Source organism: Azolla caroliniana, unplaced genomic scaffold (genome assembly GCF_043228905.1).
Source record: "Azolla caroliniana isolate FFs.n. ecotype wild unplaced genomic scaffold, voAzoCaro1.0.p SCAF_1, whole genome shotgun sequence".
In the NCBI taxonomy this organism is placed as follows: Eukaryota; Viridiplantae; Streptophyta; class Polypodiopsida; order Salviniales; family Salviniaceae; genus Azolla; species Azolla caroliniana.
The window spans coordinates 8115317-8247238 of record NW_028230436.1 but is presented as its reverse complement, the minus strand read 5'-3'; the positions used below and the strand labels follow the sequence as shown (position 1 = coordinate 8247238).

Here is a 131922-nt window from a genome sequence, read left to right as displayed (position 1 = left end):
AATTCCGAAACGAATGGATTGTCATGGTAGCATCTACAATCCAATTTGCTTGGATACTCTTCATTTTACGTAGGAAAACTTTCTCACCATTATTTAGATGTGGTAATGATTATGTATGCCAAATACTATCCATTTTTTGTGTGCAATGAACTTTATGGTTAGTTTTCGTAATAGAAATTCGTTTTCCAAACGAGGTTTTATGGATAGATCCCCCTAACAATGTTACTCAAAATATTGTCTTATGGTTCTCCATCAAAGTTCATACATGGGATATTTACGATTGCTAATGGGTGACTTCAATATGTCTATTGATGCATCGTAGTCTACGTCACAACGTTTCGTCACACGTGCCTCTAAGAAAAATGATTGGGAACAATTATCATCAAAAGTTCTGACTGGATGTATGAACTAGTTCCTTCAAGATGAGCATGGGATCATATTTCAATTTGAACTTGGTTGGATATCATGTTTGTGAGGTACGTTGTCGCGAAGTTTCGCGCATGTGTGTTACTTGAGCGGAACCACAAGGGTCTTGGACTAGGGAGTACGCAGGGATAGAGAAGACCCGAGGTTTGCTTTACGACAAGACTACTTCCCGGGCAAGGGCTCGTTGCTCTTTTTGTGGGGCCGATGGCTTTCGTTGATCACCACACGAGCCAATTGATCAAATTGATATAAGGAAAGATGAGCACGCAAAATGAACGCACAAAGGGACGAGAACACAAACACGAATGCCCATATGTCTTTATGAGGAGGAGAGGTGCATGGGCACGCCCGAACCCTCCCTCGTCACAAGACACCAAATGTACAAGGAAAGGGACGAGAATACAAACACGAACACCCGTACATCTTTATGAGGAGGAGAGGTGCATGGGCACGCCTGAACGCTCCCTCGTCAGAAGATGCCGAACGTACAAGGAAAGGGACAAAACACATGGACGAATGCTCGCACACCTTTATGAGGAGGAGAGGTGGATGGGCAAGCCCGAACGCTCCCTCGTCACAAGACGGCCAAATGTACAATGAAGAAACAAAACACACGCACGAATGCTTGTACGCCTTTATGATGAGGAGAGGTGCATGGGCACGCCCGAAACGCTCCCTCGTCACAAGACGGACGAATGTACAAGGAAGACACAAACACACACACAAATGCTCGTAAGCCTTTATGAGGAGGAGAGGTGCATGGGCACGCCCGAAACGCTCCCTCGTCACAAGACGGCCGAACGTACAAAGAAGACACGTAACACACACACAAATGCTCTTACGCCTTTATGAGGAGGAGAGGTGCATGGGCACGCCCAAAAGGCTCCCTCCTCACAAGACGACCGACCGTACAAGGAGACGAGAATTATACAAAGAAAACACGAATGACATTAGCTAAAGAAGTAGATATGTAAGTTCGATTGTAATGCAAGAGTGCCCTTTATAAAATAGGGCTTGATTACAATGCGGTAACTTCTAGTGACCACAAGCTCAACAAAACATAAATACTAAATGCTGTTAGAGATAAGAGCAAATGGGAGCACCGAGCACGAACACGAAGAAGACGAGCACACGAGCACCACAAAAATGCTGACCCCAACGAACCACGACCACTCGAACGGCGAGCACACGGGCTCACAATGGCGAACGGGGGCAAAGCAACACTGAGCCAACGAGGCTCGGGCTCACGAGCACCATAAATGAGCACTTTGTCTATAGATTGATAGGGGTCCACATCATCGTGATGTCCCTACTCTACACAGCTAGTTGGAATTGATCATACCCCGAGTATAGATCACCGATCGAATAAATAGACCTTCCAATGAAGGCCTCCACGAATTCGTCAACACTCGGCCCGACCCCTGCATTTCGAATTGTCACTTGATTAACAAGTTGTAGGTTTTTGATGAAGCGTAAGGTGCCGTTCTTCTTTGGCACAGTGAACCACCGATTCGAGTATGGGGCGCTTGATGGCTCGAGGATACCCATCTCGATCTTTTCCTTGAGTAGCTCAATCAACTTCAGGATGTGAGCTCTCGGAACTGGGATTGGTTTGATGTTCCACGGTACATACGGTACCGTAAATATCACCATTGGCTCCACGATCTTAGGGTTTATGCACCCTATCTCACCCGACAAGAAGGCGAAAGCCCTTCCGTGGCTTTCGATCATCCTTCTAAATCTTTCCTCCTCCCTAGGCAATAGTGATGGAAATAATCGACACTTTCCAAACTTCACCTCTCGGCCACAACCAAGGAAACACACGAATCGTTGTTGCAGAAAATGGGTAATGCAAAAGTAAATAAGTGGACACATGATTTAACGTGGAAAACCCTGTACGGGAAAAAACCACGGGAGTATAAGACTCCGAACCAAAACTATGCACAGAGAAATATACAATGGCGAGCTGCAAGGCGACGACCTTGAGCTCGCTGTCCTCGCCACGGGCGGCGGAATTACACAGAGGCGTCGACCTCTTCGTCTCTCACGCTCTATCTCTCTCACGGCTGCTCTCTCTTCACTCCTCTTGAGTGGAAAAACAGAAAAATGAGTAGCAACATCAAAACTGTTTGCCCTAAGTCATATTTATACACATATGACTTTAGGGCTATTTACAACTATAGCCTCAAGGGCCCTTGGCAAACATATTCACAGATATGTCCCCGCATCCGGATCTCTCTCCGGGTACATTCGTCGTCCGGCTCCGAAGTCGGGGTCTTCATCATCCGGTTCCGAAACCGCAACCGGGCTTGTCGTCATTCATCTCCGGACATCCGACCATCCCATCCGGAGGGACCGTAATCCCAACAAACTCCCCCTTCACTTCGGCATGGGATGTCTCTCCAATCCGATCCTCTTCCGGCATGCTTCCAGCTTGTCGGGTGTGAGCACCTTGGTCAGCATATCCGACCCGTTCTCGTCCGTGTGGATCTTCGTCAGCACGAACTCCTTGTCTTCTATCCTTTCCCGGATCCAGTGATATCTTTCGTCGGTCATGAAAGAGTCGAACTTCCGGTACCATTGCCGGGGAGCCTGCTTTAGTTCGTAAAGGCTCTTCTTCAACCGGCATACCAGGTGCTCCTTCCCTTTCTTCTCGAATCCTTCCGGTTGCTGCATGTAGATCTCTTCTTCGAGGTCACCGTGAAGGAATGCCGTCTTCACGTCCATCTGTTCTACCTCGAGGTCCACGCTTGCCGCTATGCTCAACACCGTCCGGATGGAGGTCATCTTCACTACCGGGGCAAATATCTCGTCGAAGTCGACGCCCTTCTTCTGCTGGAAACCCCTTCACTACGATCCTGGCTTTGTATCTCGGGGGGTTTCCGACATCTCCCGGTTTCAGCTTGAACACCCACTTGTTTCGAAGTGCCCGCTTTCCTTTCGGCAACTCCACAAGTTCATATGTGTGGTTCTCATGCAGGGAATCCATCTCCTCCTGCATGGCACTTAACCACCTGCGGCTATGGGTGTCATGCTTCGCTTCTTCAAAGCTCTCCGGCTCCCCCTCGTCGGTTAGCAGCACGTGCTCTGGTTCCGGAAATCTCCGGGGAGCCCTTCTCTCTCTTAGAGGATATCTCCGTTCCGGAGCTTCGGTAACCGGTTCTTCCGATTCTTCTTCATCCGAATCCATTTCGGGATCGGGGCCGGTTCCGGTATCATTTTCATCTTCTTCGGCCGGTTCTGTTTCTTCATCTTCTTCGGCCGGATCTTCGAGTGTTAACCGGTCCCTTGCCGGTCGGGACTGCTCCTCGTAGAGTTTATCCTCACCGGTCGACTTGGAGCTCTTCATCTTCTTCTCCGACTCCCAGTCGGCGAGTGTCTTGTTCTCCATGAAGATGATATCACGACTCCGGAATATCTTATTGTCGACCGGGTCCCATACTCGGTAGCCGAACTCGTCATCGCCGTAACCGAGGAATATGCATGGCCGGGTCTTTGGATCTAGCTTTCCTCTCCGGTCCTTTGCCACATGCACGTATGCGAGACACCCGAACACCTTCAGATGCCGGTAGGATACTTCCCTACCGGTCCACACTCTCTGCGGCGTGTCTCCGTCCAAAGGTACTGAGGGTGATCTGTTTATCACGTATGTCGCCGTTGACATCGCCTCAGCCCAAAACCCCTTGGGTAATTCCGCATGCGCCAGCATACTCCGGACCCTCTCCATTATGGTCCGGTTCATCCTCTCGGCCAGCCCGTTCAGTTCCGGCGTCTTCGGCACAGTAAACTCGAGCCGGATTCCCTTCGAGCGACAGTACTCCGCGAACTGCCCCCGGTATTCCCCTCCGTTATCTGCTCGTATCGCTTTCAGCTTCTTGCCGGATTCCCTTTCCACTCTCGCGTGGAGTTCTTTGAAGACGCACAACACTTGGTCCTTTGTCTTCAACGGTGCCGTCCACAGCTTCCGGCTGTGATCATCAATGAATGTTACGAAGTACTGGGCTCCGCCATGTGACTTCGTTTCTACCTGACACACATCAGTGTGCACCAACTCCAATGGTGCGCTACGTCTCGTCGGTGGCCTTGAGTGGAAGGAGGTTCGGTTCTGCTTACCGGCCAGGCAATCGGTGCACTTCTCCAGGTGCACATGCTTCACTGGAATAAGGTTGTCTTCTGCAAGCCTCTTCATCCCCTTCTCACTCATGTGGCACAGTCTCTTGTGCCACAGCTCACCGGCAGTGTCAGCTGCCACGTTCAGCTCCTCCGGACATAGCCGGGAATTCATCAGGTACAGTGTGTTGACCTTCCGGGCCCGAGCGACTATCAGGCTCCCTTTGCTGAACTTCATGACACCGTTCCGGATGCTACCCGTGTAGCCTTCATCGTCTAGCCTCCCGGCCGAAATCAGGTTCAATCGAACCTCCGGAACGTGTCGAACATCCTTCAGCAGCATCTTGCATCCGGTTGATGTCATTAGCCACACGTCTCCTATGCCGGCAATCCGGCATGTACCTTCATTTCCCATCCGGACACAGCCGTGCTCACCGGTTGTGTAGGATGAGAAGTATTTCTTCTCCGGGGTCAGGTGGAACGACGCTCCGGAATCGACCACCCAGGTCATCTCTTCACCGGCAAGGTTCAACTCCCTCTCTTCGGTAATGAGCATTATCTCTTCTTCACTTGCCGCGAGTGCCGTCGTTCCTTTCCGGTCCTGCCCTCGCCGATCCGGACCTCTCCGGTCCGTGGCTCCCCGGTATGCACCGTTTCTCTCCGGTGACTTCTTCGAATCGGTGTCGTCGGCTCCGTTGTCCTTTCGGTAATGCCGACAATTCTTCCGGAAGTGCCCCGGCTTCCCACAGTGGAAGCATGTGGGTCTTCCTCTTGACTGCGACCGGGTCCCCGACTTCTCCCGTCTTTGCGGACTCCGGTTCCATTGTCTTCCCCGTTCCGATTCGGTAAGCAGCGCCTTCGAGTCGGAGGCTGGTTCTTTATCTCTCCGACGCGCTTCTTCGTTCAAAATACTTGTCTTTACCGTTTGTAGGGACAAGTTATCTTCCGTGCAGGAGGTGCTGAGAGTCACCACCAAGTTCTCCCAGCTTTCCGGCAATGTACACATCAGAATGATGGCTTGCATTGCATCCTCCAGCGGGAACTTGATCGCCGCAAGCTGGTTCACGAATCCCATGAACGTGCTTACGTGTTCCACCATACTCTCGCCGTCCCGGTACTTGAGGTTCACTATCTTCCTCATCAGGGAGGTCCGGTTCAACGCATTCTTCCTCTCGTAGAGGCCCGACAGCTTCCGCCACATCTCATATGCGTTGATGTCGTTCGCCACATGTTGTAGAACGCTCACGTCGACGTATTGCCGAATGGTTGCAACGGCTTTCCGGTTTAGAAGCCTCCATTCCGACTCAAGTACCCCCTTCGGTATTTCCGACCTGTCAATCGGTTCGTACAGGTCCCGAACAATCAGAAGATCCTCCATCTTGATCTTCCAGTCGGCGTAATTCTGCGCATTCAGCACCATCATCCCCGGCTACCCGCTGCCGCCGCCTTCCATTTTCTGCAGCAGCTCGCTCTGATACCAAATTGATGGAAATAATCGACACTTTCCAAACTTCACCTCTCGGCCACAACCAAGGAAACACACGAATCGTTGTTGCAGAAAATGGGTAATGCAAAAGTAAATAAGTGGACACACGATTTAACGTGGAAAACCCTGTACGGGAAAAAACCACGGGAGTATAAGACTCCGAACCAAAACTATGCACAGAGAAATATACAATGGCGAGCTGCAAGGCGACGACCTTGAGCTCGTTGTCCTCGCCACAGGCGGCGGAATTACACAGAGGCGTCGACCTCTTCGTCTCTCACGCTCTATCTCTCTCACGGCTGCTCTCTCTTCACTCCTCTTGAGTGGAAAAACAGAAAAATGAGTAGCAACATCAAAACTGTTTGCCCTAAGTCATATTTATACACATATGACTTTAGGGCTATTTACAACTATAGCCTCAAGGGCCCTTGGCAAACATATTCACAGATATGTCCCCGCATCCGGATCTCTCTCCGGGTACATTCGTCGTCCGGCTCCGAAGTCGGGGTCTTCATCATCCAGTTCCGAAACCGCAACCGGGCTTGTCGTCATTCATCTCCGGACATCCGACCATCCCATCCGGAGGGACCGTAATCCCAACAAATAGGAAGCCACCCCCACCAATCTGGAGCTTCTGTTGCGTCTCGTCAGTGAACCGGTGCCATATGCCTTGAGGGTCCTGCAAGCTAGGATCAACCACTACCCCCTTTATCCGATCCCAACTATCATTCGGCAATGGGGCAGCCACATGCTTCACCTTCTTGTCCACGGTCTTGAACTTTGTTTGCACCTTGACTGTCCTCGCTTCCTCGATCAACCGCCCAAGCTCTTCGATGGCGGTGTACATGTCAACTGAGTTGACTAGAATTACCTTGTCTTCATTGAGGCTTGGAGCGACTATCCTCTCCATCTCTTCGAGAGTGTCGTTGAACGAGACCGCCTCCATGGTGCCGCTTATGGTGTCATCTTCCCCTAATAAATTACATTGTTTGAGATACCTTTCGTATCTCTTGGCCCTAGGCTTATCTCTATCACTTAAACTAGTAATTTTACAAGCTCCATTTTCGGAGAACCAAAATTGTTTCCTATTACATAAAATAGTTTTGCAAGGGTTTAGGGTCTTAGTTTGCCTCTGGCTATTGCGGCCCCACTCTTTAATAGCCCGCATAAAAAATCCTCTCGGAACTCCCCTTTGAGAGAGGCTCGATTGCGCTCATGGTTGGGCCTCACTGTAAGGAATTGGACCGAATGCTTCCCATCTTGGCTCTTGACCCTCGCATATGCCGACCCGTTGTCTAACACCTTCGTCTCCATGTGAGCCGCCGTGATGTATGGTTCACCAGTGATTATTGGGTGTGAGGACGTCTCTTGAACGAAGAAATGTTGATCTATTTCTATGTCCCCAACCTTCACCTGTACATTCGGGCAAGCCCCGTATAGCTCCTCGGTTGCTCGGGTCGCCGCTCTAATCTTTAACCCGTGCTTCGTGTTGATCGACCACTTTCCCTTTTTACAAAAGTCCATGGACATAAGGTTGATCTTAGAGCCATGATCGATCAATGCTACAACCGGCTCTTTTACATCTCCGACTCATACTGGTGTCTCCGTTGTTGCTCTTGCCCAATGCGGCCTCGTGTAGTGACTGTCCACATAATCTTCGTCTTCCTTGGGCACCTCAATTGACAATGCATTTACAATCGCGGGCTTTTCCACTTCTTGCTCCATCGAGAGCCTCTTCCTTTTCATTAGGTCGACGATTAACAATCGGCAACGGTTCGGTTTGAACCGAACCGAATCGCGAAACCGTGGTTTAAATGGTTTAATGATTTTTTTTTTATTTTAAAAAATTTAAAAAATTATTTTTAAACCATCTTTTCATTTTTAGACCTTATTCTCACATTTTAGGAACATCTTAAAAATTGTAAAATTTAAAAAAAATGAAATATTATAAATTTAAAAAAATTAAAAATTAAAAATTTGACCTATGTTGAAAATCGAAACCGAACCAAGAAACCACGGTTTTTATGGTTTAATGGTTTAATGGTTTGAAAAATGTTTAACGGTTTGATTTTAATGGTTTCATGGTTTGGTTTGGTTTGGTTCAAGTTTCAAAAAATTTAAACGGTTCGGTTTGGACCCTCTCAAACCGAACCGAACCGTTGCCGATTGTTATCAATGATGACCTCGTGGAATTCTTTCTTGGCAATTTCAAGGACCTCTCGTAGAATAAACTCTACGCAACTATCGAGAATCCTTTCCTCCACTACCGTCTTCAAGTCCGTTGCTTGTTCGATCTCCGAGCAAATCTTGAAGTTGAGGGGGATCCCCTTCTCTTTCCATCTTTCGTCACATGCTTGAGACTTGTTCGGCTCTTCCTTTCTTTGTGCACCTCAAGCGTTGTATTTCCTTAATGGATCAGCTCCCTCGTAATTTCCTACCTTCTTCTCTTCTACCATTACTTCGTAGTTTTGGCAAGCGGCTTCCACTAACCCTGTCTTTTCTTCCACCGGATCCTTCCACCCGGTTGCTTCTTGGACCCTCCTTTCCGCTTCATCCACTTTTTCTCTTTTGAACTTTCCCCTAGAGAGGCATAGTATTTCTCCCCTTGTAGGGAAGCTCAACCCACTCCATTAGATCGCTTTTCGAAATTCTGAGTGAGTCATCAAGGCCGTACTTCTCGAGGAGTCTTTCTTCGAACTCCTCCCAATTGCGATAGTCCGCTTGGATCTCGAGTACCTTTGTGTGGATACTCATCGTTACCACTCTAGCGTCCGGTTAGCTGCCTATCATCGGGGACGTTTCGCATAAGCATTTCGGCCTTATAGGCGTCCAAATAGCTCGTGGTATCTCTTCCATTGAACCGACCCGTTGTGCTAACCACCGTCTCTATGGCCCGGTCCAGGCCGGTGATGCCTTCTCAGGCATTTACCAAGCGATCCACCGCCGCTGCCATCACTTCATAGATTTCCCCTCACATCTTGGATCTCCCTTGCCGCCCTTTCACGTCGGGTTCACCAATTTATGTTGCGAAGTTTCACGCGTGTGTGTTATTTGGCCGGGACCACAGGGGTCTTGGACTAGGGAGTACGAAGGGATAGAGAAGACCCGAGGCTTGCTTTACGATAAGACTACTTCCCGGGCAAGGGCTCATTGCCCTTTTTGTATGGCCGATGGCTTTCGTTGATCACGACTCGTCGAGTTTTCGAGATCACTGCATGAGCCAAGTGATCAAATGGGTACAAGCAAAGATGAGCACGCAATATGAACGCACAAGGGGACGAGAACACAATCACGAATGCCCGTATGTCTTTATGAGGAGGAGAGGTGCATGGGCACGCCCAAACGCTCCCTCATCACAAGACTCCGAATGTACAAGGAAAGGGACGAGAATACAAACACGAACGCCCGTACGTCTTTATGAGGAGGAGAGGTGTATGGGCACGCCTGAACGCTCCCTTGTCAGAAGACGCCGAACGTACAAGGAAAGGGACAAAACACATGCATGAATGCTCGTACGCCTTTATGAGGAGGCGAGGTGGATGGGCAAGCCTGAACGCTCCCTCGTCACAAGACGACCAAATGTACAAGGAAGACACAAAACACACGCACGAATGCTCGTACGCCTTTATGAGGAGGAGAGGTGCATGGGCACGCCCGAAACGCTCCCTCGTCACAAGACGGCAAAACGTACAAGGAGACGAGAATTGTACAAAGAAAACACGATTGACATTGGCTAAAGAAGTAGATATGTAAGTTCGATTGCAATGCAAGAGTGCCCTTTATAAAATAGGGGTTGATTACAATGTGGCAATTTCTAGTTGACCACAAGCTCAACAAAATATAAATACTAAATGCCCTTAGAGACAAGAGCAAATGGGAACACCAAGCACGAACACATAGAAAACGAGCACAGGAGCACCACAAAAATGCTGACCTCAATGAACCACGACCACCCGAACGACGAGCACATGGGCTCGCAACGACGAACGGGGGCGAAGCAACGCCGAACCAATGAGGCTCGGGCTCACGAGCACCGTAAACGAGCACTTTGAGTGCCAACATGAAGAAGACGAGCACGTGGTGATGAGAGGATGAAGGGGTATGAAATGAAGAAAAATGGTGAAGATGAAGATGAAGAGCTCCGAAAGAAAAATGGTGATAGTCCGCTCCTCTCAAAATTGTCCTCCCAAATGAGCCCCCCTCGACCTCCTTTTATAGGAAAAAAAGGAAGGGGGATCGCCACATTCGTCTTAAATGCAAAACGAATAAAATTTCTTAAATCACGTTGCATTACAAGACTGAATTTGAATTGTGCACCTTTAGCTGTGAGTCAATATGTCTATCTACTAGCCCATTAACTCTCTATAATGTAATATATAATCGTATATGTAGAAATTAATAGCATGTCTCCTCTCTACTTTTTATCTCTTCTCTCTCTTACTTTTACACGAGTTTGTATACCTCCTTTCCACCCTTTCTTTTCCCTTTTCTTTTGCATGTGCACAATTAATTGCCTTTGTGTGCACACACATTGCACATGCACATTTTGACCCCCCCTTTCGTCGGTTTTTCCCACACTCGAGCACGCCACATCACGACAACACCAAATTCTTTTTACTTGAATTACTTCATATTGCACTTGTACGACATATGGATCACTTCCCCATCTTTTTTGACTTTTGCATTCAATCAATAGACATGTATAAATCATTGTTTGAAAGGGCCTTATGGCAAGTTAACTCTTCGCTATCAATATGTTCTCAACTTGATTATTTTATGGAGCAAATATATATGGGATTTTCACAACATGTAGTTAGAAATAGATTTTGAGGGATGAGATATAAAATTCAAAAGTATTAAGTTATTAGATGTGTGGGTTAACTAATGGCCAACTTTGAAGACATTTTTTTATTTAAGCCTCCTTTGAACTAAATATGTTTTTCTTATTTACAAAATACCATTGTGGAATGTCAAGGTTCACTACCTTACCAAATTCTCTCTATATTTCTTTGGGATTTTGCCCAATTTAGTTAGAGCCCATCTTGTTCTATTGTCTGCCATCCAAACCATTGCTTCCATGCGACTTAGATACATCGTGATGTGAGACGTGGCATTGGGCCACAAGTATGTATGTTACCCGTATAGGTGTACGGGAAGGTTAATGGTGTAATGTGTAAGGTGTGTACGGTGTAATATGAAATATTAATGTGTGAGGTGGGTAGGTGTAACTACCCCCATTTGGCTTTTTATAATGTCTTCATTAGATCTTGTACTATTTAAACCCCACCCATGGGGCATGAAAAGAAGGAGAAATATATTGAAGTTACCCCTTAACCGTGTCTGTCTCGATTCCCTCTCTCTCATTCTATGTGCATCTCTCTCTCTCTCTCCCTCTTTCTCACATTTGAACTCCTTTGGGAGGGGGGTGGAGCTGATCTTGGCTCCACCCCCCACGCATCAACAAAGTGATGAGAGTGGTTGGCTATGCATACTTTGCCCTAAACAAGTTCAAGAGTTTGAGTAGCACACTTTGATAAAATGCTCTCTCTGCCTTTGATCATATTCAACCATGCTTTCCACACATCTTTGACCGACCAATCCTTACACAACTTTCTCTCACAACCATAATGTGCAATCTCAATTGCAACATTCATTGCTAAAGTTCTCGAACATTGAGAATCACTACTCACTTTTACATGAATTACGTCAAATGTAATATTTTTGGTCTCATATGTCATATTTGACCTCCGAAGATGATAATAAAATCTATCTATCTATTTGTTGAGATATCAAGCTCAACTTAGTTTTGTGGTTTAGTTAACACGCGTAACTTTGTAGTTACCTAGATAGAATCTAGTTAGTGTGTTGACCTTAAAGCCTTAAATAAGATTTTGTACTTGAGTGGGATACATTGTAGATCCTCCACTCCCATGTTCATTTAATATAGGTCTTACACCTTAGTACCTATATTCTACTCACACATGTGCACCTTTTCACATGAGATGTATATATACCTCATAGTGGGTATTTTTGTATTTGAAGATGCTTTTAAATATAGTTAATCATCCCCATCTTGTCTAGTTGTTCATAAGTGTAAACTTCCACGTTACTTCCCATCACATAGATACACACACATATCACTTAATCTTTTGCTTAACTTAATCACATAATTAGGTACTAATTAACTCGTAGTTAATTACCTAATTCTTAACATGGTATTAGAGCATGTGGTTTAGCACATCCACTAAGCCCACTCGACTCCGTGATTGTGTGTTTGAGATGGCGACGACAAAATCTGGCTATCGGCTACCGTAGTGCCGATTCGTAGCACGTGTATGTGACCACAGGAAGAAAAACAAAAAAGGAAGACACTAGATCAACATGAACACACAAATGGGTAGCTCACTCACTAGTGAAAAGCTAGACCAGAGCAATTAATCATCTTGGGAGTACAAGATGAGCCAATACCTTGTCGGCCAAGGGTATTGGAGCTACATTAACGACTCACAAGAAAACCGACCCAATCAAAAGAACACCGACTACTCAACATGGGAGCAAGCCGCAAGTTGAGTCATGTATTGCTTAACAACATGTGTCCACGACCACATGCTTAGCCACATTCGAGATGCAAAGACGCCAAGAGACCTAAAGAAGTGTGGGCGAACTTAAAGAAAAGTTTCGCTAGCAGCATGACCGCCCGAAAGCTTTAATTCCGACAAGAGTTAAACGACATTTGACAAAAAGATATGTCTGTGTCGGATTACATTTCCAAGATCAAGAGCATTTGCGACTCGCTTGGCTCCATCAACATAAATGTCGACGAAGACGAGATGGTTCAAGTATGTTTGGGCGGCCTTGAACAATGATTCGACTCGTTAATGGTGGCAATCTTAGTGAGAGAAAACCCTCCTTCGTTCTTCGACCTTCAATCAATGCTATTGGTCGAAGAGAACCACGTCCGAACCAAGACCAAGACGTCGGAAAGACAAATGTTCTTCTTGAATTTAGTTGGTGGTCGAGGACAAGGTCGAGGCGGTAGAAGAGATCAATTTAACCCATCGAACGAAGGGAACTCAAACCTTCGACAACAAGACAGAATCCATTGAGGAACCTTCGGAAGAAGGGGGAGCTTCCATGCCGAACAATGTCGACAAACGTGGCCCGCAACTTGCAACTATTGCGGCAAAATCGGCCACCGAGAGGAGTACCAAAAAAGAAGAAGCGAGTCAACTTCGACAAGACGACAACTTACAAATTACGCAACCAACTCTGAATATGACGATTACGGTGGACTATTTGTAATGAGACATAGAGCAAACTCTATCGGCCTTTGATTCCACGTGTGGTTCATCGACTCCGGTGCCTCACATCATATGACATCACACCAAGAGTGGTTTCGTGGCTTAAGAATGCCGGATCGACCCGGCTTCATAGAGATAGGAGACGAAACCACACATCCCATTCGACGCATCGGTAACGTTCTATTCGGAAACGACGGCCAAAACAATTGCAGCAAGAATGTCTTGCACGTGCCTAGAATAACAAAGAATTTAGTCTCGGTCGGCCAAATCATGGAGCAAGGCATGCAAGTTCGTTTGAACAACGAAGGATGTTTTATCGAGAAAGAAGACCGAATCATAGCTCAGGGATGGAGAGATGGTCATATGTTCATCCTCAATTTGAATGAGGTGAAATCAGCCATGTATGCCAAAGGTGTCAAAACTAAGACGAACATCGAGTTGTGGCACAAGAGAGTCGGCCACATCAACCTCCAACGGCTCTGAGCTATGCAAACAAAGGGAGTCATCATCGGACTTCCGACCTTCAAGTTGAAACGAGTCAACCGAGTATGTGAAGCATGCCAACTCGACAAACAACATCGACTCCCATTCCCGAAGGAGAGCTCCGCAAGCAAAGGCCTCCTCGAGGTCATACATTTGGATGTATTGGGACCGGCTGAAACGCAGAGGATCGGCGGATGCCGATACTACGTAACCTTTATTGACGACCACTCGCGCTACACATGGATCTTCCTCGATGAAGAAGAAGAGTGAAGTGCTCTCCCACTTCTAAAAGCTCAAGGGGCAAGTTGAAAAAGAAATCGGTCCACACATTCGTTGCCTACGATTAGATGGAGGCAAGGAGTACTTCTCCGACAAGTTCACCTCCTACCTCCAAAGTGAATGCATTCAGAGAGATTTCTCATGCCAACACACACCCCAACAAAATGCAATCACTGAAAGGAAGAATCGGCAAATACTCGAGGTAGCATGCGCCATGATGCATGAGAAGCACATGCCGAACTTCTATTGGGCCGAAGCGGCATCCATGGCCCTCTATCTCATGAATCGATGCACCACTAATGGAGTACATGAGCTAACTCCATATGAGCTCCTTGTTGGAAGGAGGCCGATCGTGTCGCAACTCAAGGTGTTCAGAAGCATTGTGAATGTACGCATCCCGAATGAAAATTGACATAAGCCTGAGGCGAAGTCGAAGAAATGTATCCTCATAGGATACTCATCCGAGAAGAAGGCATACAAGTGCTATAACCCTTCGACCCGAGCGGTTCGGGTAATTCGAGACGTAGTCTTCGACAAATCAACATCTTGGTATAAGCCCGATTCGGCTCCACCTGGCTTGACCGAGGAAGAGTTGAACGTCAACTCGGAGGACAATATTTGAACATGTCCTCCACCAAAGGACACTCCAAGCTCCATCGAGCTAAGTGGACCACTGAAGCCTTCAAGCGACCAAAGCACGTCGCGACCAAGTTCGAAATCGGACAAAGGCAAAGGTAAGATGCCCGAATACGAAGTTGACCACTCCGACGACAGTGATTTGGATGTGTCGGCTCTCTCAATAGACAGTGAGTTTGGTGTACCCATCATGTAGACACTCGGAGTAAAGAAGGCGCTCACATTGGCGAGCGAAAAACTTCGACGTTCTTCTAGAGAGAAGAATCCCATCACTTGGCTCAGCTACAACGAGTACATGGCCCATCATTATGCCTTCACGATGAAGGTAGCGGCCGAACAAGAGCTTGAGAGCTCTACAGAAGTGGCTCGTGATCCATGATGGGTGAAAGCAATCGACCCAAGCCTTTGTCATAGGCTTGAGGGGGAGGAACCGAAACTGCCATGAAAATACCGGCACTGAAAGTCGCACAGAAGCCGACATCGAAAGCCAGACAACACTAAAAGCAGAACCAGATGTCAGATGCCTCACACTTGAGATTGAGGGGGCGTGTTGAGATATCAAGCTCAACTTAGTTTAGTCGTTTAGTCAATACACGTAAGTTAGTAGTTACCTAGATAGAATTTAGTTAGTGTGTTAACCTTAAAGCCTTAAATAGGATTTTGTACTTGAGTGGGATGCATTGTAGATCCTCCACTCCCATGTTCATTTAATATAGGATTTACACCTTAGTACCTATATTCTACTCACACATGTGCACCATTGCACATGAGATGTATATATACCTCATAGTGGGCATTTTTGTATTTGAAGATGCTTTTTAATATAGTTAATCATCCCCCGGGTCATCTTCTCTTGTTGTTCATAAGTGTAAACTTCCTCTTTCACTTCCTATCACATAGATACACACACATATCACTTAATCTACCACTTAACTTAATCACATAATTAGGTACTAATTAATCTGTAGTTAATTACCTAATTCTTAACACTATCTATCTATCTCTTATCATAATTATTACCTTATCCTATGGTTACCACTAGCCCTAGGTCTTGGGTTTGAGACCCAACTTTCTAACCACTCTATTAAACTGTAAATACATCTTAATTTATTATATGTCATTGTGGAATGTAGGGGTTGAACCCATGAACCTAGTGCATATAGGAAAACCTTACGAATCTAGCTACATCCTCTCTTTGTTTGTCAGTCAGTCTCTCTCTCTTGTATTAAAACGACATGACAGTAAAAAAACCGTTGCCATCTAAATTACTTCACTAGTAGTGGTACGACAAGGTAAACCCTTTAAGGTGTTGTAATATTAAATGACATAAATCGTGGGCATCATTTATGCACAATGTTTTGTCAAATTTTGAATGTGGATTCATTGGGGGTGTTAGATCTCCCCTCCATCAATATAAGGTTCGTGTGTGACTATCTTAGGTTTTGGGGCACGTGGTATAATTGGGGCCCTAGAAATGAGATAACAACAGTTTGGTCCTTACCTGTGGCCACATCCTCCTCTTCCACATATGCCAAATCTTTCCTTCACGTGCATTAATCTCTCTCTCTACTTTACATAGGGAGAGTAAGGACATAATGTGGACTTCACATGTTTCATGCTACTATTCGAAGAGAAAGGCACGCATCCCTTTGACTCAAAAAGTGTGAGAAGATATTTTAGCATGCTCCCCCCCCAACCAAAAAGAAAAAGAAGAAACAAAAAAAGAGGTTTAGAGTACCCAATATTCAACATCAACGTCACTTACTTTGTCAAGATATGAATGAACATTTACCAAAATACCCCTACTATATTTTCCAACAAATTCGTATATAATGCCTCCCCCCTTCTCTCTCTATTTCCCCAGCTAATAACTTGTAAACTGCTTTTTCAAATATGGTGGGGGTGAGCTTCACACTTGTCACAGTATTCCTACTACTCTTATTGCTTCAGCTCAGCTCATCTTCAGGGCTGAGAGGCATCCGTGAGGATGGCTATGGAGATCATCATCCCTTTGGAAAGGTGAGCGAGCAAGCCCCTGTTGGTGGAAGCATTATCCAAGGGCAATGCAGGAACCCTCTCTTTTTCGTCTTCGGAGCTTCCATGGTCGATGTCGGCGAAAGCTCGGCTATGACGCCGTACTCTCAGGGCTGCAATTTCCCACCTTATGGCCTCGACTATTTCCCAGAGCCCGCAGGGCGATGGAGCAACGGTCGACTCATCATCGATTTCATCAGTAAGATCCTCCTTGTCTCAATCCATTTTGTCTCTTCTCTTCATCATTCCAAACATCATTCATCAATGATAAGTTTTTTCGCTTTGCCTTCGATCCTCTACCCATTTTTCTCTGTCAATTTGTCACTCCCTTTCGAAATAATTGCTGGCAACAAAATAGTTGATTCTCCATTGCAAACTTGTTCCTGATTTTCATCCAATCTGTCTCCTCCTAACTCTTGTAATTCTATTCCTCCTTTCTTTTTGTCAGTGACTGATTCCTTTGTAACCTCCTTTCTTTGGTTAGATCATCATTAACAGATTCATTAGCAAGTAGCCACAGTCCAATCACTATTGATAGCTAGATCCATTGTAAATCACTTCCATTTTCCAACTAGTGGTGGATGGGTACAATGACAAGTAATCCAATCTTGGTCTTCTTAGTATCCTTAATGACAACATATTTATGGAGTAGGGATTAATAGCGTGTGGAAAGCACATGCTTTTGTCTCTCTTCATATGTACCTAGGGCATAGACCCCGTAATTGTGACAATATAGAGTGTACCTACCAATGCTAGACTCATACAATTTGGCGATTATACGTGATCTGATCTAATGTACTGATACTAGACTCGGACAAGGTTTGGATGTACTCGATCTAATGAATGGGGTGATGGTCGATGAAGTATGAAGGAAATGCAACGGGGAACCCTTTCACCATGACCCTTTTCACAAGTTTTCTACATGCCATGGGTGTGCAACAAAAAGGGTTTGAACTAGAAAGTGCAATCTATAGTTTCATACATTGGAGTATGGACCATGCATGCTTCATTTATATGTGTTCTCCTAACGTTTATGACTATAAACTAACCATTGCTAGATCCATTTTTTATCCTCTTAACTTTTTTTTTGTTTTTGGGGACATTTAGCGCAAATACTTGGTTATGGCTTCATCAACCCTTATTTACAAGCATTCAACTCCAACTTGACATGTGGAGCAAACTTTGCTGTATCAGGCTCCAAAGCAATAGACAACGGGTTGACTCCATTTCCTTTTCCCACCCAACTCAGACAATTTAAATATCTCCTTTCCCAAGCGATGATTAATGAAACATCGAATCAAGATATAGGTATTGCCCCCTCCCCTCTCTTTCTCTCTATGTGGTTTAAACACATACATAAATTAATTGCATGTAAAAAAACACCACATTGGTATTAAAGATAATTTAGTGTTGCCACCACATGGATATTATGACATGATAAAGTGCCAATAGGCAAGAAGAGCACCTAAATTGAAGAGAATCTCCACTTCCTCAAATAAGTATAGTTGCCTGTCCATATGCCTCTTTATTGTTGAACTTAAGGCCAAACCCCCAATCACTAAAGAGGCTTTCGAGTTGAACCAACATAGGATCTATGACCATGTAACAAATGTTGTAATCTACAACTTCTGCCATATAAATCGATAATTAAGTGGCATGCCTCCCATCGAAGTCTAAGAAACTCAAATATTGTGGTTCAACCACATTTCCCACCTATGATATGATCTCAAACCAAAACAAGTGATTAGTTTGAAACAATCTATCTCGTAAGTCCCAAGATAATTGAAACAAACAACCATCAACCCTAAAACAAACAACCAATTGAAATGGTCATACACTTTCTCCAATTTCAATTGGAACATCAATTCGTGATGAGTGGCGATATATGATTCCGTCATATTGTGCTACATGCTTTAATATAGATTACATTCAAAAACCTCTAGAAAGAGTCCTAAATGTGGGGTCAACTTTAACTACGAGCAGTAGTTATAATGCATGCTTGTAGGCATACTAAAATTTTCTAGCTTTGACCTCATGTACCACTCTATGCTTTCTAATAATTGGTTCCTTCGGTGCTCTCAAGAATGTAAAATCAATGCCATAACTCTCCTATCAAGGTTAATCAACATATAGGATAAGGGCCTTGTTATAACTATATGTGTGTTCATATATATGTCCTTAACTGTGTGTGCTTAACTGAAAGATCATTAATCATATTTGCATTGATTTGTATTCACTTAGTCATCCCATTGCAAGATATTTATTTTTATGTGAATCTTTCACTTCATGGATATTCTCTAAAAATGTGGGATGGTGAAACATTTTATTATCTATTTGAGTTTATTTTTCTTTTTTGCAATCAAGGATACACACAACAACAAATCGCTGAAGCGATATATTTTCTCGACGTAACCGACAATGATTACCTTTCTCTTATAGAAGAATCACTAGACTTTGATGTATCAACGGTTGTGAGTGAAGTGATAAGTTCAATGAAAGAGTCCTTGGAAGTAAGCATGATTGCAACTACATTATATATTCTATCTTTGATAAAGAAAAAATGAACTATAAACCAACTACATTATATATTCAATGGCAAAACTTTATCTAAAATTTATGAATAAACATTTAATGCTTCCAAATTTCTAGATAATAAGCCAATAACGGTGCTGTTTTCATAGGTTCTATATGGACTTGGGGCGAGAAAGATATTGGTGATGTCCCTACCCCCATTCGGATGTTCACCCCATTTCATGACAAAGTACTCATCCTTGGAAAACGACGAACATGGATGCAAGAATATTATCAATAGCATATGTGAGCTACATAATCAACAAATGGAGACATTGTTATACAACCTTAGCATGGAGTTCTCAGATGCAAAATGGATTTTCTTCGATGCATATTCAATCTACTTTGATGGCATCCAAAATCCTGAGAAATATGGTAATGTCTTTTCACTATAATTTCTATAGATCTCAAGAAGGGGGAAAACAAAGAACTTTTGTCATAGTGTATATAATCTTTGAGTGAATCAATGTTTTATTGGATATTTCTCAAGAACTTAAAAAGAAATAAATGCCTAACATCGTAATCGCCAAACTATTGTTAGAATGTATAAATTCGTAAAATTATTGGATGTAGCATGCAATGAACTAATAAAATTTGTTGCTTATCATTTAGGAATTCAATATCCTTTCAAGGCATGTTGTGGAGGTGGAGGAGAGTACAATGTTGTGCCTGAGATTGGATGTGGTTCAAGTGGATATGTAAACGGAACGTTTGTAATAAGTGAGCGTTGTAGCGATCCAACCCTTTATCTAATGTGGGATCCAATCCATCCCACCGAGTCTTTTGCTAGATATATTGCAGAAGGAGTAACATCGGGGAGCCATCTACGACCTAAGTTTAACATAAAAGGAGAGTGTACAATGTCCATGTAGCTTATTTTGAATGGCTTCTTACTGTTGACAATTTTAGTAATATGGTAAAACACCATTTGTTGTTGCCTTATTCGGCTCATTCTTGATTGAGACGTTATTGTTTCCAACTTTTCAATCCATTCTTTAAATTGAGCTGTTTATATTATGAGCTTCATGAAGTGTTATCTAAAGTGAGTTGTGGCCTCTAGAGATTGGATGCAATGGGTTAACTATCAACTACCACATTAGTAGTAACAGTTATAAGAAGCATAACGTCACAAAATTTCATCTTCCTCAAAATTGCATCTAGATTTCCTTTTTGGATGACTAGAGTAACAACTATAGTCACTCATAAACCTTGTTTAAACCGTTGATGGGCTAACGTGTCACTTTGGAAAGTTGCCAATCCATATGAACATTGAGGTCTTTCCATGATGTTAAAATAGTAACCTACCTTTCAATTACATGATATGTATTTCACCCCAAATGCCCTCATGTGGCGAAGGGAAACCGATTGATTTATGAGAAGATTCATTGGGAGGTGGGTTTTGAAACCCAAATTAAAAAGAAACAAAGAAAGATACATTAATATCTTTTAAGAGGCCAAAATTGCCTATAAGACCAAACAAGAGATTACAACTTAGTGTTGTCTCGTCTTTGAGAACAACAAATCAAAATAAAATAAACGTTACTAAGTAAACATAAAAGTAAATAAGATAAAAAGGGACTAAAGAATCTTGTTATCGACACATGTCTTCGAAAGATTTCTAGCATAGGTCGATCTAGAATGGCGAGGTTTATGCATTGAGGGAAGCACTTGCATGGCCGGAGATAATGGTGGTGAGCTTGTGGTCCATGGGGCCCACACTACAAAAAAATATGTTGAAAGAGATCTTGATATGGGCCAATGATTATTATGTCTAACGACCGAGTGCAAAAGAAACAAATTCTGTAAATAAACACTTCCAATCTTTAGGAAGATTGGAGTGTCAACCTGTTTCCACGATACATTACCACCACAATGTGGGTTTTTTTTTCCAAAAATGGAGCTACTTTCCCATTAGTAAGGAGAGATTTTTACAAAAAAACTATACAAGGTGACTTATTTATAATTCGGGGAATCACACCCCTAGCCAAGTTCAAGAATATGAGACTACGTACATATCCTCTCATACTTTCTACTTAATGTAAGTGGGTACCTAGAGCTATAAACTAGTGACATTCATTGCCGGTTTGCAAGAGCCCGATCCTCTAGGCTTCAATGGAGGGAGGGTGGGAGGTGAGTAGGAAACAACCAGCGTGAGGGATGGTAGTTCCACCATGGACCATTTCCTCCTTGCATCAACATCGGCGTGTTCCATCATTTCTACCAAAAGCGTAAACGAGCAAAGACCATGTCACCAAAGTGACCGCAAACCTTGTCAAACTCCACTTGTAGGTAACTAATATTCGCAAAACCAAATATCCAGGATCAATCCCTCCAGGGGGCATACCAGATCTTGGAAGACCTTTAGGCAATGTGCTTTCCACACACACCAAAGGGTGAAGCCTACGATCAACATCCAAATCTCCCAAAAACGAGGGGATGCAATCTTTAAGCCTCTCTCAAATCGGGTCTTGACGAGTTTACCTCTTGCGGTCATATATGAAGTAAATAACTTTTGAATATGTAGCATGTAGATTTGATTTATAGGTATTTTCCTAAAGTTTATAGCATTTCCATTGGTGGTCATACCCATTGCTTGAGTAACAAAAAGATGAGTTCTTATAAAAAGATGACATTCTATTCTTCCTTGGAGACTAAATATTATCTATGAAGGGAGAAAAATGAAACATAAAGTCAACCATCATCATACAACATCTTACATAAAAACACTAAAGCACAAAGGAACAAGGAGTGATAGAGAAACATAAATGTGGAAGAACATGACAAGAGAAGTACAATAACCATAACTGATGAAATGTGATTTACAAAGAGCTTCAAAGTTCACACTAATTGAAATATAACTTGTGTGAGCTTTATATCAGTCAATTTGAAGACCAACCTCAAATAATTTTCCTGGTCGTTGAGATCATGTGATGACATGAATAAATATGTTTTACGTATTTCGGAAGAGAAAAGCATCGATAGGTACCCAGCATCTTTTGCTGTTGTACCCATCTATAGTTATATTTGATGAGATGCTACTTCTTATGAGGAATTTTCGTATGGAAGTTCACAAGATGCCATTTCTGGACCCTTCACTTTTGATGTGAATATACCTAATGTTTCGCCAATAGTTTTGCACTTGCACTGGAGACCCGGTCGAATAACATTTCCATAGACAGCCATCTCAATAACATCCAACTCCTTGTCTTCAGCAAGAAAAGTAAAAGCTTATGTTTTATGTCATGACTTTGTACAATTTACTTAAAAACTTATTAAGCTTCATAATACAAACCTGTAAACTTAAGATTGCATGAGTATTGTTCGAGCTCTTCCTTCTGCAAGTTTTCCTTGTTGCTTTTGAAACGGTTCACTCGAGATTGAAGAATTTGGCAATTATTTGCATCCGACTCTCCACCTATAGTAAAGGATATAAAAATGAAAATATCAACGCTTTCACAGATAAATTTGGCTGATCCAAACTTATACACCCAAAGTAAAAAAGGATCTTCCCATGGCCACTGTGTTCTTTGATCTATGATGGCTTCATTAATTTGGCTATATTATCACCAAACAGCCATTTTTCAACAAATTTGAAAATGTCTGGCTATATTTCTAGCTATTTTATTAGCAAATATCAGATTTTGGTCATCTTAACATGCAAAGAATCCGAGCTACACTATAGAACAGCGGTAGTGCATCTCTATTTATGCCCTGTGACAAGAACCACTCTTCCACTTCAGCATACTAACAATGATTATATCCATGTTCAATGAACTGTTTTGATGACATTAATGCCAGTCTTGAGTATCTTTGCTTAGGGAGCTCACAAATATGTCGGATATTGGAAACTGATCAGAATCATGCTTTGGTCACTACAGGAGCTACTGCCACTTCAGCCTGGTATCCTAAAACCTCTTGAGGCCTTAAACCCCAAAAATGTGATACTAATGGATCCTTCCAATGGTAACACCACAACTAGACTCCCAATAGCCCACATCCAAAAACCCAGGATCTTAATCCAAAATCCCAAAATCTGAACCCTAACCCTACATCCAAAACTCTGAGCCCTAAACAATGATCCAGAAATCTGAGCAATAAAACCTATGCTCTAAATTGAGAAGCCCGAGCCTAAGTGCTAATCCAAAACTCTAAGCTCTAAACATTACAATTGCTACCAACCAAATTTCCAGAATTTCAGCTTCTACTGAGATCCTAAACCCCTTATTGAACTTTAGTGTTGAGAGATGAAACTTAAGGTCTAAAGGGCTGTCGAAGAAGTTATGGAGAGTTTTTATACGGAGGGCTCAAAGTTAGGGTGTAAAGATGGAATCTAGGGTTATGAAAGCAAAGGTTCGAAAAGAGAAAATTGGGGCTTTACTTCACCTTTAGAGAAAGGGAGGATGTGATCGTATTCGTGGCAGAGGCAACCATCACAGTTGGTGAACTTTCTGCACACAACGTTTCCAGCAGAGTCTTTCCTCCATCGTTCGGGGTGGCGGCCTCTCAAGACCTCAGCTTTCTGCCAACACAGGGCCCTCGCCTTCTCATCGAAATGGCGAGCCCTGCTGTTGTTGCTGCTGTTCTTCTTATTCTTCGCTTCTGCTGCTGCTTCTTCTTCTTCTCCTCCTCCTCCTCCTCCTCCTCTGCTTGAGAAGAAAGATGGCTCCATCTCTCTTCACACAAGTAAAGTGTAGAGCGAAAAGAGAAAGAGCGAGAGAGAGAAATTAAGAGGATTTACATAGTAATAGAGAGGTCACAAAATATGATCTCGAACCCAAGACATAAGACTAGTAGTACGAATGACAGAGAGAGAGAGAGATTGTAAAGCATATTGTTTGGTCACAAGGCCCACTAGAACCCGACCAGTAACTTATATGTACTACTCTATTCACGTGGCAGTTTAAAACTTGTTGATGGGCTGTGGACTTTTACCTGCCAATACAAATGGATGGGATTTCTATGCACACCGATCCTAAGGCCTTGGTGTGGTGGATCAACCCACCTCCGTCCATATGATCGATCATTAAGACCGTACTCTAGCCATCAAAGCGTACGTGTCACTTATGTGGGGAGGGGGAGTGAAAAGGTTTTCCATTTACATTTTATTTGCCAAAGCTCCCAATTGTAGGTAACATGACAAGACCTAGCAAAACCATAATGGTCACTCACAAAAATCAACATTGATGGAATGAGCAATAAGAACATTGTAATAACAGTCTTTGCCAAAGCTCCCAATTGTAGCTAACATGACACAACCTCAAAACCGTAATGGTCACTCTTAAAAATCAACACCAATGGAATGGGCAATAAGAACACTATAATGAGAACCAACAAGGAGAAGGGTTTATTAAGAATTGATTATCAATAACAAGCAATTAATGAACAAATTAAGGCACATAATGGTTTGAGGGCTATTAACCACAAAACACATACATGCCATTGTAAAAGTGGGCCAAACTACTTGGCAAATGGGAAGATGAATGGAAAATGGTGGCATTTGTACTTCTAACATAATTTAAATCAAGTGTGCCATTCAATTTACATCTTTTAATATGATGCATTCATACTTGAGTGTGTAGATGTAATGCATATCTTCATTGTTCTTGTGTCAGGATCAGGAAACATCATGGACTTGAGGAGATTCTCAAAGAACATTGTTGCATCCTAATAGTCTGAAATACATAGAATATATCTATCTCTTCAATCAGGAAGCTTTCATTGCACACTGCCATTGGGAACCCAATGTTGCAAATGTTATCAGGGTATTTCAAAATCGTACAAAATCAATATAAATCAAACCAATTGTAGATGGCATTATGAGTACACGATAGTACTGCAAAGCTCTTAAATTGACGTTTGTCTATCTGAAAGTTATGATCTGAACCTCATGGTTTACCAAACCCACTTTTATTCTTGGAAATCATACAAAATCCATTCCATTATAGTAACTCAAAAGCCAGTAACTCAAAAGCCATAAACATTACAAGCAATGAAATCAAACCAACATAAGCAAAAACATTAAGCCTATTAGAGAATCTCATCATAATTTTAGTTTGAGATCATGCTCACTATCAGTTTGCTCCAATTAATCAGCTTACAAAATTACAACACATGGAATTTATCTAGGCAATGCAGAGTGAAACATGGTTTATCTAGAGTACAAAGCTCACTTCATATTATGATTTTTACATTGCATGTATCTACATTTTGCTGCTTCTACCTTGCAACTTTCGTGAGCAACTTTTGGTATATATTCTATAAATGGGATACTTCACAACAATGCACATATTGCATTTTACACGAAAGCATAAAGGAAACATCTTGTCTCTGTGCAGTAGGATACTTTACAATAATGCACATCTTGCATTTACTTGAATGCACAAAAAGCGATGCATCTTAGTGTATGTACAGTGGGATACTTTACATTGATGCACACACCTTGCATTTCACATGACAGCACGACAAGGGATGCCCCGAACAGTTTTCTTACACTGGAACCTGAGCAATCCAAGTTATAGATAATGATTAGTAAGCAAAAAAGATACATGTTTAGTGAACAAATTGGATTCCTCTAAGTTTGAATAGGAATGTGAGTAGAACCATATTATATCATTAGCACTTGATGTGCCTTCTCTAGCTCTTGAGTTATCACCACAGGGAAGTTCATTCTCTCTATGTATACACTCACAGGATAATGTAAGTTGAATGATAGTTGGTTGCATCTGGATAACAAAAAAATAATCATTTTATATATAGAGATATAGAAAAAAAGGTTTTCAAAATCGGAACCTCTTCTCAGAAGACAGATTTTACCCATTTACAAAAAATAATCACCATTTTATCCATAACTTAAAGAAAAAGAAAATTGGATTATACTCATGAATAAAAAAACTAACCCAATTATACACGATAAACATCTTCCAAGAGTAATAAACGAAAAATTAATCTGTTGCCACACGGCAGGTAACACAGAGGACACATCTTAATCTCAACAGGAGTTATGACTCCTCACTAAGGATGTGTGCAAACATATAATGGCAAACATATAATATATCTTGTAGATCAGCATTAATGACTAGCTTTATTTCAAAATGGAAATTATTTTCTTATATAGCTAGAATTTGCAATAAGATAAAAATTCCTGAGGGAAATGAGCTTACCTTTTTCACCGGCAGACTGTAGCCACGTTTTGGTATAAAGTCTTCAGGCACACAACTATTTGCTTCAGTTTTGACAAACACAAAAAGCTTTCGCATGCCTATATTAACATAGGCAAGAACCAATCATTCAAGTACCACACAATATGCCTTGACATGACTTTCGCAAAATTCATTGCAAATCAAGGGAACATATTAGCATATATCAATGCACACATATATGTACTCAAATTGCTAGAAATGGAGGTGACTTAATGAAGAGAAAACACTACAAATGTATATTCAAAAAAGTGTGCCTTATTATGTGTCATTCTATGTGTGTCTATATACCTCTCATAGGGAATGTTTAGATGTGTATGTATAATATTATATTTCCATGTCAAACATCTGATTAAGTGCATATATTCTTTGCATCTGCAATACTAACCAATCCATTATTGCAATTTAAGACAAAAACAAGAAACGAGAAATCTCACCTGTAAAGAAAGGAGCTGTTTCATGCGATATCAACTCTCGAATGATCTGAAATGCATCAGGATACAAGTTCAATCTCTTCAGATTATACCAACATCATCCACTGCTAAAGAAGTATAAAATATAAACAACCTTTCTGGAAAAACTCTTTGTATAGCTTTCTGATTTTAAGAAACATCTTTCATGATGATCAACCCGAGCAAAAGTCCCTTGGAATTGAACTTCAAATGCAGCTGACGGTTGTTTCGAAGATGATCCAAGGATGAGAAGCACATATGGGATGTGTTCAAGCATCTCCAAGGCAGATTGAAGACTCGTAAGGATCATCTTGACTGACTCGTTCAGCTTCTTGAGATTTTTCATCTCTCTTGCCATTTCTCGAGATTTTCTCTTCCTTTCTCTCAGCTCTCTGGGGTTTGAGACAAACTCCTCACCACCATCAGAATCCTTGTGTTGAGAATGAAAGAAAGCCTCGTGAAACCGAATACATATAAATGACACAAACATACGCATGCATATATACACATACACAGATCCTAGGGCTTATTCAAACAGATCCTTACTATTTTCTCAGCAGTAACGAGCTCCAACTCATCTATAGGCCTGAAAATGAAAGATTTTTCCGGTCAAAATAATGTATCTCATCAGAAGATGAAAGATTTTCCTTGAGAGATGAAGTATTTTCAGAGGTAATGGGAGAAGGCAACACAAAATAAAGCATCGAAAATTAATAATGAAAGAATCCAAACTAAAATTAGATAGATGCGCAGAGAACGTGAGAGCGGGAAAACGATGGAAGAAGCAATGAAGGTAAATCCACAAGAGGCACTTCTTACAGAGGAATCTGGTTGTAGGAGAAGAGGAAGTATCCGAGAATATCTTTCAAGACTGAGAGCCTGTCAAAGACGCCACCATCGCTGCGGACTCTGATAATGCCATCGCCGTCTTCTACTGTCTGATTCTCCGCCGCCGCGGCCATCTGTCGTCTTTGAAACTCTGATTTTGCTGTTTTTCCCGCGCAGTTCAATTTTGTTTTGGGTTGTTGTCTCCTGGTCCTGGCGGCGTCGTGTTCACACTTTGTCCGGCCGGACAAATCCCGAGTGTGTTATTTCTTCAATGGAGGATTCTGCTTTCTCTTGCTCCCCCCCTCACCATTTATGGTGGTGGCTGTGGCTTTGGGCAAAATCCGAGTGCCAGGAGGTCGATACAAGCGCAGGGATTCTACCTTCGATTCTCATGGTCATAATAGTGCAATGCTCAACGAGTACCCTTCACATATCTCCACAATGCAAATGCAGTAAAAGACAAAACCTTCATATCGCTTGCCTTGTATCATGTTGGTAGAGGATTAGAGCATTTTCATATATCTAAAGTTGTCTATTTTTTCAGTTGATTTTCTTTGGTGAAAATAATCAAATGCACATTTGGGAACATCAAGATAGGTAAAATGGAGTTCTACTAAAATTAGATTAAAACTTACTCGAGAACATGGCAAAAATTGACAAACTCGTCGGTGCCATATGCATTTTGAATTATTGGCAGTTCTTGATTCAAAACTCAACATACCACTTCATTCAATAATAAATTGGTGATATTCCAGTCTTCTATGAGTTTAGGGTTAGAATAACTGTTGATGGTTATACATAAGAACACAAAATGCAAAGAAGAAAAGACACCCACGAATGAAGGAAAACAGACCAAACACAAAAAAAGTGTACTCAAAACCGAGCAAGCTTTAAGAGCATCTCATATTAGCTGATTATTTATGTATGAATGCAAAGGCACACTACACTGTATGCTTCCAAGTGGTTTGCTAAAAGAACCAGTCTCAACAAAATTATACAATACGTATTGTTTTGCTCAAAACTTAAAACAAATTTACACCTTCCAAACGAGAATGCAAACCTTTAAAAAGAGAAGATAAATCAACAATGAAAATCACAACTCTTTAGCTTTCCAATCTAACATGATTAATCAAGGATAAAATATACATCATGCCGAGAATACAATCTTTATCAAGTTGTTAAGCTTCTCCACCTTTTATGTTTACAACTAAGTATCTTCCCTTTTGTCACATCGTTGACATAAACTCTCTTCCAGCATTTAGTGTGTAACCTTTAATTGTTTCAATATTTTCATTAGTTCATTACCCTTTGCTTGTTAATTGCTTCACGATATTGAAAATACGTGGAAATTCATAAAATAGGCGGCAATCCTCCTCTCTCTGCTCACCTGATGGATCAGAGCATGGGCTACCTCCAATAACTAGGTCAAACCCACCTATTTCCTCAAAGATGCTCGATAAAGCATCATAAGTAAGGTCTTGCACATCGTTCTTGAAGATAATATTCCCACTCTGATTGGTTTTCTTCCACCATATCTCGACCACATTTCGGCATTTCTCTTTGATCTCAACACATACCACATGTCGGAGAGAGATGCCAATTTTATGTAGAGCCACCTCAGCTCCTCCCACCCCAGCAAAAAGGCTAAGAACTCGTATCCCAGTTGGAAACATTCTCTTTAGAGGAGACAAATGATATGCTATTGTATTTACTTGGAATGCATTCTCTAATGATTCTAACCTTTCTTTCATTGTAAATGAGCCTCGAGTATGGTCATGATCGAAGCCCAAAGCCATTTCCATCTCATTGGGTTCCAAATTAGCCACCTCCCCTGGGGCCACCCAAATTAAGTTATACTCTTTGCATGTGCTTATAATCTCTTGTTGCTCTAACAAGGGGATTTCCATTCCTCTATATCGTTCAATCTTCTCTCTTATCTCACGGCATTTCTTCTCCGGGACTCGCTTTTTGGTAATACATTCTAGCTTTTTCCTGGTGTCCCACAGAGGCCAATATGGGCTTTTGTCAGGGAAAGCATCCTTGATAGTAAGGGGTGGTTCTGGAATGATGATTTCTCTTCCTTCAATAGGCAGGTTATGGACATAACCACGTTCTCTTTTTGCACATGAGAAGTATTTGGAATCCACAAATTCCGGATCAATTCCATGGAAATGGCGTTGAATAGTACTCCAGGCTGATCTAGATGAAACTACGTTCTCAAAATAGAAGAACGGTGCTCTAACCATCTGTATGTCTAACCTTCTGACTTGGGAAGGCAGAAAATTACCGGGAACGCCAAAACCGTTCATACTACCAAAACCAATCCTTGAAGGAACCATGCATTGAATTTTCCTTACACAAGATCCTCTCCTTTCGCTGTTTGTCAATCTTGCCTTTGACTTATCTTTTCTTGATCTTGGTGTTGATAGCATGGAGTGTTCAGTTGCTTCATCGAGAGTATCAGATTCTTCCCATTCATCCCAAATTTTCTCCAGTTTCACATCACCAGCTTTGTCTACCCATGACAGGGGAGAATTTCCAGATCTTGACACTCTTGTTCTTATTTCCTATAAATAACATGCATGAAAGCAAATGATGTTTATGAAGCCTTAAAAAGTGAGTGCAAACCTATTGGGCATCAAAAAGTTTGAAAAAAATGAATCCAATGTAGAATCCGGCATGAAGCAGTGACCCATTCACTTTTAATTGGATGTCTTTTAATCCACATTCTGGACTAAATTTAAGATAATATATATAATTTTCTTAGGTAAATAATATCTTACATTAGAGCTGCTATGTGTAATACATGCATTATCATGACCTTCTTCTTCATCAGCAATAAGCTGTGCGTGAATAAAATCTGTTAACTCAAATATCGAACTTCCCTTTCCTACACCCATGAAGAAATATACATATGATTCCACATATCTTAAAAAGAAAAAATAACAATAACCTATCACAATTGCCATGTGTCCTAAGTCTGAGGCATATTTAAGATTCCACTACATATTTCATGGTGTAAAACATTCATATTTACCACATTTTTCAATGGCAGAGTACACTTGTATCTTTGAGAATCCCATTTCTAGCAGATCCCTTACCACCTGCGCCTCCTGCATATTCACACTCATTCAACTTATCAGCTGTACGGACTTCACATTCACATGTCTTAGGTTTCTTATATTTTACATAAATACCGGTTCCCTATTACATTACACATCAGTAAAATCTACAATGAACGAAGGCAAAAACAAATTCGTTTTTCACTTCCTCCCCGCTGTCTCATTCTCTTCCCTTACAATGGGAGGAGAATCAATTGCTACCTGTGAGTAAAGCAGCGATGACATTCCTTGAGAGTCTAGGAACAAACATATTTTTTCTTTCATTTATAGGCATGATGAACATGCTAGTTATGTAGTTATCAGTGACATACCAGTGTTAGGTGCATTTTCTATGACCTATGGATGCTATATATGATCTTTTTCCAGTAGTGTAGACTGTTTTGGCAAAAAGAAGGTTACAAGGAAGAGGATCATTCCCTGAAGTTTTTCTTAAGAGTTTTATCTTACATCAGGGCTGCACTCTTCAACACGTGCACATTGTTTTGTATGAGTTTGACCAACATGTTCTACATCCTGGTCATTCATCACACTTTGTTTTCCTAAATCAAATAGAATATTGGCATGAGAAAATGTCTATAAAACATTGCAAGTCTTTATGTAAAAACCCCATTTGTGTACCACGAAGATGTAAAACTTGATTCTCTATAAAGATAGGCGAGATGCTTTCACAGCTTTCAGCTATATTTTTGGCACTATATTTTTCTTCTATATTTTTCCATGAATCAGCATTCCGATATGCAGAATAGAGGTCGTCAAAGTTGAGTTCCTGGCAGCATGAAGGAAAGAGTTGCACGTTAAAACATATCAATTTGTATATTCTCCCTCATTACACAATTCCCAAGGATACAAATAAATCCATTAGACCAGTATAGATAGTTCAGCATTCACAATAGTAATAGATACTTTAATTATATCTTAACTACAATGATGGAGATTGACTAAAAGAGAAGATATTTAAATTTCAACATCTACAAGAGATAAAACAACCTGCTACAACCTAAGCAATTATATCTGAAAATGTTCAAATAACAGAGAAAAAAATAAAAAAATTCCTACATTCCAATACAGCAATTTTCGTAGGGTCCTGACTCTCAGACGTACAATTGGATATGGCACACATTTACAATCGCTGTAACTCAACAGAAATGGAGCTACCATAGAGGAAGAAATAACGATATATAGCATACAGGTGCAAGACATCACTCCACACTTCTTGTGATGTAGTGCATGTTCATTTACAAGAAAAGATGTCACTATGTGTCTATCAGAGACAATGGTGCATATCTCAACAATCCAAAATGTGATGTCTTCTGAGTTTGTTTAAAATTGTAAAGCATCAACAAACTGAAGAGCCTCTGCTTCAAATAATCTAAAGGCTAGACAGTAGGGCTTATTAAATGAGCCAAAGAAGATACCAACCTTTATATGTGTACCATTGCCTACAATAGTATGCTTGCAAGAACATTTACACTATCCAATATCACATCCAATGACACTATATATGATACATAGCCCGCCACATCTTTTTCTCAGGATTTAGTTTAGGCTAGAACCGTAATCATACATGCACCTAATTGATGGATGAGAAAACAAATATAAAACATTACCTAGAAGTTTTCTCAACAAAAGGGAGACAATTTTAAGAATAAATATTAACCTAAGAAAATTTCCATACTCAAACAAAGATTAAACTTAATTACCTTAGAACCACCTGCATTGTTTTCTCTGACAAGATCATTTTCATGTGCCTGAATAAAATCAGAAAGCTCAAAAACTGAGCTTTCTTTTCCTGCATAAATGGAACCGCACTTATATAATATGTATTTACAAACAACATCAATTGTAATATTAAAATTTACCACAAGCTTCAATTGCATGCATGACTTGGATCTCTGGGAAACCCATCTCCAAAAGAGCCACTTTCACGTCTATTTCTCCTCCACACTGAAAAGTTTGATAAGTTAATGTTAATAATTATGTCCCCATAAAAAAAAACGCCTACAATGTCAGACTTGCCACATTCAAATTCTCTGTTAAATTTAGCAAAGCATGATCTTTTCTAAAATGGCACCCTAAATCATATTTCCTATTTTCAACAACAATATCATAGATCAAGAACTTTTGAGAAGAAAAATATATTAACATCTCTAAAAGACCATAATAGCCTATTAAAACTGACTAAAACAACTGTTTATGTTAATCCAGCAATGCAAATAACAAAGCAAAACTTCCAATGTAACCTTTTAAAGAACAGAACTTACATCTGAATTTATCTCTACAGATTCTGAAAGGTGTTCTTTACCCAAAATTTCCCCCTCAAGATCAATTTCATGTGCTTGAATGAAATCTGAAAGTTCAAATATAGAGCTTTCCTTTCCTGCAAAAAAAGACAAGTCTTATAGTATATATAATAAAAAACAAATGACAAATACAACGCATCACTTTTAGTATTACCACAAGCTTCTAGAGCTTGAACCACTTGGTGTTCTAGAAAGCCCATTTCAAGAAGAGCCTTCTTTGCATTGTTCTCTTCATCACCCTGAGATACCTGTATTTCATGAAGAAAGGATATTGATCAGAGCTGAAAATGAATAGAAGTTCTACAGTGCTGAGTCTTCTCAACAAAACAGATTCCCCTTCATCTTTAGCATACTTGCAATAAAAAGAAAATGCCAACTTACATTAGACTGTCCCTCTCCACTTTCTGTACTCTTCTTTCTACAAAGATCTTCCATCACAATATCATTTTCAGATGCTTGAATAAAATCTGAAAGCTCGAAAATTGAACTTTCCTTTCCTGTTCCAATGGAAAAGAGCATCTAATATGCATCTTCTAACAGTTCTTACATAGAGAACACCATTTTCACTATTACCACAAGATTTTAGATAATGCACGACTTGGCTCTCTAAAAAACCCCATCTCTAAGAGTGTCTCCTCTTTATATAAGGTGTACTCAAGAAACTCTCTACTCAAGAAACCAGGTCCAGAGTACTAGTGCTGCTTGCACGTTTTGTCTTTGAAGAGAAAAAACAGCCAATAAGGTGTGTATGACCGTACAGCATGTACAAGATTAAGACAAACAATGCTGGAGCATCTCACAATGAAGCAAAAAGATCCTTCCTCACACACTGGTAACTACCATCAATTGCTACATGCACCGACCTGACACTCAACACGAAGACCCGCCTCTTAGACACCATATATGTTTAAATACCATAGAGTTAATGAACCTGAGCATACTCACGAAAATGGGACAGACTTATGGAAAACACCAAAAAGATATCAAAGAAGTGAAGGGAGGGAGGGAGCTAAACCAAGTAGTGCTTGAGGGGCAAATAAAATACCCAAAATGCAAGTCTTGTTAGACGGAGGTGAGGGCGAAGATGGTGTCTTATGCCAACTGATTAACAATGAGGTTAATCACATGAGACATAATATAGAAATGCCCTTAAAAGAGTAAATGCAACGTAAAATGCAATGGGTGATAGAAAAGATGAAAATAAAATTATGTTGAAGACAAAACTACTAGAATTCCTACAAAAAGGCATTGCAAACATCGTAAGGCAATGGGAAAGTACTTAGAGGCTGAAATAACATCGAACTATTATAAATGAACCCGGCCATAAAGTAGATCTAGCAAGGTTAAGGTCCATTTTAAACATGCATCTCTACAATAAAAGACAATGTAGAGAAGGAAATGCAAACATGGGAGAGGTAGCAAAAGATGCCAAAGCCCAAGCCTGTTGAACTTCCCCAGCACAAGAAAGTATCAACGTAAACTGTTAGAGCGTTGGCATGGAGTGCCAAAGTGAGCAGACACGGAATGACAGAGGTGGGTTGAGTCGGGAGCATGGAGAGGAGCATATCTTTCTGTCTTATGGTGGTCACAATAAATCTGACTTGTTTTTGGAGGTTCACGAGGGTAGACTTGACTTGTTCTTCCTCACACTTGTTGGCCTATCATATCTCTTCGGTATCTGACTTGAGAAACTTAAATGTATGGATAATGGGATTCCTCAGCCTTGTTGTTCTCAAGACACTAATATAGCATTTCATTTTATTTGTCTCCCCAATAACCTCACAAAACACACAAGACACTAATTATTATCACAATTTTGTCAGATCACTGAAAACAATAGACAACAGAGACCAATAGAAAGCCCAAAATTAAAGGCTCAAGAAACCCATAAACAAACCCCATTAACACTAAAAATCAGCAAGGCCAATCTGTACTATCCTAACCTCTCTCTTCATGGCAACAAACTCCAAAGACAGGATAGCGCGCAACAACAAATGTTCAAAAGACAACTTTTCTCTGTAAATAGTAAAATATCTGAGTTTCTTGGGGAGAAATTTCGGATGCCAGGAATCATCAACAAATTTTAACTGAGTCATTGTATGCACATATATCAATGACGAACAACGCACCATGATATTAGGCAATACTCGGGTCAACCTCCAAGATACAAAGTAATTAATCACCGAGGATAGAATTCCTGCACAACAAGCAGAAAACGGTAAGCTTATGAAGCATTGAAGAGCAAGCCAAGCATAGGGATAGGCAACAACTATATGACCAAGTCTATTTGAGTTACAAATTTGGAACGGTAGGGACTTCCCATGGAATAAAGGAGAAAGCCAAAAAGCACAATGCATGTTGCCCCTCATACATTGGTTCCCAAACATGTGGCCCAATTTATCTGGACGCTAAGCATGAAAATGAGAGGCCAGAGGGGATAGCAATTATATGCAAAACAAAATTACAAGACATAATCACTATTTGCACAAGAGGCATACGTAAAAAATACACGAGAATAAAATTCATACAGCAGAGGCACCAACATACCAAGCAGGCTGCTGCCACAATACACATATGGGTTCATCGTGGTATCACTTTTTTTGTTAGATAGACAAGCCCAATCTTTTTGCAGTGCTATGTTTAGATATTGCTAAATTTGTTAATGAAGAGAAAGAATTGGCCATTGCAGATACTACTGCAAGGATGGCACATATGCAGGAAGAAATAATGGATTTCTTGCATGCATAGAAACAGATTCCAAACAGAACCAGTGCTCATGAGATTGTCTTACAACTACACACGAATGAGGCATGATAAGTATGATGAACTCTATGCATATAAACTTTCCCTAAGAAAATTGATATGCCATACAGCAAGCTAGGGTGCTAGAATACTAGTCAAACATGTTGCCTTAGATATGATACAAAATTTGAAATTTGGAATGATGCACCTAATTCAGATCACAAGCCTACATATGTAATGCTAAAGTTTCCATGGCATACAGAAGCCAAACCAATTCGTGCTTCTGAGAGGTCATACATGATGAAATGGCAGGAAAAAATTACGATCAATCCCTCTCGTTAATCGCCTATTTGAGATCAAATAGGGTTTATGCAAAAATAAGGGTTTTCACATATATTAGAAATTATGGTTTCTGCGGAGGCACAAATCAGAATTCTATAAAGGCGAGAAAATAGGGTGGAAATCCTAAGGCCTTCCCAGTGATCGACGGCTACACAAAGCGTTCTCCTTGTCTCAATTTCAATGGCAAGTCCGTATGGAAAGTAAGAGAGACATAAGAGAACCATGCCTGCTGTTATCCAGGGAGGTGAGAATACGGACGGAGCAGGACCACTCTGTTGCTGTGCCTGTTGAGCAGGGGAAATGAGAGGAGGGTCTTCTGACCAGAGGAGACGCTGCAAATTGGTCAGGAAAGTATTGAAGAAGGCTAAAACCAGAAGGAAAGAGAACTTAAAAAAAGCTTCCTCCATTCACTCTCACTCACTTCCCATGTGGGCCATTGGCCATCAAAGAAACTAAAGAAGAAAGGGAATTCTCAATTGAGAGTAGAGTAGAGACCCAAGTCGGCATGTCACTCGCTCTCTCCCATTGAATGAATGTGTTGAGCGAGCGCAAACAAAAGACTCGTGAACTCAAAGACCATGCATGAATGGTAGCATTCAAGACACATCGATCGCATCACATCATCTAGGCCGTACCAAATATGTACCACATCGTGGAGATCATCGGTCACCCACATTCGTTTCGACATGTCCGACGATAGCCAGATGCAATTCGTGTACTTCTTCATCATCGCATTGCATCACTTTCTCACCACCATCTCGTACACATTACATTTGCACTTTGATGCTTGTAGAACCATCTAAAGAATCCTTACTAATTGACATGCCACATACATTGAGGTCATTATCTTGGATCTTTAACAAACTTTGAGGTTTCGTTTTTGTTTAATATGGATAACCACCAGTCACTTTGATGCTTGTAGAACCATCTAAAGAATCCTTACTAATTGACATGCCACATACATTGAGGTCATTATCTTGGATCTTTAACAAACTTTGAGGTTTCGTTTTTGTTTAATATGGATAACCACCAGTCACCTCTCTCTCTCTCTCTCTCTCTCTCTCTCTCTCTCTCTCTCTCTCTCTAATATTATATATATATATATAGGAAAGCGCTATTTGCCCCCCCATTTTGGCTATCCCCCCCCCCCCCCCCCCCCAAATTTATAGAACCTAATATAACCAAATGAAATTGTTTATTAATTAATTAAAACTCAGCATAACTCAAATTCTCGCATATCGCAAGTGCGTGCATTGTGACCAACTTGACCACATTTGGAACATTTGCGACCGGTAGAGTACTCAAATAGTGACTTCTCCCTTTGGTTGGCCTTTTTGTTCTTCGACCCTGTAGGGTGACCTCACTTCCTAGTCACCACCACTGAATTGGAGAGAGACTGCAATGGTGCCTGACTTGCTTCATCCAATCGTGTCATGAGAACAGTAACCTGGTCTTCGTCAGTTTCATACAATCTTTGCTTGATGTTCCTCATCAAACGCTTTCAAAAATTGTAAAAAAAATAGGGGGGGGGGGGGGGGGGGGGAGGGGGGGATAGCCAAAATGGGGGGGCAAATAGCACTTTCCTATATATATATATTTCATTGAAGCAAAAACCACACGCACAGATTATGTTAAGGTAGCAAGATGTTGGTGCACAAGTGATGACACTAGTCGACTATGGACATTTGCCCTCATTAGTTATGCTCTCTTCGAATTCAAGCAACATTTTTTCCTTAAGTAAATGGGAAATTGTGAAGCGTAGTATGTTACTATTAATCGAAATGTTTAAATGGGGTTGATCCAATCAAGAAAACAAGAAGCTACTTCAACTATACTATTAATATTCAACACTACACTACCTACCAACCACAATGCGACAACAATATCTTACCATGATTTAGTCAATGTGATTATTTCACCTACAACTTCACATATGTCAACTCATGAATTCGCTCCCAATATCAGGGCAAGAATAACTTGTTTCTCTACGAAGACTGGAATATGTATATGGCTTCTTATCGTCATCAATGACAATTTAAAGAATTGAATGTAATTGCCAATGCTCTAAAATTACAAGAAAAAGCAATACAATAGTCGTCAATGGAATAAAAAATACATACAATCATCCATTTGATATTTGTGTGGCCGAAGTTGAAAACAACGTTACAGCAACAAAAATGTATGGCAATCCACTCTCATTTGATATAATGAAGACTGGGATGGGAATCTTTTACCCAATTTCAATCCAATTATGTTACAATGCTGATTTCATGAATGAAAGCATACACAGTTCTTGGAGCAACCACAATTATAGAAATCAATGCATATTCTTTTCATAGCAAAATTATTATGGGAACCTTCGACATCACGGAGAGAATCCACAAAAAATAATCATGACAAGGATGTGATAACCTTGTATCTTTAGGACCACTATAAAACATTCAAAGAAAGACGAGAGCACTGGTCTACAAACAAATGGAGACGTTTGAAATGCTGTATGGAAGGTTTTTGAATAGAAAGAGCATGTTATTGTCTCCGATTAACTCTCTCAATGTCTGAGAAGCTCAACCTTAGCTGAATAGACCCTGATTGCACTACAACTATCTTTTTCCCAGCCAACACTTGGACGACTTTTGCGTCCTTCCTAAGTTTTGGCACACGCACCATCTCACCCACTTGTGGCATTCCAGTTTCACCTGAATAAAACACATTAACATGCAAAGATTGTATGTATAATACATTAACACGCATTTTGTCAAATGAGGACATCTGGAAAATCCTGGATCTGTGAGTGATTGCAAAGCAACGATAATATACCTTTTGGGGTGTTCGAACTCGGGATTGTGTCAGAGAGCTGTTTTTTGGCAGGGACTTGTACTATTGTCGATCCACCTACACATTGCAATTCCAATATTTATAAATTCGAACACTGGTGAACCACTCTATTTGCAGGCACATTGTTTTCCTCTTAATTGAGGGAGTTTAATTGCTAATTCAAAGTCATCAAGGGCGAGGGTGCGAGTTGAACTCCCAACCAATGGAATGTTTATAGGGCAAGGTCCTAACTACTAGGACAATCTTTGACATTCTTCCAATTGAAATCATTATAAACTACGAACACACATATGTATAGGTTTTACCTGTGGATCTAGATGATGATGATCCTTCTGGAGGGATACTAGGGATGGTGTTATCCACTGTTTGTAATTTCTTGAGATGAATGGATGTCAACGTAGCTCGAGCTTTGCGTGCCACCTCTTGTAACAAACTCGAAGCACCCAACAGTGAAGACTCATCCTCACCCTGCATAAGTTCTGCAGCCTCCTCTAGGCTCCCATGCAACTTTTTTGCCTTCCTGAAAAAGAAACAACAATCATGTGACGATTATGCTTATTATCAAGCACTAGTGATTAATACGGATAATCAATGAGTATTTTCATGTAGAATTATAGCGCGATTATGCTTATTATCAAGTACTAGTGATTAATACGGATAATCAATGAGTATTCTTGTGTAGAATTATAGCACGATTATGCTTATTATTGAGCACTACTGATTAATACAGATAATCAATGAGTATTTTCGTGTAGAATTATCGCACGATTATGCTTATTATCAAGCACTAGTGATTAATACAGATCATCCATGAGCATTTCAGTGTAGAATTAGGCAAATAAGATATGGTTTGGCAGTTATAATATGGAAAGATCTCCATGAAAGATCAGATGAAGGATGATAGGAAATATGCAGATGTAACTCATAGGATGATCATAGGAATCTATATTTAGAAAGCTATATCAGCAGACATATAAGCTATACAAGGGCAACCATTTTGTAACCCGAATCTTATATTTGGGTCTCAAAAAGTGTAGCAATAATGTTATTAAGTCTGCAATCAAGTTTCTCGCAACAAAGCTCCAACAATGATCAGATGCTTTCTCAAGAAAGAAGACTTACTTCAGGTATTGTTCCGCTTCAAAAAGATCATTCTCAAATTCACGCTTAGATTTCTCCAGATCCATAATTACCTATCATAGAGACAAAAGGCATAAAATTAAGTTGTTTCAAAATATGCATTTCTGTCAACATGTGTAAAGTAGGAAAACAAAAGTGTGAAATTTGCAGGATTTTATGCACAAAACAGTTGGAAATGTCAAAATTCTAACATTGGATTCAGAATAACCCAGAAACTATTGAAAGGAAATACAATGTGTCATAATATTACAAACATATTATACTAGTTAAGAAAATTATTCAATCGCAATATACTGACCTGGTTTATTTCTGTTGTACCAACTCCAATCTGTTTGTGTGCAGTTTCTAATATCTGTTTTGGAACACCAAGCCTCTGAGAGATATTCAAGGCATTAGACCTACCTGAAGAATTTACAGAAAAAATTAATTGATTCATCATCAGAACATTTCTATGGGATGGTTCATACCATAATAAAGTCTCTACACAAACAAATAGAACACGGGAACTGGCACAATCCATGAGCATGTACATGAGCATGTACATGAACATGAACATGCACATCACCATCAACAATGTACATGTTGAGAATGAATCCATTAACACATGCATGTTGCAAAATAAGCATTATGCTTTGAGATCTTTCTATCTGCCCATCTCTCTCTTCCTAATCATATCATGCACCAAACCATCATCCCTTTAGACCACCCAAGTTTTACAAAGAACCCATCATTTCTAAAGCATTTTGGTATATAGCTGGTAAAGAACCCGTCTGAATTTTATATACCTGGAATACCCCATAGAAGCCTATAGGTTGGCTTCAGTGTTTCTTCATCAAACTCTACAGAAGCATTTTCAAACCTACGATCACTGTAAAGAAGTTCCGACTCCATTAACAAAATAAAATAAAAAAGAGAAGATATTCAGAAAATGATCACAGAAATAAGAACTAGTTTGTTTTAAAGATACCCTGTATACCCTCAGATGTTTCCCTTTCTAAAATTTTGCCCATCAACGCTCAACAATGCATCTAAGGTTTAAATCCTTTGGACCTAGCCATGCATGAGTTCATCATTTGGATAATACACCTAGGTTAATGAAAAACAATTGGGTTTCACAAACCACAATATAATGGAATCAAATATTTTCCCTCTGGTATTCTGACTCCATATACTGACATAATCTATTCATAAACAGAAACTCATTCAGCCTACTCAATCTTTTCTCTTCAATTTTCTCTTGCAGAACAACTATTCAGCAAAAAGTCTTGGTAATATATACATCCTCTGAACTAAAGAAGAAAGGGCCAAAATCATCTAACAAGCATACTAACAATGACACCTTAGCACAAAACATTCTCACAAGCATACTCTCAAAGACATCATAGCATGATCACTCATTCTCAAGTAGAAATATCCCTTCAAAGCATACTCATCCTGCAAAAGCAATATCCCTTTCCTGTATTGGCAATAGTTTCCTTTGAAACAACGACTCAAGAGAAAAGAGGACAAACAAAAAAGAACATCTGTTGCTACCTGTACTTTAATGTCTTCAATTCAGCATGATGTGTGCTGGCAAACGTTAATTGAGCACTCCCTCCTCCATCTCCAGCAAAAGACTCTAATATTGCCATTCCAAGAGCTGCTCCTTCGATAGGGTTTGTCCCTGTCCCAACCTATATAACATGTGATAGTGTGAGGAATAAAACGTTACCAGGAATGAAAACAATGGTGCAGCTAGTAGAGACAATAGTGATAAGTTGACTGGTGGAAACCCAAAGATCATGTGTTCAACCCCCTACATTCCACAGTGGCATCTAGTTTGAGCCCAAGCGCATGACTAGTAAAACTCAGTTATCATTAGGGTACATCCCTAATATGTAAAAGGAAAACGAAATAGTGAATATGAAAAGGTTTCCAAGTGGTGCACCTAGACACCTAGTAGAACAAATAGTTATAGCACAAAAAGGGCTTCAAATTTGGGTAAATTTTATAGAAGTTGTTTTGTTATTTGAATATAGCTGATAATCAAGATTTGAAGTTCTATCACTGTATTTACCTCATCAAGCAGAACTAGAGACTTCGATGTGCAAGACTCCTTAATGTGCTGCAAGCAGACACACGATTTTATAAGCATTCTAGGCTCAATCCTCTAAATGCTTCAATAAAAAAAAGGAAAATAAACAAGTCGTAATGTCATTGCTGCTGCATAATAGAAGGTAAAAAGCAAAGAAGGGAAATAGCAACTCGTTTAAATTCAAAAACTTTATCAAGTTCTTACATTGATTCGACGTAAATGACCTGAGAATGTAGATAAAGACTGGAAGAGGGACTGTTCATCCCCTATATCAGCAAAAACTGCATCAAACCATGGAAGATATACCGGATCTTTTGCAAGTACATACAAGCCTACATCCGAATTTCAATTGTAAATTAATAACATTGGAACTTGGCACTAATATCCAATTCATTACAAACTCCAAGAAAATGTGGTTGATATTAAAATTTTAATAATGAACTCTGACCAAGTTTTGCCATCAAAGTAGCAAGTCCTAGTGTCTTCATTGCAGCAGTCTTGCCTCCTGTGTTGGGACCAGTGATTGTCACAACCCTTATCTCTTGTGGTATGCTAATGTCAATTGGAACTGGTGGAGACAAACTTGTCGTAACCTCCTGCATATCGTAAGATAGGCTGATATCACCATGAGAAAAATCGTTAACATTACAAATGGATCTCCTAAGGTTTTATGGAATCTGCATAAAATTTGTATTGTAATCCTCAGAACAACAATAAGAATGCCATATGGCAAATTCCAACTCCTCAAACCCATTATTCTATGGGTCACACATGAGATCCTTACTAAAACTAATCCCCCTCTACTCTAGTGGACTGACTAAATCAGCAATAGACTATATTCTAGACAAGGGAAAATCAGTCATTAGACACTAACTTATCATACAACCCATGCCCAACTCATGCATTGTGAGAGCGGGGAAAACCAACCCTTAGGTGCATTGAGACTGATATTAGGCATTGAGACTGACCTAATGTAAAGGGTGGGTGGACACCCTTAAGGCCTATCCTTGAAGACATGGAAATTATACATTCATCTTCTTTACATGTATCTATTCATTCCCAAGGATACTCACTATTTAAGGTTATGGAAAAATGCTAGAGCCTCCACCTCCACTACCCTTTTATAAGAAAGGGTAAGTTAATTATTTCCTCAATGATTGTGCTTGTTGCTAGTGGAAGGTTGCAAGCTAGGAAGTCCCTAAAAGCATGATGATTGGAGTGTAAGAGGGGGCGATCGAAAAGGCAAGAGGGTGAGAGAGAGGGTGACTGTACTGTTTTCCATACATCATTACTATGCTTCTCCCCTCCACTTTCCATGGTGAGTTCCACCCGGTGGGAATGCCAAAGGGTTGGGGTCCATTGGATTTAGCAAGAATGTCTCGCCACTTGAAAGTGAGGGCTATTCAATGCCTAAGTTTGGTTGGCCACTGAGGTTAAACAAGCTGGCCTCCATGGTCCCAACTTGAATATCCCTCTTGATCACAAGAGCATCAACACAATGGAGATCCCTCTTGTGGGATGCCTCCATGAATGCTCACCCTCTCTCTCCCTTTCTCATAAGACAAGGCATATCAAAGCACCAATGCTCATTCCATAATAGACTCCTTAGCTTACAACTTCCCCCCCAACAGCAAGAACTGACATTAAAGGCAACAGGCAGCAAGAAACTCACCGTGTTATAAAAGAGTGGTCTTATATACACATGGCCCCCAGGACTGCAGTAAATGATTAGGGAATAGAGCAATGAATAGTGCAGGTGGAGATGAAGGCTATAGCATTATTTCCATGCCTTAAATTGTGTGCGTCCTTGACTAGAGGGTGGTCTTGTGAACAGGTGAATGTAAGATTAGGAAAGTATATTCCCTATGCCTTTATTGTTAAGCCTATAGGTGTTCTCCTACTCTGTAAATTAGGTTCTGTTCATGCTCCCAAGGACTGGCTTTTTCCATGCCCACACACTTGTTCTTCCATGTGAACAGCATAACAGAGATTCCAGTTGCATTGGAGGTAATCATAGTTGTTCACTAACGTTTTAATGTGGCTAAGAGTGCTTGAAAATTAAAGCTACAAATGCACAATACTTCATTGTTTAGGTGTGAAGGCAGTACCTTCTGGTTAAACATGGAAAGGCATATCTACCATTTACTGTTACACCCAATGTCTATACACATACAAAACGGAAAATGATAATGTTTCCATGACATACAGAGACAATTCAATATAAATTATCAGAGGTACTATGTAAATTATCAATTATCAATCATTGAACCCCAAACGATAATTCTGCAGTCTACAAAATGGTGCATGCAGACTTCTTATCAACAGTTGTGAAACGTTCATGTAAGTATATAGACGGCTAGTGTAGCGATGCCCAAGCGAACGTATGTGGATGTCCTATATCACTACTAAGCTGTTGACCTTAGATGGGTTTATCTAATCAATAAAGAGCATACTTGCTTCACTCCAACAGTGCCAGCCACCACATAAATCTCGTTAGAAGCAAGGCCCAACCTGACATTGATTCATACCAATGCATAAAGCAGCCAAAGGAAAATATTCTAATCAAGGCTATATTCAAATGGCGGGACTATATTTATTTCTTTATTTTTCAAAACAATAACGTATTGGTACTGTACATTTAGTCCACCAGACATGTGCCATGTAGCCTAACTTTAAAGGAAAATACAAAGAAGCTCATTACAAATGAAGTTATCAACCAATGATAATTACTCAATCTTGGGGAATGGTAGAAAATGTTTTGCACTGTAACTTACCTTTTTTCTCCTGTGTGCTTTCAGCTTGAGTGCATGCATTTGCTCTTGATATTGGTGCAAAAGCAAAGGATGTTGCACCTGTTTAAGATGTATTAACAATCCTTCATGAGATTCACTGCCATTTGATGACCCTTGAGAAGTAGTGAAATTTGGCCTGGATCCTTGATACCTCAAACTGAACTTTGCACGTGCTATGATCTACAAATACATTGAATTTTGAATAAGCCCTGCTACTTCTTGCTTGTTCTATGCAGCAGTATGAGTGGTCTTTTACTACCTTAAACATGATATAAACAATAGAGGAGCTCTAATAATGATGTATGGGTGCTAATTGTACGGTTGAATGCAAAATTGTGCCACATTTTCTCCTGCGTGAGGTTACAACTTACACACAAAAGCAAAGTAGAGCTCCAGGTGCCATGAGGGCCTTGGATTTTTCCATTTTTCCATGTTCATATACATCTCACCTCCGCCCTCTCTCCTTGCTACCCTCTTCACTGCATCTTGAAAGCTAGAAAATAATTGTACTAGATTTCCAAGAACTCCTAACAAGGAACATCGCCAACAACATTAGGCATGCTCTTTGCTTGCCTAATTGACCCAGAACCAAATTGATGGAAGTTCCAAACGGTGAAATTTCGAGAAATAAGCTTAGTTTTTCATTTCAGATTTCAATATAAACTTCTTTTGTTATACCATGTTATAATCCCCCATTATTTCTCAGCCCCGTAACTCTACCTATTAGGTAGAACCTAACTCGGATGCTACAATGAAAGAGAAAAAAAAGATCATTCTAGTCAAGACCATCACACATGCCAGATTCAAACATCTGCTTTTCCACCTTGAGACTTGATGATATGAACAACAAAATCCTTTTTGACCCACCCTGTAACAGAGGCAGAGATATCATTAGACAACAGCTACATTGGAACTCTAGTGTGAGGTTCTAATTATTTTTTGCCCAGAAAGTATCCACTCAATTGGTTTGAGATTTTTAACTTTCCTAGTTGTAATAGACCATCCATGCTTGGTACATGTGGACCTCTAAAAGCAAGATGGTTATAGGTCAGATCTACCTCATTAATAGTAAGTGCAGGGATATTTTTCCCCACACTTTTACAGGTGCGACAACAATGAACACCGTCTTCAGAACACGAGACCTCATCATTTTCTTTTGCACTTTCAACTCCTAATATCTCCAATGGACATATAGATAGATGGACAACCAAAGTGGCTCTATGCCAGCCCCTTTTGTGTGCGTTTTCAGTTTTCTCCATTGGATGAGATCTAGTCAATTGTACAAGAAGTTCATCCGAATTGCTTTTTTGTACACAGGACTAGTTCCTTTCTCAATAACTTATTTTTAGAATGAGTACTTTTATCATATCTTGGAAGAAAAAAGATTTCAGTATGCACAAGAAAAGACCACAAGTGATCGGAATCCATTGATTTGTGAATATAAATTATAGCAACATCATCAACCATCGCCATCATACCACGTCAAGCTGGATCACCGCTTCTAGAACAACAGCTATATTCTCCACATGAGGCAACAACTGTAGTGGATCCACTATTAAATTGAGCTGTCCAAAGAAACTATAACAACATAATAAAACAAAATTCTATATATCAACTGCATAAGTTGCATTTTCACCAAACCTTCTTTGTAAGAATCTTCAACGCTTCATATTCTGCCTTCAAAATAGATGCTCTTGCTTCAGCAAGCTTGTCATTCATTGAAACAAGAGCAACTGGCTCGATATAGCTTGTAGATCCTCCAACACCACTGTTATAGATAAAAAAACATGTTAGTACGAAAATATTCCTTCCATGACCTTAAAGATCTACCTTTTTCCGTAGTACTAAAGCATGCTCATATTTCTTCTGTTTATCACGTAATCTTGCATGGATATCTTCAGATACCTCTAACCATTTGTTGCTAATTATTTATTCTTAGTTTAAAGTATAGAGCTGCAACCTGTAATGAGAGAGCTAGTCACTCCATTGTTTATGATCCAAGTGGATTGACTCTACTGTATAGTGGCCACTATTCATTCATTAGTTACATCTATTTTGTCTCTTTTTTGAGACATTGTTTACATTGCTCAAAGCTCATGTAGCAAAAACAAAATGATGGTCAAAATAAAGTAATAACAGCAACCTAGAGATGGCATCACCCAGAATAGGATATATTTCTCTTGAAATGAAGGGATAAATAAATAATTCTAACCTTTGAAGAAGTAAACCTGGAAAGGTGTTCTGATTCTCGCTAGACACAGCAATGCAATACCTTCCATCCACTTCCTAGAAAGTTTATTTATAATAGGGAATTGCTTTAATATGACAATTCATTTTTCATTTTTCATCTTTTCAAGTGAAAAAGCATCATCGGTCAAAAACAAAAACACACAAAAAAAACCTGTGTGGTTACACTGCCTTCTTGATCCTTAATAATGCTCCTCAGTAGATCTTGAACCTGAAACCTAGCCAATCTTAAAACCATAAAAACTTACCAAATAGGCATTAATACATTCTACTCAAATATACCCAATCCTTAAAATCTTATCAAATTTAAATGCTCACCTTGGTTTGAAGCAATCGATACTGAACCCTAGCTCTCTGTAATTCGGCACTCTGTGGTAAAATGTCAACTCTACATTCAATGAATCAGTCCCATTTAACAAACTTGCTGTTGTTTTACACATATACTTTGTAAAACTTATGTAATTTAATATATACTTTGCCGAGTTTAATAACCTAATCATGATTTTTAAAATAATTTAGTAGAAGAGCATTTTCAGACCATACCGCACTGTCCTTCACATTTCCATCCTCATCCACCGTCTTCATGATAGATTTTGTGACTTCTGGCTGAGAGCCAAGGGTACATATCTGCAAAAAGCAACAAGCATTTTTGAGTAATGCTAAGCAAATCGAAGCATAATTGTAAAAACTCTAATTCAAATAGAGTTAGCTTTTCTTTACTGTCTCTAAGAAGATATTCAGAGCATTGTTTGAAAGCAAGTTCTGCTCCATGCCCATCTTTATATCACGCCGTACGGTATCTGTGAACTGGAATAACATGAGAATAGCTACCGCTTCTTTTCCATTAATGACAAAACCCTTTTGCAAGCGAATAATACACGAATTTACCTACATGAACAAAACGCGCATATAAAACCATTTCGAGTCAAGACTATTTCTCTCAATTATTGAGAATAAGTTGTTTAAGGATTTGTGCTAGTGCTCACCAACTTTGATTCAACGCCTGCAAAGCCAAGGCTACTTCCCAAAAATGCGAGAAGATCTATAGCTGCAGTTGTCTCTAAGAGAAGATTCTCACTTTCACTCTGGGTGGAAGGAAGTGTGGAACTCTGTGCAATATGGAATCATCATTTTAACTATCAAAATCCAATCATCACCAAAGACATTCTGATCTAGGAGCCGCAGGTATTCATAATATCATCTTATCAGAAAGCAAATGTTTTTCTCTTTATTCAATTCAAAAACCAAAAAAAAAAGTATAATTTATTATCTCCATGTATAATTTCTATTTAATACACGTATATAAACATAGAATACAAAGGCCATGAATATAATTCAGCATCGAGGTGTGGCCAGAAAAGGAAAAATAAAAAACTGGGCAATCCATGGGGTAAAACTCAAAAAGACTGATGTAAAGTCAACATGATCATCTCTACGAATCTCCAAATCTCTGAATTCGCAAATACAATACAAGTTTTGAATGTTCAAAAATCTTTTATGGCTTGATTAAACAGCAAATTAATATCTTGAAATGCAAACATACCACCAAATGGAAGGTAAAATTTGTACCCCATTGCATACATATACTTACATAGGGATTAATTAACACCATTAATGTATGATTATGTGTACGCTCATAGAAAGTAGAATTACATCTGGAACTCTTATCATCGTTATTTATCATCCATAGTTACCATCGATCCTACATTGAAAAGAGATTTGATTCCGAAATAAACAATTTCCTAATAAAAAAAACCCAAAATCCATATGATTTCCAATATGCTGTGTTGTTTAACCCCTATAACCATTCATATCATGTCAGAATATTTCAACATTATGACCTTTTATAATGAAATGTTTCAAACATTGGAATCTTCCATGTTTGCTCTCCAATGGTTAGGTATGATTCATTCGAGCTTCCTGATGTGTTCATTTTGATCATAATCAGTTATAACTTGATTGAAAATAAAATAAAATATAGGTACTATTAAGTTTCGTGCAAAGAGCCTACAGTATGGAAAATAAGTTTACTTTCTTTTACATCTCCATATAGTCAGAAACTGAAGTATGAATATGGAAATCACTTACTTGGATGATTTCTTTAGAAGATGAAGTGCCAGAGAAAGAAGAGAGAATCTCCAAAAGTCGAGGCCATTGAAGAAGCTCAAGTGTAAGATCAGATGCATTCTTCTTCTTTTTCTGAGAGAAGTCTTTATCTTCATCTGCTTCTTCTTCTAGAGTTTCAGTATCCAAATTCTCCTCCATATCCATCCCAATAGAAAAAGAAACAAGGAAACAGGGTCTGGGAGGACGAAGTCTGAGATGGGTTGTGAGTTTTCTGCGAAAATGCACACAATCCACAAAGCCATTGATCCTCCAAAACCTTAACTTTGAAGCAGAAGAAGAACTACCACATGATGGTGAGAATGCTTGTGATGATGAAGGCAGCAATACAGTTGTGGGTACTTTCATGAAAACATTCATGTTGAAGGAAATAATAATGGCTATGGAAGAATCATCTTCAGGATCCTGGATCCAAAGTATTTCAAGAGATGATGATACCTTATCCAAGTATTAGTGGGATTAGCCAAGTAATTAACTACCCCCTAATCAGTTAGGCAACACTAGGTGTGTTAAAAGTTGGTGAAACATGTGATTGCACGACGAAAGCATCTCATTGGGTTTTGATAAGACCCATCGACTCGAGAACTAACTTACTTCCTCGCGGACCAGAAGTTGTGAATTATCGGGTCGAGTTTAGACCCAGAGATTAGAAACCCATCCGCAAAAATAATTGTCATCAAAGGAACAATGGTTTTTTCATTCGATTGGTCATATTATAAAAAAAAACACTCGACAAATTTAGACATAGCATTGGAACTCTAAAAACTCATTTTGATGGAATTCTCTTGAATTTGGAATCATCTCCACAACCATATATTCGAGCAAAGCTAATTGCATTGTCTAAATTTGTCATCTCTTGCATTAGACCTTGTTAGTAGCAATTGACACTCAAGCCTTGAATAAGCCACTAAACATTTGGTAAATATCTTAGTCTTCAAGTTTAAAAGAGTATTTGTAAGATTGGATAAAAAAGAGGACCCCCATGAAGCATTTCTCTTAACCATCCCAAAGGTGATGTTTTTTTTTGTTTAAATTGTAGAAACTCTTTTTGGAAAAAGAGGATTTACAATTTCCCATATTGATCCTTTATGAGTTCCTTCAATTTCCCCAAAAGATCAATGTTTCAACATTTTTTAGAGGTGTCATCTTTGTAGTGCAAAACACCCAAGCACTTAAGGTTTAGTAGAAGCAACATGGTCCACTTTGCTCACTAAAGGACGCCAATCTTGCATATAGGAAAATTTATGTATTCATAATTGATGAGTTTGTTGCATCTCGAGATTTGTCATCGACAATAGTTTTTTCATGTTGCTCATTTTTTATGCTATTTTTAATTCTCTTAGTTAGAGCCGTTGAGCCTTAACTTTGATTCTCAAGGAACATGTTTTGAAAGTGCCAATGTAAAGAAATCAAGCAAGAGAAGTTGAGCTTGCTTACCATGTATGGACGGTGTGGTGTATATGATTTACATGGTACGGACATTATTGAAGTTTATCAAAAAAGTCATCTAAATCCTAAGAACTTACCACAAAGTCACGGGGCCAAACCATAATCAATAAACAATTTATTATTAGATTAGCTATTAAGAAATGATGAATAACATTGGAAATAATTAACTATCAATTAATTGTTGAAATAAAGAGCCATATCAAAGCAATTTAAAATATAGTTAAACTGAAAGTGAGAGGAAAATTTGACTAAATGAATTGAATAACGCAAAGACAAATAAAGCGCCATATCAAAGCAATTTAAAATATAGTTAACTGAAAGTGAGTGGAAATTTTGAATAACGCAATTTCAAAATTAAGAGGCGGCCAATCGCAATTCAAGTAGCTAAAAAAGGATTAATTATAAACATAAGAAGATTAAACAAGAGAACAAAAATATAAGAGAAGTACAAATTGAGAATAAGAGAAACAAAATTTAATGAGTAAAAAATTGTTGGTAGGCAAAAACGAAGCTTTGTTGAAGTCTCATGAGTTTTTACTTGTTCTTGAGTGTTTTTGTCAAATTGCCATAGTAAAGAACTTCCCAAGTTCAAATTGCCTACACATCAAAGCCATGAATTGGACATGGAATATCAATCATTTATTCTTGTCTTTGGTACTTAAACCTTTTGAGGTTTATGTAAGAAGCCTTTGATGCAAACTCACAAAAGAAACAATGCACTTATTAGTGAAGACAACAAGAATGGAGTGAACCAAAGCTTTTACTATGAGACTCACAAAAGAAACAATCCACTTATTAGTGAAATACAGCAAGAATGAGTGAATTAAAGCTTTAACTATGTAATTGCTTGCATATACACATATTTCTTTTCAAATCATAAACCAATAGTTGTCGTGTAAATTTTTCTAAACAACATTGGCTAAATGCTTGAGATGGTCCAAGACACCAAATTAAAGTTTGAAGCCACTCTAGGAAAATCTTTATATGGCATTGAAGAATGCTAAAGGGTCCGAATTGTCTTTGTATACACACACACACGATGCACAAGAATACACAAAGTACTCCATAAGCCATAGATTGCCCTCTAATACCCATGCTTTCTTGGATTTGATTCATCAACTAGTATTAGTAAACAATAAAAGTGAAATACATAAGAGTTCACTAAGGACAAGAAAACTTGCATACACCTTTGATTCTCATTATGGCACTCATTAAATGTTGGCTACAATCGTGTGATATCAAAGGGCATCTCTATACCCTCTTTTATTGCTTTTTTTATTCTTCTAATTGGTTGTCTCAATTCTTCTCAATTGTTGTTATGTTACTCTTAAGTTTCTCACATGGAATATGAATTGAACACAATATACACTATACACAAATTATGAAATACAACCAAAAAACAATCTCAAGTTCATGTTATTTTACTCACCAAAATCAATCTCAATGACAACTTGTAAACATTACTAGGCCTCACCAACTTGAAAAAACATTTTATATCACCGTAACACACCTACAAAACATTGTAAGGCTTCCATTATGGTGAAAATTGTTGAGATATCAAGCTCAACATAGTTTAATTAGTTAGTCAACACACGTAACTTAATAGTTTCCTATATAAAATCTAGTTAGTGTGTTGACCTTAAAGCCTTAAATAAGATTTTGTACTTAAGTGAGATACATTGTAGATCCTCCACTCCTATGTTCATTTAATATAGGACTTACATGGTTTGTACCTATATTCTACTCACACATGTGCACCTTTGAGATGTATATATACCTCATTATGGGTATTGTTGTATTTGATTATGCTTTTTAATATAGTTAATCATCTCCCATCTTATCTCATTGTTCATAAGTGTTAACTTCCTCAATCTCTTCCTCTCACACATATACACACACATATCACTTAATCTTCCGCTTAACTTAATCACATAATTAGGTACTAATTAACCCTTGCTTAATTGCCTAATTCTTCACAAAAACCATCAATAAAATCTTTATTTGTAACATGTATGTCTAGAGGTGTTTTAATGAATTCATTATAGAATCAAACACATGAAATAAATTTTGGAAGGATAAATACACAATGATCCCAATCAAATAATTATAATTTATGTTTGTCATATGACATTGTCAATCAAATGGATCGAATCGAGGGTTGCTCTCATTTGCCATGGTCATTCCCGTACAAAAACAAGTTGGGCACATCACCTGCACACATTTTCAAAGACCATTTTCCTTCTTATTTGAAGTTTCCTTCCCAGATTTGCTACTTTGTTTGGGCCCTTAACCTCTAAGCCATAGGCCGGGATTTCAACTCCCGCCACCATTCCCATTCAGTGAAAAGAAAAACAAAATGCGGTAATCAACATGAATTCACAGTTTCTTGAATGCAATGCAAGTTCACAAACATCATAAATGAATTCACAAATAGTTTCATCAAGTGTAATAGTTTATAGATGAATTGAAAAAAGTTTTCTTGAATGCAATACAAATTCACTATGGTCATAGATGAATTCACAAAAGCTTTCCTTGAATTGTAAATGCAAGATCCTTAAGGTGAGAGATAATAAATGAATTTGAAAGAAGATAATCATCTACAACAAAGTTTTGTTGAATACGATGCAAGCTCACTAAGATCACATACACGAATTCATAAAAACTTATTCATCTACAAAAACTTTTGTTGAATTGAATTGAACATCATTGATGAATTCAAACAAAGTTATTGAATTCTAATTATTTGTTGAATACAATGCAAGATCTCTAATTATAAATGAACTCACGAAAGGTCTTGTTAAATGAAATTCCGCTCACAAAAGATAATAAATGATTTAATGAAAAATTTTGTTGATCACAATGCAAATTAACAAAAGATAATACATGAATTCACAAACAATTCTGTTGAGAAATTTACCTTCGCTGTTCCCGAGCAAATAGAGCACCTTTCGGATTCAAGACCCTTTCCATTAACAATGTTAGACACTTGAAAACCGGTTGCTGAACAACGGGCACATGCTAGATAGCCTACGAGAGAAGAAAACTTTAATTCTAATATGATGGTACAAAAACATGACAATGAGAATGGAGCATCAGTCATTATCATTAAAAATGCCATCGATGCAGCATTACATGCCTTTTATCATAATGATAATAAATGATAACAGTGCACTGATCATCATCATTCCTAATACCCTCCAGATAGCATAATATGTTCTCTGTAATGACAAACAACATGATAATGACAAGCTCGGAATTTCGGGTTTAGGGTTTAAGAGTAGGTCTCTTGCAAAATGGTAGTCTGGACAAGCAAAGAATGAGCTGACAACTATTGACATTGTAACAAGATACTCATAACAAAATAGTTATGGCTTTTGCACAACGACATGCATGTCAAAGTGCTCAGTTGACTTATTGGAGAGTTATGCCTTATCCTAGATTTCTCACATTGATATGTGTGTGTATATGACTTTCAATGATTGCATGTTTTGGACACAAATTCTAGATCACCATGAACAAAAAGCAGAAATTCTAGATCTCTATGAATAACAAGAATAATAAAATCTGGATCATCATGAACAACAAGGATAATAAAACTTTCCTACCAGTTCCATTACAATATCGGCATCTCATCTTCTCTTGTTGTTTTACATTATTGATTTCTATGATCATAAAGGAAGATATGACTCCGACTGCACCACCAGAAAAGGAGGCAACAATAGGATCCACCTGGCTGCATTGACCACAGCAATACTATTTCCAGAAATCTCTTGAAAAAACTTTTTCTTTTTTTAAGAACACAATGAAAGCCTAAACACAAAACATCACCTCAACTGCAGTGGGAGATGAACATTGATAATGAAATCCCTATAAGAGGTTCCTCCAATCCCAAGTTTTAGTTCTAGCTGCACATAAACAATATAAACAATACATATAATCATACATCGCCATCATTTTAAAAGCATGAACAAAATAAAAATAAAAAGTGATAACATCTTACCAGGGGAGCAATAAGCCCACCAAACAGGATAATTGCAATCATGAGCATTAAGCATGTAGCATAGTATTGTCTCAACGTGGCCGGGGTCTATGATAACATCAACATAATTAGTGTATGTATACATGGTGAGTTGTTACATCACTCAATGCAACATAAGAAAATCTCTCATAGTAAGAAATGTTACGAGGATTTTCAGCTTTCTAGGCTTTATGCTCTCACCATAAGAGGTAAAAACGGTATAAATGACTTATACTCTGGCTCCTCTTCTTCCATTCCAACTGATTGTTCTTCCATGGATTTGAGCTTCAGTTGAATTCGAAGCCTCCGAACCTTTATGACAATTTTTTCTAATGTTATAAAAAGGCTAAGTTCTGATAATGCCATCAACAGGGAAAAAAGGAAAAAGGAAAAAGGAAACTGACTCAACAGTGGCATATACTTGCCTCCTCAAGTAGAAGAAAAATGGCATTTCTACGGCTTTTTATGTTATCTTGAATCTCTTGTAGTTGTAGAAAGGCAAAGTCCATCACAGTTTCAGGTCCCTCAATAATACAGAATTCCTCAGAAGGAAGGATTCTATTTCAAAGAAAAAGACTATGTTTACAAATGACATAAGCTGAGAGTTGTAAGAAAACTTTACACAAGAAAGCCATCATCGAGGTGAACATTATAGCATACAGTCCTATGGAATCGCAGTGATATTTTCACTGAAGAAAACCATTACACAACACTAGGCTGTGGCAATGATGAGATGTACAATGAAGGTAACCTTTATTCAGCACAGGTATGCTGAATAGATACAAAACATAAAACGAAGAGAACCATTATAGAAACAGATCTATAGTTGCAAGTTGAATAGAACCATTATCGTTTATTATCATGTGCAAGTTGAATCCCTAGATACATATCGCCTTGGCATATCATTGATAAGAAGGGAAATAAAAGTCTATATTGTAGCAACAAGGCAGAGAATCAAAGAAACTATCATAAAAATTATATTTATTACATAATAATAATATATACAATAAGGAAGGAAGCAATCAAGGAAGACAGGTCTATAGCATAACAATGATATATACAAGATTCTCTCTTCCACTCAAACTCTCTTGGCTGTAAGAACGCTTTCAAACACTCGACCAAAAAGAAAGTATAGATGTTAGTACACAGCATAAGTAAAAATACCAAGCACTGAATCAGTAAATGATGGAAACCATCACCCAACAAGTAAAACAACAATGTAATGATGTATAAAATGAAAGAAAACTATCATTTAGCAAAGATATATATACAATGAAGGCATCGTTTTCCCTCTTTCTATTGAGGTTGCAAGCATGATTTCAGAAAAAAACTCATTGTGAAGGTTGATTGATAGCACAAGTATATCCCTATAGTACACCATGAATCTATTTAAACGAAGGAAACTATCACAGAAGCTTATGTATAGTGCATAGCAACGACCTAAATGAAGAGATATGTGGCTTGTAGCCATAAAAAGACTCTTCTGAGAGGCAGGCTGTGGATGCATAGATGCATCATTCACAAGCACAAATCAAGGATGTCTGGTGATAGTAGGCCATTTGTCTCGACCTAGGTGATTACTCCTTGATAGAGCTCTCCATATCGGATGCTCTAAATGTTCAAAGATATATATGCATTGCCACAGATGAGGAAGCCATTTGTCTCGACCCAGGTGGTTACTCCTTGATAGAGCTCTCCATCTGGGACACTGTAAACGTTCACAGATACTTGGCTTTTTGCTACACATGTGGCATCATTGTACTTGGAGGATACTCAGCTTATCCAGACAGAGATCTATGCAAGAATTGGTAGTGTCATTATTTTCTTAGTGAACAATAGGAATATTGGTTCCTTTCTTTTGACTATCCATGTCACCATTTCAATCATTTATTGGATTTATTCCTTCGTCTCTCTTCCTCTCCCATGTATCGATTTCTATCATTTATTGATATGTTCCATCTCGAATTCAATTCATCTGTTCATTTCTCTCATTTCTCTTGGTCGTTCTGGAGGAATTTCTCGTCACAAACCATCATTATAATAAAACGTGGAAAGGATTACCATATCATCCATGTTCCGAGAGAGCAAAAATTGCATAAATAGACGTGTGATGAAACCCAGTGCAACGCTCCTCATTGCAGTAATATAATCTAAATATCCACGAAGAACAAGAATGGCATACTATATATATATATATATATATATATATTGTTATAGAGAGAGATATAGGAAAAAAGCCATTTTGGATAAGGAAGTACCTTCCATTGGGTTTAAGAGAAAACACTGTTGGGTGATCTTCTATTCTTCTTCTTATCCTTCTTCTTACTCTTGTTGTTGTTGTGATGAAGCATAGATTCTTGTGAATATGGCCATGGAAGAGCCCATTTGTAGCAGAAGGAAAGAATGGATGGTGAGTCTGACGCAGAAGCATGATCCCTCTCCTTCTTTGTTCAAAAAATCAATCTGTTAGGGTTCCCCTCAAACCACAGCCTATGTAAAAGTGGGTCCATGGTTCCCATTCCTTGGGAAAAATATCATTTGATTGGGAACACTACTAAAAATAGCCCTGAATTGTTTAAGTATTTACAACATAACATTATCTATCATGCATACTTCCATCACACACCATCTACTACTACAATAACCCAAATACTCTCATAAGTTTTGCACTAGCTAGGAGTGTTCTTGTCGTCATCGGAAATGTTAGGTCGGTGTCTTACTCTTAATAGAATACAAGGCCTACACGAAATCTGTGTTATTTGGACACGTCAAGATGTTCTCATCTCATCATTGTCGAAAAAGTTAGGGTGTGTTTGTCTTTTGCCCAAAGATAATGAGTATTATAGACTTGCACGAAATCCATGCATCCATAGGTAAGAGAAATGTGATAATAAACAAAAACATTGTGCAACTGATGTTGTTAAAAGAGAAACTATATTGCATCCATGGCCTTGATGGTTGCTAAAGCATTCATGTGGTTTGATCATGTTAATGGATTGTTGTTATGCATCCTATCAATTTGCCACGTAATGGTATTTCTCAAACAAGCATATTTATGTTCAACATTTGAAATCTCCAACTATTGTAGTTAGGATTGCTTTATAAAAATATAACCCTTTGGGTTTTGGACAATATATTGTCACTTATCAACTTCTATGAGAAAATGACTAGCTTTATACCATGATCATACCAATAAAGCCTTCGCCTAGACTTTAATCCAATAATGCTACACAAAATAAGGTTTAGCTACATATGAAATTTACAGCACTTTCACATTGTACTTTGCAACCATTGTACTTGTTTGATAATATGATTATTGTGTGTTTCATCATAATAGAAAAGTTGTGACACACCTTTTTCAGTAGTTCTTATTTAGTTATATCTTGCACCTTTGAAGCTAAAATATTGGCTATTGGACTCAAATAGGCCACAACTACTTCATCAATTCATGGAGAATCTAGACAACCATGCTCTAAATGGAGCTAGGGATCATTGATATAATAAAAGGGAAAGCAGCCATATTAAATTTTTTCATATTATTTAACATCTTAAATAACTTTCAAACTATAAGGGGAATAGAGGAACACATCTATTGTCTACTCGTCTCCCACTAATTACTTTGGTAATGAAATTAATTTGATGCAACATCCTCAACCATGAATCACTTGCACTGGTTGATAGGGTAGATGACCGATGGACAACCAAGAGTGCCTTGATCATAAAGTGAAGAAACAAAAACTGGAATACACTTGATGTTATGGATCACAATAGTATATATACCCTTACCAAGCAATGACAAAGTACCTATGATATTTGCAGTTGTAAACCGTGATAATATTAGGACTTTCAATTTGTGTATGTAACTCAATATCATATTTGAACATATAGAAGGAATGCACGACTTCACTAAGTGATGAACTGTCTCAAAACACTCAATTCTTTGGAAAGCTCATTGCAAAGAATGCTCATTGTGCCGCATGTAAGGTATTTGATGCCTCTCACACCACTGGCATTTTGCAAACAACTTCAAAGGCTTATCCCATGCATGCAAATAACATTGATGTATTAAAGCTCATTGTGCCTCACATAAGGTATTTAATGCCTCTCACACCACTGACAATTTGCAGACAACTTCAAAGACTTGTCCCATGCATGCAAATAACATAGATATATTACTTACACTTTCAAGTTTCCTTGGACCACTTGACATCAAGTTAATAACAATATAAACTCGATGATATCTATCAAAAGCAAAACTATATGTATGAGACATGTGTTATTGAGGATTAACCCTGATATTGTTTTCCTCTCAGATTACTCAAGGTTCACACTTAACATTCAATTGATACGGAGTGCATTTGACACATTCAATATGTATAAGGTTCTTTTGCCAGTTCCTCAAGTGTTGACAATGCACTAACATACTGGATATTGGGCATTTCAAACGCGCATAGCTTTAGTCTTCTCAATTCCACATCATATACTCCCTTCAATCCCTGCAAGATACAACTTCAAACCAAAGTAAGATATGGTGGTGATTATATAAGGATGAAACTAAAAATGTGGACCATCCTAATCAAATTGCATTCATATTTTGGTGGGATAAAAAAAAGTGAAAGGCACATATTTAAAATTTTCAGAATTCCTTACAATTTCTATCTTTTTCCATATTTCTGATATCCTTTCACACAATTCCATTCAAGTTAATAGAAACGCATGGGGATATTAGGGAGATATGTTAAAATGTTACCCTTCAAGACAAAGAAGCATTACTTTTTAAGTTTTAAGCCTTTTTTTCCTTACGAAATATTACAACTTTTACTACTAAACCAAAACAATAAGATTGATTACAAACAAAGTTATCCATTTGAGCTCAAAACTACATTGTAGTTTTCACCAATAGTAAATCCATAGTAAGGATAATGTAAAAATATTCAGGGTGTGGTTGTTTCGGTGGTTTTGCCAAGTAATTGAATCCAGTGTCTTTTCAGCAAGAATCACTGCAGAAAGACTACATATGAATGCTTTGTAAGAAAGGCAAGCCAGGATATTGCAGCTATGTCAGAACTTGGATAAGAGAAATGCAGGAGTCAAAGTTCACGATGATGTTCTCAATGATGGTGAGGTGACAGATAATGGACAACGGGTTTGTACACGAGCAAATGGAGAGGCAACCAGAAGGCCAAAAGTAAGTAAGAACTTGGAAGATGCTCCACTTTCTATGAAGGAAAGTTAGTGGTTAATTTGACAGTTTTGTCAAAAGAAGTATCACAGAATCCAGAATCTCTTTGCCAAGAACCAGCCAACCAGTCAATTTACAAGTCCCCCGTGAGGAAGGGAAGGCAGGAAATTGCAACTATATCAAGTCTCTAATGGGAGGAATCCAGTGGTCAAAGTTCATGATGATGGTTCCAATAGAAGTGAGGTGAAAGGTGATGAAAGACAAGTTTTTACAAGTGCAAACGGAAAGACAACCAGGAGGTGAAAAATATCTATGGAATCTGGAAGAGCAGAATCCAAGGAAATTTCAGTGATAGTCTAACAACATAGGAGATGATAAAGCCTTGGCAAAAAATCCAACAGAAGGTACAGTTGAGTTTAACGGAACTATTATTGTCTCCACAGTATACTGTATATATTCTAGGACGAAGGTCAACGATCTTTAAGACCAAGTTCACTATTGATGGCACACTAAGGGACATTTTTCATGCCCCAGACTTGACTTGCATAAAACTTTTACAGCAAGACCAGATCGTTGACCAGCTTGTTCAATCATGAACTTGGTCTTGAACAAGCAGTTGCACCCACTTGTTGAAGGAAGAATAAGTATTGACACTTCAATTTGCAACCAGCAAATGTCTCAAGCCGCCAGTCTGAACTCCTTACTTACGCTTGTAGCAAGTCAACATCATAGTTGGTACACTTAAAACACATATGCTGTCTCTTACATACCAATAAAAAATGATATACCAGTAACAGTATACATGGGCATGAATCACAATGACCAAAACGTGTTTTCAGGAAAACATATTTGTGTAAATGACGCAGAATGATTCACAAGCATCCCATTCACCATCACTTGGTTGCATAGTGGATGTCATGGAACAAAATGCTGGGGCGTACATTTTCAGTGAGGTGTTCTATGAAATCAAACTTTGGGGATTACAGTCGGTTGTATATTAAAATCATGAATCAATTGATATTTGTAGAGGATGTCATTTTCTTGAGATGTTCTATGAAACAAAAATTTGGGGATTACATAATGAACTAACTGGAAATTGTAGGAAATATATCATTTTCTTTGAGATATTCTATGAAACAAAAATCTGAGGATTACGGCTCTGAAAATTCTAAATTTGGCAATGACTCTCAGTTTAACTTACATACATAACACATTATCATACAACAAAACAGTCGATGCATGAACCTTCCAATTTTTCCTAAGCTATATGGAAGATATCACGGCTATTGGGATTCAGATCCCCACAACAAAAAATATAAAAGATTGAATCCAATTGAGACAAATGTAATAATAATAGTGATGATGAACGAGATGAAAGAGGGAAACAAGTACAGTACATGATGAATCAGGTGAATTTGGAGTCATCAAAAACCTCAGGTTCATGTTGATACAGCTCTCTTCCATTCATTTGAACCCGGCCGGCGGCAATATCTTCCTCCCTTTTCCTTGCCATCTCAGCCAATTTTGCAGCTGCTTCTGCATCCTGTGGATTTCATCAGGAAAAAATAATGCATTAGATTTATTTATTTCAAAACTAAAAATATAAGAGCCAATCAGAAAAAGAAAAACAAGCCTGGATACAAAACAAACGAAAGAACTAGAACAAAAAGATCCAACCCTGCATAAGAAGATAAAAACAGGAAACCCCCTAGAGAATAATAAATAAATTAAAAAATCAGGAAATAGCCCCAGATAAAGGATTGGTTTTTACATTTCAAACACATTAAGAGACCTCTAAAAAAGAAATAAATTTATACTAAATGGACATATCAGAAAATCCTAATTAAAAGAACAGGGAATACCCACAGGTGAAAAGAAACAAATCAGGTCAGAAAATAGAGAACAGAGCAAATTGGGAAAAACGCATCGCATTCAGGAATAAATCAGAAACAAAGAAAAACGAACAAATCAGAAAATTCTGAATAAAAAGGAGAACATAAAAAAAAAACTTAAGATACATGGAAAAATGACAATAGATAACAGATAAAAGAAGAGGAAGAAGAAACAATAAATCAAATGGAAAGAACATTAAAAGATAAGTGATTTGCAAATAGATGGCGCAAAAAAACACAGAAACATACCTTCTTCTGCTTCCATAGGAGGAACTGAGACAGAGTGATCTTCTTCTTCTCGCCCTCTTCGCCCATCTTTTGCTGTACAGAACTCTCAAATCTTTTTCTTGTGTATTGATGTGTTTTTCAAAACTCCTAGAAAAATACCCCTCTCCTGCTGCCTACTCTCTCTCTATCTTCTCTAAATTCCCAAAAATACCCCTCCCTCCTCCACCGATTCCGGGGTCGCGGATACAACAAATTCTGATGGATCGTTGTGTTAACTGCGTCAATTAATTTTGGAATGTATTTGCTTTAAACATACTTCCCATCAATATCTAATTCTCAGTCATAAGTCTTCAAGTAATGTTTCACAAACATGTTTTAGTGGTGGCTAACCTCATGTTTTGTGACTTCACATGAATTGATAATATGCAAGGGGGCAATAGAATGGAATGCCCTTACATGTTCTATCTTCAAATTTCAAAAACACATAAGACTCGAGCATTTTCGAGATTTTATATTCCGATTCACATAGATAAATGAATTTTCCAAATATTTTTGTATAGATCCTTGAAAATTACTGTTCAATATTTAGTAATTGCTATCAAATACTTACAATGCAATTAAACAAAAATTGATTGGTTTGAGAAACTTTCACAATAATCTCATCAATAGCAACATTCATTAGCTTGCACCAATTAGGTTTTGTTATAATCAATTAATTTAATCTAATCTGGGCACTCTCCTTAGGTTAAATCATAATTGACCTGTTTGAGTTCATTCAGTTCAATAATAATCGAATAGTTTGATCAAAGTAGGTTATGATAATTAAATGAGGTTGCATCATAATTCATTTGGGTTTGACCAAAATAGATGGCATCATAATATAATTAGATATATCTTAATATAGGTTGTCTTGATTAAAACATCATTTCAATTTAACAACTTGCATATTTCATCATTCTTTTCATCTTTATTAAGGTCAAGGTCTAAGAAAACCATCCCTTTCTTAGTCCGATTCACCATAGTTTAGATATGATAAAAAAAATACTAAGAATGTAACCAGCATTACTTTGAGGTTTTTAAAGTATCATTCCTTAAATTATCTTAGGCTAGCGAAGCTAGTAACAAGGATAGATAACTGAATGATAAACTCGTGAAAGCGATCACTATAATAGCACGATAACCCATGATTTGTTGAGTTTATGAAGAATGTGGATCTATGTTGCTATTTTATTCAGTTTCTATTCCATCAATGACAACCACACCACCTGATAAATAGCATGTTATGTCTTCACTACTGCTCAAATTGATTTCCAATTGCCTGACCAATAAATCTCCTTAATAGCTCTCAAAATCAGATTCCATGGAGGTTTATTTACAATACCATTCTTGACATGGTAACAAAAAACTAATGTAAAATGACCCTATATGCTTATGGTATCAAAAACCTAGTGTAACTCTTCTACAAAAGACATGTTTCCCATTGTTCGTTTTCCATGGGTACAATACCATATCTTTGGCAATTCAAATGTAGACCATTATTTCAACTTCTGATTTTGAATCAATAATTAAAATGATAAATGCCGAGTAGAGGACCTAACATGCCACCTCCAAGCAAACAAAACTGATTTTCAATGAGACAAAAATGTTCTTCATGAATAACAAATTTTCCAAGTATTAGAATTCTGCACATATTTCCAACTTCCAAGGATCTAGTAGCCACAATGTATGAGTCTTCTCACTCAAATAAAAAATCCATAAGCCAAACAAATTAGTTTCCACTAAGTGTGTCAGAATTTTTCCTTATCTGAAGTTTATAGAGTATATGTATATCTAAAACAATATCAATCTTCCATTCAGCACTTAGGCTGCAGAATAATATCAATCTGTATCTGAGAATTCAGAGACCAAAACAAATCATAAATGTAGTAAATTTTGCACTTGAATAATGAGCTTTAGTAAGCAATGTGAACCAATCTTGTTTTCTAAATATACAGCCAAAACCCATAATGCATATATAGTGGTGGGCAACAATGTTGTATTTGGCACTTCCGAATCAAATGCAAAGCTCAAAACTAATCAAAGTTGGGAAAGGGCAAGTTTGGAAGAGAATATCCACGAAATGTATATAACAATGATTATATAGAAATACATGGCTACATAACAATGACAATGCCTATACAAAAATGTCTATATAACAATGTACTACTTATGATAATAATAAAAGGATAGCAAATATGTCTACTTATGCTAATAAAAAAGGGATAGCAATCTCTACATGATTATGGCATAATTTCAGATTTATAGCCAAAAAACACATCACGGAATGTAGAGATGTGAGTTAAACTCCTCTCAATTGCGCACTCAGAAAATAAATCAGAAATCATATAGAGAATTCTTGAAATAAAGAACTTTTAACTGTGTATAAAACCTCTTTCAAAATCTTAACTGGTACAGAAGAACTTTGACTTCATGGAAAATAGCCAACTTTCATAAAGAGAAAAATACAAGAACGAAAGAAAAGGAATATGGAAAAAAATGACAGCTTGAATGTTTATGTAACCCTGTTTTGATGGCCATGATGATGATGATGATGATGGTGGTGGTGGTGGTGGTGGTGATTTATATCTTTATTCCTGGTTCTCCAAAATATGATTTCTTTCTCTAGCTTCGATTTCCACTCTCACTTTCTCCTAAAAAAACAAAAGAGAGGAGAAGCAGAACGAACAGAGCCATGAAACATTAACAAAACTAGGCGGAATGAAGGAAAGAAAGAAAAAGAAAGAAAGAAAGAAAGAAAGGGGATTCTATTCTCTGATTTGGTAAAGGGTTTTTAGGTGTAAGCCATTTTTTTACCTTGTAAGCGATCTCAGCGTGATGGGCGACATAGAAACCATACAATCCTCCAGCGAGGGTTCCGACGATAACAAAGAGGTGAGTTCTCAAGGAAGCCATGGGAACTCCGGGGAGAACTTTCTCACCTTTCTTCTCTTGAATCTCTGTGTTTTTGTTGGGTAGTAGAAATGAAGTACACATACATAACACACAAAAGATATGTATGTATGTACATATTATTATCCCAATGACCACAACAAACACAAAAGCCCTCCTCCCTCCTCTTGCAAATGCCCCATAGACATAGAGGATGAGTACCATTTTACATGCAAATGCCCCACCTATGCCGAGATAAGGGTAAAATACCAAGACATACTTGGTTCCTCTCCCACCATCCCTAAACTATTAGATACACTAGATATAAAGAAATTAGGTAGATACATCTTAGAATTGAAACAACACAGAGAGAATAAATTACAAAACGTTGATAATAATGTTGCTAATGTTTACCAACATATAACAAATTAAGGTTTTTCAAGAGCAGGGGGAGACAATGAATGTCGACACACCTGCACCACTCGGACTTCTCCTTGATGAAGCAGAAAATCAAAGAAGAACCAAACGCCCTCGGATGTCGGGTTTCAAAGCAACTCGACGAGATGTAGAAGCAATAAAGAAAATAAGGGAACGTGAACTACACCGCCTAGAAGCCATGGCTAGGGCACTCTATGCATCGGGACCATGGGTCACACCCACACCAAAAACTTTTGACCTCCCACTTCTTTTTGAGAGACTTGGGTGGAAATGAGATTAGGCTTAGTGCAAAGTTTTGTACACTACTAGAACTTTCTTAGCTTAAGCTATTTTCTTTTATTTTAGTTTTGATGATTGGATAAACACTCATTTTTGTTGTAACCTATTTGTCTCATGGGCCAAATTTGGCCTTAGAAGACGTTAATATATCTTTCTTTCTTTCTTTCTTCTTTCTTGGCCTTAGAAGTTAGAACTTCAAAGTTCAACCCCACACCACTCCCTATAGGAAAGGAAGGAATATGATTACATAAACATTAACACAAATCCAAAGTCCCGAACATGACTAAGAAGTCCCGTTGTTCGAAAACTCTGAGATACACATGCACCACTTCTTCAGAAGTTCCAAGTTCACTCTTCTTCGGAACTTACAAAGTTACAAATCCACACTTCTTACTTCCATATTTTTCAAAACAGTCTTAAGACATGTTGGATATTTTGATGCACAATCTACAACATACATTCGCGGTCTCAACAAATTCACGAAGTACCTTACCCAATTGGACTCCAATTGGTAGAGGGGGAAATCCAATTGAATTCATCACTAGCTATGTGAACAAGCGCATGAACATGAGTTGAAAATGCAATTACAACGATATCGTAAAGAGTCTTCACAAAGCTAGTTGACACTTCAACCAATATTTTTTTGATTTATAATATTGGTCTCAACCTCATACGCTATGTTCATTGATTAAGAAACAACACATGTATAGAGTAATAGTTGAATGATCATGCATCTTCACATGCTTATAACGTGAATGTCATGTTGTAATTTCCATGTTTTGCGTTCTAAAATGCCAACATCGGTAGCATCTACAAACACAAAGGTCCAAAACAATCATGTTTGCTAGCCATACCTTTCAACATTGTGTGACATTGAAAACTTAAACACGCATTCCACTTGCATGAAAACAAAAAATAAAACTACATGGAATTTCTTTAATTAATTTGTCCAAGATTCTTATCCACAAGTGGAATTCAAGGAATGTTTTCGTATAAAAAGAAGAATACACACGGTATGTCTAGGCTCAAGAAAAAGTGAGAGCATTGCAATAGGAGATATAAGGATAAGGCATTTCCATCTTGATTTTGGAATTCGATACATATATATGTACTCTATACGACATTGGGTATGTATCCATGCATCCTCCATGTGTTTTTACTTGTTATAAGAGCACACGACATGTGTATCAACGCAATGCTCACGAGCGTGGATACATGGAATATAGGGTTACGACATATTATTAGATTTATGTGTAGCATGTACCCACGCATTTGCTTAGGTAGAGGATTGAGCATTATGGTTATTGATGTATTGAAAGAGCCCGTTGTTTTCCATATGCATCAAAGTGTATTGAATTAGAGAATTAGGCAAATTGTATATTCGATTGATGAATTAGCATGTATCAAGGGAGGGGTGGAGAGAGTATCACTCGATGTGCATTGCTCATATGCATCGATCTATCGATAAGAGGAGCCAACATGCAATGCCCCCGAACATATCGACCGAATAGATAACTGTGGAGCTTTTCTAATGTAACCACGTGAACGCCACAAGGAACGCAGGCTTGACTCATATAGAGCAACATTTGGGCTCTATAGCTGGCGAGAACGGCAATTTACCCATAAAGAATCAAAGAAGCGGCGAATACGTGTGGGGGGAACATCCGGCATCAAGTATGTACATACATATAGTGGCATGAAATTGGCCACTAAACTGAAAGTACCATCCATCTCATCCATAAGGACAACACTCCACTTTGATCCCCTCCCCTAACTAAAATATGTATGTATGTGGTTCCTTTCCTTCCATATGATGATGATGATGATGATGATGATGATGGTGATGATATCCATCCCATCCATCCCATTCATCCCCTAGAAAACAATGGCTGACATGACACGATCCCGCCGCTCCACTGACCATCTGCTGCTTGCCTTGGTAAGACATGGAGCGCCTGCTGCTGCTGCTGCTGCTGGGGCAATGCCATCTGCTTCTGCTTCTTCTTCGACGGCATTCTTCTTGTGCAGGAGCACAAAATGGGAGATGGCATCTCTGAGCATGTGCGTCGTGCAGTGTGAGGCGAAGAAGGCCTCCTCTTCTTCGATGGCATCCAGGTCCGGCTGCCATGCGTTGCTCCGACTAATGAGCTGCTCGATGTATCGCGTGACAACATCAGGCCCCGAGTCGCATACGATAGAACTGTAGGCAGTACTAGTAGTGGTGGCGATGGTCGGATCAGGAAACACGGCAGCAGCAGGAGACGGCGCGATCCTGTTTCTCTTCCTCATCCTCGTGCAGCTCGCGTCGCCTTTTTGCTGAGGCGGCATGTGCTTGTTGTCCATGAGGAGGGGGAGGGGGAGGGGGAGGGGGCAGGAGGCAGGCGTGAAGGGTTTCTGGAAGGCGGAGAGGGGGAGTAGGAGGTAGAGATGGCCGGGGGCGAGATGAGCGGAGGGGCGGAGGGGGCATGGCCGCTTCCCCACGCCGATGGATGCAGAATCGCAGAGCAGGAAGTCGGGGCATTTGCGATGGAGTCGGAGGAGGAATTGGGAGACAGGGATGGGGGAGGGGATGTCTTGGACGGTGCCACCATGGGCCATGTCCAGCACTCTGATTCTCCGAAGCTCCTTCAATGTCAATGTGGCGGTGCTGCTGCTTCTGCAGGGAGATGGAGATGGAGATGGAGATGGAGAAGAGAAGCAGGTCGCAGCAGCCATGGATGATGATGATGATGATGATGACGATGATGGATATGAAGGATGAAAAGGATAAAGGTTGCCTCCTTTCACACTGTGTCCGTCCGTCCGTCCGGCCTAGTACTATGTACTACTAAAGCCTAATAGTACTGCTAATGTCTTTTTAAGTTTTAAGAGTCGTGATCCTCTTTCTCTCTCTCTCTCTCTCTCTCTCCCCTTCTCTCTCTCTCTCTCTCTGTGTTTGTATGTGTCGTGTGTGTTCCTATCCCTTCTTCTGGCATCCCCACAACCCTTTTTCAATCGGCCTGTCTCTCCGTGTTCTCTCTCTTTCTCTCGATCCCTTCATTCGATGATATATGTCTTACGTACATAGGCCACCCAACTTGCACCCCCCCCCCCCCCCCACCATGCATCCCACACCTTTTCTTTCTCGCATTTGAACTCCTCATAGCAGGTCCACACTCCATCCAACACAGTTGTCGCAAACTACATGCCAATCTATTACTTTTCGCATTATTTCATATTTGGTCCTTCCCTTCACCACCGTGTTCTGTAGCTTATGTCATCGACGATCGTATCTATCACTCGAAAATGGTTTGATATGTCATATAACATTCAGCTTAATCCCACATTCAAGTTGCTAGGAATTGTGTTAGTGCCTTCTTCTATCAAGTCTTCTTGTAGGTGGGCCACACCAATGAGAAGAAAATAATGGTAGTTGTCATAAAGGTGACCATTGCCCTTTTCAAGCGACAAAAAGGTATCTCCAATAATCAGTGCATGAATGTCACAAATTTTTGGGACTCGTAGATTGTGCCCGAGTTTCACGGATTACCTCAAAGTTTTGATGTACATACACAACATCTCTTTGTTTATTTTATTGTTTAACTTGAAATCCATGTGAAAACTTGCCCATCGGGCCATCAATATAAATTTGTAATATGTAAATGAATGTGTTTGTCAATTTGAACAATTGAAAAAGTTCTTACACATAATAGTCTTGTCAAAGTTCAATTGTATAATCATTCTTCAATAAACACAAACTTTCCCGCTTTCATATTCCATGTCAAAAATACTCATGAGCTCAAAAGAATTGCTAAAAAATAAATAGACTAAATGTCAAAGTTACATTCAGGTTAATGTTGAAGAAAATGGCCAAAAGTCAAAGCTCCATTAAGGCTAATCTTGAACTTGACCATTAATATTTATATTGTTTTGCTTGGGATATTGATGAAGAAACACATTGACAATGGTTTAATTATATGCAAGAACGAGTTTAATTTTGAGGTTAATTTTGTAACAAGTAGATGAACATATTTGCTACTTTGTCTCTAGTTCCAAAACGATACTTATATATCGTCAAGCAAACTCTTTTTCTTGTGCATTAAATTTATACATAATTCTTCAATTGCTTCTCCAACTCTCTCATTGTTAATGCAAGTACTCATTCCAAAAGAGAATTCTCAAAAGGTTGACATTTTGATGTATGTTTTGAACTTACTATCGACACCTCTCTAAAAGTTCTACTAAACATAAATCAATGAAATAGTGAATATAGTTGCATAAATAACACCATGAAGCCAACCTAGAAATTGGTAATATTGGCATCAAAGAACTCAAAAAGTTAGCTCGAGGCTTGGATGGAGCCTATGGTGGAATCTCTCACCATGAGAGAAGGTGTGGAATCAACACATTAGAGCTCAAAGAGTTGTATTATGGGAAGTCAAATAGTCTTCTATCAAATTTAGAAAAAATAACGCTTTCCGGAAAAATTGAAATTGAGTGTACAATTCCCATTAATTTGGTCCAAGCTGAAATAGAACATCTTAATGGCTTGGCGGTTAGTACATCACTTGAATAGTTTGGTTTGAGGTTAAAATTCTTCAAGTGTTTTGGTTTGAATGAGTTCGGTTAAAATAGCTTTGCTTTAAATGTTTTCTGGTTCAGCTCATTTTAAGTTTCAATTTCTTTTTGCAAGGTTTGGTTTGAAACTGTTTGACAATTAGGATTCCAAACCATGTCCCAAACTATGGATGTGCTACACACCTTGGGCTAGCTATAATGTGACGGTTCAAGTTGAAAAAATCATATAAGATATTCATACAAGCTCTTATGTAGGGGAAAGTTTTCAACTACATACATGGAGCCAAGTGGTACAAGCATAAATGATTATTACACAAAAAGACTATAAATTTCAGATTGATTTCAAGGTTCTCTGTGTGTATAACACGACTTGGAAGAAGCATTTAAAACTTGAATATATTGTACTTGTTCGAAAAGAAGTGGATTCTCATTTAGTGATTATTGGAAATTCCGTTGTTGATTCACGGTGATGAATGGGTAACCTTATGACACTAGTTTTTTATTTTTTATTTTTTCTTGGTATGGACAACCTATTATAACGCGGTAGAAGATAGTAGGATGGCCTTTAGCAAAGGAATCTCGGATTACAACATACATATGGCATACAACATGTGAGGAGACACGGCGGTAGAAGATAGTAGGATGGCCTTTAGCAAAGGAATCTCGGATTACAACATACATATGGCATACAACATGTGAGGAGACACGTCGAAGAACACTGAAAGGAGAGTATTACATCATCATGTAGCACATGGTGCAAAAAGTATTCAATTGTCATCTAGTATATTGATGCAAAAAGTATTTGATTGTCCTCTAGTGTGCTATAATTATGTTGAATGTAGACCTACTACAATGAGCCGAAAGTGAGAAGAAAGAGTGTGGGACATCAAGTGGCAAGTGAGTGAGACAAAGTTGGATGAACGAGTTAACATAAAAGCGAGAAACGAAAAGCTTGGGGCAGCATATGTTTATGACAAGCAAGTACGACAAAGTTGAATGAATTGACATAACATTGTGTTTAGGGGCAAGACGGGATGTCATGGGTATGAGTCATGACAACAACAACATCGAGTTAAGAGATGGGGTTAACACGGGTGGGGAAGAAATGGTGAGGGGATTATAAAAGGGTTGGGAGGGGTCGAAGGTGTCGTGACACTGGGAGGTGAGCATTCCAGAGTAGTAGAGTCACGAGACACACAGACAAGATAAAGACTTACCGACGAGACACTAGGGGGGGGGGAGTCCACAAGAGGAAAAGACATATTATCTGTGTTAAGCCCCCCAAGTACCTACTAAGCCTTTCCTTATTATCCTCTACTCTTTTTAGTGTGAAAAAGAGATCACAAGGAGGAGCCATGGGGCTAAACTTCTTTTCTTCTTCTTCTTCTTCTTCTTCTGCTTCTTCTCCCACCTCCACCACTGCCTTGACATTGAAGGAGCTTCGGAGAATCAGAGTGCTGGACATGGCCCATGGTGGCACCATCCAAGACATCCCCTCGCCCATCCCTGTCTCTGAATTCCTCCTCCGACTCCATCACAAATGCCCCGATTTCCTGCTCTGCGATTCTGCATCCATCCGCGTGGGGAAGCGGCCATGCCCCCTCCGCCCCTCTGCACTTCTCGCCCCCGGCCATCTCTACCTCCTCCTCCCGCTCTCCGCCTTCCAGAAACGCATCATTCCTTCGTCCTGCTCGTTTGCTGCTTCCCTGCTCCTCCTCCTGGACAAGCACATGCCGATGCCGCAGCCGCCAAAAAAAGTGGCGAAGGAAGAGCACTGGTGGAGGAGGATTATGAAGAGTAACCGGATCGTGCCCTCCCTCCCTACCATGTTCTTCACTACTACTACTACTACTACTACTGCTACTACTACTACCTACAGTAAGATTGTCTGCGACTCCGATCCGGAGGCTGTCTCGCGATACATCGAGCACCTCATCAGTCGCAGCAACTCGTGGCGACCAGATCTGGATGCCATCCAAGAGATCTTGTCCCACTCCTCCAGTTGCACGCAGGGGGACGCAGGAGGTGTCCATCTGATCCTGCACCACATGGATGCCGAGGAAGAGGTCTTCAGGCTGCGTGATCAAATCCTTCCTGCTGTTCCAACTCTTACGAAAGCCAGCAGCAGATGGCCGGCAGAGCGGAGGGATCGAGTCATGTCATCCATATCATATGGTTTACTGACATGAACTGAGTCATGGAAATCGAGAATCGAACCCAGACTTCTTCTTTTGTTTTGACTGATTGACAGTGCCAAAATTGACACCACTTTTATATACATACATACATATGTTGCAGTTGCCCAATGGCTCTTCACATATCCATGAAGCATGTGCTCCGATTCCGCCATCTATACACTTATCCGGATCGATATGTGCTTCGATCCCACTACTAACACATGTATTGATCCTACTACTGACACATCTCAATGCCCTCAGCCATTACTAACACATGTATTGATGACACATCTCAATGCCCTCGCCGCACATTCATCTCGGTACATTGTTTGATTATCTATGGACACGCCTCCATTAACAAATGTGTGCCCAAATTGGCCACGTTGGGAGCCTGGGAGCTTTCCCACCTTCGATGCCAGTCCTGTACTTTATATTATGGGACAAATTCGCACAATTATGACCTAGTATGCAACATCTACATGCTTCATATCTTGCACAAAGCAATAGTGACACAGCTCAAAGTTTCCTCCCACCAACTAGAGAATTATGCAAGTTCCTAACTAACAAGCGCATCGGATGATTCTTCTCTCTATGGACTTCACCACCAATTGACAAATGATGGAGAATGTTGATCCACCACACATTGGCCAAAGTTTACTTGAGGTTCCAAAAGCTTTGGGAATCACCCCTTATATTAGTGTGTAACTTCTACTTGTGTGTTATTGTGGGATGTTAAGGAGCATGGTAATCATGGGGATTTTAGTCCAACCAACGATCAAGCTAAAATTTGGTCAACTAAACTTCCTACTAGTGGGAGCAAGAATTTATTAGGAATGGGAAAGGAAGGTGCTCCTTAATCGCAATTGGACATTCAATATTTGTTTATAATAATATGTTGTGGTGACTCAACACAATTCTCAACAACAAAACATAAACTCTATTTCCATCACTCCCTCAAATTAAACATGGTGGTTATATAGGAGGGGAGATCATGCCTCCATCACATGATTTGTACTTTCATTCCCCTTACTGCTACGTGGCTCATGAATGAACGTTACATCCATATCCATTTTGCATGCTTAAGCCAAAAGATTTTGTAAATTATGTGAACAAGATGTCAAGAACAATGAAAATTTTGTGCCCATGTTCCTAACCAACAATTACATTATAGAGAATTATGCCACCTTCACTAGCCTGGACTTCACCTCCATTGATAAATGATAGAGAATGTTGATCCATAACACTTTAGCCAAAGCTTTTGGAGCTTCAATGAGTATTAGAATCAATCTTTATATTAGCGAGTGTGTTATAATGGGTTGTAAAGGACAAGAATGATGATGGGGATTCTATTGCAATCACCCATAAGGTTACATTCTCTTGCACTAGACATCCTATTAGTGGGAGTGGGGGTTGATTATGAAACAAGCAAGGGAGGAAAATGTTTCTTAGTTGTATTTGGACACTCAAGATTAGTGAACATTGGAGAGCTTGGCATAGTGTTGAGGATAAAACAACAATTATATTCTCTCTACCTCATATTGGTTATACATGGTGTTTATATTGAAGTAGCCTAGGAGTGATGGAGCTTAGGGTAATGCTCCCGTCACTTTATCCATATTTTCATTCCCCTCAATAGCCTCAACTCCTATGTGGCTCATGACAATTGATTCTTGCACAAAGGCCTATTCCCCTAATTAAAAAAAACCCTATCTTTCCATTTCTCCATATGTATACGCTAAATCTAGTAATTTATGTCATTGTTTTTTTACAATTAGCAATGAGCATGGCAGACTAGTAGAATCAAGTATACTCTATTCTCGACGAGATAGGTAAGATAGTTGTCAATCATTCTTCAATTGCTCAAGATCATGGCAATTATCTTAACAAATTTCCCCACTCTCTTGCAAAATAAACTTAATAAGATGCACATACACTTAATCAAAGACTCATTCGACACTCTTAAACAACATAAAAAAAATGCTCAAGACTCTTCAATCAATCAGAATGCTAATAATAGACAAGGCTTAGAGTTAATAACTTAACGAGAGAGAACTCTAGTTTAGATAATTAAAACTGAAGAAGACCTTGGTATGAGACAAAAAGTGAGACATTCTACTTCGGTTACATTGATGTGCTTTTGCCTTTGTCTCTCTTCAAGTTAGGGAGGACACAAGGATTTTCATTTAAATTTGTACTTTTAGTGCTACTGTCTCTCCTTGGATGTCAAGGTTAAGGGTGTGATATTTTCTTTGCAAAATGTACTCTTGACCCCGAATATGTTTGCGTTTGTCATGTGGGTATGATAGGGTAACTTGGTGGAGGCAATATTTCTGCAGCAAGATTTATCCCATAGTTACTCATCATTAGAGTATCAAATATTATAATAAGTCAGGGTAGGCAGTCACCAATTGATAGAGATCAAATGTGTAGAAGGACCCCACTGGGTAGTTAACTAGCATCTATATTTAATTCTTAATCCAATATTCCTCGTTCTCATAATCTATGACGATGAATAGAATTTTGTGGTTGGCCCAAGAGGCATAGAAAAGGATACCATTTCTAATAAACAAAATGTGTATGAATCATTCATTGATAATGAAATTGCATTCTCTTTCTCTTCAATATTAAGTTTGACAAGTCATATTATATATAAGGCAAATGTCTTGGCCCCAACACTATTTGAATATCCAAAGGCCAAAGTTAAGAATTTGTTGGTTGGCCATGTGGTTTGGTTTGGTGCAGTTTAGATTCGGCATTTCAAAATCTTATATTTCTGCATAGAACTTTTGGAGAGGTGTAGGTTACTAGGTTTAAAGCATACACTAAAATGTCAAATTTTTCATAATTTTATTTTGGAATGAGTACTTGCATTAAGAATGTGTACTACTGGAATGAGTAATTGCAAGTAGCCAAAAATGGTTTGCCTCACTATATATAAAAATTTGGAACTAGATCCACATAAACTACATATAATTAAGCAAGCCATGATGATGTTAACACATATGGGAGGATCTATGCCTTAACTCTCAAATTGGCATAAGAGATTGTTACTTGGTTTTTAGAATCCCCTCCCATATTCTCAAATTGTTTCACTGTCAATACCCCAAGCAAAACTATTAAAAATAGTAATGGTTAGGGTTCGGGTTTAACCTTAATGAAACTTTGACCTTTGGTTACTTGTTTCAAGAAATTAGTTCTTCAACCTTAACCTTCATAAAGCTTTTTAATTTACATTGTTAAGCGACGTCTTTTGAGACTGCGGATGTTTTTGACATCAAATGTTAAGGTGTGAAAGTTTGATTAAATTAATGAAGCACGATTTCGCAATTGAACTTTGAGGGAGACTTAAACATGTGTAACACATTTTTCAATTCTTAAAATTGACCGAGATATTCATCTACTTGTTACAAAATTATGGCCAAGGGCAAGTTTTCATCCGGGTGGGGCAAGTATAAATGAGCACAACGCCATAAAAGGCGACTTAGGAATTTCGCATCAACCTCTAATATAATCATTCTCGATAAAACCATATCTAATTGTGGCTTAGATAGAGATGCAGGTGTTCGTCTCATGTACATTAAGTAGAATCTCAGTACAATTTCTAGATCTTCCAAACAAATCATGAGTGTAATAGTGAGAGCCTCAAGGGGAAATTCCAAGACATATTTTAAAGTGGGCTATGACAACATAAGTCCCCCCAATTTCGTAATGAAACTCTTTGTTCTGATAGTAATAATATGTTCTTCTTCCAACAGCTCATGTGAATTAATTAATGGCAATTAAAGAGAAAGGAAAACATTTAGTATGACAATGAAGAAAGATTTCGTAGAAAACATAAAAATATTTGAGAATTAACAAAGAAATATGTTGACCGGCATGAAAGAAGTCTCAATCAGGGATATAATAATTGAGTTGGAAGGGTCTTAATCAGACGGCTCTAGGTTAAGGGTGGTTCTCACCAACTCTGCCTTTGTGTACACCATTAATGTTGTGCTAGATCAGGTCAAAGTGAATACAAAATACAAAACATTTCATCCGAAGATGAAGCTACTGGTTGCTCTTCAGTCCCAAGTTAGTCCTGCTTTGATTGATTATCCATGGTCTAAAAATTACAAGAAATGTGTGGGTAGGGGCTCTGATTGATTATCCATATGGTATGAAAATTACAAGAAAGAACGGGCGGACGTGAAGGATTTGTCCAAATTAATCTCAGAGTCTGCAAAGTGTAATTCAAAGAATGTATTGTCTTCCCACATAACAAGGTGGGGGAACAATATTGTATATATCTGGCCTTCAGAAAACAATGAGCATTGCATATGGTCTATAGATATGTATATATCAGTAATCAAACTACCTACTGGCAATTTTTAAAGGTATATATGTTAAAAAACGAATTATGTTGGCCATGGTTAATTTGCAATAGGAGCATAATTTAGCTGTACGAAACATTTTCCGCCATGAACGATACACATCAAAGCATCCTCAATAGAGCCTTTTTGCTTATGTATCCACGCCTTCTGCCTGTGTGTATATAAGAGCACATGATGTGGGTGTTGATATAATTGTCCATATGAGAGGAATACTTTTGATTTGTTGATGCCATGTACCCATACTTGTCTGTCTAGAAGCATTGGGCCTGGGCCTGGGCCTGTATATCCATTAAATGTTGAAAGAGCATGGATATCCATTTGATTTGTTGATGGAGAGGCCATTTGGAACATACAGATTTGTAGTGGGCCTCAAATTAGGTAGTCCATCATAGATTTGTAATGGCCTCAAATTAGCACAGTCCCATCATAGATTTGTAATGGCCTCAAATTAGCATAGTCCCATCATAGATTTGTAGTGGCCTCAAATTAGGATATGTCCATCATTACACTATATGAAGATGCATATGGTGACTGGATCCCATCTAGACCCTAGGCGCCAACCGTTGAGAGATGTCAAAGTGGATCCCTACCCTAGAAGCCAGTCTTCGAGATGGCTGAGATGACTCGATGCTGCCGCTCAGCCGGCCATCTGCTACTGGCTTTCGTAAGAGTTGGAACCACTGGGGGAATAATTCGATCATTCGCATGCACTAGAAGATTGGCACTGGCACTCGCGAGCATGGAACTCGAGGAGGAGGATGATGCGATCTCTGCGATGGCATCGAGGTCCGGCCGCCAGGAATTGCTCCGACCGATGAGTTGCTCGATGTATCGTGAGACGGCATCCGGATCCGAGTCGCATACGATATTACTATGGGTAGTTATGGTGGGATCGGGAGATACAGCGGCAGCGGCGGCAGCAGGGGAAGGCGCAACCCTGTTTCTATTTCTTGTCCTCCTCTGGCCATGGAGGCCGCCCCGCGCGCCCATCTTTTTTTGCTGCTGAGTCGTGTGCTTGTCCTGGAGGAGGAGGAGCAGGGCGGCAGAAAGAGGGGAAGCTGCGGAAGGCACGATGCGTTTCTGGAAGGCGGAGAGGGGGAGGAGGAGGTAGAGATGGCCGGGGGCGAGAAGCGCAGAGGGGCGGAGGGGGCATGGCCGCTTCCCGACACGGATGGACGCCGAATCGCAGAGGAGGAAGTCGGGGCATTTGTGATGGAGTCGGAGGAGGAATTGGGAGACAGGGATGGGGGAGGGGATGTCTTGGACGGTGCCACCATGGGCCATGTCCAGCACTCTGATTCTCCGAAGCTCCTTCAATGTCAAGGCAGTGGTGGAGGTGGGAGAAGGAGAAGGAGAAGGAGAAGGAGAAGGAGAAGAAGACGAGAAGTTGAGCCCCATAAGATTGTTTTGGAGCGCTGTTTGGATTGATGAAGCAGAGATGGAGGGGAGGGGAGGCTGCTTGACTGGTTCCTTCTTCTCTTCTTAGGGCTGTAAATAAATCTGTTGTGCTAGATAAGATAAGAATCAAGATAAAGATAGAGATAGAGATGAAATCCCTACTCTGTTCTGTTCTGTTCTGTTCTGCATCTATCTCTCCCTTTTTATATCCTCCTCATTTGACCTTATACATACGTACATACTACTGATAGAAGATACTGACAGAAAGTGATAGATTAGGGGGCAACACACGACGCGTTCATCACATGTGTACAATGTGCCCCCAACTTGGCCTCTCTCTCTCTCTCTCTCTCTCTCTCTCTCTGACATAGTGTTGTGTGTCATTCTTTCTGTCTTGGGCTCCCTTCTACCGTGTGTCATCATCGTGGGTGGTCCAACTCCAGAGTGCAAACCCAAACATACCAATAAAAAAAGGACGTCTTACGGGCGCCCCCCCCCCCCCCCCCCCACACGCACACACTTGCCCATTTGGCAACAAGCGCGGAAAGAATCTTACCACACATCATTGAACAAGAAATCCATCTCTCTCTCTCTCTCTCTCTCTCTCTCTAGACTTGTGTCGTGTGAACTCGATTTTCAATGGCCCCCCGTAAGGATGGGGTTACCTATCCGCAAACCGAAAAGATTGGAAGATACAACTAAAACACCTTTTTGGTCAACGCCTCTCTGGAGCAATAGTGTGTGTTATCCCAACAATTATACAAATGCTCAATTCATTCCCCTCGAAGAATGATCCACATGATTTTTCCCACTTTTTCTCTTTTTAGATGTTGGGAGGAGAATTTACGAATATATTGTAAAACTTGTGGCTAATTAAGGGCATTTCCTTATTCTTTGAATGTCTAAACGACTTTTCATCCTTCCCGTGATAGCTTGAGGGAAAGTTTGACAATAATTTATATTATATCGGACTTGTGTTTTCTCTCCATGTAATAGGATATTGAAAGCCCAATGTAGAAAACCTATAGGTTGACTTCATATTATTCTTCAAACAATTAAATCACATATATTGCAAATTGCATCTACTACTAGGTTTTTCAACTATTATTAAGGATGCTGAGTTTTTCATAATTCTCTTTTTGGATGAGTAATTGTGTTGAAAATGAGAGATTGAGAAGCTAGTCCAAATTAATGTGTAGTAAACGGGTTAAATTAACTCCACACGAGATTTTGCTTGATTATTATGTATGCCGAATGAGTTTTGGACTATATCCATGTAGACTATTTAAAAGCATACAATTAAAGTTTTCGTTTTATCTTATTGGTTTGACATGATTTTCTAAATTTGTGCGGACGATTGTTACTTGGAGTTCAAAAGTATCTTGTTCTCAACTCGTATTTTTAACAGTTGGCTTGTGCGTAGTTATTTTAGGATAATACTTCCAATATTATTTTAGAACAATGGTTTTCAAACTCAAGCAAAACAGGAAAATAGTGAACAACTGAGTTTATTAACATCTTAGTGAAGCGTTGACTTTATCACCTTGGTGATGTATTCGAAAAAAGAGTTGACTTAAGAACCTCAACAAGGTTTTGACATAAAGAGCATATTCAACTAATTGTTTAGAGTGAATGGGTACGCTCACATTAAAAGTTAAAAGGTGAAAGTTGTTATTTAATTGTGACAATGAATTTCAGCTTTGAAAATAAATCAAGAGAAATGGACAATCCAACTTGGAGAGAGCACCAAATTCTGAATTTCAAACTTGAAAATAAATCAAGACAAGTGGGCATCCCAACTTGGTGATAACACCCCAAATTTTTCACTATTTCATGAGTCTAAAAAGTGATAGGTTTATAATTTAATAATTATTTTAATATAAAGTTGTTCTTTGACAATAGGCAAAGGTCAACCTTGTAATAGTTGCCCTTTTTTCCTTATGTTTGTGTGGACCACCTATGATAAGATGATAGAAGGAAGCTGTGTGGCATTCGTGCTAGGGTTAAGTCAAATAAGACACGTCATCTCAAAATAATAGAGAGAGGGTAGTAGATTGTCATATAGCATAGGATTCCAAAAGTTGCAATTTGTCATTAAGTGTGCTACACTTTTGTGGGAATGTGTACAAGGTAGGATGACTTTGAAAAACGCAAACTCTGAGTGAATGAGAAACACTACCATCAACATGTCTTTGGGAGGTGGTGGGGACAAAAAGTTGGGCAACATACATATGATTAACGTGTGTCGTATGGAGAGATGTAGAATATGCGGTTGGCGGTGTGGGTGAGGGGGAAGGGGAGGGGGAGGATATAAAAATGGGAGAGTTCATAGAGGTAACCATTTCAACGAAAGGACACCGACTTCTACTCATAGTAACTTTGGTTGTGACTCCAAACTAGGTGTCCCGTCTTGTGATACATCGAGCAACTCATTAGTCGGAGAGCATTCCAAAGAAAGGAGATAGACATATACTCATGGTAATATTGTCTATGACTCCTAGACGCCTTGCTACACATCAACCAAACCTTTGGTCATAGAATTCCTAGAGTTGGATCTCGACACCATCATGGAGATGATGGCATCCTCCTCCTTGAGCTTCATGCTCGCGAATGCCAGTGCCCATGTTCTCATACACACTAATGCCATCATACCACCCTTCTTCAAGGCATGTCATCGAGTTCCCCCATTGAGTAGGTCCAAATCTCATTGGAAGCCAATAGCAGATGGCCAGCTGAGCGACAGGATTGCGTCATCTCAACGAACCCCTACTAGGGCCAAGATTTAGTCATCTTATGGATCGTCACCTAGTTCAATGATTGAGCATGCTGAGTTGACCCCACTATGTGTCAATATGTTCCATGGCCTCTCTACATATCAATATGTCGTGTTTCGATCCCCCGTAGTAGGTGCTTCTCAAGTTGTTCTTGCGCACATCCACCACAACATGAACACATTGCCCATCAGATAGAAAGATAAATGTGACAGATGCACGTCGGATGTTGCTCTGTCCCCAACACATTGATACATGTTTCAGTAGTGGATATCATATGCCCAATTCTCTACGGAGACTCTAATATGCAAGAGATGTGTGGCACTTCTTTCTACACATGGATATCCAAGCCCAATGATCTAGATAATTGCATAGATATACATGTTTGGTTGGGTGCACACTATCAACAAAGCAAATGTGTTTCCACAAACATATGGAAAATCTTCCCTATCTTCTTCATATCACCATCAAACAAGATTATGTTGACATAACCCTTGGCCCTTGCCCTGATCATCCTTTTTGTATATAACACTCTCTAATTGTACATTTTTTAGCCGTCTTTTTGGAAAAAAAAAAAAAAACTTTATGTTGACATACATGCTGTGTGCTCTTCCATCAACATGCAGAAGGGTGTGGATACCTATTAGTTCACAATGAAAATGACTCATCCAACTCAACTTGTTGCAAATTTACCATGGCCACCATAACTCAATAACATATACCATTTAAAACTCCTTCTAGGTGATAATGTGGCTACTAAAATATATAGACTATAGACAATGCTCTTATTTTGTCAAGGCCGGATACAATATTGTTCCATCTCCTTTTTGTTATGTTGGAAGGCATTCCGTAAACTTGTAGAGAGGGAGGGCGTTCCTCAAGGTTGCACCTTGTATTGTAACATATAGTGTCAATGGTTTTTTCCTACATGGCTCTCACCAATCCTTTACTACTACTTAACAAAAGAGTGGTTTACAATTGCTATTACTTTATTATCTCATAATTAAATCAGACAATCAAGAAATAGCAACCATTAGTAAAATTAGTACCAAGTTTTTTTTAAAAACAAAAAAAACAAAAATGGAAACACATTGACTTTGTTATCAAATATGACCAATAAGAGATAATTGTGATGATATTTGGGCATTCATGAGAAGATAGACATAAGGAACACAGTTTCCTAAGATGGCAAAAGGCACCCATACATGATTCATGTAGATAAGACATATATGTACCAAAGAGGCATAACATTGTGTTGTCATTTGAGCATTCATGAGAAGATAGACATAAGGAACACAATTTCCTAAGATGACAAAAAGCATGTACCCATGCATGATTCATGTAGATAAGACAAATATGTACCAACGAAGTATAACATTGTGTCATCTAAGTCTAACAAATGGCAAGAATTGATTTTTCATTTATTTACAATAATAAAACACTAAACTAAGAAACAGAGGATGTAAGACACATGCACTATGCTCTTCTTTGATACAATGAGCATGCAATAATTTGTATAATGTTATAAATACATCAAGCATAATTCAATCATAATGCTCACATGGTCTACAAACCAACAAATCAAGCAGACCTCATATCCATGATATTGTGCTCTATTCCCGTAGTACTAATGATCAATGCTAAACCAAAACATGGAACAGAACTGAGCACTATTTTATCATTAATTTCTATAGGTTCTATGGCAAGCTCAAATCACAAACACCTCTCAACCAAAGAACTTCCTAAGGTGTGGTAAAAGAGGATTTCTGTATCATGAGAAAATCCAATCCTAGCCTAGTTACGTATAGGATGTATGTACATACGTACATTTTAACAATCTAAAATTTTCACGACTGTTTTCATACAAGCAATGGATGGATTTATCATTGAAAGACATGCTTAGTCCTGTAAGAGTTGTGAAACTTTCACAAGAGATGAAACTATATGTGGGGTAGACGTTGCACATAGAGTAGAACTTTGGTCTCTAGAAGGTTTTGCTGAAGTGCAAATATAAATTCTACTTCGGCTTTGAGGTTGAGCCAATTTGTCTAATAACAAAAAATACTCTTGAGGTGCCTCAAACAAGTACTCCCAAGGGGTTGATTATGCTGTTGTGGGGCAATATGGGGCAAGACGTAGTTAATCTCTTTTGATCTCATATATTTGATGATAAAAATATGACAAGATTAATTGATCTAACAAATTGAGAACAAAGGAGATCCGATCTATTAATGAGTTGAAAGCTTTAATAAGAGTTCCAAAGAGCAAAGATTTGTGATTAATGAGTTGAAAGCAATCATTTGTCATTCATGGTCGATGCTCATGCCCTCATCCATGATCAACGGAGTTACTGAAAACCTTTCACAGTAAGTTGGTTAACGACGTCAAACGTAGGAGCTATATCCACAGGTACCTGCATAGCCAATAAACATGAACAGTAAACCAAGGAAAAGGATACCACATTACTATGATGAGTATATATAAACGCCAAGCTATTGTTCATATCGCCAAGGACATCATCTACCCCCTCACTATAATGATAGAGATGAGCCAATGGCAACCATTTCAGGTTAGGCACAATAGAGGAGGTTCCGAAAGAGATGGTCTGATGACTTCTCACCACATTGATGAAAAAGGGAAGAGAGTATTTGTTTTAACTCGCAAAATAGGATGAGAATGAGCATCATATAAATATATCTGCTGACAGGCTAAGAAATCTTAGAGCGCACATTATAGTCCTCTATATCTTATTGAGAAACGACATGCTCATGCAAATAGAGATTAAGCATTATTTCAACAACAAGAAGAACTAATCTCCTCACCGCAACATTTTCTAAAAAATCCAATGCTCTTTGTAAAGCTGGTGTAATGGTTGCATATGCATCAAGAATTCCCCTGGCACCTTCTTTATCTCCCTTAGCTTCGATAGTCAGAATCTCATTAGAAAGACTTTCAACAGCATGCCTTACCTAGTATTAATAATGAAAAAGTTGTGGTCATTCCAATCCTTAAACCAACAGATCCATAATTTCTATCAGCGTTTCTTTCAGTTACCTTAGAAAAGTCAACAGAAAATCTACCATTTGGATGCATTACAAATCCCCCTTTCTCATGTATCCAGTTGAACTGCAATGCTTGACCCCTACTGCAGAGGAGCATTAATGCACGTGAATTTTGTCAAAATCTAGCATCTGGCAAGAGCTATTCATAAATGATCAGATTTGGTAACTTCTAGAATTACCCATGAGCTTCATGTAGGCCAAAGCGTATGGAACGAAAACACCCAGCTAGAAATGAAACATACATACACTCCTCTAACTGTTTGGGAAGTAAATTCTGACACATGAAAAAATGAAACAATTATGAACATAAATACGAAGCTGATTACTTCCATAAAGAATATAGCTTGCATCCAAATGTCCTTTGACCTTGTCAAGGAGATAGTGAAGAGACCAAAGACCCACAATATCAGCTTTTGCCTCCTCTATAGATGAATAAAGCTCCTGAAGTTCCTGTTCATTTGGCCCATGCACAACTAAAGATTAGCTTCACGGATGACAGCTTGAATGAAACCATTTAGTTAGTGCAGTATTAAGTACATAATGCTTTGGCTGAGAATGTAGATGAATGAACATACAAGCCGAACTGTTGTCTGTTTGCCATCTGGAAGTGTAATGGAATGTGGCCCAATCCCATGACAACATTCATGACAAATTATGTGAGTGAAGTACGAATTGAAATCAACATTTCCTTGCTGTGACTCTAAAATGCAAACTTCAGCGATTGGTAGTAATATATTGTCAAATCTACAACAATGACAATAGCAGATTAATCAACAGATCAATGAGAAAACAAAAATGTCACTACATACTTTTAAAATCACTTACTTTGCTTGTGATACGTTTTTCATCATCACCATAGCACTCCCATGTTTCTTAATGACTCTTTCATCATTTGGAAGATTGAATGCTATTGTTTGAGGTCCCTTAACATCCTATTTTGGAAAGTAAATGCAATCAAGATGATGTGCAAATTCTCTTTATTTACTTTTAATTAGCTCAGGAAGCATAATTGATTAGCAAAATGAACTCACTCCAGCATTAAAGAGAAGCTGCATGACACGTATGGGAGATGCCTTTACATCCTTGGATTTATACTTGTCATCTAAAGGAAGATTATCTTCCAATTCCTAAAAAATCTCTTTATTAGTTCTGACCATTGTCACGTGAATCTAAGATATTACAACCAAATTGATACCTGGAGATAGTTACTAAAAAGCTTCACTTGCGAAGTGGCAACATCATCACGTATCCCAATGTAAGCCTCAAATGTGGCCTGATCATTAACATGAAAAGTTTTTTATGATCATTAACATGAAAAGTTTTTTATGATCATTAACATGTAAAATGGGCATGATGTCAAATTGCAGAAACTGAATACAATCGCACTATTTTCATTTTGGAAATGCTGGACAGAAGACAGCATCAATCAATTCATAGAGAACATAAAATCATCAGTTCTTTTAAGACATTAAGGACAGCCATTAGGAGGTGAAGACATAGCCCAATATTACACAAGACTGATTATTATATTAGTTTAATAGAATTTGTGCAATAGACAGTGAGTGAGTGGGTTTACCGCTCATAATTTAATGTATTACAATGTTGAATTAGTGATGAGAATTGGGTTTCTGATCGTGATATGGAGATAAATGGAGGGTTTTTCCTATTGTTCACAGTTTGACAGAAACCTCCATTGGTTTAGTTTACCTAAGGAGATGAATAAGTGAGCCCTCTAGAGGGAAGTCAGATTATTGGTAAGCAGCCCTTGTGAAAACCCTAGATAATGCAGATACAAAGTATGATCACATAATAGGTAAGCAGCTTCATCATCTTGCAGGCATTTTGCCAATTATGCAATGGATCAACATCTTCAGAATTGATGCGCAACGCCAATGTGAGAGCAACATCGATAGCATTCACTATGAACACAATCATCATTATTATAATGGTATTTCAAATCCAAGAGACAATGTATCAAACAATAGTAAAAGCCTCCAAGATTTGTGCAATCGTATTACCCACCAAAACTATATTATTAACATCAAGTGCCACAATCACATCTTAAATATACACTTCCACATGCATAGGTGCTTGCTCAAACCATACAAGCATGCCATGTCTCCATCAATCAATACGCATGTAACTACCATTTGAGAAAAATTGTTTTTATATATAATCTTTATAAACAAATCGAAGAATAATGAATTCCATGAACTTGGTGTAGTATATTTTCAACTTGATGGCTTACTTTTTACTCCAAATGCCGTATAACAGCATAAATATACAGAATACTTCCTATGAACTATTATTAGAATACAGTAAGCGTGTCGTAAAAAAATGTACCTTATAACCAAACAAACCATCTTCGTATGTTTCATATGGTCCAATTGTCACATCAATAGGAGAATCCTAGAAAGAAAATGGAAAAACTTTAAATAGCATCCTACAATAATAACATTGGGAATGGCGTCGTTGCAACACAAAAACTGCTGCAGAAAACAGAAGATTAGAATGCTAATCAGCATTCATATAGCATTTCACGGAAGTTGGACATGTGGCATGTGGGTTAACACATTTTGTCAGAAAATGAAGCTTAAAATAACTTCATTTCCAGTAACATGTCTGTTCCTAATCCTACCCTTTCAAACATGGCTAGTTGTTTACCCACCTTGTACACTAGGACTTTCAATACCTTTCCTTATGAATGGCTGACAAATTTTCAATTAGTACTCTCTCACATTTGACCTTTGGCTGATGTTGGTTGTCTGGACGTTCAATTATATAAAACATTAGTGTGTACATCAAGAATATAAATGGAAAAGGGAAAAGGGAATTTTTGGTATTAGTAATTTTAGCTTCTGATGGATACATAAAGGCCCAATATTAAAATAGATAATTGTTTAGAGCTCATTAAGATCTACGTAGAAGTAGGAGGGGAATGAGGGCACAGGAAAGGTGATGGAGGAACGATGTCTCCTCCATCACCTCTCACAAATATAAACACCTTCTAACACCCCAAGAAGGGATAATTAAGAGAGAATTATTAATTTACTTTGGTTTCTATATTCAGTATTTTCTCTCTCCCCTGTGTATTAATTAAAGGATTAATTACTTAAGACATGAAACGACATGAAACGTGTTCTTCACTACATAGCTCGAGGCATTGTTCTTGCTGCTACTGCTGACAAAGTTACCTACTGGCACTGTGTATCAATCATATTTGTTCATAGTCTAGGACTTCGAAAATATTGAGTTTGCATTGACAAGCATTTTGAAACTGCAGCACTAGAAACAGGCTTGTCAACAGTTTTATTCATTATCATTCTTAATCCATGGATTTCAGGTTGTATTACACAAATAACTGGTGCAATGTGGAAAAAATCAAGAGAAAGGATAGCAAAGCATTTATTTTAATCAAAGATTTACATATACCAGCTGTATCCAAGAAACATCTGAATCATAATAGTCGTTAGAAATAAACGCATCAGCCTTCGCTTCCAACAGGCATTTCAAACTGCTTTATGGGATGGTTCATTTTACACAAAATGAATCTTAGATATCATCCATCAAATGGAAAGGTATTACAAAAACAAATAGTAACAGGGTAATTATACCTTGGCGTATCTGCAGACCGCCCAGCTGCATGCAAAAGCTCTGCTGCTTCAGTAAGATATGCATCATACTCCTCTGAGTATGGTATTACATGCAAACCACCACTAGATTTGCTGGAATCAAATAAACTGTTAACTGCATTTCCAATTACTTGTTCATGCCGTCTAATAACTGTGAAAAAACCTTTGGCAACATCTTGATTTTCTGCATTTTGTTCACACCATATTTTGAATTCCTATAAGGAATTACACATTTGGCTCATTATTCGCAATAACGAAAAACTTAAGTTTTCAACAAGTGCATTCATCCCCTAATCTACATTCTAAATGCAATGGTTACTTTGCACATTCAAATACTGCTATTATCTTTGCTTTGAAAAGGCAATTACCCCTTGATCCATATCAGCAGGATAAAAATTAGCACCAGCTGGCTTCAATGAAGGAAATGCAGCTCTATAATGTAAACCCTTCCATCCAGGCAAACCTTTTAAAGCACCATATGCTTCACAAACAGCAGAATCTGCTGTTGTTAAGAAAGCTTCATTATTATCAAGGCATGACCTGCAATTTCAGGCACAAAAATTAAGTCCAGAAGCATTTTACTTCTAAGTATAAACATATACAGCTAAATATCTTGGGATCATATTAGTTTGGCGCCATAATAATTCTGGAATAAAACTTTGTAAGTCAATGACTTTGACACCATATATAATTTACCTACTAAATCTAGACTTTCTTCTTTGCCTAAGTCACGTTCTTCTACTGCTATAGCCTACAAGGATACAAGAACCTGATTTTATGAAGATATTCCTAAGTTGACTAATGGTATTATTGTTTTGAAAGCGTTGAGCAAAAATATATCCTGGACATGAGAGGAAAGGATATGGTGTTGATGCAGGTTCAGTTTTTCTTTTTCAGATTTTTAATCATCCAGGGTGCTCGATTGAAAGTGTCCATATATGCAAGAATGTATACAGAAAATGAAAGAGTTAAGTGCACATTCCTCCCAGCTTCAGACTTTTATCTCTCGTTCTGACCGACTTTGACCTTCTTTCAAACTCACCAACCATCCTTGCTTCCGTTCCACACCACTCTCTCCTTCCTCTCCCATCAATCTCTTGGGCCTATCTCCCAGAGACAATGTAATTCATCACCAAGGATAAAACTTGCAGATGACAAGATATAAGACAGCAAGATTGAAGCATAGAGAATTGCGAAGCCAGAGCTACAAATTGAGGGTTACATTAACCTGATTTTTACAGGAGAAAGGAAAATGCCTCAATTAGTTATCCCACAAGCTGGCCTATATTAACCTTTAAGAAACCTAGTGCAAGATGCATGTTCTGTCTCATAAATTGAGGGTTACATTAACCTGATCACTGTGGATACTGAGCATGAAAGTAAGAGGTCAAGGAGATCTAGCAATGTTCAAAAAGAATTACAATCCATAATCACTATTTGCACTAGAGACATACATACACGTGAGAAAAGATTCACGTAGCAGAGATGCCTTCCACACAAACTTTTGAACAATCTAGAAGAGATCTAAGTTTGAGTACCACTGCAGCCGCATTAATATGAAATACTGGGAGAATGCCCAATTTCACATCCACACACCCATGCTGAAGAGAATGAGATAGGCCATGATGGTTTCCATGCTCAGACATCGAAAATAGAAACCAGGGCTGGGCTGAGCATTTAGCTGCCTCAACATACCAGAAATAGAAGAACATGTCACTTTGGAGTGCATCGCATATGAAGGTTTTGAGCATGGTTTTCAGGATTTTTGTAAGGCCTCTATAACTATGTAATGAGGACAGAACAATTGACAAAGGCACTAGGGATGCTCTTTGGTCATCTACTCAGCTAGAGAACCAAACTCATGGCGTCCATTGTGGATAATATGAATCAAGGGACCAGAATAATGTTGAATTCAAAACTCAGAATAGCCTGCCATAGTAAAGACACTAGAACTATATTAATGCTACATTATATATTTGATGAAGGAGCTTAGATTGATATTAAAACTCAAGGTACTAGGCATGAGTGGAGACTGAGGACCGACAAACACTCACGGTCTTGAATCAAGTTCCCCAACCATTTTGAAATTTTGAAATCCAAGCGCTTCAGCATTATTCAAGCGTTATCAAGAACTGTGTGCAGGGTTTACAATTAGCAGATGAATTACCTTTCATAAGTAATTCTAAACAGAGATTATACTAATTAGACATACAATAATTCATGCATATACTTTATTCACTCTATGTTTTTTAACCTGTCGAAGTATCCTTTGTAATCTATATGTAGATGTAAAGCACCCATAAACCTACCTATTTTCATTGAGATGAACATATATTGGATATATCATAAATACCATGGACTCTTATTAATTAAGTAGTATGCATATTGGAGTTTCGCAAGGTCAGATTTTTCTTGATGCTCTTCTAACCAGCTTTTCAACAAAGGGTTTGTCGGCCACACCTGAAAGCAGCATAGTTGCTCTCTCTCTCTCTCTCTCTCTCTCTCTCTCTCTCTCAATATTTACTTTTATATTTACTATGTAATATTTATTTTATTTTGATTTGTTCTCAAAGACAAGACAACACTTAAGATGTAATCTCTTATTTGGTCTTATAGGCTATTTTGGCCTCTTAAAAGACGTTAATATATCTTTCTTTCTTTCTTTCTTTCTTTCTTTCTTTCTCTCTAAGACACAAAGAACAATCACAACTTTCTTTAGCCCCATCACTCCTACTAATCCTACAAGTCCATCACGGGATACACAAATGGGCTCCAGACCAGGACATAACAAAGGGGTTACAATTGATCGGGCAATAGCAATTTGCCATGCACGTAGGCCCCGCCCCCATGGACCACGACCTCGACACCCTTGTCATCGACAAATAAAAGCCATTATCTTCCGCCATCGTAGGTGCTTCCCTCGCTTCGGAGACATTTCCATTTTGGATCAACCTATGCTAGAGATCTTTCGAAGACAAAAGCTACAATATACCTAACTTGAGAATCTCACATTGGCCAAAAACCAGATTCCCTCGTTTCTTCTCTTTTCATCTTATTTACTTTTATATTTACTGTGTAGTATTTATTTTATTTTGATTTGTTCTCAAAGACGAGACAACACTCAAGATGTAATCTCTTATTTGGTCTTATAGGCCATTTTGGCCTCTTAAAAGACGTTAATATATCTTTCTTCTCTCTCTCTCTCTCTCTCTCTCTCTCTCTCTCTCTCTCTCTCTCTCTCTTCTCTCTCTCTCTCTCTCTCTATGACACTTTTTACACACATCAGAGGATGGAATCATCATCAGGCCCTATTTACAGATATACATCTATCCTATATGCTGCGCTCTGTGTGTGTGTGTGTGTGTGTGTGTGTGTCCATAGACAAATTCATGAAGATTTGTTGCACTCCCAAATATAAGCAAGTGTACATTCAACATGGCACTAACCTGCTCTAGAAATAGTTTATCAAGAATTTGAGCTGCTTGTATTGTAAGCGACAGGGCTTGGAGGTCTCCATTGCTTAATGTTGATAACTGCATAGCAATGTAAATGGTTCTAAGATTATTAAAACAAATTGTATGAAACGTATTGAACTTTTATTTTCAATGCCAACAAAATAAGAGAAACTATTTTGTTCGCAGAACTCAATGAAGACTTGTTGAACGTTTGTCAATTCTATAAATGTTGAAAGCATAGTATGCCCTTATAACAGCGGATATTTCAGGATTAACTCAGTGTGTATGCATGTGTGTCCAAGTGAGTGAGTGGGAAACGAAACAGACAAAAAGGACAGAGAGATGGAAAATGCAGATGGATGTATAATAAAAGACATTTTAAAAATTATGAACCACATGAGGACTAAGATCAAGTTCTTTTCCGTTCACTTTTATTTCATTTAACATGTTTGCTCCGAGCTTGTAAAAGACTTTCCTCGAACATGGTATGTAGCAAGGATTAGGTGCCACAGCAACCCTACTCACATCAGCTAAAGTATATATACCAATATTTAATAAGAACAACTACATGAACTACCTTATTGAAATTTCTACACAATGCATTAAATTCAAACAATATACCTCTGCTGTCAAAACAACATGAGCATAACGATCCAACTGCTTTTCAATGGACAAACGTTGTTGGAGAGGATCCAAACCATATCTAAATGTTAAGATCAAGGAAAAAGTGAAATTAATGTTTTTATGACTGTTTACCAAACATAATGTGCAAATTAATAACTAAGGTGGTAAAAATATTTGAAAAACATGACGTGCTACTATCCTTCAGTTTTTGAAAAACAAAACACAACTGATATCAAGAATCTTACGGTATATCCTTTCTCTATGGAAACAATTAATGAGCATAAGCTCCACAATATTCAAGCTATGGAAACAATTAATGAGCATAAGCTCCACAATATTCAAGCTATGGAAACAATTAACGGCAGAAGGCCACTCATCAAGATTATTGTGTCTCAACATACAGCCAGCACATTCAATCATAGGTTATGATTTTGAGAATCGCATTAATATATGTGTAGATAAGCTCTCAGAATATTCAACTCATTGGCTAAGAGCATTAGTCTTATAATGTTCTTCATTTCACATATTTAATTTATAATCTAATGTTTCAGGTTGGGTTATAAATTTAGAAGTTACCTTTGCCGAATTGTTGAAAAAAGCTTGCTGTAATCTCCATCAACTTCGTGAGGGACATACTCAGGATCCTTTTTTCTAAGAAGGTTTTCATACTCTTCCCATCCAATGTATTTCACCATTGATACTTCTGATTCCTATCCATGAGATTACCAATATAATATGAGATAAAGTACAAACAACATCTCACTGCCAAAGTCTTGAGCCTTGGATGTATTTACTTCAGGGTGAGAAGTTACAATAGAATAAATTCACAAATGTACCAATACAATTTGGCTACAAAAATAGAATAAGACAGAAGCCATTTTAGTATTCTTTTTCTTTTTGCACAAAACGGGGATTATATTAACTGTACATGAAGTACAAAATCTAAAAGCCTGAAAATTATAGTTATTGCAAAAGCCTACAAAAAACAACACAGGCAGCTTGGTCACACAGTTCCAAAAAAGGTACATCCGTAAGAAAACACAATTGGCAGATGGTGATGGACAGCTTAAGGAGTCATCAGAACTGCATCAAAGAGAAAACTTTCAGAACATGGAGACTTCTCATTTTGGGTCTACACTACCCTAACTGCGAACCAAAATTCTAATGCTAAGAGCCACATTTTTTATGCGAACACGAAACATATTGAGATAAAGTACCATTATGCTTGTGAGCAAACTTTTACTTAAGATCTAAAGTTGGAGTATTCTCCAAGTACAGATTAAGTTGCAAACATCCTTATAAAGGTGATTGCTGCATAATATTTTATTCTCCAAGCGCTGCAATTTAGTCATTTGCTCAGCATCCGATGTTCAGTTGGGGGGTATCACAACTGTTCATACACCCTGAAGTATAAGAGGGAAGCTCATGTCCTCTTCACATCAACTAGAGTTTGAGACATGCAACGCTGTGGGTGGAACAAACCTGCCAATTCTGCCATCAAGATATGGAAACATAGCAACACTATGTTTGCCATTTTATTGTTTTGATTAAAATTAGTGAGAGATACCACTGCCCCTTTGAGGAAACCTCTGGCCCACTCCACAAGGTAATGAAATATGATGGCCAATGATACTTGGAGCTGTTCTTGCTAGAAATCAAGGGGGCCTTCCTCCGTGCTAAAGGTCAATCAAGGGCTACGCAAGTTATGATACAGTTACATATCATACAAAACTCAAGTTGTCTGTGCCGCATTGCCTTGATGAAAATATCCATCGTCTGGCGATCAGATCAGATATGTTGGTGATTCACAAATCATGCTGCAATTCTCTCCCAAATGTAGTGATAATTCACCTTCATGTGATTAATCCAAGCAGGGAACAGTGAGTTTCTCGCCAACTGTATGCTTTTCAGGTTGTTGCAAAGGATCCGGACCGTTGATTGAATGTTAATGTCTTTCAGGATCCACTAAAACCAGGCAGCTTCATATGTGGAAACTTCCACGCCTCTATGCTTAACAACACCACAGTAGGTTGCTTCTTGCTACTCCAGAAGATGGCATTGCTTCTCAATGAGAATGCAAAACCTGATGCTGATTGTCAATTCACCAAATTATAGGCTCAGTCGGCATCCACGAACCTTCAAGCCATATTGGAACTCCTGCTTTGTAGAAGCTACCACGATGCACGGTGCCTATGACATGCCACATCACCTGCTAAGGGCAGTCCAAGTGCACATCATGCGGTTCCCACATGAAATAGCTACATAAAGCAACCACGTAACTTAGTTCAGGGTGGGTGATAGTCAAGCAGATCAAGCTGATATTGTGTGGGGTCACAGATGGCAGTTTTTTTTCAGAAAAAGATACTACATTAGTATTAAGAAATGCTCTAAGGCTGTACATGAAATATGTACATATGGGTAATTACCCTCGTTGTTTGATCAAGGTTAAGTTCTAGATATCGGCTTAAATAAATACTTTGGTGTAGTGTACAACCACTCCACCTTGTGAAAAAACTGCCTATAAAATATTCCTTAGTCCCATATGGATGAAACTCCAATCGTTGCAACACTGCATGTTCTGTATTACCCTTTATGTTATCCAAAGAATCTCTTAGATTATGCACAATTCTGTCCAAGTCCCAGTAATTGTTTGAGAAAGTCTTTCTATCACATTTTGGAATACCTTCAAACACCTCGCCTTCCAAATATACCAAATTGTGATACTACTTACCAATTGCCATATTTCCATTTTACCGGCCGCAATTTGTGGATTTATGGGTTGATTGAGCTTTCTTAAGCAATTCATGTAGCCGTTGACCTCTCGCTAACTGATTCTGAGTAGCCTTATCAAGGTCAGATGCAAATTGTGCAAAAGCCTCCAATTCCAATTTTGGTTTACAGTTGTTTTTTTGCATTAGACCATGTCTCAGAGAAAGAGCATCTGCAACATCCTCCTGCTCATATAAATTGGTTGAACTTGTACAACTACCCATAATACTGCCCCACACTTATACACTGCTCAAGGATATACTGGTATTAATAGTTTCCAGAATACTCTCCATCGAAGACAGTAGAAAAGAGAGCTGATTGGCTGTGAGACAGAAGACTTCAGCACTTTAAAATGATTATCCATTAGCTCTAAAGATAATTTTTCGAGTTCTACATCAGAGGTTGTTTGCTGGATCTTTTAAGTGATTTTTGTTGGCCCTAACCTAAAGTGACTTTACAAGACTTGACACACTTTACAGTTGGACGCACAAACCTCTACACACATGGGAACACAATGCTAACTGGATCAACCAGATGCTGATCACAAGGCTTGTCAGGGTTGGCTCCTTCAGTATATAGACTTTTGGTTCTCAGCCATCCACAATGGCCATGCAATGTTGTCTCACCTGACGTTGAGAATTCCAGAAAAAGCAAATAAATAAAATAAAAATAGTTATCATTAACTAATGTCATAAAAGAACTCAATACCTCTTCATCATTGAAAACTTGAATTTTGGATCTCAATATAAAAACATTTCACTATAGTTAAGCTTTACATTATTGAACAATGGGCCAGTAGTAGGCATTAATATGTCTCCCTAATGGGATGTATCTCACTTCCATTGTGTGTGTTCCCAAAGGAGAACACTAGCCTAATTACAAAAGCTAGTGTACACAATAGAATAGACTATGAAAGGACTAGTATAAATATCATCAATTTTACCTGAAGAGAAAATCCATCAAGAGGGATGGGTTCCAACATTGTCACCAGGTACACATCATTATGTTCATTATTAATGAAAGTTCCATCATTGATAATCCTATAAGAAAGGAAAATTTAACAAAAGAAATCTTCGTTACAATACAAAAAATAAGAATTAAGTATGAAATTGATGAAAGAAACAAAAATCATTCAAGAAAAACATAGCAATGGCATTTTAGATAAAAGTAATAATCAAGAACATTTTAACCCAAATTCAAGATATGATGTTTGCTGGGAACATATATGTGATGATTTTTAAAAAGAAACAACATAGTCAACCATCATTGTGTTCTATTAAGACCACAAGAAGATAATTGAAAATCAAAGTGACTCACCTTTCTTCAAGGTAGACATAGATCAGCTCAAAAGCTTCAAATGGAAGTGTTATCCCAAGTTCTTCTTCCAGTTCTCTCCTACAGAGCAAAACAAAAATTAGCTTTTCATATTTTAAATATAATAGAAAATAAGAGGTCATTCCCTCAAATCCACCAGAACGGAAAGTGAATGTAAATAGAAACGTGTACAATTAAACCAAACCAATGGAAGGAAAAAGGATCATATATCTCCTGCAATCTAGCATTAAGGAAATTGGCAGCTTGTGAACTTTATTTACACTTGGACTAAGCCAGCCAAAAAATAAACAAAAAACCACAAATGCCAAGAAAATGGCTATATAAATCCTATAAAACTTTGATGTGTGTCAGCTTTGACTTGCAGAAGTCTTGTGGTCAGCAAAATAAGCCCTACCCAAACATTGGACAACTATTGTTAGAAGAATGTACATATTACTAGCTGTTTGCAGCAACAAAAAGTTCAAATATAAGTGAATTTAAATAGCAATAACTAATGTCAATATTGAAACGCCAATAATACCTCAATGGAAGTTAAAAGTATAAAGGAAGTAAAAAAAGCAATTAATAATCAATAGCTTTGAGTAGAGAATGGTGTGACACTTCCACCCAGGTGCAATCTTTATATATTGTCGATGCTTTTGTGACTTTGTAGACTTTTTCTTTATTTCTCCAAACTTGGGGGTGTTTGTGGAAATAGGATGAAATTCAGGGAATTTTGGAGTTTTTCATAAAATTATAATCTGATTAACCATATATACCTTGCTGATATAAGAGATGTATCTCCAGCAGAGATGTGCCCAGCACTTGATGTATCCCAGAGACCTGGCCAAGAATCTTTCCTATCTGCACGTTTCTGTAAGACTAGTTCCCCTGTACTCTCGACATAAATCCATACTTGGACTGCTTTATGATAATCACCATCTCTGTGCACGTGCGAGCTGCATGATGATTGAGCATGAGCATACAGGATAAGAGCATCATGACTCCATGAAACACAGTTCATCAAACATAAAAAGGGGAAAGCTTCAATAGAAAATTGTCATAAGTTAATGTGAAAGAGATGTCATTCACAAGCATATGAAATAAATCGTAAGACAAAACTCCCAAATACCCCTTAGTAATTCTTTTGTGCCACAAAGACCTTGAAGTTTTCATTATTTCCCAAAATTCCCTTGGTTAACGTGCTCTCAAGCAATTATAAGGTCAATTCATCACTTTTTTCATTGACAAATAACGGCCATTATCACCCGCCATCACAAATACTTCCCTCACTTTGGAGATCTCTCCGTTTTGGATTAAACTATGCTAGAGATCTTTCGAATAAAAAAATTACAATCCATCTAACATGAGAATCTTACATCCATAGATAATGGGATTTTCAGCCACTTAGTTTTATTTACTTTTGTACTTTTGTACTTAGTTTCATTTACTTTTGTTTGTTATTCTCAAACAAAATATAACATTTTAAGATGTAATACCTTGAGGAATTCAATAGATTTTAAACATCTTCTGTTGAATTTTTCTCATTTTCTAGAATGACAGTGAAATATTCTGTACATCAGAGAACAGTAATACAACTGAAGGGACTTGGCACAAAATTTATACATTTATGTCAGATTTTTCCAATTCATCTATAGAAAGAAATCCTATGAAATAAAATCAGTTGATTGATTCAAGAAAAGAGAAAGAAAGATGCAGAGGAATTTTAACACCTCTAAACGACCATAATGGCTCATGACACCTAACACGGGTTACATTTGTTTATGTTAACTTGTCAATGTGTGTTCACAAAAAATATATATATACTACTCTAGCTTTCGAAAACTAAATGGCTTTGTAATGTAATCATAAATAACCAACAATCCAGTTCTATCATATGTATTGATCCAATATGGAAAGGTCAATGGATAAGGACGGCATATTGGATACTATATGATGATCTTATGGAAATATGCACATCAGATTCATGGTCTCGATTGGCATCAGCAATGAAAATAGCTCTATTTGTCATAATTTTTGTTTGTACATTATGGAAGTAGTACTTCAAGTGGAAAACAATTGTCGAAATTTTCTACCAAAATGGGTCAATAAGTGTCAACTTGCCTCTAAAGAGGTCCCTCTCTATATCCCCTTATCTCTAGAAGGAAGACCATTAAGCATCTTTGATCAGGGTACTTCACCCTATAGAGAGGTCCAAATCCTTTTCCAAAGAGACAATTATAGTATCCTCTAATGTCATGGTAGACTAGGCAATTGCATACATAATGCTCTTCGAATTTAACTTCTTGACTGCAAATTTGGGATATGTGAATTCTCTTGCACTATGTGCATATCCCATCTCTATCTGGATTGATGAGATTATGTCAGGACTTTCTCTATCATTGTGCGATGGCATGTAATGTATGTGTCTCCAAATACTTAACTTGAATAGTGAAACCATCCAGGAAAATATGAAAGAAGAGGTGCTTTTAATTGGCCAATTCTGTGCCGAGTTGAACTTCTGGATTGATCCAGGTTTATTCTTGTTTAATTCAATGATATTTATTTCTCTCTCACTAGACAAGTCCAAAAATGGATAGTCAAGACTATCCACACTGAGATCATAGGAGTGCATCCATAACCATGTCATATGCTTGAAACCAATATTTCATTCGTGAATACCAGCAATTGATTTCCCTGTCTTCTCCTAGTGGTATAGATAAGGCAAGAGTCATGTATTGATAGAGAGAGAGAGAGAGAAAGAAAGAAAGAAAGATATATTAACGTCTTCTAAGAGAGAGAGAGAGAGAGCATATGTACAAACATAAATTGATAGCTTGATTGTTAGATTAATTTTAATATTTCTAAAGATCAAATATGATTCATGAGATTAAAGGGAAGCATTTTCACACAATATGTGTGGCATTGATTAGTAACGCTTGATGTGTAAAAATTTTACCAATGATCATTGTAAACTTGAATGTGATCAACGGGAGATCATTGTAATAGAATGTGACATTCAAACTCGCATTTTTTTAGGAACAAAAATGCATAGTGGACGGGTGTGCTCACTCGTGCCACAATGCATTGTCTTACATAGAAGAGAATGTGAGCTAAGTTACATGAAAGCAATAGTGCATATGGTGGACAACGGAATGGGATGTACAATGAAAGGGTGGGTGCATTTTGGCTGTCCGAGGAAGAAGAAGGTTATGTATTTAACTGCAACATATGCAATATAATGTGTCGAAACATGATCCTCCACATCTCTCTCAAACCGTGATAAATTGGAATTTCAGAAAAGGACTTTGATTGCCAGGGGGGGGGAGATCTTCATTGAGAGAAAGGGAGAGGAATGAAAAAAATCAAATGACATTAAATGAATCGAATGAGTCAGAGAAGGAAGAGAAACAAACAAAGGGAGAGGAAGAAGAAGAAGGATTTTTGGTACCGAGGCTTTGAGAGGCCAGTATGCTGTCCTGACTTCGTGAGAACGTCGAGGAACTCCTCAGAAGAAGAAGATGATGATGATGACGTTTGAACCTCCACCATAGCTTTCTGATTCGGAGCTCCTCCTTTCTTCTTCAAATCACTAAAAATGGAACACTGAAAGCGAAAAGCTCTACTATAACCATTCCATACAATTGTACACAAATTCTGAAATTACCGAAACTACCCCTGGGTTTACCTAAATCTCTAAAATGCCCCTCTACATTCTCGTTATCTTCCCGGGATGCCCTTCATCCTCCTTTGGCGATAATCGATCGATCGGAACATTTGTATAATGAAACTCTCTCTTTAGCATCGAGAATTGCTACTCGTCCCACACAAATGCCACTACGTAAAAATCCTTCACTCTTCTATGTCCCATAATTAGGTTCATATCAGACCTCCAAGGACGATAATAAAATCTAACCATCTATGTTTCAGTGGGTCGACCTGCAACACTTTGGGAAATAATGAAAAGCATGGGAGCATTTCGAGAAGTAAAAACGAAAACCGAGTGGTACTTTAGAGCTTTTCCCTAATTTTATTATGCATCATGTTGCACTTTCTTTAGTTGGTCGGCTCTTTGTGTGAAATCACAAAAATTTGGCCCTTAGCAATTTGGAAACCTTGGAAATTTTTTGAATGCACTTGAAATATCTATTGTTTGCGAGCAACTTCTATCAACCTTGTTTAGTTTCATAGTTAGGTGCATGACTTACATTAGCCTTGAAAAAGTTAATAAATAGGTAGAGTTCCTTCATGCTAGCATTTGTTGTTATCCTTCATTCCCTTAAATGAAGAGAAAGAAAGAAATATATATTAACGTCTTCTAAGACCAAAATTGGAAGTCAGATCGTTGACCTTTTGAACAATGCAAGGTGTTCCTCAAAGGTCAACAATAAGACATGATCAATATAACCCAAAGACGTGTATGAGACCAAAGTGAAACGTTTTCTAACATTGTGAATTTGTGTGTGGAGTTTACAAATGATGTTTAATGCTCAAGGATTTTTGTGGAATGTTGCAATTGAGAGTGCAAATTGTAATTGAGAGAATATAATAGATATTTTATCATCCACGATGAAGCTCAATTTATCATCTTGTATGTGACTCCTTCCTAAGGGGGGTTGCTACTATGTAGTTAAAACTTTCAATGCGAAAGTAGTGCATGCACGCATGTGCTCACCCTTCTCGGTGGAAATTTGAGTCTGACGGCCACATTATCATGCACGTCTAAGATGTCATCATTTTTTTGATGAATTACCTAATACATTGATTAGGCGATAAGTTAGTGATATCCATCCTCCACTAGGTTTTCATTGCATACCTCGCATATCTTCATATTTTGGTGATAATGCCATGATGCTACCTCAATACCTAACTTTGTGTGAACAAGTTCGAAGAAGTGATAAGGGTCTCTGAGATTCAAGGCTCATGGGGGTAGTGAGATTGAATTGGATTCGTTTTGGCATTTTTTCCTTGTACAAGGGCCAACATTAGGGGTTAATACATGCAATGTAATATTCCAATTTTGACATTTCCGCATCTTGAGAGAAATGTGATATGCCATGATTGAGAATGTGTGGAAAGGCAAATTTGAATGTGATCAAGTGTGTATCGTTGCAATACGGCATGATACTCAAACCCATGAACTTACTTGTTCACATAATCGATGGGCCTCGATTTTGAAAAAAGTGCTACTATTGCACAAGATGCTTTGTATACATGGTATGCCACTCATTGCATTTGATAACGGGCTGTACTTTTACGGAGCATACAACATTCCAAAAAGAGCATCATCTTTATGCTTTTACCAAATGTAGTTCAAAAGATTTAATTTAGTGAATAGTTTCATGTCAAAGAAAGTTGATAGTAGATTGCATTATGAAAAGTATGAAGTGCACCAAGGGAAAATGGTCATCGAAACTTTCCTTTTTGAATGTATGCTACAAAGATAAGAACAACTAGCGCAAGGGTTATTCAGTATATACACACACAATAAGGTTTACTTTTATTCATGCTTGACTTAATAGGGAGATCCATAACCTATGTAAGCAACCATCCCTCTTCAAGGGTCATCTGGATTGGACTTTAAATTGTGACAAGAGATAAACTTTACTTCCATGGAAATTTGCATGAGAGATCAGGTTAAGCGTATTAAACAAGAGTTTAACATTAAAACAAATATAAAATTGACAATTTATCTGTTGCAAATTGCTAGGACAAAACCTACAAGAATGTACAAACAACATTTTGTTCTACAGATAAATTTGTACACAATCGATGGATATGTGCATTTTATCTTTAGACAAATTATTCAACCAATCTTTTCTTTTCTTTTCAAGAGAAAAGCAGAGTGAGACATCGAAGTGTTGGAACCGATATATATATATTAAAGGTGCATATTTACATGTGTGGTGGTTCAAGTTTGTGAGCACCATGCAAGGAAAATATAAGTACTCCTCACACAAGGTTGACTTCCCTACTACAAACTCAAATGGGTCAGCAGATTGGCAAACTGATTCTGTTTCCCTCTACAATCATCAAAGAAAACATGAGGACCCTCCAAAAGTTGTTCCTTTTTGGGGGGCCAGTTATGAGCTCTTTGGGTGTGGGTGTTGTAGACTGTCACAAATAGGCTTTGAGGAGTAGGTTAGTTGCACCTCTTGTGGTAGAAGACCATACCCAATGTCAAGCCCTTGGAGCATCCTTTTGACATCTAAAATAAGGTCAGACTTACGGATTTGTCGCTCCAAGTCCTCGTTATAATTCAGTGTATGGTTCAACTGGAGTTGCAAATTCATTTTGTTGTTATTCTCTATGCTTTTAACCAAGAGATGGTGGTCCTTTGTCCAATGATTCGGCTTGCTTGCAATATACCTAAGGAATAGAAAAGGATCAATTCAGACCAGTATGGCATCCTCCAAAGTACAACTATGCAGTAAATTGATCACTAGTGAAAGGGAAACCAAATGTTATCAATAACATATAAGGCTACTTTTATTCGAAAATGGCTACCCTTTCCTATGAAGTGGACACTCCCAGCACACAACAATCTATCCACAATGGGAGGAAATACTTGTTTCAACGAGCAGGATAATCCCTCTTACCTATCTTTATGTTTTAAGCACTTTCTACCCACCTTCTGGTTAAAAGATTATATACCAAATGATAGAATGAAAATTTGGATTAGCCAACAACATGTATAATAACTCAATGAGCTTAGCTCTGGTTTGTTTTCTTCTTCGTACTTTGAGATCTTCTCTTTTAGTAGTGTAATCTTCTCCGAGGGTGTGCTTGCATCGATGGAAAACTCAAAAGAATCCCCTGTGTCAGGTGTCCTTGAGTAGTTGAATATGTATTTAGTTGCTAAAATGGAGTTCGGGTACCAGACTTTCTCTCCATTGCCTTTCATGAAGACGGTAGACAAAATGTTCATCTCCTCCACTACAAGCTGCAAACATAGTAGATACATGTATATAGACATAGAAATTAGCCATAAATCAATGTTTTGATTATCAGCTCTTTTGGTTAAAATCAAATACCTAAAATCAATGCTATGATTTTAATGGATTATCTTAATGATTTTTCTCAACAGGATATGGTGTAGGGGTTAAGGTTTAGGGTTATCAGGTCACTATGTATATGTATAACAGTATATGTATATGCATATGTATATGTATATGTTCATGGGACTTTTCATGCATGTCGATTCCTTGGTGTAAACAAAGAAACAAAATTGATTGGGTTTTATTTCAACTCAAGATTGATTGCTGTGATTCGGTAATCTTTTGTAAAAAAAGCAAAAGAAAAAACTTTGAAAATCAGCTATGATTGATGAAAGATGAATGGTGATGATTGATTCGTTGTGATATGATCCACCTTTACCTGGTTCCCATCCACAACACATCTGTCTCCGACATCAAAAGGATGCATGACAAAGAGGAAGACAATGGCCTCAAAGACGGTCTTGCAGGTGTTGCCAAAGATGAAGACAACAAGCACAAGCTGGGAAGAGACGAGGAGAAGGAGATGGGTGGTGGTGAGGCCCAAGATAAGCATGGCTATGATGATTATCACCACCCCCACTACCACATCCACTATCCTGTGCAGCTTCTTTACTGCTGTTTTTGTATCAGTCAATGACATTGCAAGAGCCCTTCTCTCTCTCACCACATGTACCTGTGTATATCAGTCAAGTCAAAAAAGCTATAGGGGAAAAACAAGACAACACAAAAACCTAGTTCTTAATCACATCAGGTCACATCGGATGTATTCAAACAGTTGAAGATCTTACTGCAAAGCTTTTCAATGCAGCCTTGGAGATCTTTCCACTCTCACATGCGTGATCGAATAACGGCAACGCTTTTTCCACTTCGTTCTCTCGCATGAACCTCAACAGATCTTTCCTCTCAATATATCTGCATGTATAACATTAAATCTAACGCAATATGAATTGTTGTCATCGTCATCATTCTCACCCTGAGTACAGGACACCATGATTTGGTTTACCTTGCATTGGGCATTGCTACATTCTTGAATATCTTTTTGGCTGCAGCTTTTGCTTGCCATTCGCTTTGGATCTCCATATCTTGAGCATCGTCCTGGCTAGCCGCTGCAGCTGATTCATCGATGATGTGAGCAATGGTATAGATGCCCCTGTACCTAACAAGGTTTACGAGCCTCTTCATGTTCCATGCCGATATATTGTTCTGGTTCCATCTTTGCAAATGATCAATGCTGATACCTTCCTCTTGACATCCATCATTCACTAGCTGTTGGCTTTTCGGCCTTAAAATCCCGCTTTTCCCACCAGCGATGAAACCACTCTTGCCATTAGTAGCTATCATACCGCTCTTCATACCCCCTTTCCCTGCCATCAAATTGCCACTCTTTCCAGCCCCAATCTTGCCACTTTTCTTTTTGGGGGCGATAGATGTGACCTGATTGTTAGCATTGGGTGACCATATGGATTGTGGAACCTTTGCGCCTGCCTTTCTTAGTTCGATTAGCTCCTCTAGAAGTTTGTTCTCTTCTTCCATCTCGATAACCGGTGGCCCTGAGAGCGTCTCCAGCACCCATTGCCCGAACAATGACTCTCGAATCCGCTCGAAATAAGTGCTCACGTGGAATGATGAAGCCAAAACCTTCACAAGAAATATCTTGATCAACCACAGGACGGCACCAATGAGGAAACAATACAATACCTTGGTCACATAAGGCAACACTTTACTGTGTGTAGAGCTTCGGACCTTGGGATCAAAAACAAGCCTCCATGCTAAGATAGCAAAAATGAACCAAATACAATTCTGGACACCTTTCCTCAATGCATATACAAAGTAAAGCACCCTTTTCCTTAGAAGGAAGTTCCTCTCTACTATGATAACCAGGATCCTTATAACCCAGCCCGACACAAGGCGGCCGCAGAAGAGCAAGAGAACAAGCAATGCCCATTTCCACAATGCCATGCTCCACAATGGCCAATGAGCTAAGGTTGGGATGGAAAGGCTACATATCAAGCCCCCCATGATGATGAAGAAAGCTATCCATTGGAGAGATGAACTGACGCTGCATTTCTGCTTTCTCAAGCTCTCTGGGATGTCCTCCTCCTTGAGAGGGTCATCTTCTTCCTCGCTCTCTGGTTTGCCCATGTATGTGGACTTGTGCAATGCTTGAGACCTCATTGCCCCTGAATTGAGTTGAGTTGTCGATTTGGTGTTGTGGACAGCGGATTTCAGCTCTCCTTGGGGAAGATCCGCCAATCTGGACCTTGTTTGAGCCCTATGCAAGATTGATCTTCTCTGGCTAGTCCTGTGTCTAATTTCACTCTCATCATCGCCAGAGCTAGAAGAGCATTGATCATCTTTCTCATTCTTATCATGCTCAAGGTTAGGCCCTCCCTGGGCGATGACCTCACCTGTGCCGAAACCACGCGTTAGCATCTCAGCAGGCCCATCCTCGAATGACACATTGCGAATCGACGAAGGCTTCAACCCATTTTCAGCAACAACATGATTGGGATCAATGCTTGGGGTAGGTACTGAGCAAGGATGGTTTCTAGTATGTCTTGAAGCAGTGGTAGTGGTAGTAGCTATGGTAGGGGACAGGAGGGGAAGGCTATCAACCATGGTAATGTCCATATCGAGGTCCATCATGTTCATGTCCATATCAAGGCAGAGCTTGCCTGAGGCAGCTTGCTTCTTGAGGAAGTCACCGATGAGCTGGGTGGGCGGGTCGACGGTGGAGACTTCAAAATCAAAGCTTTTCGGTAGCGGAGAGCGATTATTAGGAGTAGTACGATTATGTCGGCGTGCGAGGAGGTTCCGATGATGCTCATCATCCACATGTCTGTTGCTGGGGTTGACATGGAGGGACGGCGATGATAATGCCGAGGATGGGTCATCATGGATGGGCACAATAACGTCATGGGTGGTGTGGTCATGGTCATGGTCATGGTCATGGCCATGGTTGTATGATCCATTTATGTTTGGAGATGAGGAAGCCGAGATTGTCAGAGGAGGAGGGGTAGAAGTAGCAGTAGCAGTTGAAGCAGTAGTAGTAGTGGGTTGATGGGCCGTTGCGGTAGTCATGTGAAATGTGTTGATTGATTGATTACTAGCAGAAACAGAAACAGAAACAGAGCACAGTGGAGAACCAAAAACCTGGAACAGAGAACCAGAGAGAGACACAGAGATAGAGAATGAATGAACAAATGAAGGGTGAAGTAATCACAATGAGTAGTAAGTAAGTAGCAATGCAGAGGTATCTATCATGTATGGATGTGTGTACGGATGGATGTACGGATGTACGGATGGGCATATACATACATGCATATGTATATGTCCCTCTCTGTGTGTGTCTATTAGTGTGTGTGAAAGATTAGAAGTGGATTTCAAACTGACTGAAGAAGAAGAAGAAGAAGAAGAGTGGATCCAAGGACGGACTACCTACACAAATGGTGAAGCTAACAACAGGAAGGCAAGGCAAGGGCGGCATGATTCTATGTATGTATCATGTATGTAATGTATGTATTATGTATGTATGTATGTATGCATGGCATGGCATGGCATATAGAATGAATGTCTGGATGCCATTTTGCGTTTTGCTTTTCGTGTTTTGACCGAAGAAGAAGAGTGGGATCCAAGGACTGACTCCACCTACACAAATGGTGAAGCTCATAGTATGAAGTTTGAACCATATGTAACCATACGTGCATTTTCGCATTCGAGTATGGTAAACACATCTTTGAAGAATGGTAAATACCATACTTTTGGGTTAACTAATTATTATGAGCTAAATAAACCTAAAAAAAGGAAAAAAAAAAACAAAAAAAAAATGGGGGAGGGGGGGGGGGGAATAAAACACACACGAATGTTTGAATAACATTCGCATTTGTTTTCGAACGTAGGAAAACGAATGTTATGCTAGACGAACACGAATTTTACGTACTATGGTGAAGCTAGCAACAGGAAAGGAAAGGCAAGGCAATGATGGCATGTATGTATGTATGTATGTATGTATATATGTATGTATGTGTGTGTGTGTGTAACGTATGTATGCATGGTATGGTATGGCATGGCATGGCCTATAGAATGAATGTGTGGATGCCGTTTTGCGTTATGCTTTTCGTGTTTTGGGGGGGGGGGGGGTGAAATTTTGAAACGTAGGAGCTGTTAGTGGAGTGATGATATATGCTGATTTATTTGATTTCATATGACGGACGGACGGACGGACGAATACGGACGGCCGGACAGGCCAAAAGAAAAAAAGCAAAGCCAAACAAACGCACGCCCGCCTTCCAAACTTCTCTAACCTCTCTTTTTTCTGTCTGCCCACTGCCCACTGCCCACCTCTCTATATGTACATATTCTAAATTTCTTCTCTAACTCTTTTTTTTCTTTTTTTGTGAAGTCTTTAAGATAATAAAAAAAGAAAGAAAGAGCAAGCAGCACAGTCCACTCTTTTCTAGGAGGCCTCTTTAGCGCAACCCGCGAAACAAGGTGTCTCTCTCGCGTGTGTCTGATTGGCCCACGTGGCGAGCTCTATGCCTTCCATGAAGGCGCCACTTCTCCGAGGCGCGCCAGCCCATCCACGCCTCTCTCTCTCTCTTTTTACATACTTGAACCGCGGTCTGCAGAGCAGGAGCAGACCATAAACCCTAAATTTAGTACTCTAACCCTACTCTGCTCTGCCCTGCCCAATTTACAGGCAGGCCAACAAACGATTTCTCTCTGTCTCTTTTTGGTTTGGCGCGCTCCTCTTCTGTTTATCCCGCCCCCCCACCCCCACTCTTCAATCCAAATTGCGGGGGCTAATAATATTAAGTTTGCTCCAAAGGAGGTACCAACTTTATTATTTTACACTGTTGGCATACAGAATTGGCACAATCACAATTGAGTCAAATGTCTTCATGGTTAGGAAAATTGGTGTGACACACTACAAAAGCAAAAAAAAATTTAAAAACATTCCATTTTTGAAATCCAGGTTTGTCTTCTGGTTTTCTAATTTTATGAATGAACATGTGAGAGAAGACTTTTTAAGTAACAATATGTTTTATGTCTTTAATAATATTTGCTTTCATTCAATGGCTCAAAGACAGCCATAGTTCACACACGTCGACACATGGATCATGCATGGCACATGATGTTCTGCAAAAGTTCTCCAAAAGTAGTCAATTCAATTGTGAGTCGGAATAACTTAGTCATATATAAGCAGTAACATACGTTGGATTGAGAGCAAAATACATACATCAAGATATTGTACGTAAAGCAATTGTTAATTATGTTAGGGGTAAGAACCAACATCATCTTTATTTTTATAGATATTTAAATACTTCACGTTTGGTTATGAACATGCGCTCATACCAAGCTACGTGCATGCTTGTTGGTAGGATGTCATATTGTGTCCAAATTCTAGCTTTTTGAAGATTCGTGAGTCAATCCCAAGGTTTTGAAATAGAGGTCCATTAGCATTCACAAATGTCGGATATCAAAGTGGGACCTAATTATAAACTCATGGGTATCGTGAACATACATATGGAAACAAGTATGACTATCGTTTGAGTGAGTACATGCTACTAGTATAAGCTTAACGACCAATTTTAAAGGTTGATTTAATGGGACTAAGGGTAATATAATTGGGAAACCAACTATCTTTGAACTCGAGACAAACCGTAAGGATATCGACACATGACAACACATGTGCATAAGGAGTTTGGATATTTCATAGAGGATAGTAGCCTCCTTCAACATGGCATCTTAGAGATGTTGTAGACACTCTCTTGGTGAGCCAAAGCTGTCATATTTCACATTCGAACTATAATACGATGTTATATTTAATGGATTAGACGTCCATGGGGTTTTGTATTCATCTTATATCCTTTTTTGTGCGAGGTGATTGGTGTGGATAATCATCCATGCAATCCACAGTTCTTCACTGATTTGTATTAGTAATTGGTTAGTGTTAGAATGTGATCATAATACCATGCCATTATAGGATGTAACGTGAAAGGTGTTATCCATTCTAAGAAGGTTGTTGTCCATCAACTTGACGCGTCTTGTACACTTTATAAAAGAAAATCCCATACTACCATATTATAGTTATTAGTTAATGACAAAATCTATTTTCAAGGATACAATGTTTAGTTAACTTTTGCTTGCTTAATTGCAAGTTGCCAAATGCCATGAGTAATCCCACAATGTCAACATTTAATATGACTTTTATTCTACAAGGAATGTCTAGATTCTCAATTTTTTTGGATACATGCCCGAACCATCAAACATATCCAATCGTCGCCACACAAGGATGCTATCAAGTTACCCACTCTTTGTCTCTTTATAAATGGCAACATGTGGCTTGGGACAAAACAAGAGATGTATCTAACCTTGCTTGAGAAAATTAAGATACCCAAGTGGATGTTAAGATTTTAAAAAATGTTGTAGTAGAATTAGGCTTTTTTCTACGAAAAAGATATAATTTGCCAATATGGAGATGTCGAGGAAGTGAGAGTAAGTAGGAGATAGGGATGATCTACTTAAGGGACTCACTCTAAAGCTAGAAAGGGGCCATCCACACATCATTTACGCTTTGATGGAGGCATGCAATGGTAAATTTTGTAAATAGCTTGGAATTCGTCCATTACAATTGTTCAAGAGCAAACTAGCATCCATAGAGAGGTCAATATTGACCAATGAGACCTAAGCACATAAGTCATCTTGATGTGTGTCTTCCTAAGAATGGATATTCATACTTTTAAACACAAAGTCTCCACGTGTGAATAAATGGCATACACATATGAGCTCAACCTTCTAGATGTTATCTTTCTTGTAGTAGGGGTACTTCTCCAACTTTACTAGCAACCAATTCTAGCTAATTTGAGCAACAAGCCAAATATTTCCTCTAACTAAAGCATTTGATCGAGGAAAAAAAGCTAGGCCTGATAGGGAACATTAATGCTAGCCTAGACAACATGAAGAAGAGATTGTGGTGCTAATTCATAATAACAATCTAGACAACAAAAACAAGAAGTTGTTAAGATGCTTTTGCCTATTGATGGTGCCATCAAATTGAAAAAGTGATGACATTTGTATGCATTGTCTTACAAAAGCTAGTAAACAAGACAATGATATGATCGCTAATTCAGCATGCTTACACAACATTGCTCTAGTAGTAATTCTGGATGTTAATGAACAAGCTAGATAGATAAATGTTTTTTTTTAATCCTCAAGCGCCCATGGCAAGGAGGAAATTGGCCACAACCCCAAAATATAGTCACAATCTAACCTCTTATGACCAATATTGAAATAAGGCCATTAGACCAAGATCATAAGGAGAAGAAAGATCCATAATTATCACTAACACAATGGTGATAATAACATATACCGAAGTTCTAGAGGATCACCCTTGATGAATCAAATCGCAGACCTTGCACAACCATGGTTAATGTCCTTGAGGATGATGATCAACCAACTTCAATGCAAGTAGATGAATCACAAACACTAGGTGGAAGAAGTATAGAATCCTAAACAGAAGAAGCCAATGCTTGTATCAAAAGGGTAGGGCATTAGAACACATGGGTTTGAAGAATCCTTCGGATCATATGTGAGTCTTAATGATTCATGCAATATTCTCATCATGCAATATATATGAAATGGATATCTCAAGAAGGTGGGTTGACCATTTAGGCTTTAAGTTGTATGACGCAAAAGAATAGGTATTAACAATTATGCATTGAAGCAAGTATTGAGGTCGTTGATTCAATGGAATGGATAGATTGCTAATATTTCTATGGGAGAATGCTCCAGACAACGCCTACCCATATTTGGAATTTGAAGAGAAAAAGCTATCTTCGCTAGCAAGATAAACACTGATAATACCAATGATTTTTCATCCTCATTGAATAGGGCCAATAATAATGCCAGTGAAACTGTAAAGATAGACATAAGAAAAAATACATGTTGTAGTGCTTGTAAGGAATTTGTTCAACTAACAGATTGGCAACGAAGATCCCCTCAAGCCTACTACATGAAATGCACTAACAAGACTCTCTACCAACACTAATCTTTGTTATACTACTGAATAAATAATCTGTGCCCAATAAATGGTATCATATGCAATAGTGTTTTTTTAATTTCCAACTAATAAAGATGCAATTGCACAAGCTCTTTTTGTTACATCGACCATGCTATTTGTCTCTTGCACTGAGACCAATTTGTGCCGAAGTCCCAAGACTACGTTGTGGTGTGCAACCACCATATCATCATAGTATACTGGATTAAAATAATTTTTAAAGGCTCTGCCCTACAGAAGAGACACTTGGAATGAACATTTCAATTCATGACAAGTAAACTGATCGTTAAAAAACAGAACAATGTAAACGTTCTGCACAACCATGAGAATAATAAGAAAAAAGCTCTAACTTCTGCACATGCTCATCACCAAGGAACCGGAATTCTCCATTACAAACTCCAAGCTTGGAAAAAAGAACTGTTCTAGATGGAGAATACTGCAAAAACGATTCAGCCATATGTAGCTCAAAACACAACACAAAACTGGATTTAATCGAACAAGCTGAATCCCATATCATCATCACTCTCTTCCTTGGGCTCCTCCTGAAGATAAATAAGAAGAAATTAAGCTAGTGAAACTTGAGATCAAAACAGTCAAGTCACTACAACTTGAAATTCCCTACAGTCACCAACTCATGGTTAACACGTAAAACTAACAACTTATTCTCATTTGATTAAATTCACTATTTTTATTGGCTATGACATTCATAGCTTATGAAAGACGAAAGTTAGAGACAAGCAAACCTTTTTCTCCTCGACAGGAGGGGGAGCTTCAGCAGCACCACCAGCAGCTGCAGGTGCACCACCCCCAACAGCGACAGTAGCTCCTCCACCACCTGAAAAAATAAATAGGCCCTTTCACTGTTAAGATAATCTATCAGCCTGACCATTGATCCAGTCGGCCTGAAACGCCCATTACTCATTGATTTTACCTTGGCTCTACATACTAAAGATCCAGGATTTTGAAAGTAAATAAATCAAGCAGCCTTTGCTAATGCTAAGAGCAGTTAACTACAATGCGTTTAATCAATCTGATTAGTAAAAATAGGAAGCATTAGGTTTTAGTTCACGGCTAACAATCAAAATGATCACCGTTTAGGATTCAAACATGCAGCACGTATTCATTATAGATAACAGAGGAAAGAAGAGATATTTAACACAAAATTTTATACTGTGACTTGGTGGGATGCAGAATTATTACTTGACTGGAGTTTATAGACATTTGTAGTAAACTAGAGAGGCATTTACCTAGCTTTTGCAATACTAATACTATACCAGCAAACCAGTACTATTATCCTGTCACCTTTTGCTCGATTAAGGGTCATATCAGAAATTATGGTAATTAACAGTGAATAAACTAGAGTGGTGGATTGGAAATCACCGTAAATCACAGTGGTACTATCAATATACCTGAGCCAACATTTGTGATGAGGTCCTCTACACTGCGCTTCTCAAGAAGCTTTGCAAACAAGGCAGGCCAGTAAGACTCAACCTCAACATTTGCAGCCTTCACAAGAGTGGATATTTTCTCTGCCTGTAAAAAAGTGACATGTAAGAATTAGCTGCCACTTTGAAGAACTAGGTCTTCAGAATGGAATCATGCATTCTTTCATATTATCAAATGAAACCATCCAAGACAGAATGGCATAAGATCGCAAAGCTTGAGATATGCTATTTACCATTCAATGAGATTTTAAATGGCAATACTATGCATCAAATCATTACTAGATTCTAATAATCCAAATATAACGTGGTAAAGCTAAAAACGGAGATGCAGAAGTACCACCAAGAAGATATCAGATCTAAGCAAATTCATTAGGATAAAACTCCTCATTCTACAGTAACAAGCCTAAAACAATATCTTCTCGGGATGTGATTAACCACCTTGTTGAAATTACAAAAGCTGAAGGACATTAACTTTTTAAAAAAAAACTGATGATAGAAATCAGCCTATTGATAAGCAACTTCAAATGATACAACAGAACCAAACCTAAAAGAATACTTTAGCAATGCCGAAAACTCGTGAGAAAACTTTTATGATGCACATGCAGCTATTAGAACGACATCAGAGATACAATGGTCAGAAGTCTTTGTTGAACGTAACTATAGCATTCCAATAAATAACGTAAGATTAATCCTTCGTGGTGTAGCATTGTCTACATAACCTCTACAATGAATCTCATCATGACAGGTTATTGAACATCATCTTATGTTGAATTTCATCTGTTTGGTGCCGTGTCATTATCAAAAATTTCTTCTCGTCAGTTCCTCAACAATTTATTTCGCTACAAGTTGTATAGTTTATCTTCTATTTGAAGGCTTGATCTTCTCAACATTTCCGACAATTAATCTACTTTGAAGAGATCCCGGTCAAGAGATTATTCCTGAAATGGGATTTCTCTCTCATTTAAGGATTGGATCACAGAAAAAGGTTGTTGGTTGCAAACAATGCTGGTGTTGCCTGGATTTAGTGTTCAAAACTCCAATTTTTAGTCTACAGTTTTGTGAAAAGGCAAGTAAAGTAGCAAGAAATCAAGCAAATGAAGGCCTTCAAAAAAATCAGACACGTTTCTTCAGAGCACTCCCTCGGAGGAACGGAGGAAAAGACAAAACGGATTTGAAAGCCAACAAGAAGCCAAATCGTACCGTGATTTTGATGCCATCGTCGTGGAGGATGAGGGCGGCATAAGTGCAGGCGAGCTCGCTGATCGACATGGCCTGCGATTCTCCGCGCGTATGCGTCTGTGAGACTGTTGTTCTTTTTACACTGCACAGATAGGAAGCAGAGAAAACCCTAATTCCTAAACAGCGAGAAGAAACTTATGGAGGGTAGACTCTGCAGCTTTAAACACAGGCAACATGATGACCTAATGCTCCTCTTTCATACCTGTCCGGACAAATCTTCGCCCCACCCCCCCCCCCCCTTCCTTGGTACCTGCCTTGCCCGAGGGTATCTCCATCAATCCTCGGCCTGACTACTCTGAAGAAGTGAACTATTACGCGATGTTATCTTCTTTGAGGTTCTAGCGATTGTGGACTACTGTGGAGCAGGGCTCACCCGAACCCTCCGTCGCGCCCCTCATCCAGGCCACACATCTAGATCGATGAAGGAGGGGATGTAAAGAAAGGGAGCTTGCATGCCTGCCTTTCAAAAGTGGGGCCGCTTGCCCATCCACACAACCCAAGCTCGTTCATAGGCTTCATAATCAACTAACCCATTAAGTGTGGACATTGGCGAAAATGGTTGAGTGAGTAAATGCATAGGGTTGGAAACCTGATGCATGAGAGTGTTGAGGTTAGTTAGTTATTCATTGCAACACATTTTTGTATCTCGACTTGCGTGATATGAAGAAAAACAACCAAATATGACCATGTGTTGTAGAACATTTTGAAAGATATATTCCAACAACAAACCTTTTTTCATGCAACCAAACATTTTTTGTTACAAATTCCACGTGCACATGTAGGTCAAAAATCAAGACCACGAGATGAATCTAGACATTGAGAGCACAAAATGCTTCTTTGTCCATTACAACCCATATTCAAATGATCTAATTGGAAAGAGGATAAAATTCATATGGAAATTCTACATATAGTGGTATCTATACTCAAACAAGTCAACCCATCAAAATGATGATATACTTGCATGATTTGTGAAGGGGTGGAATGTATTTAAATGCTGATATCTAGAGTAGGTGATGGTGTTGAGGATATTCTGAGCTATCAATCAACTCTATATGGAAAGTCACTTTGTAAATACATTGGAATTCATAGTAACGATTAGATGCAAGGTCAATGATTATGCCTAGTAGTAGCGTGTAATTTTTCAAATTGTCAACCTTTGTACCAATGGTGGATATTCTTGAAAAAGAGGAGTTGCACTTAATGAAAGAGGCAAATAAATGCATGCAAGGAATGTTGTTGTCACTTGAGTTGAACATGTAATATAAAACATCATTGTTAGTTTCATGCTAAAAATTGTGCCTCGAGTTTATATTTTTCTTTTAGACAAAAGCACTTTTAGTGACTTGATGATTGTCGACTTCAAGTTTTAGACAAATTTGGTTATTTGACTTCAAGTACATTTCTTAGATTATGGATGAACCTCAAATTGAAGAAAAGATTTCAAATAGTTTCAAAGTGGGTTGGAGAAGAAGAATGAATTGTAGATCATCGGATCTAGACATCCATAAGTGGAAAGCATCACAAATTTTATTATTCTCAATCTTATAAAATTATTAAGATAAATGACGCGAGCCATTTATATCTACTCAAATCCTACATTGAATAGTTCAACGAGTTCAATGAAGAAATTGACAACTTGTATGTAAGTGACCATTAATTGACTGTTTTAATTGAGTGTATAAAGTGCATTGGCAAGAAACAACAGTGATAACGAACGGGTAGAAACAAATGAGAGGAGGCGAATGCGAAAGACTAACATGTGGGCATACCAAGAGCGATTAGGAGGAAGTGCTTCTAAAATCGGAATAAATGGCAAATGAAATGTGCCAATCATTTTTTTGGGAGAGACATAATCATAATCGAAGGATCAAGAGGGATATTGGCATTCCAAAGAACACGTTACACGACCAAAACGATCGAGATAAATTTCTCAGAGACCAAGGTCCAACAATCATATACATATAGAGAGGTATTTGGTCATGCCCAGGGGCGACCAATGTCTCTTGGACCTCTATCCAATCATGACGACGTACACTCACTTATTTCTTAATGTACGGCCCAAGTGATAAAATACATACTAAATCAAACAAATACATAACTAAATCCAATCCGTCCCCTATATACATTCATACATACATACATATATGTACATATATAGAGTACATATGTATTATCCATATACTGTTCATGCTCTGTCAGTACTCTTTTCTCTTTTCTCTGTGAAATGCGTAAATCGCCATAGCCAGATAGAGCTTGGGACCTTACAGTGGCGTCTGCAGAACCACTCCGGTCAGAAAGAGGAACAACGGAACGAGGTGCTGAAATTATACATGTACCCGGGGTAAACTCTCTCATTCTCTATCTTTTTCACACCACACCCCTGTACTCAGAGTGTTGCTTGCTATTAGAGACCGGAAGAGAGGCCACATCTCGGGTCCTTGTTTTTCTCAGAGATATATAATGGGAGACCGAGTCTAGGGCCTTTTGTCGTTGTCAAGGAGAATGAGAGAGATCATATCCAGAGTTTTTGATAGTACCAATGAAATAATGTGACCACTTTTAGTGTCAGATATAATATCTAGGGTTTTTTCTTTTCTGCATGTTTTCTGTTTCTCTCTGAGCTATCAAGAGGCCATATTTAGGGCGCATCTCTGCAGAAATCGAGGAATATTTCTAAGGGTTTTGTTTTGTCTTAGAGACATTGAGGAACCATATCTAAAGTTTTTTTTTTTGTAACAGAGACATCGAGAAACCACATCTAGGATTTTAGTTACCTCAGAGAAATAAAGAAGGCACATGCAAGGGTTTATTCAACTCAGAGAAATAAAGAAACAATATCTAGGATTTCCGTTTGTCTCATAAAAAGACCATATTTACATATGAATATGATCAAGATATGTATATGTATATAAATATATTTACGTATATCCGCACATGCATATGTTTGATTTATTTTTGCACTCTCTTGTCTTAGTTCTATGTAAACTATTAAAAGCTACTGTTTTTATTGTACCATTCTATTGTTCTTTTAAATTACAGATAAAAAATGTAAAATTTTATGTATATAATCTGATTTTCTTTATTTTATTACTCCAAAGTTTATTTTCCTCCCTTCTATGCTACAGTATTTTCACTCCGTGACTTATACACATCTCAAGAAAACAATCTTATTTGTGTTACTCCAAGTAATAAAAGAGAGAAAGTAACTGCAGTTGCAATGTCTTGGATCAGAGGATACGGGTTACTTTGCCTGAAGTGGACTATACATCATTGAAGATCAATTTGCACTTACAAAGTTTCCAAGATTTCAAACAATCTTTCTGCCTAGCCCTCGTCTTCATTTTGCTTCATTGATACTCGTGATGTCCTCTCTGGTGAGATATAAACCTCACAATGTTTTTTCACTTACTGATCGAAGGTAAATGTTTTTGCACATGTGTATTGTATACCAAGATATAAGGAGATTTCATTTTAAAAATTGGAGACAGATGTATCACAAGATGCAAAGGGTTTTGAAGTACTTGGAGACGGTCCTCTCCCATTCATTGTGTCTCCCCATCATATTTTCTTCCATTCTATTATGTTTTTGTAAGTTCATGCACATATGAAGCAATGTTATTAAGTGGGTCTCAGGTCATGTTATGTTCTGATGGATATGATTATGAGTTGGTTGCATGAACTTGCCGAAGCCTACATTTCTTATAAATATTGGCTGTGTTTTCCACATTTCGAATCAGAGTCTAGTTAAAAAAAATCCTTCTAAATCTGAAACACTTGCCGGCACATTAAAGTTGAAGCATTGAAGATCAATGTACGTTCACTACTAAGGAATATTTGTTTGGTCTACCTTGACCTCTTAAAACGATCTCTATTTGGATCCAACGACAGTTGCGTGAAGAATTTGCAAGTCATTTCATATTCTCGAACATTTTGTTACAATCTCATTATAATACTGCAGATCAGACAAATGTGATGTTTCAATAACGTCTTGATATTTTTGAAACCTTAATGGCTTTCTGGACTATGACAATGAACTGTTGAATTCCTTTTCTTTTCTAAACTTGCATGTACTATAGTTTTCAAAGACACCAGGAACCTTTCAAAGAAAGGAGTCTACAAGTATCTCTCTTGTTTGCACCAAGCAAAGCATTCTAAAAGAAACGTCCAAAGAGGTTTCCTGTAAGCCATTGTCAGATACAACGAATGAAGGTTTAAACTTGACGGTGAGTGGATATATTATATGATAATACTAAAGTTCCTTGCTATTATGGACCCTTAAATTCATTCATAGAAGAATATAATGGGTTTTTGTTTATACAATATGTAATATGAGCAGCAACAGACATGGAAGGAAGTTCAAAAACCAAGCGAATGTGGTATTGCCATAGGCAGTAAAGGCTATTCCAGTGAGCAGGAACTATTCCAGGCACCTCCTATTGAGGAACTAGTTTGCAAGCTTGTTGCACAAATTTGTCTGTTACCAGAAGCGGCAGATGAGACTGATTTGAAGAAAGAGTGTTCTGAAGGTAACAATGAAAAAAGCAAGAATATTGGGAATCTCATTATCATTGAGTCCGACATGGGCTATGATTTATCTAAACAAAGTCTTTCTGGGCCAGATGCATTGCTTTTGAATGAAAATGGAATGGAGTCGTCAAAGCTGTCGCATTTAACACATCACGGGGATGGTGCTATCAAGGTATCTCTTTTATTTTTTCCCCTTCTCAATAGGTTGGTGGATTGCCATTTTTGCGGGAACCAGGGGTGATGGGAGGGTAAATTGAACTCCCCCAAATTATGGCTTATATCCTTTGATGGCAAGGGCTCAAACTACTAAGCAAACTCCTGGCTATCAAGGTATATATAACCATACCAGCACACGTACATACATACATACATACATACACACACACACACACACACACACACACACACACACACATACACATACACACTCACGCATGCATGCATACTTACAGACAGACACAGGCACACACAATAGCTTACACACGTACATACATACATACATGCACATATATGTACATACATACATACATACACACATATACATAAATATATACATTCATACATACATACAGACACAGACACACAGACACAGGCATGCATGATAGCTTGCTTGGAGTTTACAACATTTCAGGTATCAGCTGCAACATGATCACACTGTGACTACTTGAATGAAAAATTGCTCATTATACGTACAAACACACATACCATACCATACCTTACAATACATACATATATACACATGTAAACATATATACCTCAATATACGCATAGACTATCCCTGTATATGTTGTACATATACACTTGCACCAACACAGAGACAGACAGACACACACCACACACCACACACCACACACCACACACGTGCATATGCTTTCACAGTTTTGTGACAATCGAGAGCGGGAGTGGTTGTTGTACTCTTGATCTATGGCTATAAAAGATGATGACCGAAACCATTATGCCAAGCCCCTTGGCATCAATATAGCTCGATACAAACCTTCAATTTGAGCCCAGTTCAAAGTTTCATGCCAAACTTTGAGTTGAAAAATGAGGTTGAAACTGGATATTGATTGTCAGTTTTACATAATTTTCTAAATGATATATGCATCATTAATTACTTATACATTTGGAAAACCCTGATCTTTAGATCTGAAGTAGTATGTATCAAGTTTTTGATTATCAATCCTGTATTCATAATTGCCCTAAATAGTGTTTATATAATTAGTCACTCATGTATACTTTTGCAATATTTGAAAAAAATTGGAGTGCTGTATCAGTATGATTTTCTTGTTCACCATTCGTTGCGTATACTGCAGTCACAATTAAACCATAGTTTTGTGACCTTAAAGACTTAGTCACAAAAAACTAACTATATGAATCATATGAAAGCTTTCAAAACCATATTAATCTTTCTAAAACGCTTGAGATTTATCGTTTCTGATTGTAGCATCAGGCAATGAAATATGTGATATTTACATTATTAATGCATATGTCTTTCCTTGTACTTGTAGCTGAAATCTATGTTGCATGGTAACTGTGAGAAGTCAGGGACTGGCCAACATTCCAAGCTGCATGTTACTTGGGCTCCAGACGTCCATGACCCTCCATGTTCAAGCACTTCACATACAGTGTCTCAAAGTCTCCGAAAGCACCATAATCCAAAGAATGATCGGAAGAGTCACAAATCGAAAGGAAGTAGCACCTGTAAAGGGAAAAGTAATATCCACGGGGATTCCAGCCACAAGAAACCTCAAAAAAAGCTAACTAGGAAGCTAAGGCACGCAAGTGAAGCTTTAATAACAAGGTACCAAATAAGAGTGTAGGATGTAAGAGCCATGTGTTCCATGGAAAGATTTAATAGCATCATGAAAGAGAAATACTAAATGTTTTAAAATCTATACCTGTGGGCCATAAAATTAGGACATCATGAAAGAGAAGAATAGACTAAAATGCAAAGTTTTTTCACTTTTACATAAAGAGAGAAATGTGATTTGGTTATTGCTCATGAGATTTTTAATGCTCAGGAATATACTTGAATAATCCTTTAGTTTTTAGAAATGTACCAGAATAGCCCTGCCACATTTAACAAATTTGAAAGCAGCAATGTTGTTTTTCATGGATTTTAACGTCAGGTTCTAACCATGTTTTGAATGACATTTGCTCTAAATTCTGTGCAGTAGTCATACGATTGGTGCCCAACGGATAAGGCAAAGCAATAACTACATATCCGGAGCCAAATTTGATATTGTATCGGATGTATCATCTATAAAAAGTCCTCGATTCGATTCCTCGCTATTATCTCCAAAAAGCTATTCACTTAACCAGGTGTTTTCATTCCGGGAGAAAGAGCTTACAACCTTTGATACATGTATCCCTCTCTCACAGTGGTGGTCAGACTCATCAATAGTGTAAGTGTCTAATTTGAAACTCTTAATATGCAAAAAGAGTAATGTGCAAAGAACATGGTGCTATAAGAAATGATTCCTATATATAACCATGTGTATGTATATGTATAGGTATAGGTATAGGGATATGGATATGGATATAAATATGACTGTAGGTAGGTTTTGTGAAATGGTTCAATGCTTGCTATGTATGCAAGGAGTCAGATCAGGCAAACTCCAAAATAAAAGACCGTCATGGATATATGCATTTTTATATAGTTATATGCAAATTTTGTTATGGCCTTGTATATATATATATTTGAGTATTGTTTATCTGTTCGAAGATCCAAAAATCTTTAATGTTTAGAGAAGTGGTGGGGGGATCATTCAAGTGATCAACGCCAATCTTTAGGAACCATGATTTATGCTTAAAGATTTACGTGTTTAGTTTCTCAATTATCTAAGGCTTTGTTTTTATTCAGTTAGGTTTTCACATCCACATGGAGGTTAAGCCAATTGTGTTAAAAGATGGGAATGATGATATGGACAATGCTAATATTGCTAGTCTTTTCCTTGTCCCTATTGATTAAGACACCAATGGGGAACTTTGTCAAACTATTGGCGTTGATGTCAAACGAAGAATATTTTTGTGCTAGCCTATACTCGAAATGCTAATGCTACCCCAAATGGTCTGAGATACCAATTAAAGAATACACAAATGCTTATGAATATAAGAAATGTTGAAATTTAATCAACACCTGTTCCGTCCTTGTGCATATCAAAGAACATCCTCATGATAAATTGTAATAATGCCAACAAAAAAAGAGTATGTACCAAACCACAATATGAAAGAATCAGCTTTAGTTGTTGATAGGAATGTTTCCTTATAAGTTTGTTGGTATTATACATGCATATTGACAGAAACATAGTGGTGTAAAACATATGTCATCAAGTTGTGACTCCTCTCTCTGTTTAATTATAAAACTCTATGGATTTCATTTGAGATCATGCGTGCTCAAAGTTTGCTCTGAAGAGATTGCTTTAGAACATCTGTATACAATGAGGGATACAAAATTTATTATTATAGGTAATCTAAGTTAACTTTACCCTATGTAAAATTAGTAGTTACAATGAAAATGATTGGAGTTGACATGTGTGGTTAACAAATTTGGAATAAGTGTCTGCTAAGAAGAATGGAAGATTGACATGATCTAAAATGACAAATCTCAAAGCAAGTGTCACTCTAGCAAACCTAAAGACAAGATTATTTGAGTAATAATATCCAATTCATGCACAATGCAAAGTTTGTTATGTGGTACCAAGGTTTTGGGAGCTAATGTTTCAACAAGTTAAGGGAATGAACTAAGACATTAGAAAATCAATTTCTACACGATCATTTAGGGGGTTCAGAGCATCAAGTCAACTTCAAATTGCCACCACAATGGTCACTTGGGAAAATGGACACTTACCATAGAAAAACCACTAAAGCAAATTTCTTTTAGTTAGGTTTGAGACATCCATAAATAATTTGCATGGAAGAATATTTGTCGTGCACGAAGAGGTGCACATCACAACATGAACCAAAGTTTTATTTATCCAGATTGGAAGCCATCACACAATATGAATCTAAGTGTGAGAGTTATTGCGATCATATTAATATTTAATATTGGGAAAAGCACCGAAGAAACCCGATGATGCCCACATTCACATTAAGGCACCATTAGGTCGAGGTTGAGACTTGCCATCTTTTATAGGTTATCAACAGAATGTCATGGGTGCATGGCTTACTACATCATATATCACTTGCTCATAAACTTCATTGCAATTTGCACATTGCTATATCCGGCCCAGGGCAATGTGTCCAAAGACTATGGCTTGATTGTCTCTCCCTGTATTGAGCTTGTATCTTATATCGGGACAGAAAAAGGGATGAATTGAGCACATAATTGTCCTAGTATCACATACAATCGAGGAAAGGGATGAAATGAATGTGCAATTGGTTTAATGGCATACAGAATCGAGTAAAAGGAGACGACTTTGAATGTAGCAAGAGAGAGGTTAATGAAGGACATTCCGAGAAATAACGAAAATTTTCCACGAACCACATTCTAGAAATGTAGGCAAAACTAATTCGTTTCTTAGAGGAAACCCTCAACAAATTTGAATGTCTTGGCAAGGCCGTCATTATGATTCCAAGCAAAGCCATCCCCGGCTTCATCAAAACGCTACAGAATGCTTCGTCTATCCCAGATGAAGGTTCATTAGTAAACACAATCAAAGCATGTTGTATTACAAAAAACCTTGAATTGGGCTCAAAGATCCACGCCTATATCATCATGGAAAGAACCGATCTCAACCCATCTGTATATAATACACTCATGGACATGTATGGCAAATGTGGGTCATTGCATAGCACATGTAAAGTGTTTGATCACATGATCCATAGGAATGTGGTCACATGGACTATTATGATAAGCAATCATGCTAAGCATGGCCATGGAAAAGTTGCATTAAACCTTCTTTATGCCATGGAAAGTGAAGGTTTGGTCCCCAGTGAAATTAGCTTCATGAATAGTCTATATGCATGTGCTTGCCTCTCAGATTTATATGAAGGGCATCGAATTCACACCTGGATCATTGAACTTGGTCTCGAATCAAATGTCCAAGTTGGAAGTAGTCTTGTGGACATGTATTCCAAGTGTCGAAGCATTATTGAGGCTCGGGAAGTGTGGGAGAAAATGGGTCCTTCAGATGTGGTTTCGTGGAATTCAATGATTTCAGGTTACGTTAATGGTAATGGTATTGTTAATCCCAATGTTAATAATAATGATAGTGTTAGTGCTGGTGCAAACTCTATTGTTAATGGTAGCATTAACACCAATGTTGGTAATTCCCATGAGCATTGTGGAGGAGAAGAAGCTTTGAGCCTTTTTGCTCAAATGCAACGAGAAAATGTGGAACCGGACCAAATCACATATGTGAGTGTGCTCAAAGCATGTGCAATCCAACGTGGCTTAGTAGAAGGAAAACATGTGCATCATCACATAACATGTAATGGAATGAAGCCTAATGTCATACTAGGGAATGCTCTCCTTGATATGTATATTAAATGTGGAGATATAGAGGATGCATATGAGGTTTTCGATGGTTTGTCGAATCGGAACGTGGTGTCTTGGACATCTATGATCTCTGGATACTACAAAGTAGAGAAGGGTGAAGAGGCTCTGGAGCTTTATAAGCAAATGCAAGTGATGATGGTGAAACCGAATGAAGTAACTATATTGAATGTGATAAGTACATGTGCAAGCATGGGAGCTTTGAGATATGGAAAATATGTACATGCACAAGCTATAGAAGAAGGTCTAGATTGGTATGAGCCAATTAGCAATAGTTTGCTTTGTATGTATGCTAGATGTGGGTGTGTCATAGATGCCAATAAGTTCTTCAAAAAGATTTCTCGGCCGAATGTGATTGCTTGGACGACGATGATTTATGCATATGTTCAAGCCAATCTTGCTCAAAAGGCCTGTTCCCTATTTGAACAGATGATACAAGAAGGTATAAAGCCAGATGATGTGACTTATGTGAGTATCATTAAGGCTTGCACTAGTTTGAGTAGTCTTGATTTCGGATTGTGGATTCATGAGAAGATCATAAGGCATGGTTATGAGGCGAACATGTTTTTGGGTAGTGCCCTTATTGATATGTACAGCAAATGTCAAAATATAGATGATGCACGAGCCTGGTTTCACGTTATGCCAAAGCAAAATGTGGTCTCTTGGACGGCGGTTATTGGAGGTTATGTCCAAGTAGGAAAAGGGCATGAGGCACTTGATTTGTTCGGGAAAATGCAACAAACAAATGTTAAACCTAATGCATTTACTTTCATGACTGCACTCAATGCATGTGCCATGATTGGAGCTATTGAAGAAGGTAAGCAAATACACTTCTATTTAGTTGACATTGGGCTGGAGCTGGATGCCTTTGTTAATAGTGCATTGATTGATATGTATTCAAAGAGTGGCAGTTTAGTGGATGCACGAAAATTCTTGGAGAAAACATCGAGTAAAAATGTGGTATGTTGGAGTGCAATGATAGCAGGGTATGCTTTGTATGGTGATGGGGAAGAAGTATTAAGGCTTGCCAGCCGAATGCAAGAAGAAGGTATACCCTTGAATCATATCACATTTATACATATCCTCTCAGCATGTAGCCACACGGGACTATTAGATGTATGCTTGTATTACTTCGATGTGATGAGAAGAGTATATGGCATTTCCCCTTCACCAGAGCATTTTGCTTGTGTAGTGGATAGTTTTGGAAGAGCAGGAAACTTGAAGAAAGCGGCAATGATGGCGAAGACTATGCCTAGTTCACCCAGTGCTGTGGTGTGGAGAGCATTTCTCGGTGCATGTAGAGTTCGAGGAGATGCAAAGAGAGCAAAATATGCAGCTGAACAAGTTATTAAGATAGAGCCCAATGATCCTGCAGCCTTGGTGCTCTTATCAAATAGCTATGCTGCGGCAGGTCGATGGGAAGAGAAAGCGAGTGCAATGAAGCAAATCACAAGTAGAGGGCTTGTAAAAGAACCTGGAAAGAGCTGTATAGAAGTAAATGGTAAGGTCCATATCTTCATTGCTGATGATTCTTCTCACCCCGAGATTCAGAGAATCCACATGGAATTGGACACGTTATTGGCGGATATGAAAGAAGCCGGATATGTTCCTGACACACGATTTGCATTGCACAATATAGAAGATCTGAAAGAGTACTCTCTTAGCCGGCATAGTGAGAAGCTTGCAATGGTATTTGGCATTTTAAGTACTTCCCAAGGGACTCCGATCCGTGTTGTGAAAAACCTCAGAGTGTGTGGTGACTGTCACACTGCTGCCAAGTACATTTCCAAAATGGTCGGTCGAGAAATCTATTTAAGAGATGCTCATCGGTATCATCACTTCAATGATGGGGTATGCTCTTGTGGTGATTATTGGTGAGAGAGACAGTTAGATTTGATATTGTCCATGAGACACCGAGTGTCGTCTGCCATCGACATATAACACCAATGTTGTGGCCAAAAAGAATGAGGACATAAATATAGCCACATCAGGGTGTTGATATATATTCAAGTCGACATAATGGCTCAATCCAGAGATGCCCATAGGTATCCAGCTCTTGATTCAATCTTTTTCATTGAATTTGTTCATGTAAAAAGTGAACTTTGTGAGATGCTCATGAACCCAAGGTCGTGTTTTGCGCAGGAAAGATCATTGAACGAAGATGTCATTTCCTTGCCATCAATTTTTTGTGGGATTTGATCTCAAATTGAGTTTCCCACCAGTCATCTAATGTACAAAAAACATGAAAACTAAATGTCTCTTTGAGAGTGGAGTAAGAGGATTTTGACAACCATACAGTTGCAAGTGGTTATGACTTGAATGTCTTTGTGAGCAATGCTCTTATAGACATGTATTGCAAGTGCAAAGACACTGACAATGCAAGGAGATTATGAAGGAACATGAGATGCATGCTGAGATTGAAAGAACGGGACTGCTGGATGAAACATTTTTCTTGGATATGCCGAACCTGAATAAGATTGGCTAGAAAGATTATTTATCTTTACCTAGAAAGATTGACTACAGTCATTCGACATGGCTATACAATATTCGTTGTAATATTGGATTATCTTGTGTATTGTCCACTTTAATTTTAATACCAATGGAGGATATTTTTTTATGGAAAAAAGAGGATTTTGTCAAGACTATACAAGAGAAACATTTATTTGTTGTTTTCTTTATTACGGTACTAGTATCTTAGTTCACAAGTAAATAGCCAAAAGTTTATCCGCCTAAACTTATCCATTGACAAGGGTATCAATATGCAAGAAAATCACTCCATCGAGGAAAGAAATCCAACTTGCTCCATATACTCCTTTCAACTTTTGTAGATATGCTCTGACTTCATGCCTACCATCAAATGCAAGAGAAGTGCACATATCCCAATTGTGACACAATTCCCATCATTTAGAAGGCGGAAAACTGTCTCCTCTTATTTTAAGTTGAGAAATGTGAATTGTGCAAACACGCATTGTCTTGGTGTCAAATAACTACATGACAAAACATCCCAAATCTAAGAAAGGTGGGTAATCAATCATTACTAAATCTCTCTCTCTCTCTCTCTCTCTCTCTCTCTCTCTCTCTCTTTCAAACATACACACACACAATCTAGAACAATATGATCTAAGATGTCTTGACTATAAACATCTAAACAAATGTTTGTACGAAGGGGGTTGAGAAGGCTCTAATAGCCATAAGTCAAAGAAATGAGTCAACATCAATCATAGGCAATCAAGGTTGAAGAAAAACTTCAAATAGATGGGAGCAAATACAAGCATATATTAACATGTACATTTGCTTCTAATGTAACAATCGACAACGGTTCGGTTTGGTTCAAGAGTGTCCAAACTTAATTGTTTAAAAATTTTGAAACCTAAAACGAACCGAACTAATCCACAAAACCGTTTAAACTAAATTGTTAAGTAAAATCCCAAACCGTTAAACCACTAAAACCGCGTTTTTGTGGTTTGCTTTCGGTTTTCAACTTAGGTCAAATTTTAAAATTTAAAGATTTTTCTTAAAATGTGAGAATTAGGCTTAAAAATGAAAAGGTTGTTTAAAAAATAATAAAAAACCATCAAACTGTTAAACCGAACCGTTTACCTCCCAAACCAAACCGTTTTAAAAAACTTGAACTGAATTGTTTAAACCGTTAAGGCGTTAAGCCACAGTTTAGCGGTTCAGTTCGGTCCGGTTCAAACTGAACCTTTGCCGATTGTTATTCTGGAGGGGCAAATGACAAGTCAAATATTTAGATTCGCTTCATAAAATACAAAGGGTCCATGCAAAGAAAATGCAAGAACCTTATGAACTGTATATTTATTGCCTCAAATTTACAAGGATATTAAAATCTCTGCCCATTAAAAAAACATCCTTAAAGGATCAAGAATCCATGTATCCCCTCAAAATGGCATTTCGTTCTGGTTGCTTTAACTTCCTCATTGCTTTGGCCTCAATTTGACGAACTCTTTCTCGGGTCACATTGAATGCTCTTCCGATCTCCTCTAGAGTTCTCATTCTCCCATCCTCCAGTCCATAGCGTAACTTCACAACCCCAACCTCCCTTTCGTTAAGAGTTTTCAACACTTTGCTTAGGTCCAACTTTAACAATTGATTTGCGATTCGGGACTCAGGATCCTCTAGTGTATCGTCAGCAATAAACTCCTGACACACGAAATGGTCAAGGATTAAATGATATACGTAGATAATGATAAACTCCTGACACATGAAATGGTCAAGGGTTAGATTATCCGTATAGATGATGATTATTTGAGGTATTATGCCATTGTTTTATAAGATCCACTTAGACAATAATCACAAATAATACTCAGTACCAAAACAATGGTTAGGATACAAACATACCCCTAGTGTTGCATTTTGGTCTTTTCCAACAGGTTTGTCTAAAGATTTGCATAATTTGGTTGACCTTGCAATTGATCTCAGCTTTTCTACAGACATGCCCATTATCTCAGCAATATCACTTTCGCATGGCGGTCGTTGATATTCCTCGTAAATAATCCTTTTTGCTTTCCAAATGCGTGCCATTATTTCATGTAAGTGGGCCTAAAATAAGTAAGCAGCAACAAAAGTAGAAGAGAGAATTAAACAATGAACATAATCTTCTTCTTTTTTGAGAAATGGAATGAATAAATATATACAAAAGAAGGGGAAAACTCCAAAAACACTTGTAGTTTTTCAGCTATTTACCAGAATAGCCGTAAGGCTTCAAACTATCACATTCTCCCTGTAGAATAGCATGTATTACTACCGAGATAAATAGCATTCTGGTAAATAGGCAAAAGTTAGGGGTATTTTGTTGTTTTTCCAAAGATAAAAAAACAGTTGGAAAATGGTTTCACCGGGAGACGAACGGCCCGAGATTGTTCAGATATAGCTCTTGTAACTGCTTGTCTTATCCACCAATGTGCGTAAGTTGAAAATTTAAAACCTTTCTCTGGATCAAACTTTTCACAACCGCGAATAAGGCCCATGCTTCCCTCCTACATAACGAAGTGTAAATATTAGCATATTGCTTCCTAAGGAAAAGAAATACAAGAGCTTGCTTATGAATATGAAAAGTAGACTACTTATCTACTTATAGGCTATTCCATTTTATAAGTAAAATTTTCTACTATAGTCTACAACCATCATTAGTTCCTCCAAATATATATAAATGCATAGTTTATAGTATCATCGGTTATCTTGCAATGTTTTGCTAACCTGTATAAGGTCTTGCATACTCATTCCTTTTCCTTTATATGTCTTCGCAACTGAGATTACAAGCCTAAGGTTACATTGTATCATCTTATCCTTCCCTTGTCTTCCTTCACTCAACCGAGATGAAAAGGTTCTGACATCCATATCCAATGCTTTTGCCCATTCTGCTATTGTAGGCTCCCTTCCTATGTGCTCTTGCAGGGTCCTCTTCACAGCTTCCATTCTCAAAAGATCCTAGAAAATTCACATATGAAAATTCTCTAAGATGCAAATGTGTGTTATTATTACCTGAATATTACAAGAAAATATGCATATCAATTAAAAACATGAAGGACGATTGTTCTAAGATGTAAACAGTGTGCTATTACCTGAACTTTACGAGAATATTCAATTTCCTCTGTCGCAGTAAGGAGCTTAGATCTTTTTGATCCATTTGTTGTTAGGAAAGACTGAATGGGATCATTCGAAACCTGACTCAAAGCTTTTCTTGACCTCCACGATTTGGGCTTTGCTGCTGTATCTAGAGTGATGGCAGTGGTAGCAGCCATCACATTTCTAGCCTTTATTGAGGCGCGCTTCCGTTTCTCTAACCTCTGTTCTCTTCGCTTAGACTTTGCGGCAACAACTGGATCTTCACCACCCAATTCAGTTTTTGCTGAAATCTCTCCCTCATCTAAGATATCATGTATACTATCTCTTTCCAAAACATGAGAACGGACAGATTTCGACAAAGAAGAACAAGAAGAAGACACTTCAGCATTCATCCCCACGTCATTAAAGGTAATTCCTTTCTCCAAAGTGTTCCTTTTGGCATCTTCTGACAATGCAGGGGATGACACACCTTCATCCAGAACCTGGAAGATGTCAATCTCCATCATTTCACTCAACCTTGCTCTTTCAAGCAATAAGCGATCCATTTCAGAAGGAAAATCATCCACATATTCTTGACATCGGCTTGAACTAACCAGAGTTGCAGCCTCCTTAGCAGCTTTAACAGCTTCTCTGGCCAATGCTACGGCTTCAACAGCCATTGCTCTTGCCAAAGCTTTGGTTGCAAGGGCCGTTGTGTCTTCAGTGCTCACTAATCGAGACTCAACGGCTAAAGTTGCTTCAATCCTTGTCGAATTATTTCGCTTCTGCACCACACTTGTCCCATGACCAACAATTCTAAACCCTTCACACTGAGATCCTCTCATTGATGCAAGTCTGCATCCCAATATTAAAAAACTTCATCAGAAAAAAACTATGAGCAATCATGTGATGCCTACTGTCCTAGAACCCTGTAATCTGAGTTTCCAATAACGAGTATCTTTCTCTATTTAAATAGCAAAGGGGGTAACCATTCCTAACCTAAAAGATCTTTAAGCTTTCTACTGTCATTTGCAATAATAATTAACTAAATTTCTGCAATCTGCATGGATCTTAGCAATTGGGGAAGAAAACATTTCCCTAATTTCAATTGGGTTCGTATATCTTTGCTTACCGGAATGATGCAATCTTGTTGAGAGCTGAGGAAGATGGCAGGTGTTCGGGAGGCCATCCTTGCACGATGTTTTCAGAACAACAGTGAAGTACAACAGACATAGGCATCATTCTCCTACATATGCAAAATAATTTGCACTCCAGATATATGGATGTCGATACAACGAACAGAAACCCCTTTGCTAGTATTAAGATCAAACTAGATCATATATGTAAAAAGGAGGAAGAAAAAAAGGCCTCCAATCCTTGCTACCATATATTGACTCTGCGATTCCACTAGGGCTAGAAGAATATCCAAATGATCTCATAAACCCTTGACCTTACTTTCTAGTATTGTTTAAAAGAGAGATCACATCATCTTTGACCTTTCTAATAGTGTTTATGGGAAAACTCAAATCGCCACAGAGATTGAGCTTCTTTCTAGTAGTGCTTGATTCAAATCACCAAAGGGATGATCAACGCAAGCTTCTTTCTATACAGTGTTTGGACAAAGAACAAACATTACGAAAGCAATTATGAACATAAGCATTAAGTTTCCTTCTGTTAGAAAACTTCGAACATAATCAACATCACCATAGCCATGTTTGTCCTTTTGAGATACTGTTTAAGAAGTGAACCCACATCAACTTAAATATCGATCTTTCTTCCGTGTTGAATTTGGAAGGAAACATGCAAATTATAGAATTTGAGCTTCCTTCTAATATTCTTTAGAAGAAGAAAAAAAACACGGCGACCTAAACCTTTACATCACCATATCCATGAGCTTTCTTTGAACACAACCAAAGTCTGAGATTATGTTAGGAGTATTTAAGAATAGAGCTCACACAACAAATGAGGGTTCAGAGGGAAAAAAAAAAACCCCAAGTCGCCAAAATCAGTGGCTTCAGCAGAGAATCCCCATGGCCAGATAGGCTCAAGGGTTCTTTTTACCCGGGAGAGTTGTAGCATAAGTGGTTAGAAGAGAGCATCCATGTCTTCAAGCATTGGGGCTCTTCTCAGAGAAATGGGAAAGATATGAATGAACATGACAGAATGTGGATTGTGGATCCGATGCCTCAGCTGGTGGGCGCCATCAGTTAGACAAAGAAAGGATCCTCCACAGTTGGCTTTGGCTTCACCTCCACAGATTCACTCTGTTTTTCTTGTTTGTGTGTGTTTTTTTTTGTATGAGTGGATAGGATTTTTGCCACACAAATTGATTCGACAAGATTCAATTCACTCTGCTTTTCTTTTTGGTTTGTAGCTTGTTTTTTTCTTTTTGAATGGGCAATCTCAACAGACGCCGACCAAAATCTCGGTCATTGGATCGCGTTGTTATCCTACTTACCCTCTCGCCCATTGTCGGGCGCGTATTCAACTTGGTTCTGTAATCTCGTTCACACTCGATAGAATATACGC

The 131922-nt window shown here is 38.5% G+C and overlaps 13 protein-coding genes, 1 long non-coding RNA gene and 1 pseudogene across 26 annotated transcripts; 3 read left to right on the top strand and 12 right to left on the bottom strand.

Moving 5' to 3' along the window:
* Positions 1 to 16579: 16579 nt before the first annotated feature.
* On the top strand, positions 16580 to 20368 carry LOC147868802 (GDSL esterase/lipase ENOD8-like). 3 transcript variants are annotated; one of them, XM_087323500.1, is made up of 5 exons: positions 16580 to 16954; positions 17863 to 18063; positions 19120 to 19265; positions 19437 to 19701; positions 19939 to 20368. In XM_087323500.1, exons 1-5 carry the CDS (start codon positions 16615 to 16617, stop codon positions 20196 to 20198), a joined length of 1212 nt encoding a protein of 403 aa, XP_087179626.1. In that variant the 5' UTR covers positions 16580 to 16614; the 3' UTR covers positions 20199 to 20368. The 3 variants fall into 3 exon arrangements, with proteins under 3 accessions (XP_087179626.1, XP_087179634.1, XP_087179642.1); XM_087323516.1 differs by lacking the exon at positions 16580 to 16954 and adding an exon at positions 17599 to 17743; XM_087323508.1 differs by lacking the exon at positions 17863 to 18063.
* Positions 20369 to 22618: 2250 nt separating this feature from the next.
* On the bottom strand, positions 22619 to 27960 carry LOC147868801 (non-structural protein). Of its 2 annotated transcripts, XM_087323491.1 has the most exons (8): positions 27794 to 27960; positions 27521 to 27560; positions 27090 to 27404; positions 26960 to 27005; positions 26487 to 26584; positions 25927 to 26048; positions 25765 to 25824; positions 22619 to 22741 (listed from the first exon to the last, which is right to left on the bottom strand). In XM_087323491.1, exons 1-7 carry the CDS (start codon positions 27934 to 27936, stop codon positions 25773 to 25775), a joined length of 816 nt encoding a protein of 271 aa, XP_087179617.1. In that variant the 5' UTR covers positions 27937 to 27960; the 3' UTR covers positions 22619 to 22741; positions 25765 to 25772. The 2 variants fall into 2 exon arrangements, with proteins under 2 accessions (XP_087179617.1, XP_087179610.1); XM_087323484.1 differs by lacking the exon at positions 22619 to 22741 and having other exon boundaries at positions 25312 to 25824; positions 27794 to 27959.
* A 944-nt stretch (positions 27961 to 28904) lies between these two features.
* On the bottom strand, positions 28905 to 36547 carry LOC147868800 (DNA (cytosine-5)-methyltransferase DRM2-like). 6 transcript variants are annotated; one of them, XM_087323457.1, is made up of 11 exons: positions 36530 to 36547; positions 33606 to 33716; positions 33379 to 33472; positions 33186 to 33301; positions 32784 to 32868; positions 32625 to 32713; positions 31543 to 31690; positions 31372 to 31463; positions 30840 to 30915; positions 30586 to 30692; positions 28905 to 30369 (listed from the first exon to the last, which is right to left on the bottom strand). In XM_087323457.1, the coding sequence occupies exons 1-11, from the start codon at positions 36530 to 36532 to the stop codon at positions 29104 to 29106; spliced, it is 2187 nt and encodes a 728-aa protein (XP_087179583.1). In that variant the 5' UTR covers positions 36533 to 36547; the 3' UTR covers positions 28905 to 29103. The 6 variants fall into 6 exon arrangements, with proteins under 6 accessions (XP_087179583.1, XP_087179566.1, XP_087179590.1 ...); XM_087323440.1 differs by lacking the exons at positions 33606 to 33716; positions 36530 to 36547 and adding exons at positions 35354 to 35421; positions 35503 to 36475; XM_087323464.1 differs by lacking the exons at positions 33606 to 33716; positions 36530 to 36547 and adding exons at positions 35354 to 35421; positions 35772 to 36475.
* A 1877-nt stretch (positions 36548 to 38424) lies between these two features.
* Positions 38425 to 50012, bottom strand: LOC147868799 (uncharacterized). 2 transcript variants are annotated; one of them, XM_087323420.1, is made up of 20 exons: positions 49485 to 50012; positions 48383 to 48505; positions 48117 to 48284; positions 47940 to 48023; positions 47715 to 47765; positions 47551 to 47607; positions 47362 to 47435; positions 46791 to 46917; positions 46628 to 46687; positions 45132 to 45329; positions 42806 to 42953; positions 42562 to 42638; positions 42340 to 42387; positions 41817 to 41956; positions 41069 to 41151; positions 40582 to 40685; positions 40266 to 40336; positions 39449 to 39663; positions 39126 to 39200; positions 38425 to 39004 (listed from the first exon to the last, which is right to left on the bottom strand). In XM_087323420.1, exons 1-20 carry the CDS (start codon positions 49878 to 49880, stop codon positions 38835 to 38837), a joined length of 2469 nt encoding a protein of 822 aa, XP_087179546.1. In that variant the 5' UTR covers positions 49881 to 50012; the 3' UTR covers positions 38425 to 38834. The 2 variants fall into 2 exon arrangements, with proteins under 2 accessions (XP_087179546.1, XP_087179539.1); XM_087323413.1 differs by having other exon boundaries at positions 42562 to 42689; positions 49485 to 50011.
* A 2994-nt stretch (positions 50013 to 53006) lies between these two features.
* On the bottom strand, positions 53007 to 57580 carry LOC147868798 (protein ORANGE, chloroplastic-like). Its single transcript, XM_087323401.1, has 8 exons — positions 57246 to 57580; positions 55413 to 55545; positions 55189 to 55299; positions 54970 to 55056; positions 54798 to 54874; positions 54575 to 54702; positions 53887 to 53996; positions 53007 to 53180 (listed from the first exon to the last, which is right to left on the bottom strand). Exons 1-8 carry the CDS (start codon positions 57416 to 57418, stop codon positions 53103 to 53105), a joined length of 897 nt encoding a protein of 298 aa, XP_087179527.1. The 5' UTR covers positions 57419 to 57580; the 3' UTR covers positions 53007 to 53102.
* A 1621-nt stretch (positions 57581 to 59201) lies between these two features.
* On the bottom strand, positions 59202 to 62451 carry LOC147868797 (zinc finger CCCH domain protein). Its single transcript, XM_087323390.1, has 3 exons — positions 62311 to 62451; positions 61567 to 61712; positions 59202 to 59483 (listed from the first exon to the last, which is right to left on the bottom strand). Exons 1-2 carry the CDS (start codon positions 62374 to 62376, stop codon positions 61575 to 61577), a joined length of 204 nt encoding a protein of 67 aa, XP_087179516.1. The 5' UTR covers positions 62377 to 62451; the 3' UTR covers positions 59202 to 59483; positions 61567 to 61574.
* Positions 62452 to 64653: 2202 nt separating this feature from the next.
* Positions 64654 to 65390, bottom strand: LOC147868796 (uncharacterized). The gene is made up of 2 exons (XR_015531489.1): positions 65143 to 65390; positions 64654 to 64979 (listed from the first exon to the last, which is right to left on the bottom strand). It is a non-coding gene; the product is annotated as an uncharacterized LOC147868796 (long non-coding RNA).
* A 1603-nt stretch (positions 65391 to 66993) lies between these two features.
* Positions 66994 to 68905, bottom strand: LOC147868795 (uncharacterized). The gene has a single exon (XM_087323379.1). It carries the CDS (start codon positions 68647 to 68649, stop codon positions 67810 to 67812), a length of 840 nt encoding a protein of 279 aa, XP_087179505.1. The 5' UTR covers positions 68650 to 68905; the 3' UTR covers positions 66994 to 67809.
* An 8581-nt stretch (positions 68906 to 77486) lies between these two features.
* Positions 77487 to 78600, bottom strand: LOC147868794 (uncharacterized). Its single transcript, XM_087323370.1, has one exon. It carries the CDS (start codon positions 78434 to 78436, stop codon positions 77630 to 77632), a length of 807 nt encoding a protein of 268 aa, XP_087179496.1. The 5' UTR covers positions 78437 to 78600; the 3' UTR covers positions 77487 to 77629.
* Positions 78601 to 83414: 4814 nt separating this feature from the next.
* NUDT3 (nudix hydrolase homolog 3) lies at positions 83415 to 99659 on the bottom strand. The gene is made up of 21 exons (XM_087323365.1): positions 99515 to 99659; positions 96843 to 97022; positions 96067 to 96144; positions 95693 to 95789; positions 92557 to 92690; positions 91978 to 92059; positions 91348 to 91434; positions 90255 to 90361; positions 88270 to 88441; positions 87884 to 88116; positions 87702 to 87783; positions 86613 to 86678; positions 85465 to 85542; positions 85301 to 85396; positions 85095 to 85201; positions 84845 to 85013; positions 84636 to 84719; positions 84449 to 84543; positions 84262 to 84352; positions 84030 to 84176; positions 83415 to 83620 (listed from the first exon to the last, which is right to left on the bottom strand). Exons 1-21 carry the CDS (start codon positions 99613 to 99615, stop codon positions 83555 to 83557), a joined length of 2352 nt encoding a protein of 783 aa, XP_087179491.1. The 5' UTR covers positions 99616 to 99659; the 3' UTR covers positions 83415 to 83554.
* A 2249-nt stretch (positions 99660 to 101908) lies between these two features.
* LOC147868792 (mechanosensitive ion channel protein 6-like) lies at positions 101909 to 107964 on the bottom strand. The gene is made up of 6 exons (XM_087339570.1): positions 107914 to 107964; positions 104065 to 106214; positions 103850 to 103973; positions 103441 to 103734; positions 102804 to 103006; positions 101909 to 102432 (listed from the first exon to the last, which is right to left on the bottom strand). Exons 1-6 carry the CDS (start codon positions 107962 to 107964, stop codon positions 102147 to 102149), a joined length of 3108 nt encoding a protein of 1035 aa, XP_087195696.1. The 3' UTR covers positions 101909 to 102146.
* Positions 107965 to 111466: 3502 nt separating this feature from the next.
* LOC147868791 (large ribosomal subunit protein P1-like) lies at positions 111467 to 113937 on the bottom strand. Its single transcript, XM_087323361.1, has 4 exons — positions 113766 to 113937; positions 112530 to 112653; positions 111864 to 111955; positions 111467 to 111662 (listed from the first exon to the last, which is right to left on the bottom strand). Exons 1-4 carry the CDS (start codon positions 113832 to 113834, stop codon positions 111609 to 111611), a joined length of 339 nt encoding a protein of 112 aa, XP_087179487.1. The 5' UTR covers positions 113835 to 113937; the 3' UTR covers positions 111467 to 111608.
* Positions 113938 to 116029: 2092 nt separating this feature from the next.
* Positions 116030 to 121467, top strand: LOC147868790 (uncharacterized). Of its 3 annotated transcripts, none has more exons than XM_087323352.1 (7): positions 116030 to 116145; positions 116930 to 117178; positions 117881 to 118027; positions 118141 to 118503; positions 119840 to 120132; positions 120509 to 120736; positions 121199 to 121467. In XM_087323352.1, the coding sequence occupies exons 2-7, from the start codon at positions 117167 to 117169 to the stop codon at positions 121221 to 121223; spliced, it is 1068 nt and encodes a 355-aa protein (XP_087179478.1). In that variant the 5' UTR covers positions 116030 to 116145; positions 116930 to 117166; the 3' UTR covers positions 121224 to 121467. The 3 variants fall into 3 exon arrangements, with proteins under 3 accessions (XP_087179478.1, XP_087179474.1, XP_087179482.1); XM_087323348.1 differs by having other exon boundaries at positions 116038 to 116145; positions 120506 to 120736; XM_087323356.1 differs by having other exon boundaries at positions 116039 to 116145; positions 120506 to 120736; positions 121195 to 121467.
* A 1317-nt stretch (positions 121468 to 122784) lies between these two features.
* LOC147868789 (pentatricopeptide repeat-containing protein At2g03880, mitochondrial pseudogene) lies at positions 122785 to 126417 on the top strand (annotated as a pseudogene).
* A 1202-nt stretch (positions 126418 to 127619) lies between these two features.
* Positions 127620 to 131583, bottom strand: LOC147868788 (uncharacterized). 2 transcript variants are annotated; one of them, XM_087323342.1, is made up of 7 exons: positions 130526 to 131583; positions 130008 to 130248; positions 129411 to 129896; positions 129046 to 129276; positions 128685 to 128825; positions 128188 to 128388; positions 127620 to 127989 (listed from the first exon to the last, which is right to left on the bottom strand). In XM_087323342.1, the coding sequence occupies exons 1-7, from the start codon at positions 130633 to 130635 to the stop codon at positions 127708 to 127710; spliced, it is 1692 nt and encodes a 563-aa protein (XP_087179468.1). In that variant the 5' UTR covers positions 130636 to 131583; the 3' UTR covers positions 127620 to 127707. The 2 variants fall into 2 exon arrangements, with proteins under 2 accessions (XP_087179468.1, XP_087179466.1); XM_087323340.1 differs by having other exon boundaries at positions 129411 to 130248; positions 130526 to 131582.
* Positions 131584 to 131922: the final 339 nt, after the last annotated feature.

Bases quoted from the DNA above. Each gene is read 5' to 3' on its own strand.
- LOC147868800 (XM_087323432.1), bottom strand. From the start codon at position 35,611: ATGTTTGGGAACCAATGTATGAGGGGCAACATGCATTGTGCTTTTTGG. The intron at 32,869-33,185 runs GTAAGTTCTGTT...CAAACTTTTCAG, and splicing joins CTGTAGAGATAAATTCAGAT to TGTGGAGGAGAAATAGACGT. The intron at 30,693-30,839 runs GTAAATATGAAT...TCATGGGTGTAG, and splicing joins CTCTGCCATTGAAAAATGTG to GAAAGGGAAGTTCGATATTT.
- LOC147868795 (XM_087323379.1), bottom strand. From the start codon at position 68,649: ATGGCTGCTGCGACCTGCTTCTCTTCTCCATCTCCATCTCCATCTCCA.
- NUDT3 (XM_087323365.1), bottom strand. From the start codon at position 99,615: ATGGTGGAGGTTCAAACGTCATCATCATCATCTTCTTCTTCTGAGGAG. The intron at 95,790-96,066 runs GTGAGTCACTTT...CCTTTCTTATAG, and splicing joins TATGTCTACCTTGAAGAAAG to GATTATCAATGATGGAACTT. The intron at 90,362-91,347 runs GTTAGTGCCATG...TGCTGCTTTCAG, and splicing joins ATAAACTATTTCTAGAGCAG to GTGTGGCCGACAAACCCTTT.
- LOC147868788 (XM_087323340.1), bottom strand. From the start codon at position 130,635: ATGATGCCTATGTCTGTTGTACTTCACTGTTGTTCTGAAAACATCGTG. The intron at 130,249-130,525 runs GTAAGCAAAGAT...ATTGGGATGCAG, and splicing joins AACAAGATTGCATCATTCCG to ACTTGCATCAATGAGAGGAT. The intron at 127,990-128,187 runs GTATGTTTGTAT...TTCGTGTGTCAG, and splicing joins ACCAAAATGCAACACTAGGG to GAGTTTATTGCTGACGATAC.
- LOC147868801 (XM_087323491.1), bottom strand. From the start codon at position 27,936: ATGGCCGCGGCGGCGGAGAATCAGACAGTAGAAGACGGCGATGGCATT. The intron at 27,561-27,793 runs GTAAGAAGTGCC...TTTCATTTTCAG, and splicing joins TCCTACAACCAGATTCCTCT to GCCTATAGATGAGTTGGAGC. The intron at 27,006-27,089 runs GTTGTTTATATT...GATGCATTTCAG, and splicing joins CAAAGAGTTTTTCCAGAAAG to ATCATTCGAGAGTTGATATC.
- LOC147868799 (XM_087323413.1), bottom strand. From the start codon at position 49,880: ATGAATGTTTTCATGAAAGTACCCACAACTGTATTGCTGCCTTCATCA. The intron at 48,506-49,484 runs GTAAGTGATTTC...CATATTGCACAG, and splicing joins CTTCTAAAGAAATCATCCAA to AGTTCCACACTTCCTTCCAC. The intron at 45,330-46,627 runs GTATGATGGCGA...ATGTATTTGTAG, and splicing joins CGGTGATCCAGCTTGACGTG to ATCATAGCACGTGCAAAGTT.
- LOC147868802 (XM_087323500.1), top strand. From the start codon at position 16,615: ATGGTGGGGGTGAGCTTCACACTTGTCACAGTATTCCTACTACTCTTA. The intron at 19,266-19,436 runs GTAAGCATGATT...CTGTTTTCATAG, and splicing joins CAATGAAAGAGTCCTTGGAA to GTTCTATATGGACTTGGGGC. The intron at 19,702-19,938 runs GTAATGTCTTTT...CTTATCATTTAG, and splicing joins CCAAAATCCTGAGAAATATG to GAATTCAATATCCTTTCAAG.
- LOC147868798 (XM_087323401.1), bottom strand. From the start codon at position 57,418: ATGCTTCTGCGTCAGACTCACCATCCATTCTTTCCTTCTGCTACAAAT. The intron at 55,546-57,245 runs GTACTTCCTTAT...TCTTTGAAATAG, and splicing joins TCTCTTAAACCCAATGGAAG to AATCCTTCCTTCTGAGGAAT. The intron at 53,181-53,886 runs GTAAATTTCTCA...AAATGTGTGCAG, and splicing joins TTTGCTCGGGAACAGCGAAG to GTGATGTGCCCAACTTGTTT.
- LOC147868791 (XM_087323361.1), bottom strand. From the start codon at position 113,834: ATGTCGATCAGCGAGCTCGCCTGCACTTATGCCGCCCTCATCCTCCAC. The intron at 112,654-113,765 runs GTACGATTTGGC...ACTTTTTTACAG, and splicing joins ACGATGGCATCAAAATCACG to GCAGAGAAAATATCCACTCT. The intron at 111,663-111,863 runs GTTTGCTTGTCT...ATTTATCTTCAG, and splicing joins CTCCTGTCGAGGAGAAAAAG to GAGGAGCCCAAGGAAGAGAG.
- LOC147868794 (XM_087323370.1), bottom strand. From the start codon at position 78,436: ATGGGGCTCAACTTCTCGTCTTCTTCTCCTTCTCCTTCTCCTTCTCCT.
- LOC147868792 (XM_087339570.1), bottom strand. From the start codon at position 107,964: ATGAAGACATTTGACTCAATTGTGATTGTGCCAATTCTGTATGCCAAC. The intron at 103,735-103,849 runs GTAAGATCTTCA...TGATATACACAG, and splicing joins CTGCATTGAAAAGCTTTGCA to GTACATGTGGTGAGAGAGAG. The intron at 102,433-102,803 runs GTACGAAGAAGA...TCTATTCCTTAG, and splicing joins CTAAAAGAGAAGATCTCAAA to GTATATTGCAAGCAAGCCGA.
- LOC147868790 (XM_087323348.1), top strand. The intron at 120,133-120,505 runs GTACCAAATAAG...AATTCTGTGCAG, and splicing joins AGTGAAGCTTTAATAACAAG to TAGTCATACGATTGGTGCCC. The intron at 120,737-121,198 runs GTAAGTGTCTAA...TTATTCAGTTAG, and splicing joins TGGTCAGACTCATCAATAGT to GTTTTCACATCCACATGGAG.
- LOC147868797 (XM_087323390.1), bottom strand. From the start codon at position 62,376: ATGGGCGAAGAGGGCGAGAAGAAGAAGATCACTCTGTCTCAGTTCCTC. The intron at 61,713-62,310 runs GTATGTTTCTGT...TGAAATCCACAG, and splicing joins TCCTATGGAAGCAGAAGAAG to GATGCAGAAGCAGCTGCAAA.